The sequence below is a fragment of the Acartia tonsa genome, chromosome 12 (assembly GCF_053477335.1).
Source record: "Acartia tonsa isolate MP-2025a chromosome 12, ASM5347733v1, whole genome shotgun sequence".
Taxonomy (NCBI): domain Eukaryota; kingdom Metazoa; phylum Arthropoda; class Copepoda; order Calanoida; family Acartiidae; genus Acartia; species Acartia tonsa.
The window spans coordinates 44,535,125-44,644,256 of record NC_137271.1 but is presented as its reverse complement, the minus strand read 5'-3'; the positions used below and the strand labels follow the sequence as shown (position 1 = coordinate 44,644,256).

Genomic DNA, 109,132 nt, shown 5'->3' with positions numbered 1-109,132 from the left:
CCCATTATAAGATTTTAATCCGCCCCAGCTTCAAAACTGTATTCAACTATAGCCACAGACACTGTAAGCCACACATGGCCACAGCCACCATCAGCTGCCGCCGACCCCTGAGTTTTAAAGCAGATAAATAGCAATTCTTAAAAAATAATTATTTCATATCTATAATGGCAGAATTGAAACAAGTCAAACATTTTATTAGAATGTTGAACCAAAATGTAAATTACAATTTACTATCCAAGTTGGTTTTATGTTGAACAAGAAGTTTCTCTAAAAATTTTTAAGCTCCCAAAAAGGCCCCTTTTTATTTGGGTGATAATTTAGTTTGTAAATTAGGGTCATACAAGTTTACATTTTTTTATTTATACCAGGAATACAAAATTTAATATATTTTTTTGGTGGGGGGATGAGGAATGGTTGGTTTTTTTTTTTAATTTAAGTCCGTCATTACGATTGTGGCGATTTTTCTTGAGATGGTGGTGATTCTCTTTTCCCAGGACCTATTAGAAGCTACAATGTAAAGGAGAACTATATCGGTTCAGCAGTTACATATATCCTTCGGTATATAAAAGATATTTTAATCTATTATAAGGATTAAAAGAGCTGTCACCCTATAAGTGTTATTTTTTAATGTCTTGATTGATTGAGCTTCACTTCAGTGGCGTGCGAAGCACTTTGTCTAGGGGGGGGGGGAGGGCATTTTGAACATATTGCAAAATATTGTCCCCCCCTTCATCCCCATCCCTTCAGTTAAAGGCAACTTGCAAAAAAAAAAGAATATTTACCCACCCCCTCCCCCCGCAGGTAATTAAAATCTTTTATGAGAGGGATGATGATATAAAAGAATGGCGTTTTAAAAATATTTTTTTTAAAGTGATGTTCGCAAGGACTTGCTAGAGTGGTGCGCGTAGCGCCAAAAGAAAATTTTACACCACCTTCAAACTGAAATCTATTGTAGACAACAAGAATTGTGTTATTTTATCAAGTCAGGAATATAGAGTATGCTTTAATTAGGGTTTTTAATGTAAATTGCTAGAAAAAAAACATGTCTCTTAGTTAATGGAATATACACACAAAAAAATTATAAACTTATCCAGAACTTCATTTGATATTCATTTAAACAGACATACAGTTTTGAGAAAAAGACTTAGAAAAATGTCAAAGGAGTTTGAAATAAGGAAAGCACAAAAAATCGTTGATGAATATTTTAGATTTATTTTAGAAAATAAGCACAAAACCCTATTTTGTTTTGTATGATGACTGTTAGACTGACTGTCTAAGTAATTCAAATACTGGCTGCTAAGAACAATGGAAAAAAATTAAAAAGAAGTTTGAAAATTGGACCAAAAACACCAAAGATAAAGGGAAATATGTAAATTGTAAAAAAAAGCCAAAAACCTGCTAAAAGACAATCTGACCACCATGGAAGTTTTTTATTTGGTTTTGCTACTTGATAATAAGAATGTTGTCAAAAAGTTGCCTTCTATTTTTTATAGGAGCCAAGAATTGGGAATTACCAAATATTGTAAGATTAATTGAATGTTAAGATTTATATTGGCGCGAAGCGGCAAAAATTTTTTTGGCTATGACTTTTGGAAACAATGGGACAGTTTTGCTTTTTGGAGAAGGGAGGGGGCAAAATGGGGCATTTTTGTTCACCAGGGTGGGGCAAAATTGGGCATTTTTCATTATTTGTGGGGGTAGCAAGGGGGGGGGGGGGTTGGATGTTGGGGGGGGGGGGGAGGGGGCGATTGCCCCAAATGCCCCCTTCGGTTCGCACGCCACTGCTTCATTTAAATGGAGGTTTTCATTCTTTTATTTATTTTTGGCGACTAGTCCAGCTTTATGCTTATTGCTTGATGTTTTTTAAAACTTTTCTATAAATAGGGTAGGTCCGTCCATTCGTCCGGAACGGGTAGCTTTTTCGTTAATTTAGGCATGTTAGAATTGCCCTATTGTTAGGTACGATTTTGAAAGCGAAGCAACTTTATAATCGTTACCATTTTATAATCCATTTTAAACATGTTAATTAACTGAGCAGATTTTTGGAATACTGATTTCTTGGACAACAAAGTGCAATGTTATAAGCGAAACATATCTATAATGAAGTCCTAAAATATTATGTCCTTAAACATTATCCTGTATTGAAGCAGTTTTTCAACAAATTTATTTACAATTTTGATTCTATATTTATACACTAGCGAGTACGAACCTAGAAGGCTCTAGGGGCAATAGGTGGTATATCCCCCCCCCCCCAAAAAAAATAGTTTAAAACTGTCCATGCACCTATAAGAAGCTTCATTGTAAAGGAGAACCATTTTGGCTCAGCGGTTAGCAAGATCTTTCGCTAAAAACAAAAAGACCTTATTACTTTATATAATAGGATTTATGTTTACATTTTTCAGTTCTGATACTCTAACAGTGTTATTTTTCGTTTGTCCTACCGTTTCAGAGCTTCGCTTGTATGGATGTTGTTATCCTTCTTTAAATCAACCATAGATAAGCTCTTACTGTTTTTATAATGAATACTAGCGGCTTCGCCCCTAGCGTCTAGGGGCTTTGCCCCAAGAGTTTTGACCAACCTAATGTTTCGTATATATACAAGATTTAAAAGAAAAAGTAAAAAAATAGGTGGTTAGGGTTGTCTCTCCCTTCAAGAAAATAGCTTAAAACCATCAAAAGACCAGTAGGTATATTACCTGAAGAGTAGAGCCAAATCGGTTCAGTGGTTACTGAGATCTTAAGCTTCAGACAGACATAAATCGTTCTACTTTGTATTATAGATTCTAAGGGAGGGGGTTGGAGGTCATGAATATAGCCTAAAACCACCAAACTTCGACATTTACAAAGCTTTCCTAAAATACAACACATTTAAACTTAAGCTTCAGACAAAAAAAAACTATGCTACTTTATATAATAGGATTATTCAGTTCTGGTTCATTAACTGGGTGTCCCAAAGTTTCAACCATTAATTGTAATCTATAGAAGGGTAATTTTCTGCATCATCATTAGAGATGCACATTAAATATATCATACATTGTCTTATCCCGTTTGATTCCTGGTTATTTTGTCAACCCATCAAATTAATTGTTTTATATCCCGTCCTGTTTAGGCTAACCAAGGCGAAGAATTCTTCTATGATCTTGTTTTTGTAGGTCTTTTGTATGACAGTGACGATGACAGTGAACACAGGTCCCAGCAGGACCAAAAAAAGGAGACAAGCTGAAATGACATATGTCCATAAACATTATCCTGTATCAAGCAGCTTTTCACCAAATTTACTTACAATTTTGCTTCGACTCTTATACATCTATATTCTGATTATTCAGTTCAGACACTGTACAAGTGTTAATGTCCGTTTGTCCTAACGTTTCAGGGCTTCGCTTTTATGGATGTTGTCATCCTAGTTCATACATGAAGTAGCCTTATATTTAGGCTATTATTTTGATCCCTTAATTCTTTTATCTCAAAGAAAACTTTTTTTAAAGGGCGAATATAGGTTTGATATAATATGAGCTTATTTCAAAGGTGCCATTATATAGATTATAAATAACTTAAGGATATTGACATATCTAATTGTATAAGTCTGTTTATAGCTTAAAACCTTTCTAACTCAAGATAATATTATGTAATAAGTGTGGTTCCCTAAGAACTCAATTACCCTAGCATCACACAAGGCTTCGTAGCAAGGTTGAATTAAAAAGCTTTCGTTAAAGGATAGTCGTAATAATGTGGAAACCAATTAATCAGGGGTAAATATACCCATCTTCTACCTTAATACAAATTATATAAAGTAAAATATTTAAAAGTTAAAAAAACATCAAATAATGTAAAAAGTAAAAAAAAAATAATTGATAAAATTTTCTTGGAGGAAGAATGATTTCAAATCCCTGTTTTTTTAAGGTTTGTGTGTGTGTGTGTTAAAATTGCGTACATCAGGGTTTTTATATTTTCCAGAATTAACCAATGATCTTTGTACAGAAAATAAACTTTAAGACGTATTATTTACCCTAGTCAAAACTTTTACGCAAATTATTTCTACGCTTTTTAAAAATTGAATTAAAGAGTATATAATCTAAAATAATAAACATTTAAATTATCATTTAAGATGCGTGCCATTGTAATAGTCAATCAAACTTAAGCAAAATAGTCAAAAAAAAGTCTTGTAAAGGGCTAAAATAAACCGTTTGTCGTCAATCTCATTTATCATATGTTCAATTGAAACAGAAAATTGCAAAATCTACTTAAGGATTTTTTTGAATTTTTAAATTTGGCATAGATATTCTAAAAGTATGAAATGGCACCTTTCATATAAGCTCATATCATATCGAACCTATATTCGCCCTTTAATGTTTGGTAGGTACCCAATTTTTGCTAAAAATGATATGTTTCCTTTATAGCTAAAGATCACTCACTTAAATTTAGTAAAAAATGAGTATTTATATTAGTGTGTACTATTCAAACTGTTTTTCTCAATCATTATTTAATGTAAAATTTGCTATTTAATGTAAAATCTGCTATTATGATTATAAATAATATGTGTTTAGATACTGATGTTATAAATTATTTTCTTGAATTTCTATCAAACGCATTAATATTTTAAATAAAACTTGATCTTGGCCTTGATGATTATTGCGCCTTAACTAATAAAAAATACATTTTCCTTATTATAGAAATGAATTTTCAATAGTTGGTGCTGACACACTTGTATAAATAAAATTAAATGAATTGGCCTTGCAAATAATTGGCTCTCAATCTACGTCAACTTATTAATTGCTCTTTGTTGCCTTTTAAAATGAAGAATAATATTTGACCAGGTAAATTAACGGATATTAAAAATATATCTAATCAATATTTACGTAGAGAAAGTCTATAATGATAACGTTATTATACAACTTTGGGGACTAGTGTAATAATAATTGGATGCATTGTTTATTTCTATTTCATATCATATATTTTTTTATCTTGAAATTGTAATATAGTGGTTTTAGTGGTTTTAGATCTTTTTAAAAAGTAATTTTACCCCACTTATAGTTATTAGAATTTAATGATTAATGGCTTATTTTCTTCATTTTTTAAGACAATTAATAGAACCACAACAAAATAATTCAGTTTTTATTTAGAAAGTAAAGCAAAATATAAAATTCAAAACTTAGGTGTCTACATCTAAAAGTGGTTTTAGCGCATTTTTTCTATGTTCAAATCTTCTACGTTATGCAAGAAAAAAAAATGGATTTTCAGCAGTCTACTTTGTGATGCCAGTACTCCCTCCCTGGTTGAGATATGGCCTTCAAACTTTAATATGTTCCAGTACATTTCCCCAATAAAATCTGTATCATATCAAGTAGCTCAATATCTCAAGTTTGAAGCGTTTTGAAGCCATTCTTGCAAAGGGTAGAAGATTTGAGCATAAGAAAAATGAGCTGAAACCCTTTTAAGATGTTGACACCTAAGTTTTAAATTTTATATTTTACTGGACTTTCTGAATAAAATCTGAAATATTTATTTGTTGTTCTATTAATTGTCTTAAAAAATGAAGAAAATAAGCCGTTAATCATTAAATTCTGACTAAAACTAAAAGAGGGATAAAATTGCTTTCAAAAAAGTTCTCATAAAAAACACACTGTATAAGATTTTTATCTCCTTGACATAAACAGAAAAATTTTATTAACACTTTGATTTTAAAAGAATATAAATCAATTCACGTATATTATATAGAATGGGGGTCTGGACAGTGGACAGGGTATCTAAGTTGTCACAATTTTTACCCTTAATAGTCAGTTAAAGGGAAGTGGGATATTTATTGTCATGAATTATTTAAACCCATTAAATATATTATAATTTTTGTCAAAATAGCCGATGGACAGCAGACTTTAATTTTTTATTAAAAATATTGCTACCCAAGGTATCACTGGTCAAAGTAAATTACATACTGGATGCTCGGAACAATGGGAAAAATTATTTTACTACTGTCATCCCAAAAAGTTTGAAAACTGGAACAACGCACCAAATATAAGGAGGAAATATAGAAATAACCAAAAAAAATGCTAAAAGACAGTCCAACTGCCATGAATGCTTTCTTCAAACGAGGAGAAATTTAATTTTGATATCCTTAACTACAAAAAAATTTTAAAAAACCAAAGGTATGAGGAAATATTAAAAATAAAAATAAAAATAGCCATAAACCTGCAAAAAGGCAGTAGGGTTGCCCTTGATGTTTTCTTTAAACAATGGAAAAAATTTTAAAATTGCACTATAAACACCAAAAATATGTGAAAAATATAAAAATAGCCAAAAAAAAATGCTAAAAAGTATTCCGACCACCATGAGTGTTTTATAGTTGATTACGCTCCTTGGTATTAGGAATGTTGTCAAAAACTTTCAGTCTTCTATGTTTTAAAGGATCTGAGAAAAACACGTTTCCCCTTATCAGTGTCTAACAGACAGATAGACATTTGGAATTACAGAGTAATCTCGCTACCAGAAAATTGAAATACTCCTTATAACCTGGCTTGTTATATTCAGCAAAAAAAGATTACAACTTTTATATACACTAGTCAAAAAATGTATTGAATATAATTGGCAATACTAAAATTTGGTAAGATTAATGCCCAGTTCACAAACAACTTTTAGAGGCCGACCGATTTATTCTGTAGGTCAAGCTAAACAAGTACAACATTTTTCTACTATTAAAACAAGCCGTGCAATTTGAATTTTAAAAATGTACGCATTTTTGCACACTCTTTAAATTGGTCATGATCCAAAAATCTTCCAAAAATAGATGCTTTGGAAAAACCGGTTTTTAAGGCATAATTTCTTGAAAAATCATAAAAAAATTTTGTTATACAAAATTCCTAATGAAGAAATTAAGACATAGATTATTAATTACTGTCAATGGAAAGTGGGTTATATTAAGCAATACTTTTGTTCCATTAAAAAAACACCCTGTATTAACATAGCCAAGTATCAGAAAATAATTTAGAAGAAGACAAAAGAGGTCTTTGAAAAAGTGAGGGAGGTAGTTGTCTGAATATACATCTGTAGTACTGAGCTAATTCCCAATATTCTAAAAAAATATTCTTAGGTTTAAGGAAAAGTTTTGTTATTTTCTTCTTAAAATTTTTCTGCCAAAAATATTTTTTCAAAACACTTGTAGTCCAAATAAATATGAACTTGAAATATTGCAAATTTATCAGTTCTCCTGGTTAACTCAACTTGAAGTTAAGCCTTATTAATTTATTATATTAGTTTAACAGAATCATGAAAAAAAACCTGGGGGGCAATAAAAAATAAAAAGAATCAAAAAACCAATGAAAATACGACTAAACCCGCTACTTCGTTTTCTTTCCATGATCCGTTTAACCAATTGGTTATATTTTCTTTTTTAAATTGATTCTTTTTTACAAACTATATTGGTTTTCATAATTATCTGTAAAATACTTAAATAATTTAATTCAACTTTAAATATGTTTTATGTACATTATTCAGTGTTTTAGAGTAAGGCCATGTATACTATTGTAAACAAAAAGATATACAAAAAGAAGTATCTACCTATACTAAGAACAACTTGGGTGGCTTGGAAGCCATACTGGAAAACTTTTTTTTCCATGGAAAGCTGTTTATAATACATTGTGATAAAAAAGTTCCACTATGTCTTTAAAAACCAATTAATATCCATTGGATTTGTTCTAACATAGTAAAAGCTTTTTTAGGCCATCCCATTAAATTTTATTTTATTATTAGTTTCATTACACTAACCAGAGATGGGTTTTTAATAAATGCCGCGTTTTTTCGACAATTTTTTCGACATTGATTGATTGAACGAAGACGATGGGAGAGTATACAACTTAAGAATTCAAAATTTTGAAATTATTATTTTAGCCATTTGGATAATGTCTAATACAACTTAAATCCATTTTCGCTGCATATTTATTAATGCATCTTTTTAGATCTGTATTGGACATTATACAAATGGCCAAAATAATAATTTTAAAATTTTGAATCCTTAAGTTGTATACTCTGTTTTAAACCTTATTTCATCTTGAAGATCAATGCCCCAAACGATTTTAACAGAGTATACAAATTAAGAAATCAAAATTTTAAAGTTATCATTTTAGCCATTTGTATAATATCTATTACAGCTCTAAAAAGATGCATTAATAAATATGCAGCGAAAATGGATTTAAGATGTATTAGACATTATACAAATGGCTAAAATAATAATTTTAAAATTTTGAATTCTTAAGTTGTATACTCTCCCATCGTCTTCGTTCAATCAATCAATGTCTAAAAAATTGTCGAAAAAACGCGGCATTTATTAAAAACCCATCTCAGAGAAAAGAGTTATAATTAATCCATGTAAATATTTGGTCTATGAATTAGATGCGCTAGTAGGGATTAATGCTTGTACATTGCGCATGGAAAGGAAAAACCTAGCCTAATATTAAAGCACCCAATTAAAGCAAAAGACGTTTTAAACATAATCGTTTTTTAGCTTCATTATATTAAAACCTAACTTGCATAAAGGTTATGAATATGGGAGTACAAGGGATAAGAAATAGAAGGATAGAGAAATACATCATATCGTTGTCGGAAAGATGATAGGTCCGAATTTTGGACAAAAACCTTGTCATAACCAAAGCAATAAAAGTGGTTTCTACTGCTGCAATGTCAGGTGCACGACATAACTTGTTAGATTAGATGGAATGCCTTAGTCCAAAAGCAGGCACAACGCATTACCATGCAGAGTTAGAAATTCTAGGTCATGAAATCAAATGGTTCCCAGGTTGTTCTTAGTATAGATAGAATTTTTTTTGTATTATAATAACCGTATAATGATAAAATCATGTACAGCATTAAGCAAGATTTGGTTCAGAGATACACCAAAATGGGTTTTCGTGGTGAATCTCGTCCTCAAACGCTATCTTTAGGCTAGAGAAATCAACTTTACTATGTTATTTCTAAAAGTTAGATTGTTTAATTTTTGTGTATCATTTCTGCTAAAGGTTTGTTTAGTTAGTCGAATTTTCACAGTAGCCTTTCCCCAATTTATATCACCTGCGGGGCCAATTGTCAAACCATCTCCATTTTCAAAAGTCACTAGAGGCGTGGCCGCTAGCTGTTGATATTTTGTATAAATAGCTTTCTAGATTGATGGCATTAAAATGAATATGTTACGGCAATTGTCAGTTATTTCACTGCATCAGTTTGTTTGGAGACTGATCATCCTTGTTGCGGTCTCTACCCTAGTCATGATTTCTATTACAGGAAAAGGTTTTACAATTATTTAATAATAGTTTACGGTGCTTTCACAGAAAGTACCCTCTTGAGCTGCAATACATTCCCCCACATAAATTTGTTAAATATTCTGTTAGTAAGTTATTTTATACTAGTGACTGCGTTCCTAGCCTTGTATATTGATGCTCTATAATTAGTAAATAGAAAATACAATAGACAAATTTTTTGAAATATTTTTTATTCCAATATAAATTAACCCATTAGTGACGAACCGGCTTTTAACGCCCGGTTCCAGAAAATGCCGAAAAAAACCGGTTCTCAGTTTTAGGATTGCATCATTCTCAGTATGAATCCCCCCTCTACTACCCTGGTTTTCATTTCCCCCTGGAGCAGGCAGATTTGCTTACTTCCGTTTGCCGGTATAGCTCAACAAAATTTGAAAACCAAGAAAAACAAGGTGATTTTAAAATACCCCTCCTAACTTTTTTGTTTATGAAGTAAAGTTAGTGATTTTTTTCATGAAATTTAAAGTTTATTGGCATTTACATTCATTTGTGAATTCGTTTTATTCAAATTATTATTTTTTATATGATTTTTTTATCGTTTTTTTACGTTCTATATAGACCCGGCTCGGCATATGGGGGGAAAGTCTGAAATTTTCATTACCCGGTTTTACTAATAGATCTTTTTTACAACAACAACAAAAACCGGGTTTATTAACCAAAAAGTGGTGGTACCTATAGCCAAAATCTTAAATGTGATATAAATTGTTTTGTATGTTAGTTGTAGCTCTATCAATTACATGAGGTTATGTAGTTTTCAATTACGGATCGTATCGTAGTTTTAAAAAGTGTTCATCTCACTTTGGGCGTTCAAAAATTACATTTTTAATTTTTTGGGCCAAATAACCGGGTATTTAGGTCGCAAACTGGCTTTAATGCCGGGGGAAAGCACCAAAAAACGCCAAAAACGGTTATTAATGCCGCAAGGTTTTTTTACTCGCGCCGAACCGGGTTTTATTGCAACTTTCCTGTGCACGCCACTAGAGCAAAACAAAAAAATTGGAATTCCGTTTTTACCATTATAAAGCTTCCCTGAGATTTTCAGCTCGATCGGTCCATTAAAGTGGCGCTCGGCACTAATGGGTTAAACAATAAAACCCTAAAATTTGCAGGAAACCTTGGTGACCCAGGTCTAATGCTATTCTTTTAAGGTAAAAGGAAAAACATCCATAAAGTAAACGGTCGGACATTTACACTTCAAGCTTGTCAGCAATGAAATAGTGATATTACTTTGATGAATTCTGCTTTTAAAATTAAATCTCAATTTAAGACTTGCAACTTTGTGCCATGTCTTCAAATTAATCATCATTTAAAAATCAATTTACAGATTTGAAGAGCAATTAACCCTCTAAGGCCTCTTTAAAGAAATTATTTGATTTTTATAATTATAAAGAATGGTTACTTAAAAATATTTTGTGTAGTGTGATTTTTAGTAGCGAAGCTACTCTATAATTCAATTTGTCTGTCCGCCACTCCATTAGTCCATCCGTCAGTCTGTCATTCTGTAACGCTATGAGGGAAATGTGATTTTCTCGGCTCCTATTAAAGATAGACAGCTGAAATTTTTAGTGACATATGCTCATCAAATCTATATATTGTTTTGTCCGTCTGTCTGTTAATTGAAGTGCTAGATCAATTCCCAGATTTTTATATTTTTGTAATTTTTTCTCGATTCCTGTTAAAGATAAACGTCTGGAATTTTCAGGGATTAAATAAGTTCACATTTTACATATTTTCATCAAGATTCCATCATTATTAAGATGCCTTTATTGGTTGGGGTGCTAGATCGATTCCTATATTTTTAAGTATTCATGATTTTTTCGATCCCTATACAAGAAAGACAGTTGAAATTTTCAGGGATTGAATAAGTTTACACTCTATATATTTCCATTAAGTTTTATTAAGATACCCTTATTGATAGGGGTATTACTTTAAACACAAGCCGCGCTATTTGAATATTAAAAATTTTTTGCACACCCTTTAAGTCCATAAATCTTTGAAAAAAAAACATTTTGAAAAACCGGTTTTTTAGAGCATAAATTAATGAAATAATCTTTTTAGTAGCGAAGCTACTCTATAATTCACTTTGTCCGTCAGTCCGTCCGTCAGTCCGTCAGTCCGTAACGCTATGGGGGAAATGGGATTTACTCAGCTCCTATAAAAGATAGAATGCTAAATTTTTTGACAACATTCCCATCATTAATGAGCACATTTATGTATAAATCATCGAAGGCGGTAGGACCGCTTTTTAGCAGGTTTTAGGCTATTTTTGTATTTTTCACATTTTTCTCCATATCTTCAGTGTTTATGGTGCGTTTTTCAAAATTTTTTCAGTTATAGATATCTAAATCAAATTTAAAGCAAACAACTATGACGGCCAGACTGCCTTTCAGCAGGTTTTAGGATATTTTTGTATTTTTCACATTTTTCTCCATATCTTTGGTGTTAATGGTCCGATTTCCAAAATTTTTTTAGTTATAGATATCAAAATTAAATTTCCTGTCCTTTAAAGAAAACAACTATGACGGTCAGACTGCCTTTCAGCAGGTTTTAGGCTATTTTTTGTATTTTTCTCCATATCTTTGGTGTTTATGATCCGATTTTCAAAATTTTTTTAGTTACAGATATCAAAATTAAATTTCCTGTCCTTTAAAGAAAACAACTATGACGGTCAGACTGCCTTTAAGCAGGTTTTAGGCTATTTTTGTATGTTTCACATTTTTCTCCATATCCGTGGTGTTATGGTCCGATTTCCAAATTTTTTTAAGTTAAGGATTTAAAAATTAAACTTCCTGTCGTTTTAAGAAAACAAGCATGGCGGTCAGACTGCCTTTTAACAGGTTTTTGCTATTTTTATATGTTTTACATATTTCCCCATATCTTTTGTGTTTTTGGTCCAATTTTAAAACTTTTTTGTGATATCAGTATCAAAATAAGTTTTCCCATTGTTATGAGCATCTTTTATGTAATTTACTTTGACCGTCATCATTATACAAAATAGAAAAGGGTTTCGTGTTTTTTTCTCAAATAAATCAATTAATAAATACACTTTAAATCTACTTGTAAGTATTACCATCCATGATTTTATTTTTTGTGCTTCGCTACTTATGGATGGCGTCATCCTTGTTTATATATTTGAAACATAAATATCTCATTTAGGTTTTCCAAATATGTAAGGCATTTTACATAATAGTTTCATTTTCTATGCATAATTAAGTTTTTAAATAAATCATTTCCTATTAATGACCCTGTATAAATATAGACATATTTAGAGAGAGAGAGAGAGAGAAAAATATTGATTCAGTCTGAAATGATTTTCAAATAACCTACAAAAATGAACAATTTTGACTAAATCAGCTGTTTTTAGCAGGGTTCGGAAGCCACACCTCAGCCGCGCATAAGCCTCAGTTTTAAACCTGCTTGTGAGCATAAAAAAAATATCAGAAAGAAGGATTGTCTGCTAAAGAGCAGTTTTATACATCCAGCTGAATTTTATAGTGATAACATGAAGATTTCACTGAGGCTTACACGCGGCTTCCGATGCCTGGTTTTTAGGTACTTAATGAGATCTTATTCGAACTCGGAGCAATATTTTTTAAAACGGTTTTCAGATTTGTAATCAGCAATTCAATTCGGTCATTTTGATATGCAACATGCCTGTGTTTGTGGGCACTTTTTATACCCCCCGCGCGCCGGCAGCCATAAGAGACAAATCACTTTTAAAACTTGAATGGGGCTTATCATACATATATATGACTTACACAACTTATGATAACAGTAAAATCTAAAAAAAAGGGTGAAATGGGCCCATCCTATTGTATAAAGATATTTACACAAATTTAATAGATCAATAATTAAGTGGGTTGACTAAATAATTATTTACAGTTACAGAAATTGGTACAGATTTTATTTCTTACAGGAAAAGCATTTTCTTTTGTTGCAATGAAATGATTTATAAATAAAATAAATAATTTTTCAGCTGAACAATCCAATATTTCAGCCAAAGATCTTCATCCAGGGAAAAAATGCTTAAAAATGATATATTAAAAATTTTACAAAATTGTAAATAAAAATATTCGGGTATAGTACCTTTCGTGGCAATGCCTCTGAAGGGACGTTTCGTCATATTTTAATAGTAGCTTTTCCCCTATTTCTAGTCCCTACGGGGGAGCTCTAACCCTGTGGGGCAACCACCTAACTCAACCCTAACCTAACCTAAAATAACCTATCAAAAGCTATTGTGAAAATACGACGAAACGCCACTTTAGAGTCGTTGTCACGAAAGGGACTATAAATATTCTTCTAATTACATACCTTGTAAAGTACAATCAATAAGAACCAGTATTTTCCGAGATATTTAGCTTCTAACAAAAAACTTTGTGTAATACAAGAACAAAATACTGGCTATTGGGGCAGTAGAAGATTTAAAAAAAGATTTATAGCATTTTTTTATAATTTTATAGCCAATGTCACAATTATAAACATAAAAAACTTTACAATTCTCATCAACAGGGATATATGTGACCAAAAAAGAATAGGTAAATAAATATTTTTCTACGCTTTTTCTTATCCAAGCGTCCCTCATGTCATCTTTCTATCTCTTACAGCATCCGAGTAAAATACACATTACACATCCCTTATGGCAATCTGGCTGATCATAAAACCTTTTTACTCGGTTATTAGAAGTGAAGTCATATTGACCTACCATTATTCAATCAAAATGTATACTAACCTATCATTTGTCATTTGTATTGTATTGTCATTTTTTATAGGCACGCTTTGGGTTTTAAGTGATTATATTCTCGATGCTCTTGTCGAGAATACTCTAAAAAAACATTCAGTCGTCTAGCTTTAATAGAAGCTGAGAAAATCACGTTACTCAATTCCGATTTTTTATCTTATACGGTGGTTTCATTTTGAAATGGTTATTTGTTAATTAATGTATTTTTTGACTAAAATAAAATGCTTGACGGTCATCTAATTTGTCTACTTTAAGAACACGCATTTAATCACGTGCACAGGTTTAGTATATAAAAATATATTATGAAAGCTGTTTATAATACGATGCGAGAAATAGCTATTATTTTGTTATATTTTTAGATATCGTAACAATAGTTCATACAGCCACGTATAACAAACCAGCAAGAAATATCATAAGGTAAAAAAAAATATTTTATATCCGTAGCATCTTTATAAGCATCTCTTATATGTCCTTCTCTGACTGACTGAATTACCAAAAGTCTCCAAAGTTGTTAAGTCAACGAATAAGAAAATGTTAGAATAAAACCTTGGGGACTAGTGTAATAAACAGCCCATTGGCCCCTCTCTTTATGCTGACTAACTCAATGCTTCCAACAGAAAAGTTGTAAAACGTATGAGAGATATTTGTTATTAGAGTACCCGTAGAGTCAAAGCCTTTAGAGTATACATGTAAAAAACACCTCTTTTACTTCTTTGAGTTTTCCAATTTTTTCTTCAATATTTACACCTTAGTAAGGACAGAAAAAATTTGATATTTTGAACTTTTTATTTAAATGTGTACACAATGACACATATTTGAACTTTAACCCATTTTTTGTAACATTGAAACTTCCTAGGAGGGAGAGGACAACGAAAAATTAGTCAAATATAGTAAAATATCCTTTTAGTAGCGAAGCTACTCTACAATTTGAAATGTCCGTCTGTCCGTATGTCTTAGTTTGGGGGAAACGTGATTTTCTCGGCTCCTATAAAAGATAAAAGGCTGAAATTTTTTGACAACATTCCCATTATTAAGGAGCCCAATTAACTATAAAACATCAATGGCGGTCGGACCGCTTTTTAGCAGGTTTTAGGCTATTTTTGTATTTTTCACATTTTTCTCCATATCTTTGGTGTTTATGGTCCAATTTCCAACATTTTTCAGTTTTAGATATCAAAATAAATTTCCCGTCATTTCAAGAAAACATCTATGGCGGTCGGACCGCCCTTTTAGCAGGTTTTAGGCTATTTTTGTATTTTTCACATTTTTTCTCCATATCTTTGGTGTTTATGGTCCGATTTCAAAAATTTTTTAGTTAAAAATATTAAAATTAAATTTCCCGTTGTTTTGAGCATCCAGTATGTAATTTACCGTCAGTCTGTTAGTCAAAGTACTGATATATAAGTATTAAAAAATTTAAAACAAATGTTGAAAAGGTTTCGTGATTTTTCCCAATTTACATGTTTTTGACAACTAATCTTTAAATTCTTGTACAAATTGTTTGTGCTTCGCTACTTATGGATGTTGTCATCCTTGTTTAAATATTTTTATTTTGTTGTCGTTGCTACTTTTGCTTAAAATTTTTTGGGTATAGTCCTTTTCACGACATCCCTCCATAAGGAGCGATTCTTCGTATTTTTCACAGTAGCTTTTCTCCTATTTCTAGCCCCTGCGGGGGGCTCTAACCCTGCGGGGCCAATTACCTAACCCTGTGGGGCAATCACCTAACACAATATAACCTAACCTAACCTAAAATAACCTATAAAAAGCCATTTTAAAAATACGACTAATCGCTCCTTATGGAGGGATGTCGTGAAAAGGACTATACCCAATTTTTTTTTTCAGAAATACTTGGGGTAAACCAAAAATTCCTGGTATCAACACAAGGTAAATGATAGTTAGTTGTCGCATCGTATTATAGACAGTTTTCCATGATAGGAAAATAAAAATTAAAATGGGGGTCGAAGGCCCGGGCCAGTGATTAATCTAATAATTATTCGTGAAAAAGTCTTTATAATACGATACGATACAAAACGCGTTTTTTTGTTTGGTCTACAGCTGGTTTTAACCCAGCAGAAATAAATAGGATTTGGAGCGATACTGGAATTATTGTGTTAAATTATTTCTTTTTGGACTAAAATCTTTTTTGATTAAAAAACACATATGCATATTTTAGATTGTATTATGTTTAGAGGTATAAAAAACCAGCAGGCCCTTCCTCACCCACTCCCCTCCAACCAAAAGGACCAAAAACAATTTAGTTTTTTTTAAATCCAAAATTGGAAAAGGGGGAAGGAATGCAGGAATAAGGTATAACCAACAAGGGGAATAAATAATATTTGGGGGGCAAATGGAGAGGTCGTCAATTTTACGATGTGTTGCTAACCAACAACACGTATAGGTTTCGTCAATTTTTCAGAATTAATTTAATTTTTGGTATAAGCTGGGAGGAATAGTAGTCCAACAATTTTTTTTTTTTACAATTTTTAATAATTTGATAATATTATTATTCTTTGTGTTTGAAGAAAATTAGTGTAGATTAGTCAGTAATAAAAACCTAGACAGTTTACTCTACCCAGGGAAAAGGGAATGTGATTCTGACAAATAATTCTAAATTAAAATTTCCCCACAACCATCTTGCCCTTTTCCTCCCATTCTTACCCACCCCTCTTCCGTTACATGGGAAAAAAAAGATATACCCCCGCCTTACTTCTAAAGGTTTCCTGATTTTTTTTTGTAGAATTGATTGTTAGAATAGCTAGGCCTGATTCGATCTACTTAAAGAAGATTTATCTTCTCTGATTCTTCTTATAATATTGCTAGCGTGACATTGTTTTTGTTTTAGGATAGTATTTGTGGTTGGAAGAGCAAAGTATAAAGAGCAACAGCAAGAAGTTATTAATGAAGCTAATCATTTTAAAGATATAATCATGGTTAGTCCTGCTGCTCATTTATTCTACGTAAAAAGCGTCGTCTAGAAGGCTGGATGTCAATTAAAAAAAAAATTGTTGACCATTCGAAATTCTAAAAAAATTAAGAAGTTGAAGAAACTTTTCCAGATGTCTAATAGAAGCGTTGACCTATCCTAACCCAAAATATAAAGTTACAACCTGTCTACTATTAAGAAGATATTTCAACAAGGAGAACCAATAGGTTACAGCCGTTAGCGAGATTATTTCAAACAAACAGACAAACAATACACAATCAAAGTCTTTTATATAAAGATTCAAAAGTATTTAGTTATTTATGTTGATCTAAACTAATTGAAACCTTTTTGTTTAGGGAGGTTTTAATGACGTCTATCATAACTTGTCCTATAAGAACATATTTGCAAATTTTTGGGTGGCTACTTTCTGTCCCCAGGTATGTGTTGGTCAACGGCGTCCACAGGGTTTTGCCAGGGAGATGTATGAAGCCCAAACAAAAATTTTTATATTCCCTTACTATTTTTGTACACCTCTTTTAACTAAAGTCGAGAGGGGTGTGTTGCTTTAGGTTATGTTATATGGATAACAAGAGAATTATAGTTGTTTACTGGCAGGGATGTGAATACACCCCCCCCCCCCCCCCCCCTCCAAAAGTGTCAAACCCTTAGATAATCAATATACTCAAAGGTTGAAAAGCGTGGAAATTCTTTTTTACACTAAATTTAAGGTGGGGTGTGATATTTGTTCCTTGACTTCACCCATAGCTGTTTTATGGGGTTGTATACCCTTGTCAAGTGGTGTGTAGAGGGGTGTTGGTGGGTAGACATCTAGGGGGATGTATAACACCCCCATAATTTTGCCAGACAGGTTGATACAGCCCCTTCTGCTGGGTGTTATTGTTACAAGAATTTAACTATTCAGAATAAAAATACTATTTTGATCCAGTATGATTTATTAAGGGATGTAAGCATTGAGCTTTAAAAAGTTTTAAAAAGTTTTAAACTACATAAAAAACTAGTTGCCATTTTTTGACTTAGTCGATGACATGATTAAATTTGAATATTGGAAGACTTTTCTTTTGAATTAAAATCACAATAACATTGCAAAAGTTAATTGTTTTTAAAAGCGAAGCTTTTCTAGAAATAGGGTCGGTCCGTCCGTCCGTACGTCCGTCCGTCACGGATAGCTTTTTTCGTTAATTTAGACATGTTAGAATTGTCCTATAAATTTCAAATTTTGCATGGTGATTCCTTTAGTAGTTAGGTACGATTTAGAAAGCGTAGCAACTCTATAATCATTACCAAAATGTCCGTACGTCCATTTTAAACATGTTGATTTTTTTACTTTTTTAAATAGCTTTTTTTAGTTAATTTGGGCATGTTAGAATTGTCCTATCGATTTAAAATTTTGCATGGTGATTCCTGTTATAGTTAGGTACGAGTTAGAAAGCGTAGCAACTCTATAATCATTACCAGAATGTCCGTACGTCCATTTTAAACATGTTGATTTTTTTTACATTTTTAACAACAAATTTGTATGTGACCTAATTATCCGATTGGTCTGATTTTTGGTATACTGATTTCTGGTACAACAAAGTACAATATTATAAGCGAAGCAACTCTATAATCAAGTCCTAAAGTATGTTAGTATGTCCATAATCATTATCCTGTATCAAGCAGTTTTTCAACAAATTTACTAACAATTTTGCTTTGACTCTTATACATTCGCATTCTGATTATTCAGTTCTGACATTATACAAGTGTTAGTGTCCGTTTGTCCTACCGTTTCAGAGCTTCGCTTTTATGGATGTTGTCATCCTTGTTTCAATATGGCTTCGAAACCGATTGATATCCGGTGGTTTAGAGCCGGTTCTCAGTAGAAATCAGACTTTTTCCCACTAATACTAACAAAGAAATCATAGCCCCTAGGGGATAACAAAACTGGCTTTAAACTTATTACTTTTTCATTTCAATATCCACGGAAAGCTGTATACAATACGATGCGATAAATAACTATTCGAAATCTTATTTGTAATCATGTTTTGTAGGCTGATATTGTGGTAAAATCTGATGATGATATGTATGTTGATTTGTATGCTGTTTATGCTAATACACAGTAAGTTTATACATAAACAAGGATGATAGTATCCATATGTTCAACAAATCAGATAATTGCTTTACAATAACAATAACTTTACAACCAATGATTTTATTTTACAGAAGTAGTAGTTCTGATAATCATTATTGTGGATGTATATTGTATACAGAATTTTTGGCCATTGTCTTATGCCGTTATCTACATAACATACAGATTGACCCTCGAAAAAGTATTTTTAGCATCTGCAGCAAATATTTCTTAATGAATTATTAAAAAATGTATATGTCCTTGTTCTCTGTAGATTTCCACATAAGTAGATATAAAAATATTTTTTTTACATCAATTAACAGCTGAGATTTTTAGAGCTAAAGTTTTGAAAAAGTGGCTGAGGAAAAAGTAACTTTTCAAGAAAAATTCTTTTTTAAAGTAAAATGACGTGTTTTCGTTACAGTTCAAATACTTTTTATAAAACTTATATAAAGATGTATCCAAGAAATTTATTTCATGCTAAAAGCACTTTTTTCACTTGTTCTAAAAGGCATTTTTAAAATAGTGTAAATTGCAAAAACACCCTTACACAAGGAAATCATATAAAACATAGTATCAGATTAAAAGTTTACTTAAACAGAAATCAAACACTTTTTATTTTATTGAAATAAGTTAAGAAACAAAAAAAATACAGCTAAAACTTTTATTTAACATTTAACAATTTACATGATTTTTATGTGTCTTTAAGTAATTTGTATGAGTGGGCGTGAATTTATTGGTTCAAAGTAGCGTTAATCCTTCCGGTCGTAAGCATAAATTGGGGAGGGGTTCATTTCAGGTCATATTAAGAAGTAGGGGTTAATATAAGGTTTGTGGTTAAATGGTTATAAGAAAAATGCATCAAATAAAATTTTAAAAGTAATTTTTATAATTTAAATTTATAGAGAACAAGTACATATGCATCTTTTAATATTTTATTGAGAAATGTGGGCTGCAGATGCTAAAAAATACTTTTTCGAGGGTCATACTGTATAAAATGTAATGTAGGGTGATTAAAAATTGAATGCCCTTTTATAAATAATTCAAAAAGGTACTTTTGAATTAATTAAGTTACCCAATTCTAAAAAATGATTCTTCATTTTAAAAATATATTATTTCAAATTAAGTAATAATACATTTTTACACAGAATACTATAAAGATTATTAATTAGATTATTAAAAGATTATTAGGGTTTAACATTAATTCATTATTAATTCATGTGGCTATTTTAAAAGGTCTAATCTTTTGTATGCTACTTTTCCAATAAATGAAAGTGAATACAAAACAGCAAATGTTACGAAACGGCGAAATGACAAAACAGAGAATGTTACAAGACGGTGAAATAACAAAACAACAACTGTTACAAAACGTTGCAACGGTCATTATTTGGCCGTAACTATTGACTTTATGTATAAAATTACAAACATTGTAAGATTTTCTTTTAAAATTTGGAACATTCTTTGGATTTTTAAATGTAGATTTTTTTAATAGGTCCTATTTATAGTATATTATATATCGCCATTTTGTAACATTCGCTGTTTTGTGATTTCGCCGTTTTGTATCCACTTGAATGAAAAGGTTCATGAAAAATAGCTTAAAACCATGGACGAGCAGTAAGGATATTCAATAATTTTAAACCTAGATAACATATTCAATATAATTATTACTTTTGCGTTATTTCCATTTTAGAAAATGGAAGTTACTAGAAGATTACAAGAACAATACATTTATAAGATGCCCAGTTCACTGGACAGACAGCAATGTTTAAAGAGATACAAAAAGTAAGGTAATTACTAAACTAACTATGGATATTTTATTTCAAACATCAGGCAATTTCAAGCAATTTAGGTTTTAATGTTTTTAAAGCAAAATAACAAATAATTTATATAGTGTGTTTTTTTGATGAAACAAAAGTCATGGTTAATTTAACCCACTAATTATTAACAGAAATCAATGTTCAATATCTTATTTTCTTCATTGGTTCGGCATATATTTGGCAGGGGTTCATGGGCTAGCAACAAATTTCAGTTCTACAAGAATTTTTTATTAAATATTCATTTCTTTTCCCAACACGCGGTCATGTTAAAGATTTTCTGATAAAGTTACTACAAATCGAATGAAAAATGGGTTATTTTTTTTAGTATTATGTATCTCAAAGAGACCTGCCACCAGAGAAAGTTCCAGGTATAATCATTTATCGCGTCATAGACAGCTGTCCGCAGATATTAAAATTAACAATTAAAACCATATTATTTGTTGGAGCCGAAAGCCTGGTATCAAACTGTATCAAACTGGTATCAATTCTATGCTTTTTTGAATATTTTGAAAATTGTCTGTATTACGATGTTTTACATGAATTTTCAGTATGACTGAGAACCGGTTCTAATTCCAGTGGATGTAAAGCCATACTGGAAACACCCTCATTTTCCTAATACTATACTTTTTAACAATCATTGAACTAAGATGACAACATCCATGAGCAACGAAGTATATGTTTGTAGAGTGATTTATAGAGCAGATGTTCAGTGTTTTAAATTTTAAATACCCAATTATTTCGAAAATAGAATATAAAAAAATCATTTTACGTGTGCTTTGAATAAGAAATTAAATATCAACCTTAAATAGTAGTTGAGAAAATCACGTTTTCCCTACAGTGTTTCCTACAGACATTAAGACGGACATTTGAATTATAAAGTAGAAAAAATTTTATTATCTGAAATATTATAATTTTTTAGGAGATAAGTATCCTCCATTTTGTCTGGGCTGGTTTTGGATGCTAACACCTGGAACAGCAGACAGGTACAATTTTGTCTGGGCTGGTTCTGGATGCTAATACTGGAACAGCTGACAGGTAAGAATTTGACTGGGCTGGTTTTAGATGCTAACACCTGGAACAGCGGACAGGTACGGTTTTGTCTGGGCTGGTTCTGGATACTAATATTTGAACAGCTGACAGGTAAGATTTTGTCTGGGCTGGTTTTGGATGCTAACACCTGGAACTGCAGACAGGTACGATTTTGTCTGGGCTGGTTATGGATGCTAACACCTGGAACAGCAGACAGGTACAATTTTGTCTGGGCTGGTTCTGGATGCTAATACTGGAACAGCTGACAGGTACGATTTTGTCTGGGCTGGTTTTAGATGCTAACACCTGGAACAGCGGACAGGTACGATTTTGTCTGGGCTGGTTTTAGATGCTAACACCTGGAACAGCAGACAGGTACAATTTTGTCTGGGCTGGTTCTGGATGCTAATACTGGAACAGCTGACAGGTACAATTTTGTCTGGGCTAGTTCTGGATGCTAACACCTGGAACAGCAGACAGGTACAATTTTGTCTGGGCTGGTTCTGGATGCTAATACTGGAACAGCTGACAAGTAAGATTTTGAATGGGCTGGTTCTGGATGCTCACACCGGGAACAGCTGACAGGTAAGATTTTGTCTGGGCTGGTTTTGGATGTTAACACCAGGAACAGCTGACAGGTAAGATTTTGTCTGGGCTGGTTTTTTATGTTTATACCTGGAACAGCTGACAGGTAAGTTCACATGGCTGCTGCTGGTCAGAACATCTAACAAGCAAATTCAAACGGCCGCTGTCGGACAAACGAGTAAATGGTTTGAACCATGACATAGCTATAGATATCTTAAAATTAGATTATATAGCTGCCTTGTCAAACGCCTGTGTAATGATAGTAAGTAAGGATATAATATCTTATGGCGTAACTGAAGATTTTGCTTTTTTCAAACATACAGACAAGGGCTTTGCAATTAAAGGCTAATGTATCTGTCTTGCCTTAACGCTTTCTCCCCACCACCATTTTTAAATAATATTTTGATTCAAAACAATATTGCAAATAGTTTGGAATATAAGTTTTCTTATTTAGGATTTGGAAGGGGGCAATAACAGAACCTTTTCTCTGGTTAGAAGATGTCTACATGACTGGTTTCATAGGTAATATTCCAATATTGTATTTTATATCAAAGAATGAAACCTGCAAAACAAAGATTAGATCTATGATATTTATTTTGATGTTTTAAACAACAACTGGTTTCACTACAACGCGGCAGAAACAAATAAGATTTAGAGCCACAATGGATTATATCATAGCACAAATTCTCTTCTTTCTAGCAATTAGGATAATAATTCAATTTGATTAAGTTTGTAATATTTTTTCTAGTATGGCTTTGGATAGTATGATAATGGATAATTGGAATTAAACCATTACTTTTTTTGCAAATTCTATAGATAACAGAGTGCATTTTATTGGATGGAGCATAGTCTATGTATATTTATCACAACCTGCAATATATATCCTTTTTTTTGAAACTGATATTCTTTTAGCTCCTTCAGTTGGAATAGAGGCCAAGCCTGTGATAGGATTTGAAAAATTTGCCCCAAGGAGAAATTTGCTTGTTAAGAGAATGCAGAGCAAATATTATTATCATAAGGTAAATATTTTGACTTTTTAGAGTTATAGAATAATTAACTTTTATACAATTATCTGTTTATATGTTTCAAAGATTTATTTTTTAGCACAATGAACTTTTATTCTGTTGATTTATTACAGTTAGATATAAAAAGAAATAATAAATAATTATATATATTTTTAGGATATCCTTTACACACAAACAAAAAGATTGTTTTGGGTAAGAAAGTATTTTACATTTTGTTCAAATATTTGTATTTAGATCTAAGTGGGAAAAATTTGATTAATCTAAATTTAATTAATAATAAGCTTGTATAGAATAAACTAGAGTTGGCTCGATATAATTATCTCCCTATTGGCTAGTGTTTTCTATATGCATATCTATTTCTCAATAAATCTATTTTCCTCACCCGGCATTACTATCTAAAAGAAAGTAAATATTTAATAATTTAAATGATTTTAAACAGATTTTTTAAATTATATTTTTTTCTTTACATTACCATCACTAAAGGGTTAATGATGCTGATTACAATTTTAGTTTAATATTTGACCACACAAAATGTCGCCACAATCGAATTTTTTTTAAACAGAGTTTTCTTAAATTTATTATATTATAAATTTAAATTTTCTCTTTTATGATTAGAAATTAAATACATCAATATAAGGTAAATAGCTACATGAAATAAAAAAAAGGAATTTATTTTTAATAAAGTAAAATAATGAGTCTTATCGTTCTGGGCAATGAGAGTTTATTATGGATTATTGGAGCACTATGAGTTTTAGTCATATATTCCTTGGAAAACTTGAGCTCGTTTATAGACATTTATTTCCTATATAGATCTGACATGGATCTTGAAGCAAGTAAGCAGGCCGTTTTGTACATGTTAAAAATTGGAAGATTTCATTAAATAAAAGTTATCGCAAATATACTTAGTAAATAACTTATATTGCAAATTAAAAATTTCAGATTGCATATTACTTAGATGAAATTGCTAAAGAAAACTATGAAAATCAGGTAACAATTAGTTTAAACATTGTGTAATTCCTTTGACAAGCTTTTAAAATTTAACGTTTATTGTTATAATTACACATTTGTAAGAAAACAAGTGTCAATAATTTAATAGGATTGAAAAATGTGTTGTTTTTATTCTGTTTAGGATCACAATTTCGTTTCTTTCAGCAAATATGTCAAATTTCTTAAATAAATTCTGCATTAAATTGAGATGAGAGTGATAAGGACTAACAGAGCATGTTTGACCATGCATTTTTGCATTATTTTCAACAATGTAAAGATTAAAAAGTATGGACTAATGGATTAATTTACACTTTTCCAGCTTGACAATTTGAGAAATTTTAAGCCACTAAAATTTTTTTATAAGGTGATGAATGGAGTGTACAGATTCAAAGAAAGAAGTAAAGGCGAAAAGATCTTATTTAAAATGATGTGTGATCTGCTGAGAAAAACTCCTGATGTGCTCAGAAGTTACCCAGAGAAAAAACTGAATAAATGGGCTAGATATAGGGCTGGGCTAAGAGACTATGAGTTGTGAACACAAACTTGGACACAGGATTGAACAAACAAATCTAATTTAGATAACCATTAACACTTTATGATTTTCTTAAATTTTCTGGATAAATCTGGTTTTCATGGCTTCAGTAAAAACGCTTAAATTGAATTAATTGCCAATTGTCCCCTACCCGGTTTAAATTACTCACAAATGTTAAGCATTTACGTCCAATCTTGTATTTGTAAATACCATTGTTTTCCATAAAAATTCGCACCTTACATATCATAACTAGTTACCAAAGTGGTTTTCCATTTGTTTGAGACCATTGTAAATTCAAACCAAAATGATGGCAAACTAAAATGAGAAAGCTATTCTCATCACCCAACAAAATACTGAAAAAAAACACTGCTAAAAATGTTACTAGTAATTAATCTTAGACTAGTTTTAAAACTGACAAAATAAATATTTTAGTGTGTTTGTTCAAAATATAATTCAGCGGTGCATTTTGAGTATTTTAGTCATTTGTTAATCCCAGGGGCTGCTATTCAGCCAATTAATTCCATTTGAAATTGCACAAAATTAAATATTTTGTTGGTGTAAAAATTGTTTTTTGGAAGTAGCTGAAAGGAAGTGGGTAAGAAGAGGGGGGGGGGAATAAGGGTTAAGGGAAATTTTTACTTAGAATTGTTTGTCTGAATCACATTCCCTATTACCTGGTTATTAAGATATATAAGTTGGAAAGAATTTTAATGTTAGGGGAGATTTGAAATCTGCATCAAATTGGTCCTATCCTATTGGTCAAAATTAATTAACTTAAATTGTATTTCTGCTTTTAGATAAAGAATTACACAATCGCTCGATCATTTAATACCTTGGGATTTAAATATCCATTTATGCTAAATTTTGTTTGCTTAAATAACTCATTTCATCTATTTTTGTAAATGTTAGTTAATCTATATCATTAATAAAGTGAATATAAATTATAACTGTATTCTTTTCATTTCCACAATTTTAATCAACTGTAAAAGAAATTTATCAAAACTAATTGTATCTAGAATCAAGTGAGAAAAGCTTCACTGCATGATAGACTCGAAATAAAGTATTACCAAACTTTACCAATAAACTGTAAACAAATATGATAAATATACAAGCAAAATAACAAGTTAATGTTGAGATTCAATTCCTTCTCGTTCCTTCTTAAGCATAAAATGAATTTGAAAATTTTTAACATAAACTTTAATATCCTTATCAGGATGTTGATTTTATATGTCGTCTTTATGACAGGTGAAGATGTTATGAATATATTTCTTAAATTATGTATATGAAAAAATATTGTACGGTAATATCAAATTAAATTAAAAATAATTTATTTTTTTTGTTTTTTTTTGTACCAGAATCATCCCTGCAATGAAAGAAGAAAAAAATTTGTTTTGTTTTACATAGCAGACTAAATGTATTATGATAACATACAACGTCTCTTTGTGAGTTCATATTTATAATATTGATTTTTATAAATGAACTAATGAAAAAATATTTGTTTGAAATTTGACTAAATGTCATATTGTATAATTTACTTAATTCTTAACAGTCGGGCCCCTTGCCGCATCTTTATCGGTCGGGGGTGAGGGGGTGGTGTTCGACGCCCCCTCCCCTATTATCTGAGCCACTATTAGAGCTAGAGGTCTTAAAATTTCTGTGTATGTCCCCTGTTTGATAATAAATTTCCGACTTTAAGTGAGTCAAAGTAAATTTTCGCTTTCTTCATCCTTTTATTTAACAACCTTTGTTTTTAGGTCCTTTTTTACTTAAATATTACTAACGGCTGCCTTTATTTTATTTTTTATTAATATTTTATTTTCTACTGAGAGCTACAATTGAATTTTCATCAGAGCATATTTAAATAAATTTGTATCTACAAATAACTTTCTTCTTTAATTATAGTTAAGTAGTTAGGTGCTGCTACTCTATAATTACAATCTTCTTTAAAAGGACTGTTAATGTTTATGATAATTCATATTAGATTTCAGCAATGTGAAGCTGCTTTGTTTAGGAGTGAGGGGGTGTTTGAGCTAATACTATTCAGAATCAAATCTTTAGTGGTGAAGCTACTCTATAATTCACTTTTGTCTTTTTCTGTGTGTTAGTTAGTCCGTAACACTAAGGGGAAAATGTAATTTTCTTAGGTCTTATTGGAGACAGCTGAAATATTCTCTAAAATTTTTGAAAAACTATGATCTTAAGTGTAGTTGCGACTCTCCACCCCCCCCCCCCCCTCCCTCCCCTTCCTATCCCCAAGTGTCCCTAGAGGATTTAAGGGTACGTAGCCGCTAGTCCTTATATGGAAATAACGGGATGTATGTATATCTGTCTCTAGCAAAGGAACTCGTTATCCGCTGAACAGATGTGGTACTTGTTTTTTTTTGTAACTTAAATTAAAAAATAGAGGGGATTAAATTCTAGTGCCCATAATGATTGCTGGGGGCGTAGCGTTTTTAGCATGGCAAGCATCGTTTTAGAATTAAAAAGAAAATAAATGTTTCAGTTAATAACAACCCAACAAATAATGTCTATAGCAATTTGATCAGCTGATTGGTTTTAATACTAGATGTTTTTTTAAGTAGCGCAGCTACTCTAAATCTAGGAAATAAATCTAATTTTGCTTAGAATTTACTTTTAGGTGTTTTAAACGTTGTAAATTGAAGATTTTATTTTGATAATTAACATTTTACAACAATACCCTCTATAAACTGTGAGGAAGTTTGATAAAATTACGTTTATTTTGCAAGCTTTTTTGAAAATACTTCATTATTTTTATAATTCTGACAAAATAGATTTTCTGTTTAAGTAAATAACATGGCCACAAAAAGGTTTAAGCAGTTATTGAAATATTTTATTACCATTCTTGCTAATTAAATAGTCGTTAACTATGTTTAATTTGCATTTTTTTAAAAGACAAGAAAAATATTCTACTTAAATGCTACTTTTATGAAGTTATCTTAAACCTTTTCCAAAAGTTTGTTTTATAAAAATATTTTATTTTCCATTGATTTTATTGATTATATAGGTTAAAAATATCAAAAGTATTTTTTAAAGGCTATAGATTAATTTTGATTAATTCCGATTTTTAATTTTTTTAATTTTTTTCAAATCTGAAAGAATATGCCTGTCTTTTTAAAGAATAGATTATATAAAAAAACTAAATTAAACATATTCAGGCTATCAAAAAGTTAAAAATATTTTTTTTTACTATTAAATCGCTAATTTTTAAAATCATTAGATTTTAAGCTTATTTTGCATGGAAACACACTTTTTCAGTCATTTCTTCTCAACAATGGATCTTAAATGATTATTACTGAAAACTTTTATGAAAATGTTATTAACCAAAACTCCAAATAAAGGAAATAATTGCCGTTTGCGAAATTGTGTGCAAAAAGTTGCCAATATCTCGTTAGAAGGGACTTAATGGATTTTAATTTTTACTGCTTACGACTTAGTGGACTATAAACTATTAGAAAAGTATCACTTCGAGGTGGAATTTTAAGGGTCAACTTTTTTTCTTTTAAAATTCGCAGTGGCTTCCTGTAATTTTCAGCCGTCTATTTTGAAAAGGAAAATTACCAAAAATCTAGGAATTGATCTATTATAGTAATTAATGATCAGACTATGATGGAACTTGGTTGAAATATGTAGAATGTGAACTTATTAAATCCAACTGTCTATCTTGATTAGGTGTCCAGAAAATCAAGTTACTGTGGTAAGCCGAACGTTTCAGCTCACGGGTTGCGAGTTCGAGTCCAACGAGCCTTAGCCTTGAATTATTCTACCAAAAACAAACTAGCAGGATTTAGTCATACAGAAATTATATATTTAACTGAATAATATTTACAATGAATGTTTACTATATATATACAACAGATTATAACAATGGTTAGGTTTGAAGGGGGTGTGGGACACAAGGGCTTAGCCCACGGCGGTAGACAGGCTGCGGGGGCAGCTGTGGTAAAAGGGGAGGCAGCGCCTCCCGGTTGTATAATTGCGTGAGGGGCGCGTGATAGCTGCGTGTCCGTGCCCCTCCCCATATTTAGGCAGGCCAGTTTGACCGCTGGATAGCGGGGTCACCGTCGGTCATGAGGTAAATGGTGATATAATGGGATTAGTGCAGAGGGCTTGTTATGATAAGTCACTGCGTAGCAATTCTGTAAACTGTCCGTCCGTCTGTTTGCCGTATTACCACATTACCACCATAGCGTTCCGGACTGACTGACTGACGCATGGACAAACAAAGTGGCTTATAGAGTAGCTTCACTACTAAATTGTACTTGACAGTCGGGCCCCTTGCCGCACCTTAATCGGTTGGGAGGGGGGGGGGGGGCGTTCAACGCCCTCCCCTCCTATTATCTCAGTATCTATTAGAGCTATAGGGCTAAATATTTTGGTGCAAGTCCTCTGTTTGATAATGAATTTCCGACCTTAAGTAAGTAAAAGTCAATTTTCGCTTCCTTCACCCTTTTATTTAACAACCTTTGTTTTTAGGTCCTTTTCTACTTAAAAATTTCAAACGGCTGTAATTTTCTTATTTTAGAAGCTAGAAGAAATTTTTTTGCAGAAAATGTTTATCTTTATGTAAATTTTATATCAGAAATATCTAATAGAAATTTCAGCGGCCGCAGCTGTACTTGGCCGGAAATAATTAAATACAATAATCCATAATTACTACTTTCATACTACAATATGATGTAATTTTTTTCTTTTTCTTTTTTTTTTTTGGGGGGGGGGCGGGAAATTTGGACCGTTTGCAATAAAAATGCAAAAAAAAATAATTTAAAGTTGACACAAAACTTAGTTCCATAGAAACCGTAATGCTTTTTGATGATGTTCGTTCAATTTTACAATTAATAAAAGTAGCAAATATAGAAAAAATTTAAATCACCTTTGTCGATTTGTAGTCATAATTGACTACCAGAAAGTTGAAACTAGCAGCTACACCCCAAGAGGCCTCTAAGGTGCTAATCGATCACACCCATTTTTTTTTTGGGGGGGGGGTAATTTTTTTCTAGGGGAAATTTCTCTTAGGATAATGTGATACCCTTAACAAAAAGAGTTATAAACCTTTCCAGGATCTAGAAGAAATTACATTATAATGGAGAACCATATCGGTTCAGCAGATAACGAGATCCTTCTGTACACACACAGATCCTGATAATATATAATGAGGATTATAGCATTTCAATTCAATGTACATTAAATTGCATAAAAAAAACATTTTCTCATTAATTATTAGTAGCGAACCTACTCTATAATTCACTTTGTCCGTCAGTCCGTCCGTCCGTAACGCTATGGGGGAAATGGGATTTACTCAGCTCCTATAAAAGATAGAATGCTGAAATTTTTTGACAACATTCCCATCAATAAGGAGCACAATTAGGTATATAACATCGATGGCGGTAGGACCGCTTTTTAGCAGGTTTTAGGCTATTTTTGTATTTTTCACATTTTTCTCAATATCTTCTGTGTTTATGGTCCGATTTCCAAAATTTTTTTAGTTATAGATATCAAAACTAAATTTCCTGTCCTTTTAAGAAAACAATTATGATGGTCCGACTGTCTTTCAGCAGGTTTTGGGCTAATTTTGTATTTTTCACATTTTTCTCCATATCTTTGGTGTTTATGGTACGATTTCCAAAAATTTTTCAGTTATACATATCAAAATTAAATTTCCTGTTATTTAAAGAAAACAACCATGACGGTCAGGCTTCCTTTTTGCAGGTTTTTGGCTATTTTTAAATTTCTCCATATCTTTGATGTATATAGTCCAATTTTCCAAATTGTTTAAGTTAAGGATTTAAAAATAAATTTTCTGTCGTTTTAAGAAAACAAGCATGGCGGTCAGACTGCTTTTTAGCAGGTTTTTGCTATTTTTATATGTTTTACATATTTCCTCATATCTTTGGTATTTTTGGTCCAATTTTAAAACTTTTTTGGGATATCAGTATCAAAATAATTTTTCCATTGTTATGAGCATCTTTTATATTATTTACTTTGATTGTCATCATTATACAAAATAAAACAGGGTTTCGTGTTTATTTTCTCCAATAAATCAATTAATAAATACACTTTAAATCTACTTGCACGTCTTACCATCTTATTTTTTGTGCTTCGCTACTTATGGATGTTGTCATCCTTGTTTTTTTATAATTGACAAAATGTTTAAGAAAAAACATCATTACAATTATTTTAAAAAATCAGAGAAATACAGTTAATTATTTAATGATTATTTACTAAATAACTACCTCCTAAACAGAGTCGTGCAGAGGATATATTGCCAGTGAGGATGCGCGAAGCGTAACCAAAATTTTTCGAAATTTTTCAGGGGGTGTAATACAGACATTTAGAGGTTTTTAGGGGTTTTAGGGGTTGGGTGTCAACTCATTCACAAAAAAGCAAAAAAAATTCTTCACGCTCCTCATAAAAAGTGATGTGTGGCTTTTTCCCCTTGATATTTATATATTCTTGTAATCTTTATATTAAATACTAGATACATGAATGTTTAGAATGCATTTTGTCTCAAATGATTATTTTGTATGGCGCGTAAAGTGTATTTATTTGTTGTTTTGAAAATAAACCATAAAAATTTGACACCAACCTGCTTTCCCTCGAACTAAAATGATATACATTTACATATTAAATAACCTTTACGGGTGTAGGGCGTTAAGGACAGTGCAAATAAATATGGACATTATTATTAACAAAGATAATAAAACCTCTTTACTCCTTTGAATACAGACCCCCTATATGCTAGGCCACTGCCGCTAGTATATACATAGATCTTTCTCGAAATAGACATATTATTATTACTTGGATATTACATCATATTTTCATATTCTCTAATAAAGTGAAACTTGCAGGGGATTAAAATAAATTAATTCCTCTCTTTTCCCATCCCCTCCCATTATACTGGATGAACGAACTGAGCATTAAATAAGATCCATGTTAAAGAAAGGTAAATTGACGAAAATTTTTCCCCTGTCATAATATCCTTTCCCCCCCAACAATCTTCAGTGTCCAAACATACCAGCATCATTTTTATTTTAGTTTCATAGACTTGTTAGCTTACCTTAACCAAATGAAGGTTGGTTGGGTTTTTAAATAAATTTATGCTTTTTTTTATTTATTGGTGTTATACACACTTTAATATTATAAATATTAATATAATCAGCTCAATTTATTGTGCAATTTACAGACATAATTATATATTAATTCGGAAATTGTGCTGCAGAATACAATTTTTGATGTATCTAACTAACATGAACACTTTAGCAAGTTTGGACTTACGGTAGGAGTAACATATATGGATTGGGGGTTTCGTTGTTTTATAGCCCGATGCGAGTTTCACTTTATAAGAGTCCAGGATCTTCTGTTGTTAGATCCAAGTACTAATAAATCCATTACTGAATATGCGATTTTCAATGTTAATAGCAGACTAGCTTTCATAGTTTTAGATAATATTTGCTCCTCAATTTATCAACATAAATGTCCTTAATTTTTACATGATTTTGTATAAAAACTGAGCCCTGTCCTTATCAATTATAGATGGTAAAAAAGGTAATTCTATAATTTAGTATTGTGTATGTGGTCTCTCTTGCAGTCTCTTTATGGTCACTTTGTATGTTTTTAATTGCGCAGCTACTCTATATTACGCCCATAATAAGTGTGTCAATTCTAGATAAGTGGTAGACAATCTTTATAATAAAGTAACAGGAAGTCAGTCTGTTTATTTGTCTGTGTGTTAGTATGTTTGTACCGAAGGATCTCGCTAACCGCTGAGATGATTGGGTTCTCCTTAACAGGGTGGCTTTTCATAGGTCCCGGGAAGGTTGATAACTATTTTGGGTGAAAGTACCACCACCCTGCAAAGAGAAATCACAAAAAAATAGACGCTAGTGGACAATAAATTGCTGAACAATCAACAGATCTAAGACCCAATAGGAAGGTTGCACAAGACGATTACAAACAAACAGACACACATACAGACAAGCAAACATCCTGTTACTTTATTACAAGGATTTATATAAAAATGTTTAGTTCCTAAATCGTCTAAAATTCAGGGATAAGGGATAGGAAACCTGGCCATAAATTAGGTCCCAGCCTAGTTTTACAAGGGATATTGCAACTTTTACCATTTCCTAAGTAAATGACGTCATTGGAGGCAGCTCCAAATTAGCTATCACTCTAAACCAATAAGGATAGGCTTGTTTTGTATCAACCAATAGTCAATTGGAGGCAGGCTATATAAAAACCGCTGCATTTTAGAAGCAGACAATTTTAGAAAAAAATAATGAACTGTCTGCTTCTAAAAAAAAATAGAAATTGTGTTTGATTAGCTTAATTATTAAAACTGCTCAGAGTTAAACATTAAAAAAGGACCATATAGAAAAAAAAGGATTATTTTTTGGAAAGTGGGTAGCTACGAATTTTCAATTGGTAGTTTATAATGAAATGTTGTATTTTAAATTTTAAAATTATATACGGAATTGATTGAACCACCTCAATGTACTATTATATGCTAAAAAGAACAGAATAGTTATTTCTCGCATTGTATTATAAACGGCTTTCCGCTGATATAGAATGTACGGCACCTCAGGGCTAAAGAAACTAGTTTTAATCTTATGATTGTACATTTTTATATTCGTAGACCCAGCTTTTCAAAAAGCCGCATGGAGGATGGCTGAACGACACATTCATATGTTACATTATGAGAAATGCGTCGGTTTATAAGAAAATGTAACGCTATTGCCTTATTAACACGTTGAGAATTTGATAAAATTGTTACTTGTTACATCTTTCCATTTTCTTCCATAAAAATAACAACACACACGACGCACAGAACCGTTGACAAATTTTTAAAAATGTAGCTAATTTGTTAGTGTAGTTTAATTTAAAAAAATAACAACTTCTACGTCGTATATGACGTCGTTAAATTGAAATAAATATGACGTGACTTTATGAAATGATGCAAGCAATATTATTTAAATAGGGATTTTACTTACAAAAAAATGTGTAATTTCTTTATACTCATCCGGTAATTTGCGTCGATAAAAAGGGAGGATTTGTAGGGGGGGAAATAGCCTTAAAAAAATAAAAAAGAGGAGGGGAAACATGTGTGGGGGGGGGACACCAATTGGATGGGATGGGATGGGGGTGGTTATGAACAAAGCTAGGGCTGCGCAACACTTTCCCGCGTTTACCCCTGTTTTGTTATTGTTTTGCTAGTGTGGCATGGGTGTTGCGGGACCCAGTGTACACTATGCTAGCCACTACTAGCTACAAGTACACAGGTAGTCGTAGACAGTAGTATACACTCGTGACTCAACCAGCAAAATAACAACAACAAAATAGATTGTGATATAAAAATGAAAATTAAGAAACAGACAATACAACCTTAGATGTCAAATGTAATTTGTGTGAAGATTAAATCCATTAAAGAGCTTCGTTCAAAATCGCGATGGGGGAAATGTAAATGGATTTAAAAACATTTATCTTTCTTTTGTTGCTATATTTTGAAAGGAGAATTCTAATCGTCATATCTTAAATAAAAGTTTTATCATTTTTAAAGGTAAGAATTTTATTAATATGACAATTTCAAGAGGGGGGTAGGTTTCTGGTAAAATCCGTAAAGGTTATGTGCTATAAGTTAAAAACAGTAGTTGAACGATAAAAATTTATGTTAACTTTAAAAAAAAATTTTGTCATAGTTCTTTTCAATAAGAAATACACATATTTAGTGAATATTATCGATCGTCCTACTACTATTTTTAAAGCTTAAAAAATACACCTTTAAGGATTTTACCAGAAACCTACCCCCCTCTTTCTAATTCTTATTTTATGCCAATGCAATGGGAGGGAATAAAGTTTCCCCTCCTAATAATTTGTATCGTTTGGTCGTTAAATATTATTTAATATTTTGTAGCGTCTAGCCCAAACCAACACGATGCAAACGGCTAATTTTATTTTTTTTGTCTCAAATAAATAAACCTGGTGTTTTATTATATAACACCAACCAATTTTATAAAAAAAAATGACTTACTCATACGATGCGTACGGCGTAATTTTATTTTTTTCCCCCGAATAAATATTAAATAAAACCCAACGCATTTTTCATTTTTCCATCGCAAAACTGGTCCAAATTGCAATGCATTTAAAAACACGTACGTCGTAAGAGCATATCGAGAAAAATAATAAAAAAGCATCGTATAAGCTCAAATGCGTGTACATGCACCGTTTTTTTACATCGAGGAAAATAATGGTATTGCGTCGTATGCATGCGTCGTTCCTTTAGTTTTCATGCGGATTTTTAAACAGCTGGGGAAAGCTGGACATAATACGATGCTAGACATAGTTTTTTCGGATGGATGAGAACCGGTTCCTATCCACCAAATTCGAATGAATACAAGAAACATAATTCTAGTAACAAGTAACAAGAATAATTGATAGAATGTTACCCAAGTACTTATTTACTGAATAAATTAAATTATTATTTATAATTTTAATAAGCAATGATAAAATAATATTTTCAAATAAAAAATGCAAACAACACATCTGTCTGAGGCAAAACCAACGTTAGCTTCCTGAAAAATTTAAATTACTAGAGTAAAAGATAAAAAAATTTGGGAGACAAAAAACATCATAAGATGATTTTAAAAAAGCCATTAATATATTGGTTTATAAAAAGTTATATTTTTACTTTAGACTAGCTACCTGAATTTTATTCTATACTTTATCTACACACACAGGAGCTATTTCATTAGCATTGATAACGAACTAATGCACAATCTCATAACTGTTTTTTTAGGCCTAGGCTTGAAATAGGCCTGAAATAATATTTTCCTACGTTTCCCATCCCTTATCCCTGCTCTTAATCTTCTTTTTATTACCTTTGAAATTTGCTTCACATATCCTCCAGAGAGAGAGAGGGAACAATGGTCTATTTATTACACTAGTACCCAAAGTTTTATGTTAACGTCTTTTCATTCGTTGGATTAACAACTTTGCGGACTATAGTGAATTTTTCTACTACTAATATTAATTTACGAAAGAGGTTATTTTGTGATAATCATTTGGGATTTTTAAAAATTTATCGGCCATTGCCTTATCCCTTTAGATCCCTTCATATCCTCCTAAAAATAGCGTAAAACGTACCATAGGCCAATACAAAGCATCCCTTAGAATTAAGTATCTTTTTTAACATTATGATTCTTCAGAAAATGCTTTGATACACTATTAGGCTGTAGACAAAATCAAAATAACCAAAATCAATAATTAAAAATGATTTCAGAGGTTAAAAATGGTTTAAAGAAATAATGTAGTCCCAATTGAATAAATTTGGGACTGGTTTGAAAAAAAAATGTTTTGTTTTTAATAATGTACAGTGAAGATTTATCCAGGTAATATTTTGTTTCGGTATGGCCTCGATACTGATTATTATCCGCTGTATTAGAACAAGTTCTCAGTCATAATGAAAAATCATGTATTGCATCAAATGACAAACAATTTTTCACAAATATTAAAATAAAAATCATGAAATTAATACAAGTTTTGTTAGCCCCGGCCTTTGGCCCTTAAGGACTACCAAAGTGGATCTAATCTTATAATTTTTCATCTGCGGAAAGCTGTCTATAAAACAATACGATAAGCGAAGTGTTTGACAAGCATATTGAAATGTTGTAGAAAAAGCGTACAAACGGGACAGACAAAAAGCCTAAAACCATCACAGGGCTTAAACTACATCCAATTAAGATTTAATAAAAGCACCGAAAGTTTTTGAGCCAACTAATTGGAGATTGTGACAAAGACCAAAATGCTGCAAAATTGTGTCATAAAAATGAGGGATTATCCATCTCTTTTTCTGGGGTTTTCTTTCCCACTTCTTCTCTCATCTCCCTTATTTTATGACGTCACTTAATCATGTTTGACACAATTTTGCAGCAATTTGGTCTTTCTCGAGATTGTGTTTGGGTAGTAGTATGATTATAAGTGCAATGTCCCTTTCCTTTCAGGACAGTGCTGTCTGATAAACGTGCCTTTCAAAGTAGCTTTGCTATGGATAAGCCAAAAATAAATTATCCCTTTTGTTAATAAATGCAATTGGAGGAAATGTTTGGACATCTAATTTTGAATTATAAAAAGTGTTTAACATTTGTATTTAAACTTTATATATGATATTTACATTACAATGTTTCATACCTTTGACAGAATATATTGACAAGGGAAAATGTCGTCAATTTAGCTTTCCTGATATGGTCTTCATTTATTGGGCAGCTGGTTCATCCAGTAGGTTTGGAGGGGATTAGGTAAAGTGGGTATCGTTATTTTAGCCAGCTGCAAGTGTTACTTTTTCAGAGTACATGAAAATTCGGTGGTGCCAAATAATAACATATCAATTGTGCTTTAGTGCTTGAAAATTTAATGATATTGTTTTGCCTTGGTTTTCAAATGAGGGAAATTGGAATTTTGGGGGTCATTAAGGTCAACTGAATTTGAGTCGCCGATTGTGTACATTAAATCTAAATTTAAATTTTTCAATTTTTTTTTTTTTGGGGGAAGTTTAAAGCTTCTTCAGCTGGTAGCAAATATTGAGATAGGACGAGGAAACACCGAGAAAACTTTGTAAACATTCGGCAACTCAAATTCAGCTGACCGTCATTTATCATTTTAAGTAGCGCAGCTGATCTATAAGTTATGTTTGTCATCAACATTAGATATGTAATTTCCCTATTCATAGACTGTTTTTACAAACAATAATGACATACATTTTTCACGTATTAAACTTACAAAAGCTACCCAAAGTTTTCTTTGGTTTAGATGGCTCTATTTTTGTTGTATTGTCGAACAAAACTTATATTTTACTGTATCATAGTCTACTATTTTTTACTAAAAATATTTTTTTTTTCAATAGCAAAAGTTGCGTTACTTTTAAATATAATTGGCCCTGATTCAACGTAAAAACGAGAGAGGGAGGGGACATTGGTCTCCAAAGTTTTATAACTTTTTCTTATTCGATGGCGCCACAACTTTGGGGACTTTTAATGTAATTTTGATTTGTTTCTTCATTAAGTCCAGTGTCCAAACGTTTCCACCACTAATTATTCTACAAGAGGTGTAATTTTGTGTATCATCAGTTTATCGGCCATTGTCTTATCCCTTTAGATCCCTGATAAATTAATCTAATCATTAGAACAAAACCAAGTGATTTATTTCTTCATATAAATTATATTTTTTTGGTTTCTTTAAAAAGCAAATTAATGCTTTAAAATATATTAAACTTTTTAATCGGGTAGCTTTTATATAATTAGTGTATTCTGTATACTGTATAGTGATTGTCCGTAATCATTATAATAAAGTAACAGGATGTTTGTTTGTTTGTACCAAAGGATCTCGCTAATCACTGCACCGATCGGGTTCTCCTTAACAGGGTAGCCTCTAATTGGTCCTGGGAATGTTTTTAACTATTTTGGGGGAGGGTACCACCACCCTTCCCAGAGAAATTGACAAAATTAAAAAACGCCGCCCTGCGAACATTTTTCAATTAGCTGTAAACATAATTAGCACCATCGAGCGGCGAAAAAATATTTTTGATAAATAAATTTTAAAATTGATTTTAAAGAAACAATTTTACGTGTCCCTAGAGGCCTCTAGGGGCATAGCCGCTAGAGTAAAATTACAAAGCAATTATGTCAACTAAATTGTATAGGATTGAATTGTCCTTTCATCGTTCTAGATAGTAATTTTTCAAATTACAACAGATTAACATTTTAAATTTTTAATGAGAATTATGTTTTTTATTAATGTTGTCATCCTTGTTTTATTTAGGTCTCCAAGCCCAGTTATATTTGTAATCAGAAAACCAACTGTTACGGTGAAACCAATTATCAGAGATAGGGTAAAGATTATGCTATATGCGCAGCTTATATGAAAGTAACAGGATGTATGTGTGTTTGTGCTAAACGCTGTTGTACAGATATGGTTCTCCTGTACAATTTAGCTTATCATAGGTCCTGGGAACTATTTTAAGCAGAATGCCTTCACCCTCTCAAGAGCAATCCTTGGAACCCCCCCTTCCCCCCTCAATATTTTTCTTTTTCTTTTTAAGTCTAAAATTGAAATTGGGGAGTTTCGGCTCAATAACACAACCTAAGTATAAAAGACATTAATCAATGTTGTTGTTACAGTTTAAGTTTTTATTCTTTAAATATGATACCAAAAAATGAATTAATAAACTACAGTTTGATATCAACAAAGCTTTTGATAGCCTTTACAATTATGTATTTGATAACAACCTTAAAGAAAACAAGGGGAAATAAGATTGACAACATCCATAAGTAGCGAAGCACAACTAATCATGGATGAAATACAGACAAAGTGACGTAAATCAATAATAAATTTATTAGAAAAACCGCCTAACTAGAATAGTAGCAGAGAAAATCACATTTCCCCCAAAAAATAACCCCCCTTTGTATTCAATTTTAGCATTTAAAAGAAGGGGAAAAAATTTCAAGAGTCATTTTTTCTAGGACTGATTTCTCCTGGGAGGGTGGTGGTACTTTCCACAAAATAGTTATTAACCTTCCTAGGACCAATTAGAAGCTAACTGGTATAGGAGAACCACATCGGTTAGCAAGATCCTTGGGTACACACAAGACTGATATACATCCTGTTACTTTTACATAGGGACAAGTTTTTAAGACTTGTTGTTTGGAAAACTTGAGCTCATTTGTAGACATTTATTTTCTATCTATATAGATCTGGCATGGATCTTGAAGCAATTAAGCAGGCCGTTTTGTAAATGTTAAAATTTGCAAAATTCTACTAAACAAACAATGTCGCAAATATAGGTATTAAATAATAATGGATTTTGCTATTGCGTTCTCCCTCAAATTGCCATGTTGGGCACAGGAATCCCAATGTAACGTTGAAAATCCATTGAACGATTTAAACATCCTCAAAGAGGACGTAGGTTGTGATAAATTCCGTTAAATTATGAGTTTTAAGGCTTAAAAACAGTAGAAGAACGATAATATTCACTAAATATGTGTATTCCTTATTGAAAAGAACTATGGACAAATTTATTATTTTGAACTTAACATAAATTTTGTCGTTCTACTACTGTTTTTAAGCCTTAAAACTCACACCTTTACGGAATTTTAGCACAACCTACCCCCCCCCCCCCCCCCCACCTTTCTGAAAAATCTATCCATTAGCCAGAAATGTAAATTTCAACCAATAACATTTTTCATTTTAGTTTAAAGAAGATCTCTCAATCAAGAAAAATGACGATAAAGGTACTTTCATCATATTTTAGTTACATTTAAACGAAAAATTTTAGAATATAAAGTTCTTTTTCTTTGGTCTGATAAAGATTGAATGCACTTTCATATTTTTAAATTTTCTAAAAGGGAGAGGACAATGAAAATTAAATTAATATGCAACCCGTTCTTCCCTTTCGCTACTAGCCTCTAGAGGTAGTCGATGCAAGTCAGGAAATTAGCTTATAACACACCCTAGACATTCAGAAAGCTTCCCTGCAAAAAACTCTTTTACTTTATATTTAAGGATATATAGTAATCATTCTATGATACGTTATAAGAAACATCTACGCATTTTGACCGTTTTGCATAACCCATATTGCTAAGAAATAGCTTTCTGCTCATTTTAGTGTCTTTGTATTAATATTTTGGACGCTATTGGTCTATATTTAAAGACCAAATCAAAAGTCAGCTCGTTAATATACCCCTGCCCCCTATATTTCTTTATTTCAATTAATAACTAATATTGTTTCAGAATTTGTGAACAGTTCTTTATCCTCAAGTTCATCACAAAATTTAATCAATTATAAACAAGAACAAAACCAATCATGTTGCTCAAAATTCTTCCAAATAATACAGGTAGCACAGTAAAATTAAACAAAAGGGATAGTTGCATGAAGTGCATTTTAGAAAATTTATTTAAAGCATAAGTTATAAGTATACCAAAAAACAAAAATGATTTTGTATTATAATAAATAAATAGATTCACAATTAGACATCATTAAATTAGTCATGATGTTGTTCTTGCGAAAATAAGCCAGCTATGTAAATTGCATATATCACAAGAATTAAACAGAAATAAATAGTTGGTTCACTACATTAAATTTTATATGGATTTCGTGCTACTACCCCTTTTTTCCAAAGCAATTTATCCCAGGTTGGTCCCCTCCTCCAAGATTTCAATAAACCTTTCTTAGAACTATAAGAAGCTTCACTGCAAAGAATAACCAAAATTACGCCATCTGCAGATTAAAATTGTTGAAAAGTTACGATACTCCTAGTCTTTAAAAATCATATTGAAAATTTAAAATTTTAAGTTTTTGAGCCAAAGAATAAGGTAACATTCTTATAAAACATTAAGCACCAGTTTATTTTACATTCTTTGAGTGTTGCTACTAAATCCTGATTTTACCAGGGTAATATATATAAATCCATGAACAGAACGTCTCCTAACTTTTGTGATTTTTTTTCAAAAATAGCTAGTCGTTGCTTTTAGTAGTAGATGTAAAATGATCCATAGAATTTATATATGAAATCTGTTTTTTGTAGACCTCTTATTTTAAAAATAATTTAGGTCTTTTTTAAAATTAAGTTTGTTTTAATACTAAAACAAAAAAAAGAAATTTCGATCATGAATAAAAATAGTAAGATCTTTAATTTGACACCTTACTTTTTTAATTCTGTTAATTATTGAAAAAAATCTATTTTGTTAAGGCGTTGCTACAAAAGACCTACCCCTACAAACGGTCTACTCTACAAAAGACCTACCCCTACATAAGACCTACTCTACAAAATACCTACCCCTACATAAGACCTACTCTACAAAATACCTACCCCTACATAAGACCTACTCTACAAAAGACCTACGAATATATATTGTTATATAAACATTAAATTTATTAATAAAGTAATACATAATCAATACATGGCCTCAGCGCTCGGCCCCCTGGCCTGCCTAACCACGGGCGCTCGGCCCCCTTGCCTATAACCTAACCTAACCTTACCTAAATATTGTAAAAAAAAATATTAAAATTTGAAAAAAATCTACCAACCACTTTTTATAAATCAACGAAATTCTAAAATATAATTAAGTTAATGTACAATAAACATTCATACATTATTACATATAAGTTAGGTTAGGTTAGGTTATAGGCAAGGGGGCCGAGCGCCCGCGGCTAGGCAGGCCAGGGGGCCGAGCTCTGCGGCCATGACCTTCTAGCATTACGATTTTTTGTAGAGTAGGTCTTTTGTAGGCGTTGGATTTTTGTAGAATAGGTCTTTTGTAGGCGTTGGGCTTTTGAAGAACCGACGAGTAGGTCTTTTGTAGGGGTAGGTCTTTTGTAGAGTAGGTCTTTTGTAGGGGTAGGTCTTTTGTAGGGTAGGTCTTTTGTAGAGTAGGTCTTTTGTAGAGTAGGTCTTTTGTAACAACGCCTTTGTTGAACCCTGTTGAATCTAAACTTTAAACTTTTGGAGCTCGTCACGAAAGGATTAAAAAATCACAAAAGTTAGGACACTTTCTTTCGCGATTTTTGAGCTGAATTCATCCCTATATTATTTTAGAATACAATAAATGGTGTGTTGCTACCACTGCTGATATTAACTGGACCTGTGTATCTATTCTATTCCCTGGGAAACTGCCTTTATGATGAAGGCCTTAATTCAACTTATTTTAACAAATTAGGTAAGTGAATATGTGTTTTACTTTCGATTTCAAACTAAGCTAACCTAAACAAAGTTATAAAACAAGGATGATAACATCTATAAAAGCGAAGCTTTGAAACGGTAGGACAAACGATCATTAACACTTGTAGAGTGTCAAAACTTAATAATCAGACAATAAATTTTAAAAAATCGAAACAAAAACGTAAGTAAATTTGTTGAAAAACTAGATTTGATAAGAGAAGATTCGCTTAGATTATTGTACTTTGTTTTTCTATGAATCAGTATTCCAAAAATCAAATCAATCAGATAATTATATCATATAAAACTTATTTTTTTTAAAAGTTAAAAATAGTCATGTTTAAAATGGACTTAGAGTTGCTGCGTTGTTTAACTCGTACCTAACTGCTACAGTAACCACCATGCAATGTTGGAAATTGATATGACAGTTCTAACATGCCTAAATTAACGAAAAAAGCTATCCGTTCCGGACGGTCGGACAAACCCTAATAATAAAAAAGCTTAGTTTTTAAAAAACGAAGATGATAACATCTGTCTTTAAACTCAAACCTTACAAATCAGAAAGTCCGAGAAACAAACATATTGTACATGTACAACCTAACAACGCGTTTAATAATAGGAGCGATTTCTCTTAGGAGGGTCGTGGTACCCTCTCCCAAAATAGTTATAAACCTTTCCAGGAATTATGAGAAACTAACCTGTTAAGGAGAACCCGATCGGTTCAGCGGTTAGTGAGATCCTTCGGTACAGACAGACACACAGACAAACACGCATCCTCTTACTTTATTACAAGGATAATAGAACTGCTGAAATTTATAAAGTAATAGAATATGTTAGGAGAATCTAAGCTTTAAAGAATACGCTTGCTGTCTGAACTGAATATCAAAATAAGATTTCATATTTTATTTAGTCTGATGTAAAACATAAAAAATTTAGTAAATTAATAGTTCATAGCGCAGCTACTCTATATAAACATCTTCCTAATTCCAAATCATTTCATGACAGATGATCTTGTTGGGCCAGAGGGTGGTAGGGTTTTCTCCCCCCGCGGATACACCAGGTGGGGTTAGAACTCTACAAGATAAAAAAAAAACATTGTGTCAATATAAGATAATTATCTTCTAACTAATATAGCAACAGATCCTTAAGTTATAATGGGCTTGGATTTAAGGTATTGTTAATTTAGCCAGCTGCGAGCATCACTTTATCAGAGTACATTAAATCTGGTGCATTCAAGTAATAATATACAGATAAAGCAAAGATGTATCCTAAGAAAATTAACTATTTATAGCTAAATCATTATATGAAAGAAATATAAAAATTATTGCACTTTCTAACCAATAAATAGTCCGGATTGTTCCTACGTGTGACAGCGTTCCGCGGATATTAAAAGTAAAAATTATAAAAATAAAACCAGTTTTGTTTGCCCCGATGATTCCAAAGTACGGGCTAATACTATACATGATTTTTCAGTATGGCTGAGAACCGGTTCTATTCCAGCGGATATTTATCGATTTATTAAGCCATACTGGAAATAAACTTACGCTTCAAGTTCTTGTGCTCTCATGTACAGGGTAGATCCTGGGCTGGTCACATGCAGACCTGAAATTTAACAAAAAGATTTGGATCATGGAAAGAAAACGAAGTTCTAGGTTTAGTCGTATTTTCACAGTAGCTTTTCTTCTATTTCTTGACCCTGCGAGGGGGGGGGGGCGGGGGGGGTGCTCTAGCCCTGCGGGATATATTTTCTAACCCTGCTCGGAAACCATTAACATTTACTTAACCTAACCTAACCTAAAATAACATTTCAAAAGCTACTATGAAAATACGATGAAATCAGCATCTTCGTTTTCTTTCCATGACCTAAAAATTTTTTATTGGAAACAAATGAAATCAAAATACGTGGATATATTGACAAGGGAAAACCTGTTGTTCATTTAGGTCACTGATATGGTCCTCATTTATTGTCCAGTTCGTTTATAACAAGGCGAAATCGACCCTCCCTCCACCCAATTGAATTTTAGTTTTAAAAAGAAAAAAAGAAATTAGTACATAAAGTCTAATAGTGGTGCCGCGTCACGTCACTTTTAAAGCATTTTCTCTAGGGACGATTTCTATTGGGAGAGTGGTGGTACTTTTCCCCCCAAAAAACTAAACTCATAGGACATATGAGAAGATATATTGTAAAGGAGAACCAAAAAGGTTCAGCAGTTAGCGAGATCCTTTGGTATAGACAGACACACAGATAAACACAGATCCTGTTACTTTATTACAAGGATAGGTAGTTACCCAAGCTAGTGCAGTAAGCAACAGGTCCACCTTGTTCCTTGACATTCTCAATCTCAGAGCTGGCACGGTTGGAGAACCAGTAGAACCTGTTCTCTTTCCGGTCATGGATGCAACCAGAACCTGCAACAAAAATTTTAAAAAGTAACGGCTAACTGCTCAGCCACTTCTCTTTTTATATGATAAAATTATCCGATTGATCTGATTTTAGGAATACTGATTCCTTGGACAACAAAGTACAATGTTATAAGCAAAGTATCTATAATAAAATCCTTAAAACTCCTTATAATAAATTTTAAAACCATTAAATAGGAAAAAAACAAAAAAAGTATGATAAACTTGAGCCATAAAGCATGTGTAGTCAAAAGATAGGATAGGATTTTTCATACAAATTCACGAAAACTTTATGCAGATATGAAAAATTAATTGATTTTAATACATAGTAGTCGAGAACATAGAATAATACTACAGACAACCCAACATAATTATACAAAAGCTAAGATATAAAAAAAAATCATGGAAAGAAAACAAAGTAGCGGGTTTCGTATTTTCTCAGTAACTTTGACAGGTTATTTTAGGTTAGGTTAGAATATTCGTCCTGCTGGGTTCGAGCTCCCAGCAGGGGATAGAAATAGGAAAAAGCTACTGTGAAAATACGACGGAACCCCTTACTTCGTTTTCTTTCCTTGGTCCAAAAAAATATACCTATACAACAGTTAGCAATTCCAACAAATGCCGCAAGGAGAAAAACAACGAACAATTTCATTTTATGATTCACTTATATAGAAATTAAAATACGGTAATATTAAGTCCATTACCAAAGACAGCTAAAGAAATACTAACTTAAAAATCCAGAAAAATCGAAAACCGGTTTATTTTTTTCTTGAAAATGTACAGAAAATAAGAAAATGAATAAATTTAAAAAAATTAATGTATAATTTTTCTTTTTAATTTTTATAAAAAATTTGCGACAAAGCTTTTTTATTTCTTTTTTTGAATAAATTGTATAAGTTAATAAGTACAAAAATTTTATTAGTCAGGGCGCAATATGATTATTTTAATGGTGGGGGCAAACAAAGACAAAATAGCTAAAGAAATATCTAATAAATGACAACATTACAAAAAAGGAAGCTCAAAAAGTAATCCTTATAATAAAGTAACAGGAGGTCTATTTGTCTCGAGGGGATAGTGGGTAACCGCTGAACTGATATGGTTCTCCTTTACAATTATCTTACCCTAACAGTTAAATGACAACGTACACAAAAGTGAAGAATTTAATAAAAGAATACTACAAGTTAATTCTAAACAATTCTAAAACTAGATTTGTCGCAAAATTGCTAATAAACAAGATTTTGCTTAGAGAAATACCTTCAATTTTAGAATTTGATTATAGCGATGCTTCTTTTATAATATTGCATATTGTTGTATCAGGAAACTTTATTCCATAATCAACATTTAAAAAGGGACGTACTGTAACCATTATATAGTTGGTACACTTTCCAAAGTGTACCAAAATGTTACAGTAATCATCATATATTTGATATCGACAAGACAAATCTATAATGCAAACATATAAAAAAAACTTACAGACACTAGTATGCCAAAAATAACGATATAAGCTATCCGTTACGTTGGTCCTAATTATTGAAAAGCTTCACTTTAAAAAGACCTTGAAGAGTTGCGCTAACTATTTTTGATGTCTTCATTGTTTTTCTTTTTAGGGACGCATTTTACTAGAAGAGTAAAGAAGACATTTTCAATGCAAAGTAATGGAACCTTAAGGTATCTATCTATCTAAAGTTTGTGCAAAATAATGCAGGCCTTTATAAAATTCAAATTGAGCGGCTTGTGTTAATAGTAACAAAACGTTATGCATACGTCATACATACCGTTAGAACTGCTATGAACTCTAGTTTTTTGAAATATAAAAGCGATTCCTGTGCTACGTATAGTTAGGGAGTTACGTGGTAAAATGTATCAACTGACTTAAAACTTGACTTGTCAGTACATCATTAGTGATTTAGGTATAGAATGTGCATTTTCAATCTGCGAGGCCTGTGTTAATGCATATTGTATTCATAGCGGTTATAATAATAATAGCGGATAATGCATACCCTCTATCTATCTATCTATCTATCTATCTATCTATCTATCTATCTATCTATCTATCTATCTATCTATCTATCTATCTATCTATCTATCTATCTATCTATCTATCTATCTATCTATCTATCTATCTATCTATCTATCTATCTATCTATCTATCTATCTATCTATCTATCTATCTATCTATCTATCTATCTATCTATCTATCTATCCATCTATCTATCTATCTATCTATCTATCTATCTATCTATCTATCTATCTATCTATCTATCTATCTATCTATCTATCTATCTATCTATCTATCTATCTATCTATCTATCTATCTATCTATCTATCTATCTATCTATCTATCTATCTATCTATCTATCTATCTATCTATCTATCTATCTATCTATCTATCTATCTATCTATCTATCTATCTATCTATCTATCTATCTATCTATCTATCTATCTATCTATCTATCTATCTATCTATCTATCTATCTATCTATCTATCTATCTATCTATCTATCTATCTATCTATCTATCTATCTATCTATCTATCTATCTATCTATCTATCTATCTATCTATCTATCTATCTATCTATCTATATTTTAGTCTGACTAGAAAGAATTGTAGTAATGTCACTAGACAAAATGAAACTCAGCAGCCTTTATTATTAACAGGTTGTTTTTTAAACAAGAACAATTATGTCTATGAGTAGCACGGTTGGCGAGACCATATTAAGTCTCTTTTATAGACAGACATGCGTGCAGACTCTAGTTATAATGCAGTGCCTAGTCAACAGATCTATAGTATAGATGTATATACAGACAACTACCTCCCTTTCTTTTTCAAAGTCCTCTTTCGTCTGCTTACAGTTATTTAACCATTTGGCCCTCTAATGTTTTACTCTAATGCTTAGTCAATCACAGAACACTCCCACTATCTAGAAATAAATTGAAAATTGTATAGCCTTTGGCAGGGTTTAGTCTAACCGTTTTAAAATGTATGGTCTGTGAAAAAAAAATAAGTCAACTAACTCAAGACTCGAAGGTATACTACCTAGAATCACGTGGGGGCCACATTTTCCGAGAATCCGTATATATCTGGGGTCTAATATAAAAATTACCTAACCATACCTAAAATAAATTGGCCAATAAAAACTATCTTTTTAAAGTTTGTTTATATGATTTTAGATCATGGAAAGAAAGCGATGTTGCGGGTTTTGTCGTGTTTTCACGGTAGCCTTTCTCCTACATCTAGCCCCTGTCGGGCAATCATTAACATTTACTTAACCTAACCTAATATAAAATAACCTTTCAAAAGCTACTGTGAAAATACGATGAAACCCGCAACTTCTTTCCATAACCCTTGATTTGTTTTAAGTTTGGGCGAAATTGATAACAAAATTGGGTGCTTTCACTTAAAATGTCGGTTGGGGGAGTGTTAACCCCCCGCCCTTCGTTTTTAAATAAATACTTTTATTTTCCTATTCCTAACCCATTGAGTGGCACTCACCCTACAGAGCCTGTAGCTGCGGTGCCCTAACCCTGCAGGGTTATCAAGTATCCAAAATAACCCAACATACCCAAAGTGATAAACATAAAAACAAAAAGCTACCTCATCCCACATAAGTAGGTTATCAATGCTTTACTTTCTTTGGTTTCAAAAACAATTTGTTGATTTTCAATGACCAAATAGATAGGTTGCACAAGGCGTTTGTGATGGGGAGATACAATTATTTAACCTTTTCCTCCTCTAGTGATCTACTTTAGTATGCTAAAAAGGTTGATTTGTGTAAAAATACCCAAAGTGTTACTTATATTTGTGTATTTAGGTGATCTGTTGGATAATTCCACATTGTGCTCTAATTCTACCAAACCATATGATTTTGCCAAGCCATGGGAAGGTAGGTAACAGTAAAACAGTAACAAGCCGTTTTCACTCCACAGGGGGAGCATAGGCCGCTGACAAATAGTCAGTGTTTCTGTAACAATGTGGCATTTTTATGGATATAGGATAGGGTTGTCAGCCCTAAGCCCTATGATTGCGATGTAAAGTGTCCATTTGCGTATCAGACAACCAACCCTTTGATTGCACGAACTTTGTATGAGAAGTCCTAACTGTGCAGTTAGCATGGTAGTGAGTTGCGCCTGTTTTGGGGCCAAGGCATTCCTTCTACTCTAACTCTTTATGTCGCGCGTCTGACATAGTAGCAATAGGAACCATAGGACCGAGATTCGAACCTATCACCTTCCATGAGAAGGTAGGACAATAGCTTTATTACCAAAGATGATCAATCAGATATAATAATCCATCCAACAGATCTGTAGTATGGATGTATACAGACAACTACCTACCTTCTTTTTTTCAAAGACCTCTTTCGTCTGCTTCAAAATTATTTTACGCTACTTGGCTGTGTTAATGTAATCGACACCATTGGTTGATTTTCAATGACCCAATAGGAAGGTTGCACAAGGCGGTTGCGTTGAGGAGATACAGTTATTTAATCCTTTCTCCCTCCAGTGACTCTAATATCCATCCGATCAGAGGGATATTTTTAAAAGAGTTGTAAAAAGCATGCAAATTGCGACGCCTCTAGATGGGAGAGGGGGGGATCTAATTTTTTTAATAATATAAAAACTTCCAGGAAATTAAACTTCTTGCCCACCAAAGTTTACAAAAGAATTGTAAAATCGACAAATCTTCTTCAAGGTGTATTTTTAATAAGGCACGAATTAATATATATCGTCCATTGCTTGAAATCTTACAACTGGTTTTGGGTTTCGCCTGTTATTAGGCTAGAGCATTCCTTGTGTCATAAAAAGCAGCCTCGCCAGAACTAGGTTATTAGCAGATAGGGTTCGAATACCAGGGTAAAAAGGCGTATATAAACATATATATAATAACGGAATCATTCATAGTCAGTAAAGGAAGGATTGATGAAAATACTTTTCCATTTAAGAATAATGGATATAGAATATACGTTGATATTATGACAGGGAAAAAAAATACCAGGGTCAAAAAGGCGTACACAAACATGATGTAAATGATGCATATAGAGCCTATATGCTACACATTTCTTTATATTGTTTTTATATAATGTTTTTTAAAAATTTATAATAATGGCATTGGCAATGGATATAGAATATATGTGGATTTTATGAAAGGGAAAAATGTAGGTTTCCAACATATAACTCATTTCTTGGCCAATTCGTCCATCTAGTAGAAGGGGATGGGGTTAAGGAGGTGAATCGGGGGGTATCGTTATTTCAGTAAGCTGCGAGTTTCATTATATTAAAGAAGATGAAAACATGGTGTAACATCCAAGTAGTAATAATATATCTGTGTTTAGAATGTACATTATTCCTGGTGCCTATTCTAACATAATAATATATCCATGTTTAGAATGTACATTATTCCTGGTGCCTATTCTAACATAATAATATATCCATGTTTAGAATGTACATTATTCCTGGTGCCTATTCTAACATAATAATATATCCATGTTTAGAATGTACATTATTCCTGGTGCCTATTCTAACATAATAATATATCCATGTTTAGAATGTACATTATTCCTGGTGCCTATTCTAACATAATAATATATCCATGTTTAGAATGTACATTATTCCTGGTGCCTATTCTAACATAATAATATATCCATGTTTATAATGTACATTATTCCTGGTGCCTATTCTAACATAATAATATATCCATGTTTAGAATGTACATTATTCCTGGTGCCTATTCTAACATAATAATATATCCATGTTTAGAATGTACATTATTCCTGGTGCCTATTCTAACATTGTTTGTCCTTGCCTCTGTGGTTCTCTATGCTCTCTGTAGGTAAGTAACGAAGGGTAAAATGTGAATATTTTTTGGCTGGATACCGGATATCCGGCTGATTTATATTGCCGGATATATTGTAACCGGCCGGATATCTGGACAACGTTCGACAAATTACCGGATATCCGGTCAGTTATTCAGTATCAGGATAGTTTAAATATCCGGCCGGATATTGAAAATGGCCGGATATCCGGCCCAAACCTAGTAAAATGGAGATTTCACATAAAGTATCTTCTTGAGCATTGGTTGCCCATCCACCCTATTTTTGCTTGTTTAAAATGAAGGATGGGGAAGGGGTGAGTTTTAATTTGTGTATTTATTACTGTATAATATTTAGGGCTTTGCAGGTGTAGGATTAGGGCATCATAAAGGGGGTTGGGCATAACCCCCCCCCCCCCCACAATTAATTTCAATTAATCAAAAAAAGGAAGGGATTAACAGTGATCAACAGGCCCTTTACGTGAAAGCACAAAAGAGTTGTCCATTATTGATAAATTGAATAAACAAGGATGACAACATCCATAAAAACGACGCTATGAAACGGTAGGACAAATTAACATAACTGAAAAATCAGAACATAATGTATAAATGTCAAATTAAAATTGTAAGTAAATTTGTGGAAAAAACTACATAAATACAGGATAATATTTCAGGACATACTTACGTTTTAGGACTTGATTATAGAGATGATTCGCTTATAACATAGTACTTTGTTGTCCTAGGAATCAGTATTCTAAAAATCAGATCAATCAGATAATTTTATCACATACAAATTTGTCGTTAAAAAGTTATAAATCAACTTGTTTAAAATGAACGTACGGACATTCTGGTAACGATTATAGAGTTGCTACGCTTTCTAAATCGTACCTAACTACGTAGGAATCACCATGCAAAGTTTGAAATCGATAGGTCAATTCTAAAATGCCTAAATTAATGAAAAAGGCTATCCGTTCCAGACGGACGGACGGGCCGACCTTAATTATAGAAAAGCTTCGCTTTTAAAAATAGAAACGATTATTAAGTAAATGTAGAAAGCTTTGACAATATGGCATCTACTACAATATGATTAATTTGTCTGTCTAGGTGAATGTCAATATATTTATATGCAACTTTCTCGGCTTGTATCAAAGATAGATTGCTAAAATTCTTTGTATTAGATTATTCGGACTTATTACTTATTACTCTAACACATGATTTGTCCGTCCGTTGGTTATAAATGCTGTTTATGATACTTTGCTTATGCACTAGCGTGTATGCTCCCTAGAGGCCTCTATGGGCACTTGGGGTAGTGGTGGGTCAAGTTGACACCCCAATTTTTATTTATTTTAGTTTTAAAAAAGACAAAGTAAAAAAATTAAGGGAAGTAAACTTTTTGGGGTGAGAATGTACCCTCCCCAAAACAGCTATAAACCTTCCAAGGACCTATGAAGGAGAACCGTATCGGTTAGCGAGATCCTCCGGTACACACACACACACACACACACACTAATCCTGTTACTTTTATACATGTACTTGTGTGCTTTGCTATTGATATTGTCATCCTTGTTGTTTTTTAGAAACAGATCTCTAGCATAGATGTATTAACAAACAACTATCTCCCATCCTTTTTCAATTACCTTCTTCGTCTGCTTGCAAATTGTTTTTGCTACTTGGCTGTGTCATATAAGCGACACCATTAGTTGATTTTCAATGACCCAATAGAAAGGTTGCACAAGGCGGTTGCGATGGGGATATACAGTTATTTAACACTTTCTCCCTCGAGCATTTTACTCTATTGATTGATATTGTCATCCTTGTTGTTTTCTGTTTTAGATACAAAATATTTGGTCAGTACAAGACAAAATTGGATTTAGAACGCGAGGCAGATGAACACAGAGAAAAACAACAACAAATCAAAGAACAATTTTCATAATAAATAACAATATAATTATTTTCTGTTTTTTATATAGTTGCATTCATAAATGCAAGACCAACCGATATATATTACTTAAAGAAAAGTCTAACTACTTAAAAATCATATTATGTGTAGATATTAGAGAAAAAAAATGTTTTATTTTCATTATTGAATCATCTATCTATTTTAAGATAATAAATAATTTAACACGACTTTTTTTTCTTTTTGAAACTAAAACAACCACAGTGCGTTCGAAGGTGCTTTGGCTTTTGTGTCAGAACCTAATTTGGAACACATAGTGCATTTCATTATCCTAGGTTAGATATCTTCATTCCACTTTACAATAAAATCTAAAATGCAGCCGTTTTTGAGAAAATTAGATTAGAAAAATTTCAAGTTCAATTTTCATCCCCTAAGAGTTACCGCATAATCATGACAATAAAAGCAAAGATTATTTATCTAAAATTTTAAACAACTTTGCTTTTATGAAGTCTTTCATTAAACCTCTCTATATATGATTTATTTAAGACTAGATTTCCATGACCTTAGCAAAGCAACTGATAAAAATGGCCATAAATCAACTCCCTTCAGGAGTGGTTTTATGAAGAACTCTATAAAAGCAAACTTGTTCAAAATTTTGAATAAACAATCTTTGCCTTTCTTGTCATAATTATGCGGTAACTCCTAGGGGATGAAAATTAAACTTGAAATTTTCAAATCTAATTTTCTCAAAAACGGCTGCATTTTAGATTTTATTGAAAAGTGAAATAATTATGCTTCAATTAGGTTCTGACACAAAAGTCAAAGCACCTTCGAACGCACTTTGCAACTATGTTCTTAAGTATTGCAATGCTTAAAGTATAATATAATAAAGTAACAAGATGTTTGTTTGTGTGTTTGTCTGTCTATTTGTACTGAAGGATCTTGCTAACCGCTGGACTGATCGGGTTCTCATTAGGAGGGTAGCTTCTCATAGATTCGGGGAAGGTTTATAACAATTTTCTTGGGGGGTTAGAAACCCCCAACCCCCCAAAAAATGAAAAATACCCATCCCCCCCCAAAAAAATTTCTTTTTAAAACTAAAATAAAATAATGGGGTCAACTAACCCCCCCCAAAAAAAAAAAAAAAATTCTGCCCCTCCCCCAAAAAAAAATTTAAAAATTTTTCTGTAAAATATGAAAAAAAATTTTGATTAAACCTCTTTGGAAAAGCCGCTAGTGATACAAAAAGTAAAAACAAAAACAGACAAAGTGAGTTGTATAGCAGATATTCAGTTGTTATAACGAAGGAAAGCAAAAAAATACGCAATCTTTAAAAATAAAGATGTAAATATTTCAAGCATGACTGACAAACAGACGAACAAAACAATGTATAGTGTATAGAATAGATGCGCATATATTCTGCTTGTTAAGTGTTCATGTTTGTTGGTTCTACCTTTGATTTCAGCGCTTCAAACGAGCTTTTATTGATGTTGTCATCCTTGTTATTATGTATTTCTAAGTTTGACTGTTTATTTTGCTTCGCATCTTTTGAATGTTGAACGCCCTTGTTCAACTTTAATTCTTAAATCTAATTGATACAACTATATGTATATTTTTTATGTTAGTCTGTAATTTCATTATATATTGGATATAGAATATACGTGGATATAATGACAGGGGAAAAATTGTCGTCAATTATGTTGCTAACATTGATATAACTTATTGGTCAGTTTTTTCATCCAAGAGGAGGAGAGAAGATTGGGTAAAGAGGGTGGATAGAGGGATGATTATTTTAGCCAGCTACACCTTTCAGAGTATAAGGGTACATGGTAATATGGTGTAAGACTGATTTAAGTAATAATAAATCCATTTATATTTTTAAAAGCGAAGCTTTTCTATAATTAGGGTCGGTCCGTCCGTCCGTAACGGATAGATTTTTTCGTTAATTTAGACATGTTAGAATTGTCCTATCGATTTCAAATTTTGCATGGTGATTCCTTTAGTAGTTAGGTACGATTTAGAAAGCGTAGCAACTCTATAATCATTACCAAAATGTCTGTACGTCCATTTTAAACATGTTGATTTTTTACTTTTTTAAATAGCTTTTTTCGTTAAATTAGGCATGTTATAATTGTCCTATCGATTTAAAATTTTGCATGGTGATTCCTGTAATAGTTAGGTACGATTTAGAAAGCGTAGCAACTCTATAATCATTACCAGAATGTCCGTACGTCCATTTTAAACATGTTGATTTTTTTTACATTTTTAACAAAAAATTTGTATGTGACCTAATTGGTCTGATTTTTGGTATACTGATTCCTAGGACAACAAAGTACAATATTAAAAGCGAAGCAACTCTATAATCAAGTCCTAAAAATGTAAGTATGTCCATAATCATTATCCTTTATCAAGCAGTTTTTCAACAATTGTTCTTCCATTTCAGAGCTTCGCTTTTATGGATGTTGTCATCCTTGTTAGGTTATATTTTCTTAATTTTCTTTTATATCTTAGAATTGTATATTTTGAAATAGGCTATTGCACATGTTTGAGATTTATAATAAAAATCTGACATAATTTAATACAAGATTTATTTACTAATAAATCAAGGATGACAGCATCAATAAGTAGCGAAGCACGATAAACAAGAATAAGTTGATTTAATGTTTCGATATTAGAGTAAAATATTAGAGGGAGAATAAGATATCTGTGTCTCCCCATCGCATCATCCTTGTGCAAACTTTCTTTTGGGTCTTTGAAAATCAACCAATGGTGTCGCTTATATTAACACAGCCAAGTAGCAGAAAATAATTCAGAAGCAGACGAAGAATAAATTTATTTGAAAAAATACAAAAACTTTCGTTTGTATTTTTATTTTTCATATTTATATTTTGTAGCATATCCATTTTTTTTGGGGGGGGGGGGGGGGCCGGGGGAGGGGACGGATATTTTATTCTGGGGGCGATTTCTCTAGGGAGGGTTTAGGTATCCTTACCTAGCTGGACCTGTGTGAAGATTCACTGCAAAGGAGAATCACATCGGTCCATCACATTCACACAAACAGATATACACCCTGTTACTTTTATGTAAGTATTTTAAACAACATTGATTGTTGTGTGTACTTGCGGACGGACGGACGGACGTATGTGCACCATTTATTTAGTATAGATGAGCTTTTGACAATTTTTAAAGTTTAGTTATTTAGTTATTGTACACTGTACAGTTCAGTGTAAACTTCCACTGGGTGTTAACATTTGTGAATAATGATAGTTATTTATCGCATCGTATTATAAAGGATGAGCAAAAAATATGCGCAGATTTTTAAAATTCAAATTGCGCGGCTTGTGATAATGGTTGGCATACCGTTAGAACCACTATGAAGTCTATTTTTTTGGAAATATAAAAACGATTCCTGTAAGGAGCCATGCATTAAAATGTCCCAACTGACGTAAAACTTGACTTGCGAGTTTAACTCTAACAGGTTTGGCACAGACAGACAAAGTAAATTAAGTGGAGCTAAGTTAGAAATAGTTAATTCTTGTATTGTTTTATAAACAGCTTTCCGCAAATATAAAATGTACAGTTATAAGATTAAAACCAGTTTTTAGTCCCAAGATGCTGAAGACACGGGCTACAAAAACAGGTTCTAATCCACTGGATATTAACCTGTTTTTAATGAAACATAATTGGAAATAAAAGAAAAACAACTTTGTAAGCTAAACATTATTATTTTAAAATGATAATTAACCAATAGTTATTTCATAGTTATAATATAAGAAAGTTATTTACAATGATAATTAACTAGGAATGTAAATATTCCATTCATCTGAAGTAATTCTCATCTGAAATAATTGTTATCCTATTATATAAAGTAGTAACGTTATTTAAGCTAATGAACTGATTGAGTTCTTCATTTCAAGGATGCTATAAAGGTTCAGAGAAGATTTAAAACTTTTTTTCAAACCTTTTCCCACCCTTCTAATTATACAAATCATCTAATTGATAGGGATGTAGCCTCCAGTATCAAATAAATAATAAAAGAATATCAGATATAAGATTTGTTAAAAATTTTATAATATATTTTAAGTATGTATTTAAGATTAGGAAACAGACAAATAATGTTGATGTTGATAATTATAGATACATAGATAGATAGATAAACAAAATACTTGATAGAAACAGTAAGATAAATCTACATTGATAACCATCCATTCCTTAGGCTGATCATTCCCAATAGAATTAAACAAATATTTAATTGTTTTAATCTTTTGACATAAATCTTACCTTTTTACAATAAAGACTTTATTTAATCTCATTTCCTGGTTTACCTCCTAAAATGTTTAGTATTGTGAAATATGAAAGGGATAAGATGTGTGTATATTTGTCTGTCCTTTAACCGTTTACAGTCGGGCCCCTAGCCGCACCTTAATCGGTCAGGGGGGGGGGGGGCGTTCAACGCCCCCCCTTATTATCTCAGTTCCTATTAGAGCTAGAGGGCTAAATTTTTTTGTGCAAGTCCCCTGTTTGATAATGAATTTCCGACCTTTTATAGGTCTAAGTCAATTTTCGCTTCCTTCACCCTTTTATTTAACAACCTTTGTTTTTAGGTCTTTTTTACTTAAAAATTTCAAACGGCTGTATTTTTCTTATTTTTTAAGCTAGAAGAAAATTTTTTTTCCAGAAAATGTTTATCTTTATGTAAATTTTACATTAGAAATATCAAAATATAAATTTCAGCGGCCGCAGCTGTACTTGGCAGCTGCCAGCCGCCGCAGTCGGCGGTCGGCGGGAAAACGGCGGCGGATCTTCATGAAATTTTAATACGTTATGTAGACATGTCAGAAAAGCTTAAGTTTAAAATTTGAAGTCTCTAAGTCAAAAATTGCGGCCACAGGAGCCTTTTAAAGATTTCTGGAGACCTGGAGGATCAGGACCTACAGGATCATACCTGGAACCTGAAAGTGACTTGAACACCTGTATTTCATATAAGAATGTACTACTAGAGGATTTTTTAGTAATTTGGTATGATAAAATGCTTTGTTTTAGTCAAAAAAAATATTTTTGCTCTTTACCTGGATGACCCTGCCAGGTTTGCTGGCATCCTGTGCCCGCCAGGATGGAGATATTCAAAACATTTCAACTCTCAGTTATGTGTCATACCCATACTTAAAAAGTCAAGCAGTTTGGGCTCTTTATCTTTCACACACAGAAATGAGATTGAAAAAACCGGATGGGGGGGCGTTCAACGCCCCCCCCCCCCCCGACCGTTAAGGGTTAAGATTGTTCGGTAACTGTTTTATTATTTATTAGGACTTTTGTCGCATTAGGACATTTGTCAGTGTACCGATTATTCTTCGAAATAGATATAACTAGCTCTTCTTATCAGGGAAGCTTTTTTGCATTCTTTTTCCTAATTTTCAGTGAATTTTAATAAACCCTCCCAAGAGAAGTAGCCTAAAAGATATATTAGTAATCATAGTGTATGTTAAGCATAAAACCTCTCCAATTCCTTATTTTTGAAATATAATAAAAATAAGAGTTGGTTTCTCCTGTTTTGTTTATTACTTTAATATTGGTTAAGTTAAGTTATATACAGCATGACCCTCGAAAAAGTATTTTTAAGCATCTGCAGCCCTTATTTCTTAATGAATTATTAAAAAATGCATATGTCCTTGTTCTCTATAGTATTCCACGTAAGTAGATATAAAAATATTTTTTTTACCTCCATTAACACCAGAGATTTTTAGTGCTAAAGTTTTGAAAAAGTGACTGAGGAAAAAGTAACTTTTAACATGAAACGACTTTTTTAGCAAAATTAAGCTAGAAATCCTTTTATTTTTGTTACTAGCAGAAACTTTATACAAAAATGAAATAAAAAATTTAGTTTTTGAGTAAAAAGCATTTTTTACACATATTTTTTTAGTCTTTTTAGTTTAATGATATTTTGAAAAACTTACTTATTAGGCAAAATTGTTTAAGATTAAAAAACCAAATAAATCTCTATGAATATAGCAGGATATTTTTTTTGTTTCACAATCCTAACTTTAATAACAAAAAAGTTATAAAGAAAATAAAAATAAACATAATGATTTTTTAGTCTAAAAAGCTTAATTTACCCCCTATTAAATAATTGAGATGTCAGAAAAGTAGGCGGAGCAACTGTCATAATTAATCCTTTTCTATAAATAAGGGTTAATAAATAACCTAAAATTTGCAAATAATCAATTCATTCAGTAGTATTTTTTGCCATTAAAAATTGATATTTTTTGGTGGAATAAAAAAGAAATATTTAGTTAACTTGTTTTTCTTTGTGTCTCATTATTCAGTTGCCAGAAAAACATAATATAACCATCCAAAAAATAAGAGAAACAAAAAAAATTCTTTTTCTCAGTCACTTTTTCAAAACTTTAGCTCTAAAAATCTCCGGTGTTAATGGAGGTAAAAAAAATATTTTTTTATCTACTTACGTGGAATACTATGGAGAACAAGGACATATGCATTTTTTAATAATTCATTGAGAAATAAGGGCTGCAGATGCTTAAAAATACTTTTTCGAGGGTCATGCTGTAGAGTATAGACCTTGCAAGGTTATTGCCCTCCACAGGGATTAGGCATGGAAATATTATCTTCTCATTTTAAATTCATTTCATCCAATTAACCAATTAGTGGAACTCCATCAGACTGTTAAATATCCATATTTCTGTATTTGTAGACCCTATTCTAAATATTTGTTTTCCGTATTTTATTAATACAGATTAAGAGAGCCCCACTGGGATAGTGAGAGAAGAAGTATAGCTCCTATCAAGGACAAGAAAAAAGTTAAAATGTTGAAATGAAAAGACTTTTTAATGCTCACCATATTCTCGAAGTACTTCTGCTGTTTCAGAATGGCCATAAGCAAGTGCCTTGTCAAGTGCTGTCTCACCTAGGCACATTCAAATTACATAATTTTTTAGAAAGATAAATATATAGAAAGATTTTTAAAAAATTCTAGATAGATAGATGGTCGCACAAACTTAGATAGTTACATTAGAAGACATGTAGATAAATAAATAGATGGAGAGATAGGTAGATAGAGGTAACTGACCTTCATAATCCTTAGTGTTGACATCAGCTCCATGTTCTAAAAGAATCTTCACTATCTCTGTGTATCCATCCCATGCTGCAAAAATAAGACTGGTTCTTCCTAGATATAAATATATATTAGATACTTTATATATTATCTAGTTTAGAGCAGAGTTTTAGATAGGTAGATAGACAGATAGATAAAAAATATATGTTAACCGCTGGAATTTTTAGGTCGACCTATGGAAGCTTTAGGTTGACCTATTTCATAGAGGTATTTGTTGGTTATAATTGTATAGGTTGACCTACAGAAAAAAACAGTCCAGCTGTAAAAGCTATTTGTGAATAGATTAGAAGACAACGAGATAAATGAATAGATGGAGAGATAGATAGATAGATAAAGATAATTGCCCAGTTCACAAACAACTTTTAGAGGTCAACTAATTTATTCTGTAGGTCAACCTAAACAAGTACAACTAACAAATGCCTAATAAATTCGGTCAACCAAAAGCCTCTTAAGTTCAACCAAAAATTTCCAGAGGTCCACCTTTGTCTTTTGTGAACTAGGCTAATATTATGTAACTAACTTCTATTATCCTTAGTGTTGACATGAGCTCCATGTTCTAAAAGAATCTTCACTATCTCTGTGCGTCCATACCATGCTGCATACATAAGACTTGTCCTTCCTAGATATAAATATATTAGATACATTATATATTATCTAGTTTAGATAGATAGATAGATAGATAAAAGATATAGGTTGAACTCTGGAATTTTTAGGTCGACCTATGGAAGCTTTAGGTTGACCTATTTCATTAAGGTATTTGTTGGTTGTAATTGTATAGGTTGACCTACAGAAAAAATCAGTCCAGCTCTAAAAGCTATTTGTGAATAGATTAGAAGACAAAGAGATAAATGAATAGATGGAGAGATAGGTAGATAGAGGTAACTGACCTTCATAATCCTTAGTGTTGACATGAGCTCCATGTTCTAAAAGAATCTTCACTATCTCTGTGTATCCATCCCATGCTGCATATATAAGACTTGTCCTGACTAGATATAAATATATTAGATACATAATATATTTCATAGTTTAAAGTAGAGTTGTAGATAACATGAACATAGATGAATAGGTAGATAGATAAATAGTTGAAAAAAATAGATTGATAAACCGAAATATAATATAATAATAATAATATTGTACTAACTCAAATCATTCTTTGCGTTGACATCAGCTCCATGTTTCAATAGAATCTTCACTGTCTCTGTATCTGCTGCCAGCATAAGACTGGTCCATCCTAGATATAAATATATTAAATATATTGTATATTCCATAGTTATAGAGTTATAGATATAGATGGGTACATATATAGATAAATAGGTAGGTAGATTTACAAACAGGGAGAAATAAAGGTAGAAAAATAAAATAGGCAGATAGAAAGAATCTACATAAATATAATATTTTGCAACTAACCATCTTTATCCTTAGTATTAACATCAGCTTCATTTTTCAAAAGAATCTTCACTATATCCTTGTGTCCAAACCTTGATGCCAAAATAAGACTTGTCCTTCCTAGATATAATTATATTATATATTCCTTATTCAAAGAGTTATAGATAGATAGATAGGTACGTTAGTATACAGATAGATAGATAGGTAGATATAAGCCCAGTTCACAAAGGACTTTTAGCGGTCGACTGATTTTTTACTTAGTTGAACCTAAACAAGTACAAATGAAAAAGCCCAACCTATTTTTTCCTGATTTTTAGTATGTAATGGTTTGTAATTACTGATTATGTTGAAATTAATTCTTATATTACTATATTAAAATGCAGAGAAATAGAATAGAATAGAAGAAAATAATGTGCAACTAACCATTATTTTGCATAGTATTAACATCAGCTTCATATTTTAAAAGAATCTTCACTGTATCTTTGTGTCCAAACCTTGATGCCCACATAAGACTTGTCCGTCCTAGAAATAGATATCCTTATACTAAAGTAACAGGATGTTTGTATGAGTGTCTGTGTGTATCTGTGTGTCTGTACCGAAGGATCTCGCTAACCGCTGAACTGATCGGGTTCTCCGTAACAGGGTAGCTTCTCATAGGTCCTGGGAAGGTTTATAACTATTTTGGGGGAGGGTACCACCACCCTCCCAAGAGAAATCACAATAAAATCAAAAATATTAAATATTTCCGCCGCATAGTGTTGCTAGCATAGTCGCGCTGCGTAGAGGCATGAATTTAACAATTCATAACATAGACAAGTTATTTCTCAAATTAGATATTTAAAATAAAAAAAAAATTAAAGGCCACTAGAGGCCTCTAGGGGCGTAGCTGCTAGTATTAGATAAAGTAGAAATTACTAGTGGCTTTGCCCCAAGAGGTAATTAAAAAATTTAAATTAGGTACGTGCCTAAAACAGAAAAATGATATGAGTATGGGAATCATTACATCTTCTAGTACCTACCTAAAAAAAAAATAAGGGGGGAATCTTTTGGTTTTGTGGGGGATTGGTGGTGTATTTTCTTGGGGGGATTGGACACCACCAATCCCCTCAAGAAAATAGCCTAAGACCACCACAGGACCAGTATGAATATTCCATGAAGAGTAGAATCCAAACAGTTCATTGGTTACTGAGATCAGGCAGACAGACACCGGATGGATGGATGGATAGACAGATGGACAGACAGATTGACATCATTCTACTTTGTATTATATATGTGGATACAAATAGAGTTATAGATACAGAGAAAATCTAAGCTAATAAATAGATAGATATATAAAGATTGATGGATATAAAGATATAGATACATAGATGCTGTACGTATTGGTGCAAAAAATGGGGACAATTTTTAAATTGATTTGACGGGGCTGTTTATTTACGTCACAAGTGAGGGGAAAGAAAAGGGAAGGAGGAAAGAAACCCCCTAGAAAAGAGATGGGGGTATGACGTCACACACCAAAACAATTTGAAATTTGTCCCCATTTTTTGCACCAATACGTACAGCATCGATACATAAAAAAGATTGATAAATGGAAATATTATATCATAATAATACATTGATACTAACCTACATTATCATGAATATTAACATCGGCTCCATGTTTTAAAAGCATCTTTACTCTAGCTGTGTTTCCCTTCTCTGCATTCCTCAAAAGTCTTTTATCTGCTATATCTAAATATGTTAGGTATATATTCTCTAGTGCACAGGTACTTACACATATTAAGCTAAATAGATATATAAAGATGATTAGATAGATATATAGACAGAAATATATGTTTGTGTCTCTATGTAGCCCACCAAAGACTGGTTATTCCTAGATATAAAGTATGTTAGATACACAAGAGTCTTTAGTGAGAATTGGGTGTGTCTACAACCAAGGGAATAATCACCCTTTAATAAAACGGTACTATATCAAACCATAGAAACGTCAAACAGTAGATGTGAAAAACACTAGACAGACAAAGAGTAGATGCCTCAAACATTAGACAGACAAACAATAGATGTGACAAACCCTAGACTACAATAAATGCTAGAATTTTCATTTTTGTGTCAAAGGGAAGAATTTTAAAAGTGCAACAAACACTAGAAGTGCTATACAATATCATTTAATCAGGTTAAATATATTATATTAATTATATTTTTATATATATAGCTAGTTTTCTCATTATTGCAACTGCCCACCCTCCGCAGCTGTGTTGAATTTTACGGCTCCTGGAGCAATTTGGATCCCCAGCCACTTATCTAAATGATGTCCTGCCTGCACTACTTACTGCAATTCTCCTAGTCTTTTAATTAGTGGCATGAACAGCAATTCATCTGAGGTGTATGAAATCATTAAAGGGCGAATATAGGTTGGATATGATATGAGCTTATATGAAAGGTGCCATTACATACTTTTAGAATATCTATGCCAAATTTTAAAATTCAAAAAAATCCTTTAGTAGAATTTTCAATTTTCTGGTTTGCTTCAACATATAAGAAATGAGATTGCCAACAAAATCGTTTATTTTAGCCCTTTACAAGACCTTTTTTTGACTATTTTTCTTATGTTCATTTACTTAATACATTTGCATGCATCTTTTAAGATCATAAAAATATTAATTCGGTTAATTTTATATGTAAATAATCAAATAACAAAAAATCGTCAAGAGGTGTGACGTCATAGACACGTCACACATTCCACCGCGTAAAAACTTGGATAAATATTCATTACTAAACGTATTTTTAATGCAATTATTTACCCCTGTGCGTATATGTCAGCTGATTTCAATAACAAACAAACCACAGCGACTCTCTGTAACGTAGTATTTCATAACAACTGGTTGCGGCAGGATATTCAACAGTTATTTTGAAAATTATTTATTCTTTATTATTGTATATTGTATTGTAAATATACTGCTGTTATGCTTTCATTATTTCGTTTGGAATAGTAGCTTTGTTTTTATTAACTTCATATTTCTATTTACCTCATTTTGAAGTTGCAATTAATTTTACGGGTATTGTGGTGTAAGGAGCTTTAGTCTAGGTTTAAGAACCCAAATAGTTTTTAAACACTGCTCAAATTTTACGCATTTTGTACGCCCAAGGGTTAAGGACGTTCACAAACTAAATTAACCATCTGAATTTAACACTGTATGACGTCACTTAACACTGCTAAAATTTAACCATGGGTACGATCGTTTTATATCATTAAACGCTCTGTAAACACACTTGATTTGGGTCACGTGACCATTAAAATACACTGAATTTTGATTTTGAAGATAATATTAAATGTCTTCTTCTCTATAAAAAGAAGGAATTCGATTCTTAATACATAACTATTAATTTTAAAAATTATTATATTTTAATACAAAGATTAATATTTATTCTATATAATAATTTTTCTATAGACATTTAGGTAATATAGATATGTTCTTGAATTTTTTTTCTCTTATTAATAAATTAAATTTACAAAGAGTGTAGGTAATTTATATAAGAAAAATACAAAGAGGAAATCCTTATACATAAGTAACAGGATGTCTATCCTGTATGTCCATCTGTACCAAATGATAATTGAAAAAAATCTCTTTTGTTAGGACAATGTTAGTCTCTGTACTATGTATGTATCTCAGAGAAACTGTGGCAGCCGCGCCGTTGCTGCAGAAAACGCCGCCGCCGGCGGAATTTTTTTTTAACATTTCTCGCCGAATTAGACAATATTGTATTATTTGAGTACATGTTATTTTTTTCTAAAAATTTTCCACTGCGGTAGGACTTAGTCATTTTTATGTTGAATTTTTATTTACTTAGGCTAAATCCTAATTTAAGACTTTCAAAGTTTGGTTAAGGCCTACATAATAAAGCAGTTACATCCCCCTTAAAAAGAAATCAATTAAACTCGGTATTATTCCTATATGAAACGACGACATTAGAAATATTAATGCAAAAACATATGATTTTTCTATGGCAACCCTGAGCAAGCGATGTTTACAGAGTTTAAAATTTAACTTTGCTAAACATTCATTAACACTGACGTATGTAAACAAATGAAATGTCCTTAACCCCTCGATGGTTAATTTGAAGAGTGTTAAGATTTAGCACTGCTAAACATTGTTAAATAAAACGATCTAAAACACTCAAAGTTCTTAAACCTAGGCTTTTACCACTTCAACATCCCCTTTTTCTTATTTGATTAACCTCTCCCTGTCTAATTTATCTAATTTCTTGCTACTCCTCTTAAACCCCCCCCCCCCCCCCCAATACCTTAGATATTTGTTTCGTCGTTCTTGCACTTTTGATAATTTTGTTCTAATCTTATGCTTATACTTTTTAAAAGCGAAGCTTTTTTATAATTAGGGTCAGTCCGTCCGTCCATACGTCCGTACGTCCGTTACAGACAGATGGCTCTTTTCGTTAATTTAGGCATGTTAAAATTGTCATATCAATTTCAAACTTTACATGGAGATTCCTATAGTATTAAGGTACGATTTAGAAAGCATAGCAACTCTATACGCATTACCAGAATGTCCGTACGTCCATTTTAAACATGTAGATTTTTTTTACTTTTTTAACAACAAATTTTTATGTGATATAATCATCCGATTGATCTGATTTTTGGTATATTGATTCCTGGGACAACAAAGTATAATGTTATAAGCGAAGCAACTCTATAATCAAGTCCTAAAATGTAAGTATGTCCATAATCATTCACCTCTATCAAGCAGTTTTTCAACAAATTTGCTTCGAATCTAATACATTTATATTTATTGATTATTTAGTTCTGACACTATACAGGTGTAAATGTCCGTTTGTCCTACCGTTTCAGTGCTTCTCTTTTATGGATGTTGTCATCCTTGTTTCAGTATATTTTCCCAACTTAATATTTTTTCTAGCATTTTCATCCTCTTGTCAGTAAAACACCCACTGCTCGATTTTGGTTTAAAATGAACGACAAATGCTGTGCACGCCACTGAAAAGATGTTTACTTTAAATATTATTCAGATATTGAAGTTGGCTTAGACCTCAAGTGTTTAAAACTTAATTAAAGAATATTTTTTTTAATTTCAGGTGAAAATGTTTCAAGTTGTTGAAGTCTTAAAAACCTTAAAAATAAAGTTCAACAATTTACATATAAATACAGGTAATAATAAGGGAGGATTTTTTTTAGTAGCGAAGCTACTCTAAAATTCACTATGTTCGTCTGAGACGTAATGGGGTAAATTTGATTTTCTCGGCTGCTAATGAAGATATACAGCTATTCCTATGTATGACAAAGGCACATCTAGTCATTTTTTTGCCTTTCTGTCTATTGGTCATGAATTATAAGGTTTTTTAAAGGTCTTGTGATTGATAGACAGCTGAAATTTTCAGTGAAGATTTATGACATGCAATTATAGTCTTTTCACAGACATAAACCTTATTTTTTAAAGCTTTCATGATATTCTTTTGATTTTAATATATACTGTCCCTTTTTTTCTTGCTATGGCATAATTTTGGTGAACTTATTTTGTTATTAGTTGAAATCTTTTAATATGTTTGTCCTTCTCTACTTATGGATGTTTTCATACTTGTTTATTTTACTATTTCATTTAAAGATTTAGTTTCCATATTACAATACGTGCTTAACTTTTAAGTTTCACCGGTTGAAAATATACCCTGGAAACAGTTTATTGTAATAAAAAAATAATTTTTTTTAAAGGTTACATGTCGATGCTGATGTATTTAAATACCACCTTTGCAAATTACCAAGAATATTAACTTGGAATAATATAATCTCAGGTATACTTCTTACTTTTAATAAGAGATGAATAAATGTCTCTGACTTTGACTGGCAGGATACCAATAACTAGCAAAACTGTGTAAATACACAAAAGGATTATGTTATAGGACATATTTGAATTTTAGGACTTGATTGAAGAGATGCTTTGCTTTAAATATAGTACCTTTTTGTTCTAGCAATCATTGCTCTAAAATTAACCTAGGATTTTTTGTTATCAATATTAGATTTGCTATGTTTTAAAAAAGTTTAAAATCAATAGCACAATGTTAACCATCCTAAATTAGCAAAAATAGCTAGGTGTTACGTCCGAATGTACAATCAGATCATGAGTATAGTAAAGCCTCACTATAGAAAAACGTTACTTTCACTTCAATTTATGGAAGAAGGAAAAAAATATTTTTGCTTGTAATTTCAAGAATTAGAGATAATTTTGAAAATTAATTGGTGCTAATTTGACTCTTTAGTATGTGTGGGAGAGGTTGGACATACAGGAAGGTGAATCCACCCCTCTGACAATAAACTAACACCACCATGTTGCCTGTATTATACTTCACTCAATTTTGGTTTAAGGCGGGTATCAAGCCCTTTAAAAAAAAACGTGCATTTTTTTATTATGAAGAATTTTATATTTTTCAGGAATACCATGAAGACAGACTATTTCTTGCAACTGTGTCACTGAAAGTTGAACTATAATTGGTAAAGAAGTTTACGAGATCCTAGCAGACAAACATACAGACACAGATCCTGTTACTTTTGTATAAAGATAAAAATAGTAAAATTAGGGTAGAAATTCTCACTCCACAGGTTTTTTTTAAAAACAAAGCTTTTCTATAATTAGGGTCGGTCTGTCCGTCCGTGACGGATAGCTTTTTCGTTAATTTAGGCAAGTTATAATTGTCCTATCGATTTAAAATTTTGTATGGTTGATCCCTTTAGCAGTTAGGTAGAATTTAAAAAGCGTAGCAACTCTTTAATCGTTACCAGAATGTCCATAAGTCCATTTTCAACATTTTTTCACTTTTTTAACAAAAAAATTTTATTTGACCTAATTAGTAATTATCCAATTGATCTGACTATTGGTTTACTGATTCCTTGGACAATAAAGTACAATATTATAAGCGAAGCAACTTTATAATCAAGTCCTTAAAATGTAAGTATGTCCTCAAACATTATCCTGCATCAAGCAATTTTTCAACAAAGGGGGGGAGGGAATGTGGTGACTCGTCACACGACATACCAGCAATTTTATTTTGGGTGTTCCTTAGTTCCCTTAGTTTTAGAGATATTTGGGTAAAATCTTTTTGGTTGTGTCACTTATTACCCCAAGTTATGGTATCTTTAAAAAAAACGGCGGTCTGACCACCACTCCTGCCTTTCGCCGCCATTTTCCGCCACCACCCAAAAATTTTTTTTATTGCATTTCTCGCCAAATTAGGCAATTTGGAATCAATGTTATTTTTTTGGCGGTGGATAACGGCGGGATACCAAAACTTGGGGTAATTAGTGACACAACCAAAAAAATTTTACCCAATTCTCTAAACTAAGGGAGTAACACCCAAAATAAAATTGCTGGTTTGTCGTGTGATGAGTCACCACACCCCCCCCCCCCTTTACTTATAATTTTGCTTCGCCTCTTATCCATTTATATTCTAATTATTCAGTACTGACTCTCTACATGAGTCAATGACCTTTTGTACTACGGTTTCAGAGCTTAGCTTTTATGGATGTTGTCATCCTTGTTCTCTCTATATTGAGAATTTTGCCACCACCCAACAACAGATTGCTGGGTTCTAGAATAAATATTCTCCGCAAAATTTTTGTTTCCTTCAAAAATGATTTATGGTGATTGACAAACCTGACCCTCCCCTTCTTTAAATGTGATGAATATGCATCTAGGGGCGAAGCAATTTGCCTTTTACATTGTTATACTTTTATAATATTTTTGTCAAATTAAAACTTTAGTACACATGATATTTGTTATTGTTATGTTATGGTATTAAATTAACTAATAAATGCTAAACATTTTAAAACTTTTGTAGTTGGTGTGTCTTATTTTACTTAAAGGGGGAAGGTGTTCTTCGTAATAGCGTAGCTACTCTAAAATTTGAAATGTCAGTCTGTCCATATGAAAGTTTTTTTAGAAAACGTGATTTTTCGGCTCCTGCTTAAAGATAGATTGCTGAAAATTCTCATTCCTGTTAACATTCCCATCATAAAGGAACATAACTAACTAATACATCCATTACGGTCGGACTGCTTTTTTATTTGTTGTGTCTCCCACCTGATACAGTACAGCAGTGAGAACTATTTTAACATCTTTAATTCGATATTCAAACCTATCACCTTATTAAAAATTATCATTTTTGATATCTTAAATAAGGGGGGGGGGGGGAAGTTTTGACACATTTGCGTAAACCTGGCACCTAGGCTTTATCTTTGAACTGAGAGGATAGGTTATTAGTGATAAAATCATTCTTATATGATGAATTTCACGAAGTTTTAAGATTTTTTGGATAGGCCTCCAGGTTCCGGAGCTCTAGACCTCCAGGTGGTCTCTGTACAGGTAAAAAAGAAAAAAAAAATTTTTTTTTAAGTTACAGGTCAACTTATAAAACAAAATATGCATCTTTTTTAATATTATTCACATATTAGAAGAAAAAAGATGCATATTTTGTTTTATAAGTTGATTTGTATCTTAAAATTTTTTTTTTATTTTCATTTTTACCTGTACAGAGACCACCTGGAGGCCTGGAGCTCCAAAAAATCTTAAAACTTCGTGAAATTCATCATATAAGAATGATTTTATCATTAATACTCTATCCTCTCAGTCCAAAGATAAAGCCTAGGTGCCAGGTTTACGCAAATGTGTCAAAACTCCCCCCCCCCCCCCTTGAACATGCTTGTTCATATCAATCAACCGAAAAATTTACATTTTTCTCCTTAAATTGGCCATGGGTGTTTGTTATGCTTGATTTCGCCAAAGATTGTTGTGAAAGAAAACGAATATAAGGGAAGGGAGAGTTTCAGAGGTAAAACTTAATCCTTATAATAAAGTAACAGGATGTTTGTATGTTATTAGATGTTTGTACCGAAGGTTCTCGCTAACCGCTGAACCGATCGGGTTCTCCTTAACAGGGTAGATTCTCATATGTCCGGGGAAGATTTATAACTATTTTCGGGGAGGGTACCACCACCCTCTCTAGAGAAATTAAATTTTTTTTTAAATTTCTCGATTTTAGAAAGAGAGTTCAACGAAAAATAAACGTGAAACGCAATATAGCCATATTTTAAATATAAAAAAAAAACATTTAAAGTGCCGCTAGTTTTAGATAAAGCACCACTTTTTCTTTACATGTTTGTTTCTCATTCCTATACATGCACCTACAGGTCTACACAATAATAAAGCCTCTCAATTTAAATATCTGAAACTATAAAAAGAAATAAAGAATAAAGCTTATATTAAAGGGGTAGTTCCATGAAGTGCAATGAAGTGTGAAACATTGTGAAAATCAATGCTTAGAGTATTTAATAAAAGATTACTTAAGAACATCAATCACACTAATTAAATGCAAAGCTACTCCATATTACTTTTACTGATTTTCATTTTTTTTGTCCATATGTCTGTCCAAGATTTTCAATAATAAAGCTTTTCTCTTTTAGAATGTGAATCTCATTTGTGTACAGTCCCCTTTTCTATCAATGGAATTTGTTACAGATTGACCAACCGGCTTAAAATAGATGAGCCTCAATTAGGAAAAAAACATTAATGTTATGTTGCTTGAAAATGATAAATACGTTATATACCTAAAAACTACATTTTATTAATAATTGTGAGACCAACTTTACTTGGTCATGTGTTAAAATTGGTTTCACCCAAGAATCTCTGTAAATTTAAATCAGACCTTTTGGTTATTACAAACAGACCCTCTTTTTTACTAATTAGGGAAGGTGTTCAAGACATAATTTAAGGGAAAGGAACACTTTTTATCATAGTGTGGTTGTTTCTCATCCCGATACATTCTGGACTGGTTTTTAGAATAATGATCAAGGTATAATGCTGTAAACAAAGTTTCTGTATAATCAAAACACGCAACTGTTGCGTAACATGTGTTGCATTCGCTTGTTGTCAGGAAGGTGATAGGTTTGAATCTCAGCCGGACACCATGTCATAACTAAAGACGTAAAAATGGTTCCTACTGCTGCTATGTCAGGTGTGCAACATAAATAGTTAGAGAATGGGGAATGTCTTGCCCAAAACAGGCGCAACTCATTACCATGCACTAAATACTTCTCAAAGGTCGTGCAATCAAAGGGTTGTTTGGCCTAATCATGCACTTCAGTAGCAAGATTTGGTTCAGAGATACTGGTTTCTGTCTAATATCAGTGAAACTAAAAGAAAAGGTGGACTTTCATACCATTAGTAATAGAGTAGACACATATAAATAGAGCAAGCTTAGTATTATATTATTATTTTATTGCAAATACATATTTATAATTGTTTAATGCAGATTGAATATGATGATGTATGAAGAGACTAGAGATGGCAAGGATTGGCTAACGTAACGTCACAGCTTGTCTTCGCAACATCTCAATCTAAACAAAATAAATGTAATGGAATTGGTGCAGTTCACGGTAAAATAGTCCTGGGATCGATTATATCAACAGAAAAATATTTATATATTATTTTCAAAGCTACTCGCTGATTCTTAGAGGCCTTAAATAACTAATAACTATGGGCGGGCCTTTGGAACAATGCATTGAAAATGCAAAAGATTTTATGTTTTTTTCTTTATATTACTATCCACGGAAAGCTGTCTTTTAACCCTACAAAAGTCGGACCTCTTACCCCTGTTTGGTTAAGAATTTTGGACCGGATTCGGATTCTTGTAAGAATCTGTCCAAAAATAGAACAGATTCCCCGCGGATTCCGGATTCTTATTTTTTGACGGTTTCCAGATTCCAGATTCTAGCAATATTTTAATAGTTATTTCTTTCAGCGTATTATAAACGGATTTCCGCTGATATAGAATGCACCTCGGGGCTAAAAAAAACTTGTTTTAATCTTATAATTGTACATTTTTATATTCGTAGAAAGCTGGATATAATACGATGCTAGACATAGTTTTTTCGTATGGATGAGAACCGGTTCCTATCCACCGGATTCGAATGAATACGAGAAAAGACTTTAAAAAAAAATAAATTAAGGGATTAAATTATACCGGGTACTGGGTAGAATCTAAAGCTGCGTTTTTTCATTGTCTCATCCACTGTACATACCTTGACAAGGATGACATGGATCCATGGTAACCATTCTTCTCAATTTCCAGCACCTTCATGGCGAGCTTCAGCACAGACTTGTCTTTCCAATGAACCTCCAACTCTTACATCATTACAATCTTCCTGATAATAAGGGTGATTAGGTCCATAAGAAGCGCAGCAATAATAAGGATGAAATTTTATAGCAGATGTACAGTAGTCATAGAAAATAAAGACATTTTAAAAATTTTGGTATTCCCCCTCCCCCACCCACTCCACCCCGAGAACGATAATTTAAAAAAAGATAGGTTAGGTTATAGGGTAGGAGGCTACATAAAATAGTTTTTAATCTTTAATAATTGTACCTTTTAAAATTCGTACCAAGCTGTTTATAATACGATGCTATAAACAACTATTATCCCATCTTATTATAAACAGCTTTCTGCGGATATACAAATGAAAAATCATTTGGTTAAAACAAGTTACGTTAGCCCAGAGGGGCCAATGATCGTTATTTTAATATTCGTGGAAAGTTTTTTGGATGATATCGTTTCGAAGCCATACTGGAAATTATATAAATTAGCGAAGCACAAAATTATAAAATTACTACAGAAGTTTAACTCTCATCCCCCGAATTTAAAATTAAAAATGGTTGGTAATGCCCCCCCCCCCCACCTATTTTTTATTTTTTTTTATATTTTTGCTTATAAATAAAAATCGCACGTACCTTTGTAGTTTTTTCTTAATTTTTCCTTACAGTTGTCGCACTAAATATTTTGCTAGCACTTACGTAAACAATAAAATTCTAATTCGGCTTTCAGAGTCAGACACATATAAACACAAACACACACATCATACATTTTGCGTTGAACTTGGAAGGAAAGGAATTCATTGATTTAAAAATGTAAATAAAAAACATATGTTAATTGTTTTTGTCTGCTGAAAATTACCAATGACGTAATTCTTTAAAATGCGTATTTGAAGACATTAAATCTTAAATTTTCTCCTGTCAAGACTTTTTTTTAAAAATCAGTATTATTTTTGAATATTCTTGTTGGGGAATATTGTCTAGAAAGAAATTGAACACAACCCATCGCCAAATCCTTTTGTCTTTATTGGGACGAGAATTAAACAATAGTATTTAGATACAACATTCGCAGCATCCTGGTGTGATGCAATGGTGTTTGGATTTCTTAGGGAACCACAATGGTTACGCGAAATGACGTGATTATATCCACGAATCGGCCCGGTTTTTGGCTATATACGGACTTATACAGTTAAATATGTCAATATCTTTAAGTTATTTGTAATCTATATAATTGCATGATTGAAATAAGCTCATATCATATCGAACCTATATTCGCCCTTTAAGGGTTAAAATAGAGAAAGGCAGGCCTTTCTAATTTAAGATATTTGTATCTAAGTCCAAAAAAAAGTATGGATCAGTTGTAAAAATATTATTTCTATTGTTTGTCATATCTATTAAATTTGCCTTCAGAAAAAATCTAGGCCTTGTCATATTCTAGTGTTCGTTGCAGTCTAGTGTTTGTCACATCTAATGTTATTTTGAGGGTTTGTCTGTCTACTGTTTGACTGCCTAGCGTTTGTTGCATCTACTGTTTGACATATATAAATATTGGAGGTAATAAGTGATACCTACACACAAGGGCTACTAGACTATTTTATGTAAATATTGGAGGTTACCTACATACAAGAGTTGCTAGACTATTATATGTAAATATTGGAGGTAATATGATATCTACACACAAGAGTTGCTAGACTATTATATGTAAATATTGGAGGTAATATGATACCTACACACAAGGGTTGCAAGAATATTATAAATAAATATTAGAGGTAATATGATACTTACACACTAGGGTTGCTAGAATATTATATGTAAATATTGGAGGTAATATGATACTTACACATAAGGGTTGCTAGACTAGTATATGTAAATATTGGAGGTAATATGATACCTATACAAAACTATTGCTCGACTATTATATGTAAATATTAGAGGTAATATGATACTTACATATAAGGGTTGCTAGGATATTTTATGTAAATATTGGAGGTAATACGATACCTACACACAAGGGTTGCTAGACTATTATATGTAATTATTGGAGGTAATATGATACCTACACACAAGGGTTGCTATACTATTATATGTAAATATTGGAGGTAATATGATACATACACACAAGAGTTACGAGACTATTATATGTAAATATTGGAGGTAATATGATACTTACATATTAGGGTAGCTAGAATATTATATGTAAATATTGGAGGTAATATGATACTTACACTTAAGGGTTGCTAGACTATTATATGTAAATATTGGAGGTAATATGATACCTACACACAATGGTTGCTAGACTATTATATGTAAGTATTGGAGGTAATATGATACTTACATATAAGAGTTGCTAGACTATTATATATAAATATTGGAGGTAATATGATACCTACACACAAGGGTTGCTAGAATATTATAAATAAATATTAGAGGTAATATGATACTTACACACTAGGGTTGCTAGAATATTATATGTAAATATTGGAGGTAATATGATACCTATACAAAACTGTTGCTCGACTATTATATGTAAATATTGGAGTTAATATGATACTTACATATAAGGGTTGCTAGGATATTTTATGTAAATATTGGAGGTAATACGATACCTACACACAAGGGTTGCTAGACTATTATATGTAAATATTGGAGGTAATATGATACCTACACACAAGGGTTGCTATACTATTATATGTAAATATTGGAGATAATATGATACCTACACACAAGGATTGCTAGACTATTATGTGTAAATATGTGAGGTAATATGATACCTACACACAAGGGTTGCTATACTATTATATGTAAATATTGGAGGTAATATGATACCTACACACAAGGGTTGCTAGAATATTATAAATAAATATTAGAGGTAATATGATACTTACACACTAGGGTTGCTAGAATATTATATGTAAACATTGGAGGTAATATGATACTTACACATAAGGGTTGCTAGACTATTATATGTTAATATTGGAGGTAATATGATACTTACATATAAGGGTTGCTAGACTATTATATGTAAATATTGGAGGTAATATGATATTTACACATAAAGGTTGCTAGATGATTATATGTATATAAACTATAAAGCTAACCTGAATTAGATAAATGGTTTGAAAAGCTGACTCCCACATATAAAAGAACAATGACCTAAAATGAAGAAAACTATGATAATTTAGATCTGCAAATTCTTTTATATATATCTATAATACAAAGTATTTAGAACTCATAGTGTTAGTCATTAGGTTTTTACTTAGTACTACCTAACCTAAGGTAATAAACAAACAAACAAAACCTGCTGCTTCACTCTTTGCATTTATGTTTTAAACCCTGAGATTCAGCCTTTTGAGGTCAGTGATGTATTTTTTTAAATATTACATATTTAAATTAACAACGCCTTCATGGGGAGTTTTGTTGTATTTTAACAGTAGCTTTTGATAGGTTATTTTAGGTTAGGTTATATGATTGCCCCGCAGGGTTAGAGCCCCCTACAGGGGCTAAAAGTAGGGGAAAAGATACAAGTGAAAATACGACAAAACGCCAATTAACTTTTCCATTTTTCACACTTTTATTTATTTTCTCTGCTATTAAAGATAAAAATTAGTGGTTGAAACACTCAACTTAATGAAACAACCAAAGTTCTCAATCCAACGAATAAGAATCTGTTATTATAAAACTTTGAGGATTAGTGTAAAAAACAGTCCATTGTCCCCTCTCTACCTTATTTCTCTTTATTCCATTGACTTTTTAAAGACCATTCTACATATGTTTGATTAACTTTGTCCGTTTTTTTGTGCTTCGCTTCTTATGAATGTTGTCATCCTTGTTAAATGTAAACTTACAGGATACCACCAACCATACATCATGAAAGATAGAATTCAACTGGACCTGAACTGACCTTTTTTTCTCTCATCAGGGATCTTAAGGGATAAGACAATGGACAATAAAACAAAATTGTAGAACAAAATTCTTGGCTAAAAAGTTTAAACACTGGAAGTTTGAACCAACCAATCAATTAATTGTTCATTTCTAAAATGATTGAATTAATTTTACCGTCCCCCTCCCTGACATGTATTGACCCTAAAATGGGTCATTTATATTCTTCTCCCAGGGATTTTAATGGATAAGATAATCCTTACATAAAAGTAACAAAACTGTCTGTACCAAAGGCTAACCTCTGAACCGATATGGTTCTTCCTTATACTATAGCTTCTCATGGGAAGCTTTATAACTATTTTTTCATTTATTTTTTTGCGTGGGGTGTACCCCCAAATTTTTTTTACTTTTCTTTATAACTATAATTTAATGAAGGTGGGGGGGGGGTCGACTTATCTTCACCATAAGTGCCCCTAGAGGCCTCATAGTATACTTTAAATTGTCATACATTTCCAATGATGATACACAAAATTATCTCTTATTTTGATTAAATTATTGAGCTAAAAAGTTTTGAAACAAAAGCTTTCAAAATGCAGTAAAAGTCATTAAAATTAAGATTTTGGTACTAGTGTAATTTACTACCCAATGTCCCATCCCTCCCTGGTGTAGAAACCTTGAAATTCCGTGGTTATCAAAATGAAAAATTTACAGATTAAAACAAGTTTTCTTCACCCTACTTGGTCAAAGGCCCGAGCTAAAAAAAAATTATTTCTATTGTATATTTTTTATTTTAATATTCTTGGGAAATTGTTTGCAATACGATGCTATGCATAATATTCCAGTATGGCTGAGAACCGGTTCTAATTTAGCGGATATTAATCGTTTTCGAAGCCATACTGGAAAAAATTTTGAAAGCATAGCAATTTTAAAATTATCACCAGAATGTCTGTAATTTAAGCGATTAGTGGGGCAAATTTTTTTAAGAATCCACCTCTGTTTTTTAGGGCATGCTAAAATAATGATTATATTAAAAGTCCATTAAAAACGGTTCCACGACAAACGTAAGAGTCCCAAACGTCAGAGTGGAAAAACATCAGAGTGGACAAACGCAAGAGTCCCAAACGTCAGAGTGGGACAAACGTCAGAGTGGGACAAACGTCAGAGTGGACAAACGCAGGATTTTTGGGACAAACGTCAGAGTGGACATTTTATAAGTAAAACGTATGAGTCTCGATTTTATAATCATTAAAGCGCTGCGGCTAGGTAGGCCAGGGTGCTGAGTGCTGCAGCCAGAGTCATTTTCTTTATGATTAGGTTAGGTTAGGTTATAGGCTAGGGGGCCGAGCGCCCGCGGCTAGGCAGGCTAGGGGGCCGAGCGCGGCGGCTAGGTAGGCCAGGGTGCTGAGTGCTGCAGCCAGAGTCATTTTCTTTATGATTAGGTTAGGTTAGGTTATAGGCTAGGGGGCCGAGCGCCCGCGGCTAGGCAGGCTAGGGGGCCTAACTGTCTATTTTTTGTCATATAATTAAAATAGCATAGACTCTGATGTTTTACTTAAGCAATGTCCACTCTGACGTTTGTCCCACTCTGACGTTTGTCCCACTCTGACGTTTGGGACTCTTGCGTTTGGGACTCTTGCGTTTGGGACTCTTGCGTTTGTCCACTCTGACGTTTGGGACTCTTACGTTTGGGGTAGGACCTTAAAAACATGTTGATTTAAAAAAAAACTTTTTTGACAACTAATTTGCATCGGATTTTCAGAATAATGATTCACAAAACAACAAGGTATAATTTGATAAGCTAAACTTGAAAACATCTCTATAATCAAGTCCTGATATAATGTCAGCATGCCCGAATAAACAGTATGCTACATTTAATCAATTTTGCAATATTAAGATGAATAGTTATATGATTAAAACCAGTTTTGTTAGCACAGAGGGTAAAAGGATCCGGCTGACAAAACTGATATTGATTTTATGATTCTTATTCTAATTTTTATAGAAAATTATCTGTAATACGATCCTATACACGACTTTTCAGTATGTAATGTATTCTTTATTGACTTTAAGATTTTCAGAAATGTCAAAAATAGAAAATCTTAGAGAGAGATTAAAAATTGTGTTAAAAAATGTTTCAGTTGAACCGAATATGTTTCTTTTATCTTTATGTATGGTATGTAACTTTTACTGACAAATACCAACTTGTTCTTAATGTATGTAAGTCTAAAAAGTACTAATAACCACTTAATTTCACCCCACCATTAAGTTTACCCTGACTTTACCTGGAAAAAATGAGGTTTCTGTTGAGTTTTATTGCTTAAGCACAGCCTCCCCCCCCCCCTAGCTAAGACGAATGGATTTTTAAAATTAGAATTTTAGTGTATTGGGACAGGGGATTTTTTGTCGTCAATTTATGTTGCTAATATAGTCATCAGCTAGTGGTTAGTAATTGAGAGAATGAGGTAAAGTCATAAACAGGAGAGAGTGGGGTTTTGTTTTATTAGCCAGCTGGAAGTATAATCTTTTTTAGGTAGGCATGGTTCTGGTGCGATATCTAAGTAATTTTATATCCATCTGAAACGTAAAGAAAATATAGCAACAAAAGAAAATTTTTAAGATACATTTATGAGATTCGAGTCTAACTCCTTACCACATATTAAAATACTTCATTATATAAGTTCAGGGATCAGCAGCCGCGCCACAGTCACCTGTAAGAACTAAAGGGTTTAAATTTGCGGCTTGGACGCGGCTGCCGCTGATATAAATGAATTTATTTTTTAGGGTATTCAGGCGATAGTATCTCAGAATTTATACCTACAGAAAGTTTGTCAAGTAAACTTAAATATATCCACAGATATATGCTGGAATATCACTAATAATAAGGTAAAACAAAACGCCAATGCCAGATATCCGGCATTAGAAATCATGTTTCAATATCCGATATCTGGATAGTTTCAATATTCGGTATCCTGATAGTTTCAATATCCAGAATCCGGATATTTTCAATATCCAGTATCCGGATAGTTTCAATAATTCAGATATTAAAAATGGCCGGATATCCGTCCCAACCGTACAGCTAGTAGCTAAGCAAAAAAATGTTGATATACAAGAAGCCAAAGTTATAAAGCAGATATTTGTAATCATAAAATAAATAGAAAAAATCACGAAACCTTTTTGCGTGAAATATAAATATGCAGTTCTTTTGTAGCATGACTAAAAGACAGACGGACCAAGTAGATTATATTCTGGATGCTCACAGAAATTGGGAATCTTCCAGCCTTCTATAGAATACGAGAATTTCATGAATTATAAATTTCACCTAGGCGAACTTTTTTTTTATTTGGACGATTTTTCTTGGGAGGGTTATGGTGCCCTCCCCCAAGATAGTTATAAATCTTCCCAAGACCTGTAAAAAGCTAAACTTTTAAAGGAGGACCACATCGGTTAGCGAGATTCTATATAGCACACAGAGATCTTGGTACTTTTATATAAGGATATCCAATATAATATAGTATTGTCACAGCCGCTCTACTTATGGACATTATTGACCTTGTTATTTCTTGTTAGGACAATAAATGTATAATTATAGATAAAAAAATCAAGATAAATACCTGGCTCAAGTGGTGAAGATCCTTTTCGTCTGCTAGCAAATTGCTTTCTGTTCTTTTGTAGGGACTAAGCTGTGTTTATATTTCCGACGCTATTGGCTGTTTTTAAAGACCCAATACAAAATCAGTACAAGGTCCTTGCCCTGTGGGAAGAGTTATGTCCCCTCTATTCTTTTATATCAACATTAGGATGAACAGATAGAGGTACAAAAATATGCTTCAGTGCTACAGGGACATAATCAAGTTATTCAGGTTAGGTTCTTTTATTATAAAATCATTTTATTAATTTTAAACTCTCAAAGATCAGAAGACAAATATGCGCTATATGCTTCGCCGCTAGTTTCTAGTTGCTCTACCCCTCTATTAAAAATGCAGAATTCTTAGTGAGGTTTATGGTTTTGTTCTATGAGTGCTCCTTATCCTTATAAAGATTTTTTATTTTTTGGGGGGAGGGGGTTGGGGGTGTCCTACCCCCAAAAAAATATCTTAAAACCACCACAAGGCCAGTAGATATATTCCCTTAAGAGTAGAATCCAATCGGTTCAGTGGTTACCGAGATCTTAAAGGAACGGAAGGCCAGACGGACAGACATCAAGCTACTTTGTATTAGAGATTGACCACAAATGGACGTAATATCCATGTATATTCTCTATCCATTTGGTAAGATGAAGACTTTTTTACTCCCTGAGTAGAGACGCTTAGTGTAACACTTTAGTCATGGAGGGAGGGGACATTGGACTGTAAATTACACTGGTACGCAAAGTTACCTTATTTGTTGGCTCAAAATCATGGGTAATTGTATCGAATTTTGATTGGTTGGTTCAAACTAGTGATGCCCAAACTTTTAAATTATAAATTCTATCACAAGAAGGGGTAAATTTGTTTTTCTTTATGTGATTTTTTAAAAACTTTGTCCATTGTTTTATGCCTGTCTTTTTACTTTTTAATGAAGGTTATAATAAATTTTAATATAAGTTTTCATTACCATTAACAAAATTATTAAAATTTAAATCCTTAAAAATTTTAGGCAATTCCATCAATTATTTTCACCATATTGGCTGGCCCTTGGTCTGATATTCACGGAAGGTTATATTTATCTATATACTAAAGTAATAGGTTGTCTATGTGTCTGTCTGTCTCTACTGAATTATCTTACCAACCGCTGGACCCATATGGTTCTCCTTTACAGGGTATTTTCTCATAGATCCTGGGAAGGTTTATAACTATTTTGTATGGTTATCGTATTCAGCTCCCCCCTTATAAAGTGCCCCTAGATGCCTCCATGGTTCTAGCCGCTAGACAACAGATGAAGAACAAGCCAATGAAAATCTGGCTGTATTATTGGTTTAGAAAGTGTACAGATTTTGGTACAAAATAGCAGATATATTTTCATTTCTTTCGAATAATAAATTACTAAATAGAATAATCTCTATCTACTAGGGTTGGGCCGGAAATCCTGCCATTTTCAATATCCAGCCGAGTACCGGATATTGAAACTATCTGGCCGGATGATATATCTGGCAATATAATCTTTTATATTCTACAACAAAAATCCCTTCTTTTAACATTTTAAAAGGCTTTAATATTCTTTTTTTGAAGATAGAAGAACATTTTTTCAAAAAAATGTTGATTTTGAATTAAAAATCTCAAAACATTATTTTTGGCAGTAGCAGCTGTATTTGGCAGCTGCCAGCCGCTTTAGCCCAACCCTACTAACATCATTTACATTATAATGTGTTTTAAAAACTTAAATTTTGTCATTTAGGAAATTACTTATCGTAGTATCGACGTTTGGTTATGTGTTGAACAGTGCAGTTTTTATTTTTAATACTCATTGGTTTATGGAGTTAACTGCTGAATATCTTCTATTAGAAGTTTTACAGGTTAAACTTGAATAAAGATATATTACCATTACCATTACCTCGTAAGGGCGGGATTCTCCTTCGAGTTTAAGTGACCACCTCGAGAATCCAGAGCATCATCCACGTGTAATGGGATGCGATACTCTAAAATCAAAGAATTTTAGGTTAAGTAACATCCATCAGACAACCAACTCTTTGATTGCACGACCTTTGTCTTAATATTTATGTCCCGCACCTGACATGACAGCAATAGGAACTTTTTTTAACGTCTTTAGTTATGATGCGGTGTCGGCTTGAGATTAGAATCTATCACCTCCCCCGCGACAAGCAGATGAGCAACGTGTTGAGCCATGATCGTGGGTAGATAAAGATATAACCCAGGAAGCCGCTAGTATTTATATGTATATAGATGATTAGATAGATATATAGACAGACATATATGTTTGTGTCTCTATATAGCCAACCAAAAGACTGGTTATTCCTAGTGTAGTGGGTATCATATCTTTAACTTATTACATCAGATAGGCCATTTAACCCTCAAACAGAAAGTTATGTTGTTTGGTATCATTTTTAACTATATATAACTATCAATCTTAGGTCTTTAACTGACATAGAATATACTAATAGATCTATCAAAATCTTATATGTTCATCCATCTGCTTTCTTTTAAAAACTTTTATGTTTTTTTTAACCCATTTGTGACAAGCTCCCAAAGATCGGAGTTTTTTTTTTCACCGGGGTTCAACTTTTAAAACTTAAATTACTTCAAAATGAGAGGTGTACAAAAAAAAGATTGCATATCTACATTCTATGGATCATTTTACATCTACTACCTACTAAAAGCAAGGACCAGCTATTTTTTTTTAATTACCTATCTACTAACCTACCTATATATTGATCAGGATTGCACAGGTGGATATGTCGTCTTCTGGTTGGCCTCCTATTCATACATAGCCGATATTACCACTAAGGTAATCATTTTTAATATTCTAGCTGAATAGAGATAATCTAGAGATTTATCCAGAAAATTTGAAGAAAATAGTAAAGTGTTCATGGTAAATTATTGTAGAAAAAATTAAGTTCTAAGAAAAAAAGTATTTACTTGAAAATTAGGTTACCGGTACATCACAATGTAGTAAATATTCTGTGTTTAATCATTAGAAAAATCGACCTTAGAACTTCTGCATCCCTTCTCATATATCATTAATGGGCACCAAAATAAAAAAAGCTCGAATTTAAAGGAAGCCAGCAAGAAATACCACGCTTTAACTGCTGAAAGACTGCAATAAGTAGACCCAATACCCCAAATTTGAAGCCATTAGCTTCTATAACAAAAAAGTTCTAGGCATTTTAAAATGACATTTTATGTACAATGAAAATTTTGAAATAATCTCAATGCTAATGTTAGAAATTTTGAAATTAAACTACATGGCCTAGAAACAAAGTTATAAGCTTATTTTTGGTATAAATTTAGATTGCCAGTAACTAATTATATTTTTACAATAAAAATACCAATTTTTATAGCCAAAATCATTAGAAAAAATTAATTTTAACTTGCGTTGTACTGAGTGTACTGTAGCCAATCAGATATCTGAATCAGCTAAGCAACCAATCACAGCTGAGAGCTTGCACTAGTTTCCCTCTTTGTTTCCGCTATGATTTTCGTTTACAAATACAATTTAAATTGAATTTTTTTCATTGATTTTGACTATGAAATGTGGTGTTTTTATTGTAAAAATGTAATCAGTTACCAGCAATCTAAATTTCTGACAAAGATAAGGTTATAATTTTGTGTCTAGGCGACGTAATTTAATATTGTTTTTTTCTTTTATGAGCATTGGAAATCTTTCAAAATTTCCATTGTATATAAAATGCTATTTTGAAATGCCTATAATTTTTTTGTTATTGAAGCTAAAGGCTTTAAATTTGGGGTGTTGGGTCTACTTGTGGCAGACTTTCAGCAGTTAAAGCGTGGTATTTCTTGCAGGCATCCTTTAAATAAAAGTTTTCTTATGTTGTTTATTACACAAATATCACAGTAAAGTTTCTATACAAGAAATGGCATTTTCTTGGAAAGAAAATATGTGTTAGAACCAGCCGAAATAATTGTATCTTAATATTGATTTTTGTCTGCTAGGATTGTAACAAATTCAGTGGCAAATGCGTTCTAGTACCCAAAGTCCCCTAAATCTTACTAGATCCTTCACAAACACTTTGAGCAGCGCTACGTTATAACATTACCGGTAAGACATTACATAAGACTGTCAATTACCCAACCTGGCAGGAAAGCCCACTGAGCACATTTGAATATGATATAAATGTATAACATTTTGAAAGTTTGTTATTAAAGGAGGAGAGAACATACAGGATTGCATTGGCTGATGGTCTTTTCCCAGCAGGATATTATGCAGGTCTTAATCATATATGCTTTCATAAAAACCACCAAACCCTACCTGCCTATTCTGAATTTTAGAAGAAACAAGGACAAAACTTCCATAAAAGCCAAGCTCTGAAACAATACGATAAACTAACATTAACACTTGCTAGAAATGAATATGCAGAATTTAAATATAGAAGTTTAAACAAAATTGTAAGTGAATTTGTTGCAAAACTGCTTAAATACAGGATACTGTTTAAGAACATAGTTACTTTTTTAGGACTTGATTATAGAATTAATTTGCTCATAACATTGTACCCTGTTGTTTATCATTCTGATTTCAGGAAAAGCGATATCTGGCCCTCTGTATGACAATTATGGCTTTCTTGTCTGCTTTTCATTTTCTTTAGCAATTTCTATCATCGCCTTCCTGTATGCAGCTTTTGTTCTAAAGGTATCATCTTTTTAATAAAAACTAGAGTTATATAATGCTTTTTGCCTTTTTATGTTTGTCTGTTTTTCATTCTTTCTATAATTCATTCTGTCTGTAAGTCCTTTTATTTGTAAGTTCATCTGTCTGTAAGTCCTTCTGTCTTTCTGTATGTCATTCTGTCTGTATGTCCTTATATCTGCATGCCCTTCTGTCTGTAAGTCTTCCTGTGTAAGTCCTTCTGTCTCTATATACTGTCTTTAAGTCCTTCTGTCTGTAAGCCCACCTATCTGTAAGTCTTTTGTCTGTAAGTCCTTATGTCTGTAAGTCCTTCTATCTGTAAGTCCTTCTGTCTGTAAGTCGTTCTGTCTGTATATCCTTCTGTTTGTATGTCCTTCTGTCTGTTTGTCCTTCTGACTGTAAGTTTTTCTCTCTGTAAGTCTTTCTGTCTGTAAGTCCTTCTGTCTGTAAGTCCTTCTGTCTGTATGTACTGTCTGTAAGTCTTTTTGACTGTAAGTCCTTCTGTCTGTATGTCCTTCTGTCTGCAAGTACTTTTATATGTAAGTCTTTTTGTCTTTATGTTCTCCTGTCTGTAAGTCCTTCTGTCTGTATGTCCTTCTGTCTGTATGTCCTTCGTTCTATATGTCCTTTTGTCTGTATGTCCTTCTGTCTGTATGCCTTTCTGTCTGTATGTCCTTCTGTCTATATGTCCTTTTGTCTGTATGTCCTTCTGTCTATAAGTTATTCTGTATGTAAGTTATTCTGTCTGTAAGTCTTTCTGTGTAAGTCCTTCTGTCTGTAAAATCTTCCGTCTGTAAATCCATCTGTATGTAAGTCCTTCTGTCTTTATGTAAGTTCTTCTGTCTGTAAATCCTTCTGTCTATAAGTCCTTCTATTTGTATGTCCTTCTGTCTGTATGTTCTTTTGTCTGTATGTCCTTCTGTCTGCATGTCCTTCTATCTGTATGTCCTTTTATCTGTATGTTCTTCTGTCTGGAAGTCCTTCTGTGTGTTAGACCTTTCGGCTGGAAGTCCTTCTGTATGTATATTCTTCTGTCTGTTAGTCCATCTGCATATGAGTCCTTGAGTCGGTAAGACCTTGAGTCTGTATTTCCTTCTGTTGTAAGTCCTTGTGTCTGTAACTACTTTTTTCTGTATGTTCTTCTGTCTGTATATCTTGTCTGTAGGTCATTCTGTCTGTAAGTCCTTCTGTCTGTAAGTCCTTCTGTAAGTAAGTCCTTCTGTAAGTAAGTTCTTCTGTCTGTAAGTCCTTCTGACTGTAAGTTTTTCTGTCTGTAAGTCCTTCTGTCTGTATGTCCTTCTGTCTGTAAGTCCTTCTGACTGTAAGTTTTTCTGTCTGTAAGTCCTTCTGTCTGTATGTCCTTCTGTCTGTAAGTCCTTCTGTCTGTAAGTCCTTCAGTCTGTAAGTTCTTCTGTCTGAAAGTCCGTCAATCTGTAAGTTTTTCTGTCTGTAAGTCCTTATGTCTGTAAGTTATTCTGTCTGTAAGTCCTTTCATATCTAAGTCTTTTTGTCTTTATGTTTGTAAGTACTTCTATCTGTAAGTTCTTAACTTTTAAATTTCAGGAATCAAAGAATATGAAAATTGAACTTGAAGAAAAAGAAAAAGCAGAGAATAGCGAGGAATGAATGCTTATTTAACAAATAACTTAGCAGAAGAAAAAAAATTTCTTTCACCTCTCAAAATATAATAGTTTCTTAAATTCTTTTGTAATATCCATTGAAGCTAGATATTTATTAATAAGAAGACTATAGAAAAAAAAATAATAGGATATTTTCTGAGAATTCAATCAGCCTTGCAACTTGCTAGATCTTACTGTAAAAACAGATAGAAAAAAACACATACTACCATTGTGAAATTTGACAAAATTTAGTTTTTTTCCTTCTTTTAAAATAAGTCCAATAAAGATAGAAGTATCAAATGCCATGGATAAATCGAGAGAAACAGAGGTCATACAAAAAGGGATGTCTAACATTTATCTAAACTTTATTGTGTGCATCCTATTATATAAAGTAGTAATTGTCTGTAGAAAGGGATCTTGCTAACCAGTGAACCAGTATGGTTCTCCTTAACAGTGAATCTTTTTATAGGCCCAGCGAAGGTTTTTTAATTATTTTGCGAGGATTATCTCCACACTTCCAATAAAAATACCCCCAAAAATATAACAACATAAAAATATAAAGATATAAAGAAAGAATAACATTATTTTAAATGTTGCAAATAGAAGTTGTTCTACGTATATTTGTCACTAGCGGCTAAGCTGTCATATATATATCTATCTTTGTAGATCTTTATAAATTACAAAATAAATGTTATTTACCCAACTTAGGAAAATGTGTCACTTGTTTTGAAGTAGACAATATAACTGGAGGCTTTAAAGCTGTTTTTAAAAAGAGAAACAATAGTGGGAGAAGGTGGGTAGATAGATAAATAGATAGATACTATCTTCTTTGGTAGTTGCGAAGCAACTCTTTACCCGGAGTATGTTTGATTATCTTTTTTGACGATAGAAAAATAGATAGATAGGTTATCTTTAGTTGTAGCCAGGGACAAGGGAATGATATTCTAAAAAACAATTCTAAAGGAAAATTTCCCCACAACCCCCTTCCCCTTTTTCTTCCCTTATTACCAACCCCTCTTCACTTACATGAGAAAACAAAATATGCTTTCACATACTTTAAAAGGATTCGTGATTTTTTTTGTAGAATTGATTTTTACCCCTGAGTAGTAGCAAATTTAATCCTTATCCAAAGTATATCTAAATCTTAAAGATAGTTAAAATGTTTTGTTTTTTAACCTTAATCAATGCCAGATTTTAAGTAGCTAGAAATCAATTCTTAATATTAATAAACCTAAAATGTAATGAGCTTGTAATTGTTACAAAATTTATCATCATGGACATATTATCCTTGTCGTGTCTTTATTATTTAGAATGATTATGTTGTTAACTGTATGTTTTGGCCTCATAGTTCTATGTAATAGAAAAAGTAAGTGTTTGGGTCGAGCTGAATGTTATATATTTAATAGGAGGACATTTTTCTTAGGTCATTCTCTAAATAAAGTAACAGGGTCTGTGTGTGTTTGTTTGTACCAAAGGATCTCCCTAACCGCTTAACCAATATTATGTTTCCAATTACAATGTAATTTACTAATCATTGATACAGGGAAGGTTTGTAGCGATTTGGTAAAAAGCAATTTGGGTTACTTTTGACGAATGATATTTTTAATATACCCGTATGTTTGGGGGGCAGATGGTTTGCATGTTACCCAATTTCATTATTTTTCTACTTAAGGTTCTACCGAGTACTTATACTTTCGTCGACATTTCAGTTGGTCAACAACAAAGGTAAAGATATAAAAACAACTCTTTGCATTTATAACATTAAGTTATTAACCCTTACAGATTGGGGGGGGGGGGTCATATTGACCCCACCCTCTAGTTTTTTCAATGTCATTTTTTTTTGTAGGTAGGATAGAGAGTTGTGACTTCATGACTTTTAAAGTTTAGTAATTATACGTCGAAAAGAGTTGATCTTATAAAGATATCTGTTCTGTGTCGGTCGTGGCGTCCAGTCAAAGTCGATTAGGTGGCACCAAATTTAGAAAAAAATTCTAAATAAATCTTAATTTCTACATTATGACTTTTGTGTAAAAGGTAGAAACCTAAAATTTTTTCGGTGAATACTTAGATATCAATGACCTTCTGAGAAAAGTGGTGTTATGACCATTTGACCGCTCCCTGACCGACTTATGACCGATTTTTGACCGGCTTTTACTACAGACATATATCATAAATATCGTGGCTTCTATTACAGCTAGAAACCTATCAATTTTTTTGGTAAATCCTTGAGCAACAATAAACAGATAAAAATATTAGTTGGTGCCGCCAACCGCCGTTTTACTGCCATAACCGCCGAAAATGGCGGTTTCCGTTATTTGACATTTTTCGGAGATGATCAGAAAAAGTAATTTTTTCGTTATAAAAAATAAAAGTTCGTTCTAAAATTTGGTCATCCTAGCCGCAACATTGGCTGCTCTACAGCTGTTTTAATATTTAGCGGCTGGCAGCTAAAAAGCGGCTAAGGAGCGGTCTGACCGCTATGACTAGCATAAGTAATTTGGCGTTATCCTCTTAGAAATTTTTTTATCAATTTTTTTCAATTTTGTAGGGAGCCGAGCGCTTCGGCCAGAGTTCATAGTTCGCTGTCAATTTCTAAGAGGATAATATCAGTAATTTTCTCTAAAAATACACATGAACCACCAGAAAAAAAATTTATGTCTCTAACTGTAACAGGAGCCGAGATAGAGGGGGGGGTCAATATGACCCCCCCCCCCCCCCCCCCAATCTATTAAGGTGGGAATTTAGGCCCGATCTGTAAGGGTTAAATGGTGATATATAAACAGATTAGGTATGATTCTAGGACAATTTTAGATCTTTGACTTTTTGTTTACTTATTATGAAATTTTGTAATTTTTTAGTTTAGTGTTTACAGTGGTGTTATTGGTTTTATTGGTATGATTGCTATGTATGCAGCTCTTCCTTGGTTGTCCAACAAAATGAAACTTCATGATATGACAATTGGTTATTTTTTTAAGCAAAGCTTTTTTGTAATAAGTGTCTGTCTGGCTGAAATGGATAACTCTTATTGTTAATTCTGGCATGTTAGAATTGTCATATAATTATCAAACTTTTCATGGTGATTCCTGTAACAGTTAGTTACAACTAAGAAAGCGTAGCAACTCTATAATTGTTTCCAGAAATGTAGTTCGGACATTTATTAAAAAATGCTGATTTTTTACTTTTTGTATGACTGAATTATCCTATTGATCTGACTTTTGGAATAATGATTCCTATCACAACAAGTTCAAATATTATAATATTTCAAGTCCTAAAAGTATACCTGAAACAGTGTCATGTATTTTAAGCGATTTTGAATTAAATCCATATAAAATTTTGTTTAGACTTATCTATAATACAAAGTAAAACAGTGAATGTCTGTCCATCCATCGGTCTGTCCATCTGTCTGAAGTTTAAGATCTCAGTAACTGCTAAACCGATTGCTAAATTTTCTTATCACTTAATCATTTTAGGAATCCTTGCCGGATTAACATCCATCCTCCACATGGTAATTCTTTGTGCAATACCAGCAGGTAACAAATTTACCTCAAAATTACCAAAAAAAATTATAATCACTTTTTCTTATTCATTGCCTTAAAAAACATTGGGTATTTTAATTAAATCTTACAAAGTAAAAGTGATTACACTTTTCAACCAATGGTTATGATTTTCAGAAGGATTAATTTTGTTTAGAATTATTGGGGATGTGTTGTAATTTATCGTCCATTGCCTATCCCCTAAGGTCCATTAAAAGTTAAATGGACTTCATCATGAGATATGTATATTTAAGATAGATAAATTTACTTGTGTAAATACAACCAACTTCTAAATAGAATGACCTTTGTCTTGAAGTCATAACAATACATGGTCAAGTATTTTTCTTGTTTGTGAGTGAAGGCATTCCCCATACTCTTACAAATAATATCATAAGCATATAACAGAACTCAAATGGCACATAATATCTCTAGTTTTAGGCTTAGATTTGAAACCATCAACTTCCCAGTAAAAGATAGTTGCTTTGTATGTTGTTTTTCTTTCTGCTGTCATGGTTAGAATAAGGAATAGAGATAAACTATTTTTGCTTGTAGCGAAGGATCTTAACCGATTTGCTTGTTCTTTATAGTGTAGCTTCTTATAGGTCCAGAGAAGGATTTTAACAAATTTTTTACCTTCCCAATAAAATATGACCCCCCAAAATTAAAAAAAAAATTATTTAAACTCAAGATGAAATTAGGTGTAGGGTGGTTTTTCCCCCTCCCAACTAAGTGCCCCTAAAGGTTCTAGAGCATAACCGCTCATGCCTACATTAAGGCCATGATAATGTATCCTTTTTTAGATGAAAATTATGATTGGTTAATCTACATGGCAGGTATTCAGAATATGCTGAGGATAACACATACCACTGTAACTAGGTAATTCAGGGATCGAAGGGAGAAGCCAATGGCCAATAAACTGATGCACATCCCAAATTATTTGTTGAAACGTTTGCACACTCAACAAAATAAACCAACCAATCAAAATTCAATGAGAGTCCCCAAAGTTGTTAAGCCAATGAATAAGAAAACGTTATTATAAAACTTTGGGGACTAGTGTAATAGACAGCACAATATACCACCCCCCACCCCCTTCCCTGCTTTTAATTACAACATTGATTTTATTTGATAAATCTCCAGCGACAGCTGAGCTGAAAGCCATTCAAAATAAGTAATAACTATCAAAAAGTAACCACATGTCCTTCTAAGAAAGCAGGCTTCTCTTTTACATCAATCAACATATGTGAAAAAAAGGTGCTTATTAAAAGAAAGTCTGCAGGAAATATACTGCTGAAACACTGCTACGAGTAGAATCAAAACCCCAAACTTCCTACAGGCTTCCTTTAATTGACGATGTAAGTACCTCGTTCAAAAAGGGACAAAAATCTTTTTTACATGGTACTTTTAACGTCTTCCTTTAATTTATTACTTTTTTTGGAAGCAGCTTATAGTGCCTATAAAAAATAAGTCATACAAATTGCCAATGATAGGACTTTATACATTTTACCATTGGCCAATGCAAATGTATATTAAATTGACTTATCATTGGCAATTTGTACTGTATGACTTAATTTTTTTATAGGCACTAAAAGCTGCAATTATTACTTTTTTTGTGTTTAGGTCTTTAGTTACTAAATGTGTAGAACCAACTGAGGTTGGAAGAGTTTTCAGTATGTTTGGATTATTTCAGGTTTCTAACAACAACACGTTTTAGAATTAAATTTCCAGTGTGGCTTCAAAACCGATTAATATCCGCTGGATTAGAATCGGTTCTAAAAATTATGAATAACAGTTTTTACAGACAATTTCCAATGAATGTTTAAAATAAAATCATAAAATTAGTTCCAGTTTTGTTAAACCAGGTCCACGGCCCCTCGGGGATAACAAAAAAGGTTTTAATATTTTTATTTTAATATTCACAGAGTGCTATTTATAAATCATCAAATATAAAATTTTATAAAAAAGAAAAAATGTACCTAAGATTGTAAGCGAAATAAATATTTTTCTAAAGGCAATGATTGTATCTAAAAATACATTTTACTTTCTAGGCGGTATTGCCCTTGTTTGCTGGTCCTATTTATGGAAATTTGTACAAATATACAGTGGCTGTCTTTCCAGGTAGGATATGTTTTATTAAGGAATCTTAAGGAATAAGACAATGGAATTTTAATTAATCAGGAATCTAAGAGTATTAGACAATGGTTGATAAATTAATGTACATTGTACATCCTCAATGATGATACACAAAATTACCCTTTCTGTAGATTACAATTAGTGGTTAAAACGTTTTGACACTAAACTTAAAAAATTCAATAAAGGACCCCCAAATTTGTTAGGCCAGCGAATAAGAAAGAAAACGTTATTATAAAACTTTCGGGTCTAGTTTAATAAACAGCCCAATGCCCCCCCTCTATCTGGAATTATTACCAACAAAATTAAACTTTTGTAGATTAAAATTCTCTATCAAGAATTTGGATAGGGCTAAATTGTAGTTGAAAATTCCAAAATTTTTGGAGGCCAATGAACGTATTTACAAAACGTTGGGGAACGTTAAATTACACCCTAATGTCCCATCTCTAAATTAGTAAAACTTTATCCTTATGTACTGAAGTAATTGAATGTGTGTCTGTCTTTTTAGTTGTCTGCTTTATAGGTTTCTTGTTTGTGAGTTGAGCTTATATCAAGTGGGGGAATTGATAAAGGAAGAAGGTATAGCCAACATGAGAAATAAATCTTACATTATAATTAGGAGACTTATACAGGGACATACAAGCTTTTTTTTTATTTTGAAGGGGGTAATCTAATGTATTGTATTTTTAATTTTGAGGGGGGTAAAAAATTCAAGACTCTGTAAAGAAATCATTGTCCATGATTAAAAAAGATTATCTTTTAAATTATAAATCATTTCATTGCAACAAAAGAAAATGCTTTTCCTGTAAGAAATAAAATCTGTACCAACTTCTGTAACTGTAAATAGTTATTTAGTCAACCCACTTAATTATTGATCTATTAAATTCGTGTAAATATCTTTATATAATAAATAATTTTTGTAATTTCTGGCTATAAATAAAATGATAAATGAAATCAATTAAAGGGGTAAATTTACGGCCTACTCCAAGGCTTAATTACTCCTTGCTATGCAATTTTTAAAATATGATTTTATATGTATATTTAATAATTTAAATGTATTGCATTAGTTAATAAATTCGGGTATAGTCCTTTCCATGACATCGCTCCATATGGGGCGATGATTTTAATTGATCGCCTCTTATGACAAGGGGCGATGTATTGGCTCCTTGAAAGGAGCGATTTAATAGCCCCTTATAACAAGAGGCGATGTTATGACTCCTTGAAAGGAGCGATTTGATAGCCCCTTGCCCTAAGAGGCGATTAAATGATCCTTTATCGCTCCTTTATCGCCCCTTCTAAAGAGGAGATGATATGTCCTCTTATCCCAAGGGGCTATTTAATTAAATATCGCCTCTTCATGGCCCCTTCACTATTATATATATCTTAGTCCCTTGATGGCCCCTACATCGCTCCTACATCGCCCCTTCATCGCTCCTCCATCGCTCCTTCTCCAAATTTATATTACATTGTACTTTGATGGCCCCTACATCGCCCCTCCATCGCTCCTACATCACCCCTTCATCGCTCCTTCTTCAAATTTATATTACATTGTACTTTGATGGCCCCTACATCGCCCCTCCATCGCTCCTACATCGCCCCTTCATCGCTCCTTCTTCAAATTTATATTACATTGTACTGTGATGGCCCCTACATCGCTCCTACATCGCTCCTTCATCGCTCCTACATCGCCCCTTCATCGCTCCTTCTCCAAATTTATATTACATTGCAACTTGATGGCCCCTACATCGCTCCTACATCGCTCCTCCATCGCCCCTTCATCGCTCCTTCTCCAAATTTATATAACATTGCAACTTGATGGCCCCTACATCGCTGCTACATCGCTCCTCCATCGCTCCTCCATCGCTCCTACATCGCCCCTTCATCGCTCCTTCCACAAATTTATATTACATTGTACTTTGATGGCCCCTACATCTCTCCTCCATCGCTCCTCCATCGCCCCATCGCCCCTTAATAGCCCCTTACCTTAATTTATATAAAAAAGCCCCTACATAGCCTCTCCATCGCCCCTTAATAGCTCCTTACCTTAATTTTTATAACATAGCCCCTACATAGCCTCTCCATCGCCCCTTAATAGCCCCTTATCTTAATTTATATAACAAAGCCCCTACATAGCCTCTCCATCGCCCCTAATAGCCCCTTACCTTTATTTATATAACAAAGCTCCTACATAGCCTCTCCATTGCCCCTTAATAGTCCCTTACCTTAATTTATATAACATAGCTCCTACATAGCCTCTCCATCGCCCCTTAAAAGCCCATTACCTTAATTTATATAACATAGCCCCTACATAGCCTCTCCATCGCCCCTTACCTTAATTTATATAACATAGCCCCTACATAGCCTCTCCATCGCCCCTTAATAGCTCCTTACCTTAATTTATATAACATAGCCCCTACATAGCCTCTCCATCGCCCCTTAATAGCCCCTTACCTTAATTTATATAACATAGCCTCTACATAGCCTCTCCATCGCCCCTTAATAGCCCCTTACCTTAATTTATATAACATAGCCCTACATAGCCTCTCCATCGCCCCTTAATAGCCCCTTACCTTAATTTATATAGCATAGCCCCTACATAGCCTCTCCATCGCCCCTTAATAGCCTCTTACCTTAATTTATATAATCCTTACCTTAATATATATAACATAGCCCCTACATAGCCTCTCCATCGCCCCTAAATAGCCCCTTACCCTAATTTATATAACATAGCCCCTACATAGCCTCTCCATCGCCCCTTAATAGCTCCTTACCTTAATTTATATAACATAGCCCCTACATAGCCTCTCCATCGCCCCTTAATAGCCCCTTACCTTAATTTATATAACATAGCCCTACATAGCCTCTCCATCGCCCCTTAATAGCCCCTTACCTTAATTTATATAGCATAGCCCCTACATAGCCTCTCCATCGCCCCTTAATAGCCTCTTACCTTAATTTATATAATCCTTACCTTAATATATATAACATAGCCCCTACATAGCCTCTCCATCGCCCCTAAATAGCCCCTTACCCTAATTTATATAACATAGCCCCTACATAGCCTCTCCATCGCCCCTTAATAGCCCCTTACCTTAATTTATATAACATAGCCTCTACATAGCCTCTCCATCGCCCCTTAATAGCCCCTTACCTTAATTTATATAACATAGCCCTACATAGCCTCTCCATCGCCCCTTAATAGCCCCTTACCTTAATTTATATAGCATAGCCCCTACATAGCCTCTCCATCGCCCCTTAATAGCCTCTTACCTTAATTTATATAATCCTTACCTTAATATATATAACATAGCCCCTACATAGCCTCTCCATCGCCCCTGAATAGCCCCTTACCCTAATTTATATAACATAGCCCCTACATAGCCTCTCCATCGCCCCTTAATAGCTCCTTACCTTAATTTATATAACATAGCCCCTACATAGCCTCTCCATCGCCCCTTAATAGCCCCTTACCTTAATTTATATAACATAGCCTCTACATAGCCTCTCCATCGCCCCTTAATAGCCCCTTACCTTAATTTATATAACATAGCCCTACATAGCCTCTCCATCGCCCCTTAATAGCCCCTTACCTTAATTTATATAGCATAGCCCCTACATAGCCTCTCCATCGCCCCTTAATAGCCTCTTACCTTAATTTATATAATCCTTACCTTAATATATATAACATAGCCCCTACATAGCCTCTCCATCGCCCCTAAATAGCCCCTTACCCTAATTTATATAACATAGCCCCTACATAGCCTCTCCATCGCCCCTTAATAGCTCCTTACCTTAATTTATATAACATAGCCCCTACATAGCCTCTCCATCGCCCCTTAATAGCCCCTTACCTTAATTTATATAACATAGCCCTACATAGCCTCTCCATCGCCCCTTAATAGCCCCTTACCTTAATTTATATAGCATAGCCCCTACATAGCCTCTCCATCGCCCCTTAATAGCCTCTTACCTTAATTTATATAATCCTTACCTTAATATATATAACATAGCCCCTACATAGCCTCTCCATCGCCCCTAAATAGCCCCTTACCCTAATTTATATAACATAGCCCCTACATAGCCTCTCCATCGCCCCTTAATAGCCCCTTACCTTAATTTATATAACATAGCCTCTACATAGCCTCTCCATCGCCCCTTAATAGCCCCTTACCTTAATTTATATAACATAGCCCTACATAGCCTCTCCATCGCCCCTTAATAGCCCCTTACCTTAATTTATATAGCATAGCCCCTACATAGCCTCTCCATCGCCCCTTAATAGCCTCTTACCTTAATTTATATAATCCTTACCTTAATATATATAACATAGCCCCTACATAGCCTCTCCATCGCCCCTAAATAGCCCCTTACCCTAATTTATATAACATAGCCCCTACATAGCCTCTCCATCGCCCCTTAATAGCTCCTTACCTTAATTTATATAACATAGCCCCTACATAGCCTCTCCATCGCCCCTTAATAGCCCCTTACCTTAATTTATATAACATAGCCCTACATAGCCTCTCCATCGCCCCTTAATAGCCCCTTACCTTAATTTATATAGCATAGCCCCTACATAGCCTCTCCATCGCCCCTTAATAGCCTCTTACCTTAATTTATATAATCCTTACCTTAATATATATAACATAGCCCCTACATAGCCTCTCCATCGCCCCTGAATAGCCCCTTACCCTAATTTATATAACATAGCCCCTACATAGCCTCTCCATCGCCCCTTAATAGCCCCTTACCTTAATTTATATAACATAGCCCTACATAGCCTCTCCATCGCCCCTTAATAGCCCCTTACCTTAATTTATATAGCATAGCCCCTACATAGCCTCTCCATCGCCCCTTAATAGCCTCTTACCTTAATTTATATAATCCTTACCTTAATATATATAACATAGCCCCTACATAGCCTCTCCATCGCCCCTAAATAGCCCCTTACCCTAATTTATATAACATAGCCCCTACATAGCCTCTCCATCGCCCCTTAATAGCCCCTTACCTTAATTTATATAACATAGCCTCTACATAGCCTCTCCATCGCCCCTTAATAGCCCCTTACCTTAATTTATATAACATAGCCCTACATAGCCTCTCCATCGCCCCTTAATAGCCCCTTACCTTAATTTATATAGCATAGCCCCTACATAGCCTCTCCATCGCCCCTTAATAGCCTCTTACCTTAATTTATATAATCCTTACCTTAATATATATAACATAGCCCCTACATAGCCTCTCCATCGCCCCTGAATAGCCCCTTACCCTAATTTATATAACATAGCCCCTACATAGCCTCTCCATCGCCCCTTAATAGCCCCTTACCTTAATTTATATAACATAGCCCTACATAGCCTCTCCATCGCCCCTTAATAGCCCCTTACCTTAATTTATATAGCATAGCCCCTACATAGCCTCTCCATCGCCCCTTAATAGCCTCTTACCTTAATTTATATAATCCTTACCTTAATATATATAACATAGCCCCTACATAGCCTCTCCATCGCCCCTAAATAGCCCCTTACCCTAATTTATATAACATAGCCCCTACATAGCCTCTCCATCGCCCCTTAATAGCCCCTTACCTTAATTTATATAACATAGCCTCTACATAGCCTCTCCATCGCCCCTTAATAGCCCCTTACCTTAATTTATATAACATAGCCCTACATAGCCTCTCCATCGCCCCTTAATAGCCCCTTACCTTAATTTATATAGCATAGCCCCTACATAGCCTTTTCATCGCCCCTTAATAGCCTCTTACCTTAATTTATATAATCCTTACCTTAATATATATAACATAGCCCCTACATAGCCTCTCCATCGCCCCTGAATAGCCCCTTACCCTAATTTATATAACATAGCCCCTACATAGCCTCTCCATCGCCCCTTAATAGCTCCTTACCTTAATTTATATAACATAGCCCCTACATAGCCTCTCCATCGCCCCTTAATAGCCCCTTACCTTAATTTATATAACATAGCCTCTACATAGCCTCTCCATCGCCCCTTAATAGCCCCTTACCTTAATTTATATAACATAGCCCTACATAGCCTCTCCATCGCCCCTTAATAGCCCCTTACCTTAATTTATATAGCATAGCCCCTACATAGCCTCTCCATCGCCCCTTAATAGCCTCTTACCTTAATTTATATAATCCTTACCTTAATATATATAACATAGCCCCTACATAGCCTCTCCATCGCCCCTAAATAGCCCCTTACCCTAATTTATATAACATAGCCCCTACATAGCCTCTCCATCGCCCCTTAATAGCTCCTTACCTTAATTTATATAACATAGCCCCTACATAGCCTCTCCATCGCCCCTTAATAGCCCCTTACCTTAATTTATATAACATAGCCCTACATAGCCTCTCCATCGCCCCTTAATAGCCCCTTACCTTAATTTATATAGCATAGCCCCTACATAGCCTCTCCATCGCCCCTTAATAGCCTCTTACCTTAATTTATATAATCCTTACCTTAATATATATAACATAGCCCCTACATAGCCTCTCCATCGCCCCTGAATAGCCCCTTACCCTAATTTATATAACATAGCCCCTACATAGCCTCTCCATCGCCCCTTAATAGCCCCTTACCTTAATTTATATAACATAGCCCTACATAGCCTCTCCATCGCCCCTTAATAGCCCCTTACCTTAATTTATATAGCATAGCCCCTACATAGCCTCTCCATCGCCCCTTAATAGCCTCTTACCTTAATTTATATAATCCTTACCTTAATATATATAACATAGCCCCTACATAGCCTCTCCATCGCCCCTAAATAGCCCCTTACCCTAATTTATATAACATAGCCCCTACATAGCCTCTCCATCGCCCCTTAATAGCCCCTTACCTTAATTTATATAACATAGCCTCTACATAGCCTCTCCATCGCCCCTTAATAGCCCCTTACCTTAATTTATATAACATAGCCCTACATAGCCTCTCCATCGCCCCTTAATAGCCCCTTACCTTAATTTATATAGCATAGCCCCTACATAGCCGGATAGGAACCGGTTCTCATCCATACGAAAAAACTATGTCTAGCATCGTATTATATCCAGCTTTCTACGAATATAGATATGTACAATCATAAGATTAAACCCAGTTTTTTTAGCCGGTGCCTTCTGCACCTCGGGGCTAAAAAAACTAGTTTTAATCTCATAATTGTACTTTCTATATCCGCGGAAAGCCGTTTATAATACGATGCGAGAAATAACTATTTTAGATGTTGACACCCATGTTTTGAAATTTTGAATTTACTGTACTTTTTAAATAAAAACTGAAATATTTTTTTGCTTTTCTGTTAATGGTTATAAAAAACGAAGAGAATAAGCCATTAATCATTAAATTCTGATAACTATAAGTAGGGTAAAATTGCTTTCAAAAATGCTCTCATAAAAAAAAACACTGTATATATATGTATGTTTATATATTAATTATTCCCATTGATGATTCACAAAATTACCCCTTCTTTAGTTTAGAATTAGTGGTTGAAACATTTAGACACTCAACTTAATGAACTAAACAATCACAAAACAATATAAAGTCCCCAAGGTTGTTAATCTAACGAATAAGAAAACGGTATTATAAAACTTTGGAGACTAGACAGCACTCTTGGATAAGCCAACTTATAACACTTTGGGAACTATCCTAATCCTCCCTGGCGAAATGACAATGAGATTTTTTGGTAAATTTGTGGCAAACTTTATTCTTAATAAATTAGCACTTGGCAAAATTATACTGGAGAGATATTTCATTGAAGAATAAATTTTTTTTTTGCCCAAACTTTTCGTCAGCCAATAATAACAGATAAGTTAAACATTGTAAAAATAATATAGTAACTTAACTCGAGTTGTCAACGGCAGAAATTAGGTCCTGAGATGGTTTTAGGCCTGGAAAGGTTTATAACAATTTTATCTGTATTTCTTAAAATAAATTAACAGAATCTTTGTCTGTATGTATGAATGTCTGTCTGTACCGAAGGATCTTGCTAACCGCTGAACCAATATGGTTCTCCTTTACAGTGAAGATTCCTATAGGTCCTGAGATCGTTCTCCTTAATAGGGTAGCTTCTCATAGGTCCTGGGGAGGTTAATAACTATTTTATTTTAATCCTTATAATAAAGTAACAGGATCTTTGTCTGTATGTATGTCTGTCTGTACCTTGCTAACCACTAAACCGACATGGTTCTCCTTTACAGTGAAGCTTCCTATGGGTAATGAGATGGCTTTAGGCCATTTTATTTTTAATCCTTATAAAAAGTAACAGGATCATTGTCTGTATGTATCAAAGAAGATCGCTAACTGCAGAACCAATATGGTTCTCCTTTATAGGGTAGCTTCCAATAGATCCTGGGAAGGTGTATAACTGTTTTGAAGGAGGATATAAGGGGCTATTAAGGGGCGATGGAGAGGCTATGTAGAGGCTATGTTATATAAATTAAGGTAAGGGGCTTTTAAGTGGCGATGGAGGGCTATTAAGGGGCGATGGAGAGGCTATGTTATATAAATTAAGGTAAGGAGCTATTAAGGGGCGATGGAGAGGCTATGTAGCGGCTATGTTATATAAATTGGCTATTAAGGGGCGATGGAGAGGCTATATAGGGGCTATTTTATATAAATTAAGGTAAAGGACTATTAAGGGGCGATGGAGAGGCTATGTAGGGGCTATGTTATATAAATTAAGGTAAGGGGCTATTAAGGGGCGATGGAGAGGCTATTTAGGGGCTATGTTATATAAAATCGGGTAAGGGGCTATTAAGGGGCGATGGGGAGGCTATGTAGGAGCTATGTTATATAATTAAGGTAAGGGGATATTAAGGGGCGATGGAGAGGCTATGTAGGGGCTATGTTACATAATTAAGGTAAGAGGCTATTAAGGGGCGATGGAGAGGCTATGTAGGGGCTATGCTATATAAATTAAGGTAAGGGGCTATTAAGGGGCGATGGAGAGGCTATGTAGGGCTATGTTATATAAATTAAGGTAAGGGGCTATTAAGGGGCGATGGAGAGGCTATGTAGGGGCTATGTTATATAAATTAAGGTAAGAGGCTATTAAGGGGCGATTGAGAGGCTATGTAGGGGCTATGTTACATAATTAAGGTAAGGGGCTATTAAGGGGCGATGGAGAGGCTATATAGGAGCTTTGTTATATAAATTTAGGTAAGGGGCTATTAAGGGGCGATGGAGAGGCTATGTAGGGGCAATGTTATATAATTAAATTAAGTGGCTATTAAGGGGCGATAGAGAGGCCATATAGGAGCTTTGTTATATAAATTAGGGTAAGGGGCTATTTAGGGGCGATGGAGAGGCTATGTAGGGGCTATGTTATATATATTAAGGTAAGGATTATATAAATTAAGGTAAGAGGCTATTAAGGGGCGATGGAGAGGCTATGTAAGGGCTATGCTATATAAATTAAGGTAAGGGGCTATTAAGGGGCGATGGAGAGGCTATGTAGGGCTATGTTATATAAATTAAGGTAAGGGGCTATTAAGGGGCGATGGAGAGGCTATGTAGGGGCTATGTTATATAAATTAAGGTAAGGAGCTATTAAGGGGCGATGGAGAGGCTATGTAGGGGCTATGTTATATAAATTAGGGTAAGGGGCTATTTAGGGGCGATGGAGAGGCTATGTAGGGGCTATGTTATATATATTAAGGTAAGGATTATAAAAATTAAGGTAAGAGGCTATTAAGGGGCGATGGAGAGGCTATGTAGGGGCTATGCTATATAAATTAAGGTAAGGGGCTATTAAGGGGCGATGGAGAGGCTATGTAGGGCTATGTTATATAAATTAAGGTAAGGGGCTATTAAGGGGCGATGGAGAGGCTATATAGGAGCTATGTTATATAATTAAGGTAAGGGGATATTAAGGGGCGATGGAGAGGCTATGTAGGGGCTATGTTACATAATTAAGGTAAGAGGCTATTAAGGGGCGATGGAGAGGCTATGTAGGGGCTATGCTATATAAATTAAGGTAAGAGGCTATTAAGGGGCGATTGAGAGGCTATGTAGGGGCTATGTTACATAATTAAGGTAAGGGGCTATTAAGGGGCGATGGAGAGGCTATATAGGAGCTTTGTTATATAAATTTAGGTAAGGGGCTATTAAGGGGCGATGGAGAGGCTATGTAAGGGCAATGTTATATAATTAAATTAAGTGGCTATTAAGGGGCGATAGAGAGGCCATATAGGAGCTTTGTTATATAAATTAAGGTAAGGGGCTATTAAGGGGCGATGTAGGGGCCATCACAGTACAATTTAATATAAATTTGGAGAAGGAGCGATGAAGGAGCGATGTAGGAGCGATGGAGGGGCGATGTAGGGGCCATCAAAGTACAATGTAATATAAATTTGGAGAAGGAGCGATGAAGGGGCGATGTAGGAGCGATGAAGGAGCGATGTAGGAGCGATGTAGGAGTGATGTAGGAGCGATGTAGGGGCCATCACAGTACAATTTAATATAAATTTGGAGAAGGAGCGATGTAGGAGCGATGGAGGGGCGATGTAGGAGCGATGGAGGGGCGATGTTTTAATCCTTATAATAAAGTAACAGGATCTTTGTCTGTATGTATGTCTGTCTGTACCTTGCTAACCACTAAACCGACATGGTTCTCCTTTACAGTGAAGCTTCCTATGGGTAATGAGATGGCTTTAGGCCATTTTATTTTTAATCCTTATAAAAAGTAACAGGATCATTGTCTGTATGTATCAAAGAAGATTGCTAACTGCAGAACCAATATGGTTCTCCTTTATAGGGTAGCTACCAATAGATCCTGGGAAGGTGTATAACTGTTTTGAAGGAGGATATAAGGGGCTATTAAGGGGCGATGGAGAGGCTATGTAGAGGCTATGTTATATAAATTAAGGTAAGGGGCTTTTAAGTGGCGATGGAGGGCTATTAAGGGGCGATGGAGAGGCTATGTTATATAAATTAAGGTAAGGAGCTATTAAGGGGCGATGGAGAGGCTATGTAGCGGCTATGTTATATAAATTGGCTATTAAGGGGCGATGGAGAGGCTATATAGGGGCTATTTTATATAAATTAAGGTAAAGGACTATTAAGGGGCGATGGAGAGGCTATGTAGGGGCTATGTTATATAAATTAAGGTAAGGGGCTATTAAGGGGCGATGGAGAGGCTATTTAGGGGCTATGTTATATAAAATCGGGTAAGGGGCTATTAAGGGGCGATGGGGAGGCTATGTAGGAGCTATGTTATATAATTAAGGTAAGGGGATATTAAGGGGCGATGGAGAGGCTATGTAGGGGCTATGTTACATAATTAAGGTAAGAGGCTATTAAGGGGCGATGGAGAGGCTATGTAGGGGCTATGCTATATAAATTAAGGTAAGGGGCTATTAAGGGGCGATGGAGAGGCTATGTAGGGCCATGTTATATAAATTAAGGTAAGGGGCTATTAAGGGGCGATGGAGAGGCTATGTAGGGGCTATGTTATATAAATTAAGGTAAGAGGCTATTAAGGGGCGATTGAGAGGCTATGTAGGGGCTATGTTACATAATTAAGGTAAGGGGCTATTAAGGGGCGATGGAGAGGCTATATAGGAGCTTTGTTATATAAATTTAGGTAAGGGGCTATTAAGGGGCGATGGAGAGGCTATGTAGGGGCAATGTTATATAATTAAATTAAGTGGCTATTAAGGGGCGATAGAGAGGCCATATAGGAGCTTTGTTATATAAATTAGGGTAAGGGGCTATTTAGGGGCGATGGAGAGGCTATGTAGGGGCTATGTTATATATATTAAGGTAAGGATTATATAAATTAAGGTAAGAGGCTATTAAGGGGCGATGGAGAGGCTATGTAGGGGCTATGCTATATAAATTAAGGTAAGGGGCTATTAAGGGGCGATGGAGAGGCTATGTAGGGCTATGTTATATAAATTAAGGTAAGGGGCTATTAAGGGGCGATGGAGAGGCTATGTAGGGGCTATGTTATATAAATTAAGGTAAGGAGCTATTAAGGGGCGATGGAGAGGCTATGTAGGGGCTATGTTATATAAATTAAGGTAAGGATTATAAAAATTAAGGTAAGAGGCTATTAAGGGGCGATGGAGAGGCTATGTAGGGGCTATGCTATATAAATTAAGGTAAGGGGCTATTAAGGGGCGATGGAGAGGCTATGTAGGGCTATGTTATATAAATTAAGGTAAGGGGCTATTAAGGGGCGATGGAGAGGCTATGTAGAGGCTATGTTATATAAATTAAGGTAAGGGGCTATTAAGGGGCGATGGAGAGGCTATGTAGGGGCTATGTTATATAAATTAGGGTAAGGGGCTATTTAGGGGCGATGGAGAGGCTATGTAGGGGCTATGTTATATATATTAAGGTAAGGATTATATAAATTAAGGTAAGAGGCTATTAAGGGGCGATGGAGAGGCTATGTAGGGGCTATGCTATATAAATTAAGGTAAGGGGCTATTAAGGGGCGATGGAGAGGCTATGTAGGGCTATGTTATATAAATTAAGGTAAGGGGCTATTAAGGGGCGATGGAGAGGCTATGTAGAGGCTATGTTATATAAATTAAGGTAAGGGGCTATTAAGGGGCGATGGAGAGGCTATGTAGGGGCTATGTTATATAAATTAGGGTAAGGGGCTATTTAGGGGCGATGGAGAGGCTATGTAGGGGCTATGTTATATATATTAAGGTAAGGATTATATAAATTAAGGTAAAAGGCTATTAAGGGGCGATGGAGAGGCTATGTAGGGGCTATGCTATATAAATTAAGGTAAGGGGCTATTAAGGGGCGATGGAGAGGCTATGTAGGGCTATGTTATATAAATTAAGGTAAGGGGCTATTAAGGGGCGATGGAGAGGCTATGTAGGGGCTATGTTATATAAATTAAGGTAAGAGGCTATTAAGGGGCGATTGAGAGGCTATGTAGGGGCTATGTTACATAATTAAGGTAAGGGGCTATTAAGGGGCGATGGAGAGGCTATATAGGAGCTTTGTTATATAAATTTAGGTAAGGGGCTATTAAGGGGCGATGGAGAGGCTATGTAGGGGCAATGTTATATAATTAAATTAAGTGGCTATTAAGGGGCGATAGAGAGGCCATATAGGAGCTTTGTTATATAAATTAAGGTAAGGGGCTATTAAGGGGCGATGGAGGAGCGATGTAGGGGCCATCAAGTTGCAATGTAATATAAATTTGGAGAAGGAGCGATGAAGGGGCGATGTAGGAGCGATGAAGGAGCGATGGAGGAGCGATGGAGGAGCTATGTAGGAGCGATGTAGGGGCCATCAAGTTGCAATGTAATATAAATTTGGAGAAGGAGCGATGAAGGGGCGATGTAGGAGCAATGAAGGAGCGATGTAGGAGCGATGTAGGGGCCATCACAGTACAATTTAATATAAATTTGGAGAAGGAGCGATGAAGGAGCGATGTAGGAGCGATGGAGGGGCGATGTAGGGGCCATCAAAGTACAATGTAATATAAATTTGGAGAAGGAGCGATGAAGGGGCGATGTAGGAGCGATGAAGGAGCGATGTAGGAGCGATGTAGGAGTGATGTAGGAGCGATGTAGGGGCCATCACAGTACAATTTAATATAAATTTGGAGAAGGAGCGATGTAGGAGCGATGGAGGGGCGATGTAGGAGCGATGGAGGGGCGATGTAGGAGCCATCAAAGTACAATGTAATATAAATTTGGAGAAGGAGCGATGAAGGAGCAATGGAGGGGCGATGTAGGAGCGATGGAGGGGCAATGGAGGGGCGATGTAGGGGCCATCAAAGTACAATGTAATATAAATTTGGAGAAGGAGCGATGAAGGGGCGATGTAGGAGCGATGAAGGAGCGATGTAGGAGCGATGTAGGGGCCATCACAGTACAATTTAATATAAATTTGGAGAAGGAGCGATGTAGGAGCGATGGAGGGGCGATGTAGGAGCGATGAAGGAGCGATGTAGCAGCGATGTAGGGGCCATCAAGTTGCAATGTAATATAAATTTGGAGAAGGAGCGATGAAGGGGCGATGTAGGAGCGATGAAGGAGCGATGTAGGAGCGATGTAGGGGCCATCACAGTACAATTTAATATAAATTTGGAGAAGGAGCGATGTAGGAGCGATGTAGGGGCCATCACAGTACAATTTAATATAAATTTGGAGAAGGAGCGATGAAGGAGCGATGTAGGAGCGATGAAGGGGCGATGTAGGAGCGATGTAGGGGCCATCAAAGTACAATGTAATATAAATTTGGAGAAGGGGCGATGGAGGAGCGATGTAGGGGCCATCAAGTGGGTTGTTATATAAATTAAGGTAAGGGACTACGGAGGGGCGATGGAGAGGCTATAAAGGAGCCATCATGGGGCTATAGCATAGCCTCTTATCATAAGAGGCGATATGAACGCCCCTTTAAAGGAGCTATTAAGAGGCCATGAAGGAGCTATAGCATAGCCTCTTATCATAAGGGGCGATATGAACGCTCCTTAAAAGGGGCTATCACATCGCTCCATATGATAAGAGGCTATGCTATAGCTCCTTGAAGGAGCTATAGAAAATCATCGCCCCATATGGAGCGATGTCATGGAAAGGACTATACCCATAAATTCTATTCTATTCTATTCTATAAAATGGTTGTTATTTCTGCGAAGGAATGTCACCCAAAATCACGAAACCTCCTACTAATTTACTTGTTGGTTACAGCTTATTAACCAATTTAAAATTGCAATGATTTCCAGTATTACAAATAATTTTCCACAAATATTAAAATAAAAATCATAAAGTTAATACTAGTTTAATAATTTTTCATTTTAATATCCGCGGAATGCTTCAATAATACTTATACTATAATAATACTATAAATACTTATTATAAAGGCGCTAAGATAGAAAAAAAAAATCAAGTATCTAAATGAATGATGCAACAGCAATTAATCTAATCTACACAAATTAATTTATATGTATATTTTTTTCAATTGTACTATGTGCTTGTGTAAAAAGTTATTTACATAATGTTTTTTAGTAGCAAAGCTACTGTATAACTTGAAATGTTCGTCTATCTTTATGTCCGTCCCTCTGAAATGTCTTGGGGGAAACGTGATTATCTCGGCTCCAATTCAAGATACACGACTCAAATTTTTAATGATTAAATAAATTCACATTTTTCATATAAGTTTCATGAAGATTTGTCGATTACTTTGGATGGTAGATCAATTCCTAGATTTTCACATTATAAATCTAAAAGGTTTCGTGACTTGTTTTAGTTTTTTTATAACTATGCTTAGTAGTTCGTTTTATTCCGGAAGTATATCTAAATTTTCTAGCTTCGCTACTTATGGATGCTGTCATCCTTGTTTCTTCTTCAAATCTGGTTGAATTCAGTATATCTTATCTTGAACCGGATATAAAATATATGGATGTTGTGAGAGATTCTTGCATACCCTGATAAAAAGTTTCTCCCAGTTGGCTTAACTCTTATAACTTTACATCCCATCCCCTCCCATGGAGGAACTTATTGGCCAAAACCTGAGGACTATATTAGCAACCTAAATAGACAAAGAAATTCCCCTGTCAAAATATCCACGTATTATATATCCATTTATCTAGATGAAATTGTATTATAGGCGCCTTCATTAGCCCATCCACTCCACTAACCACGAAGAAACGCATTGGCCAATGCCTGATGTGTATATTAGCAACCTATATTGACGAAAATATACACGTATTCTATAACCATTTATCTAGATGAAATTTTATTTTAGGCGCCTTCTTGTTGGTATGTGCAGCTTTATATACAGGTATTAGTAAGTTTTAATATTACTAATCAAATTTATCAATTTTTTGGAAGAAAATAATATAACAACGAATTGTTGAATGCTATGAAAAAATGATAGAAATTGTAGTTTAATAGTTATTTCTTTCATCGTATTATAAACCGCTTTCCGCGGATATAGAATGTACAATTATAAGATTAAAACTAGTTTAGCACCGGCTAAAAAACTGGTTTTATTCTTATGATTGTGCATTTGTATATTCGTAGAAAGCTGGTTATAATACGATGATATACATCGTTTTTTCGTATGGATGAGAACCGGTTACTATCCACCGGATTCGAATGAATACGAGAAAAATCTATTATTGGTTTCACTAATTTGAAGATTTACAAATCATATGACAATAGCTCAGGCATAATTTTAACTTGGGTTGAATAAACCTCTACATCCCCGTTCTACACCATTAAGGGGGGGATAAGACTTCTAGGGGAGTGTTTTGAAAATTTCTTATTGGGTCTACACTCTACATAAATCATATTCTTATAAATTTTAGTAATTGTAATCATGAATGGAATCATCTACATTGGAACTCAAAATCAAGCTGAAGAAATAGAATTAGAAAATGAAGAAAAACAATCCACAAAAATGTAAACATAACAATAATGACAACATCTATGAAAGCAGAGCTCTAAATGGTAGGACACTTGAAGAGTATCAGAACTAAATTATCAGAATATAAATGTATAAAATTGAAACAAATTTGAAATAATGTTGAAAAAATGCTTAAATACAGGATATTTTTAGGACTTAATTATAGAGATGCTTCGCTTATAACATTGTACTTTGTTGTCCTAGGTATCAGTATTCCAAATATCAGATCAATCGGATAATTTTATCACATAAAAATTTGTTGTCAAAAAAGTTAAAAATCAACATGTTTAAAATGGACGTAATGAATTCTGGTAACGATTATAGAGTTGCTCGTACCTACTACAGGAATCAACAGGAAAAGTTTGGAATCGATAGGACAATTATAACCTGTTTAAATTAACGAAAAGGGCTAACTGTCTGTGACGTCTGGACGCATGGACCGACCCTAATTATAGGAAAGCTTCGCTATTAAAAATCCTTATACTAAAGTAACAGGATGTTTGTCTGTTTGTTTGTCTGTGTGTACAAAAGGATCTTGCTAACTGCTGAACCGATCGGGTTCTCCTTAGCAGGGTAGATTCTCATATGTCCCGGGAAAGAGAAAATCACAAAAAATCTAAATTTTTTTACGTTCTCGATTTCAAAAGAGAGTTCAACGCAAACATAAACGTCAATCGCAACATGGACATATTTTAAATATAAAAAAAAACAT

The 109,132-nt window shown here is 33.3% G+C and overlaps 5 protein-coding genes and 6 long non-coding RNA genes across 13 annotated transcripts; 8 read left to right on the top strand and 3 right to left on the bottom strand.

Moving 5' to 3' along the window:
* Nucleotides 1-13,757: 13,757 nt before the first annotated feature.
* On the top strand, nt 13,758-16,971 carry LOC145334764 (uncharacterized). The gene is made up of 4 exons (XR_013884959.1): nt 13,758-13,834; nt 14,397-14,454; nt 15,883-15,924; nt 16,883-16,971. It is a non-coding gene; the product is annotated as an uncharacterized LOC145334764 (long non-coding RNA).
* Nucleotides 16,972-17,318: 347 nt separating this feature from the next.
* Nucleotides 17,319-21,462, top strand: LOC145333873 (uncharacterized). Of its 2 annotated transcripts, none has more exons than XR_013884631.1 (4): nt 17,319-17,400; nt 19,012-19,079; nt 20,779-20,870; nt 21,231-21,462. It is a non-coding gene; the product is annotated as an uncharacterized LOC145333873 (long non-coding RNA). The 2 variants fall into 2 exon arrangements; XR_013884630.1 differs by having other exon boundaries at nt 20,779-20,875.
* Nucleotides 21,463-22,388: 926 nt separating this feature from the next.
* On the top strand, nt 22,389-25,653 carry LOC145333969 (uncharacterized). The gene is made up of 6 exons (XM_080179233.1): nt 22,389-22,414; nt 22,974-23,041; nt 23,432-23,538; nt 23,701-23,736; nt 24,484-24,531; nt 24,896-25,653. The coding sequence occupies exons 1-6, from the start codon at nt 22,389-22,391 to the stop codon at nt 25,064-25,066; spliced, it is 456 nt and encodes a 151-aa protein (XP_080035359.1). The 3' UTR covers nt 25,067-25,653.
* A 10,701-nt stretch (nt 25,654-36,354) lies between these two features.
* On the top strand, nt 36,355-47,176 carry LOC145333371 (uncharacterized). Its single transcript, XM_080178488.1, has 7 exons — nt 36,355-36,465; nt 38,891-38,960; nt 40,320-40,359; nt 40,859-40,962; nt 42,664-42,784; nt 46,791-46,851; nt 47,152-47,176. The coding sequence occupies exons 1-7, from the start codon at nt 36,443-36,445 to the stop codon at nt 47,174-47,176; spliced, it is 444 nt and encodes a 147-aa protein (XP_080034614.1). The 5' UTR covers nt 36,355-36,442.
* On the bottom strand, nt 43,675-46,032 carry LOC145334056 (uncharacterized). Its single transcript, XM_080179338.1, has 4 exons — nt 45,775-46,032; nt 45,073-45,192; nt 44,328-44,385; nt 43,675-43,857 (listed from the first exon to the last, which is right to left on the bottom strand). The coding sequence occupies exons 1-4, from the start codon at nt 45,833-45,835 to the stop codon at nt 43,764-43,766; spliced, it is 333 nt and encodes a 110-aa protein (XP_080035464.1). The 5' UTR covers nt 45,836-46,032; the 3' UTR covers nt 43,675-43,763.
* Nucleotides 47,177-47,768: 592 nt separating the features above from the next.
* Nucleotides 47,769-53,116, top strand: LOC145334061 (uncharacterized). Its single transcript, XR_013884698.1, has 4 exons — nt 47,769-47,841; nt 48,996-49,067; nt 50,938-51,010; nt 52,823-53,116. It is a non-coding gene; the product is annotated as an uncharacterized LOC145334061 (long non-coding RNA).
* Nucleotides 53,117-56,649: 3,533 nt separating this feature from the next.
* LOC145334755 (uncharacterized) lies at nt 56,650-60,629 on the bottom strand. The gene is made up of 5 exons (XR_013884949.1): nt 60,536-60,629; nt 59,971-60,069; nt 59,740-59,808; nt 57,168-57,214; nt 56,650-56,725 (listed from the first exon to the last, which is right to left on the bottom strand). It is a non-coding gene; the product is annotated as an uncharacterized LOC145334755 (long non-coding RNA).
* A 5,873-nt stretch (nt 60,630-66,502) lies between these two features.
* LOC145334058 (uncharacterized) lies at nt 66,503-69,246 on the top strand. 2 transcript variants are annotated; one of them, XR_013884696.1, is made up of 4 exons: nt 66,503-66,577; nt 67,136-67,215; nt 67,853-68,020; nt 68,972-69,246. It is a non-coding gene; the product is annotated as an uncharacterized LOC145334058 (long non-coding RNA). The 2 variants fall into 2 exon arrangements; XR_013884695.1 differs by lacking the exon at nt 68,972-69,246 and having other exon boundaries at nt 67,853-68,956.
* A 2,423-nt stretch (nt 69,247-71,669) lies between these two features.
* LOC145334057 (uncharacterized) lies at nt 71,670-73,841 on the bottom strand. Its single transcript, XR_013884694.1, has 3 exons — nt 73,200-73,841; nt 72,494-72,616; nt 71,670-71,809 (listed from the first exon to the last, which is right to left on the bottom strand). It is a non-coding gene; the product is annotated as an uncharacterized LOC145334057 (long non-coding RNA).
* A 4,669-nt stretch (nt 73,842-78,510) lies between these two features.
* On the top strand, nt 78,511-86,777 carry LOC145333370 (proton-coupled folate transporter-like). Its single transcript, XM_080178487.1, has 10 exons — nt 78,511-78,609; nt 79,218-79,319; nt 80,234-80,296; nt 81,072-81,130; nt 81,810-81,927; nt 82,809-82,877; nt 84,257-84,317; nt 84,628-84,737; nt 86,298-86,354; nt 86,640-86,777. The coding sequence occupies exons 1-10, from the start codon at nt 78,517-78,519 to the stop codon at nt 86,775-86,777; spliced, it is 870 nt and encodes a 289-aa protein (XP_080034613.1). The 5' UTR covers nt 78,511-78,516.
* Nucleotides 86,778-87,063: 286 nt separating this feature from the next.
* Nucleotides 87,064-108,906, top strand: LOC145333781 (putative peptidoglycan muropeptide transporter SLC46). Its single transcript, XM_080179015.1, has 10 exons — nt 87,064-87,146; nt 87,664-87,719; nt 88,026-88,078; nt 89,212-89,314; nt 89,824-89,883; nt 90,687-90,762; nt 91,504-91,573; nt 91,932-92,001; nt 107,758-107,793; nt 108,323-108,906. The coding sequence occupies exons 2-10, from the start codon at nt 87,665-87,667 to the stop codon at nt 108,418-108,420; spliced, it is 621 nt and encodes a 206-aa protein (XP_080035141.1). The 5' UTR covers nt 87,064-87,146; nt 87,664; the 3' UTR covers nt 108,421-108,906.
* The last annotated feature ends 226 nt before the right edge of the window (nt 108,907-109,132 follow it).

Bases quoted from the DNA above. Each gene is read 5' to 3' on its own strand.
- LOC145333969 (XM_080179233.1), top strand. From the start codon at position 22,389: ATGCTAACACCTGGAACAGCAGACAG. The intron at 23,042-23,431 runs GTAATATTCCAA...ATATTCTTTTAG, and splicing joins CTACATGACTGGTTTCATAG to CTCCTTCAGTTGGAATAGAG. The intron at 23,737-24,483 runs GTAAGAAAGTAT...TAAAAATTTCAG, and splicing joins AAACAAAAAGATTGTTTTGG to ATTGCATATTACTTAGATGA.
- LOC145333371 (XM_080178488.1), top strand. From the start codon at position 36,443: ATGTACAGTGAAGATTTATCCAG. The intron at 40,360-40,858 runs GTACTTTCATCA...ATATTGTTTCAG, and splicing joins CAAGAAAAATGACGATAAAG to AATTTGTGAACAGTTCTTTA. The intron at 40,963-42,663 runs GTAGCACAGTAA...ATATTATTTTAG, and splicing joins AATTCTTCCAAATAATACAG to AATACAATAAATGGTGTGTT.
- LOC145334056 (XM_080179338.1), bottom strand. From the start codon at position 45,835: ATGAAATTGTTCGTTGTTTTTCTCCTTGCGGCATTTGTTGGAATTGCT. The intron at 44,386-45,072 runs GTAACTACCTAT...GTTAAATTTCAG, and splicing joins TGCTTACTGCACTAGCTTGG to GTCTGCATGTGACCAGCCCA. The intron at 43,858-44,327 runs GTAAGTTTATTT...TTTATCTTGTAG, and splicing joins AGAGCACAAGAACTTGAAGC to AGTTCTAACCCCACCTGGTG.
- LOC145333370 (XM_080178487.1), top strand. From the start codon at position 78,517: ATGTCAAAAATAGAAAATCTTAGAGAGAGATTAAAAATTGTGTTAAAA. The intron at 79,320-80,233 runs GTAAAACAAAAC...TATCAACATTAG, and splicing joins GGAATATCACTAATAATAAG to GATGAACAGATAGAGGTACA. The intron at 86,355-86,639 runs GAATGAATGCTT...AGTCCAATAAAG, and splicing joins AAAAAGCAGAGAATAGCGAG to ATAGAAGTATCAAATGCCAT.
- LOC145333781 (XM_080179015.1), top strand. From the start codon at position 87,665: ATGATTATGTTGTTAACTGTATGTTTTGGCCTCATAGTTCTATGTAAT. The intron at 89,315-89,823 runs GTTATTTTTTTA...TAATCATTTTAG, and splicing joins ACTTCATGATATGACAATTG to GAATCCTTGCCGGATTAACA. The intron at 91,574-91,931 runs GTTTCTAACAAC...TTTACTTTCTAG, and splicing joins GTATGTTTGGATTATTTCAG to GCGGTATTGCCCTTGTTTGC.